The 123,859-nt window shown below is 37.7% G+C and overlaps 1 protein-coding gene across 1 annotated transcript; it reads right to left on the reverse strand.

Annotated features, from left to right (window-relative positions):
- Nucleotides 1-62,556: 62,556 nt before the first annotated feature.
- Nucleotides 62,557-121,055, reverse strand: fbln2 (fibulin 2). The gene is made up of 15 exons (XM_049472007.1): nt 121,050-121,055; nt 119,590-119,788; nt 111,526-111,744; nt 108,399-108,536; nt 103,902-104,003; nt 96,588-96,728; nt 86,937-87,071; nt 83,143-83,283; nt 80,413-80,556; nt 80,097-80,225; nt 75,749-75,874; nt 74,111-74,227; nt 69,813-69,941; nt 68,878-69,001; nt 62,557-66,784 (listed from the first exon to the last, which is right to left on the reverse strand). The coding sequence occupies exons 1-15, from the start codon at nt 121,053-121,055 to the stop codon at nt 66,427-66,429; spliced, it is 2,208 nt and encodes a 735-aa protein (XP_049327964.1). The 3' UTR covers nt 62,557-66,426.
- Between the last annotated feature and the right edge of the window lie 2,804 nt (nt 121,056-123,859).

Here is a 123,859-nt window from a genome sequence, read left to right on the forward strand (position 1 = left end):
AACTTATGATTAAAAAAACACTACAGAGATTGCATTTGAAGGATACTTTCAAAATTCTTGAAATTGACTTTCAGACTGACTGACATTTTTATAAATTATTTTTAAAATTTCTTTACTTCGTTGAGTAGTTATTGCCATGATATGGATTAGAACATTACTCAAATAGGGCTAAGATAAGATACGATAAGATAAATACAGATCTACGTATTAAGTTTACAGGCAAATAATACCAAAAATGAAAAATGAAATTAAAAACCTACAATTAGCAAGTTTGCATGATTTTAGTATTAATCTACAATGCAGAACGTTTTAAAATAATATAAAAAAATCCACTGAATTCAAGGTGTGTCCAAACTTTTGACTGGTACTGTAAACTTACACATGATATTCAACATGTATGCATGTTATATTAATATGATATTCTCATTTTTTTTTACAAACTTTCTATCTAAGCTAATCATTAATATGCTTTAAAGTAAGTAATGCGTTATAAACACATTATTAAATGCTTGTGAATGTGTTATAAAGCCCCTATTTAAATAACTTTAACTCCTTAACTCTCTGTATCTATAACACTAAAATATGAGTCAAAATCTTCCATGCAGGACCTTCAGGATGAAGATTCAAATGCTAAACTAGCCTCCACACCTCCTACAGTGTGATCATCAGCTCAATTACACATCTTCTTTCCTCCAGTTCTTCCATCTTTACATCACTTTATTCCCACAAGCCTCAGGAACAAGACTGCCCCCTGCAGGATCCACAAACTACAACCCATAAACGCCCAAAACCCCACAATCCAGACCCTCCTTTAGCATCTTAACTGAGTTTTACACTACCCTAACATTAATTCTTATATTGTAGCTCCATCATGCTAATGCTTAAGTACAGATTTACAGATTGGAGCTCATGACTTCAACCTCCAGCTCTTCATCATTGGTATGTTTATACCACAACTGCTGTTGGCTGGGTGGTATAGATACAATATAAAACTGATAAAAATATTTAATAATTTAGAATATTCAAACGAAAAAAGGTGCAAAAAAAATCAATTTCAAGCTAAAAAATAATAATTCACACTGAACAATAAATCCTATTTTTACTTATTAAAATTAAAATTTAAAAAAAGTGTAAAAATAAAGCATACAGGATCACTCATCATGCTTGGTATCATTTTACAACTCACTTTACAAACCAGCTGTAAGATACGAGCTGTACAGGACTAGGATAGTAACACTAGCCGAGCTTAGCATTGCTTGTTTAGCAAAGGATTGGCTGAAGTTTTCCTTTTCACTTCTGTTAAATATGAACGAGAGGCACTGCTGAGGTATATTTATGATTAGAATAGTGTTACTTAAGTCCATTTTTGTCTAATTTGCATTGCTGAAGTAAACTTATGATTGAAATAGCACTGCTGAGGTAGTTTTGTGAATGAACTAGCACTACCGAGGTAATTCTTTTATTAGAACAGCTGCTAAGTTAAAATATTTAAGTAAAACAACACTGCTGAGGTAAATGTATGATTAGAATAGCCATGCTGAGATAAATGTATGGTTAGAACAGCACTGCTGGGGTAAACACATGATTTGAAAAGCACTGCTGAGGTAAATGTATGATAAGAATAGCACTGCTGAGGTAAGTGTATGGTTAGGTTATCACTGCTAATGTATATTTATGATTAGAACAGCATTGCTTAGGTAAATGTACGATTAGAATAGCACTGCTGAAATAAATGTATGGTACGAACAGCACCACTAAGGTAAATGTATGCTTAGAACAGCTTGGCTGAGGTAAATATATGCTTAGAACAGCTTGGCTGAGGTAAATATATGGTTAGAACAGCTTGGCTGAGGTAAATTTATGGTTAGAATAGCATTGCTGAGGTAAATTTATGATTTGAACTCATACACCACCATAATACCACCAATGTCTGGTCAACAGTTGGTAAACCTACTGTAAAATACATGTATAATAAAATAGCACTGCAAATGTAAATTTAATGTTAGAATAGCACTGCTGACGTAAATGTATGATTAAAACAGCACTGCGGAGGTAAATGTATGACAAAAATTTGATTTCTGACGTAAATGTATGATAAAAATTGCACTGCTGAGGTAAATGTATGATTAGAACAGCACTCCTGAGGTAAATGCATGATTTGAACACATACACCACCATAATACCACCAATGTAAAACAAGTGGAGCTCATAAGCTCAGTTTTTTGAGTTTTAAAGTTTGGAATCCATGCACCACGGTGGACTGAGCCAAATAACCACCGCTACAGAGTTAGCATTAGCGCTCTCGAGTGCTACTGAGGTTCATCTGAAGGTCTAAGAATGGGAAAAGGCCCGGCTGCGGTTCTCAACAGGTGCAAGCATGCAAGCTATCAAGGCAGGGATTGAAAGACATGCTGGAACATCAAAACGTAGCAGCCGGAGTTTAATTCACACCGCATAGGAAGATGGTTGAAGGCATAAACATTGTAGGCTAATTAAGGAACACGATGGGCAGATATCGCCACCGATGACAGAAACACTCCCGATCAGAGGGCACGCTCTACGCTAATTATTATTTGGCACGCACCTCGACGCAGCACAGCGGGTCAGGCAGAGTTGATGCGAAGACGATCCAGAATTAGAGCGCTCTTAAATTTGTCAGCACGGCCGGTAATTTTCCCCGTGCCAGAATTAAAGAGGTGATAACGTATAATTACGGATTACTGATGAAGAGCTTTTATTCCCAGATGCTGTCAGACGGCGGATTAATTGTTCTTTGTAACAGTGTGGGAAGGTGCGGCGCACTGCGCAGGGGTCAGATACGGGTTTTTGTAACCGCATTGCAAAACTTGGCAAAATTAAGCCAACTGTGAAGATCTGCTAATGGAGAAACCGGTGTCAGACTCTTACTTCGGAAAACAGACAAATCAGACACTTAGTCATCACCGAAGCGAGACACTGTGCAACCCCAAATCAGAAAACGCTGGAAAAGTATCAAAAAACAAGACTGCTGAGGTATATGTATGATTAGAACGGCACTGCTGAGGTAAAGGTATGTGTAGAATAGCACTGCTGATGTAAATCAGACACTTATTAGTCACTGACGTGAGTCAATGTACAACCCCAAATCAAAAAAGAAGTTGGGAAAGTATCACAAAATAAGACTGCTGAGGTAAACGTATGATTAGAATAGCACTGCTGAGGTAAATGTATGTGTAGAATAGCATTGCTGATGTAAATCAGACACTTAGTCATCGCGAAAGCGAGACACTGTGCAACCGTACATCAGAAAATGCTGGAAAAGTATCAAAAAACAAGACTGCTGAGGTAAATGTACGATTAGGATGGCACTGCTAAGGTAAATGTAGAAGTAGAATAGCACTGCTGAGGTAAATGTATGAGTAGAATAGCACTGCTAAAGTAAATGTATGATTAAAATAGCTCAGATGATGTAAATCAGACACTTATTCCTCACTGAAGTGAGAAACCCCAAGTGATAACCCCAAATCAGAAAAAGTTGGGAAAGTATCACAAAATAAGACTGCTGAGGTAAACGTATGATTAGAATAGCACTGCTGAGGTAAATGTATGGGTCCCACTTTATAATAAGTGTCCCTAAGTACTATGTAGTTACATGGTAACAATCCATGTAACTACAGTGTAACTACTGATGAAGTACACATTGTTACAGATTAACTACAGAGGTACAGGTTATGTAATTACACATGTGTATTAAGGTTAATTTTGAATTGTGTAAGTACACATGTGTACCAGGGTGAGTGTACTTACACAAGTACTTTCACAAGTAAAAGAGTAAGTGTACTTACACATGTGTAATAGTGTGTGATAAGTTGAGTATGAACTTATCCAAAAGCTATTGTCTACTACACACACTATTACACATGTGTAAATACACTTGCTCTATTACTTGTGTGAGTACACTAAAAGTAAGGTAAATGTACGATTATAATAGCACTGCTGAGGTAAATTCTAGGATTAGAATAGCACTGCTGGGGTAAATGTATGATATTGTATGATATTGTATGAATTGTACTGTTGAGGTAAATCAGACAAATTAGATACTTAGTGATTACCAAAGTGAGACACTGTACAACCGTAAATCAAAAAAAAGGCTGGGAAAGCATCAAAACTTATGATTAGAAGAGCACTGCTGAGGTAAATGTATGCTTAGAATAAAAGTGTTAAACAAACTAAAATACTCTGTAAATCATTTAAGTGCTTTTATCTGGGGAGCTGTTGGTTAACTGAGTTTCTGAGGCTGGTAACTCTGATTAACTTATCCTGTACAACAGAGGAAACTCTTGCTTTTTTCTCTGTCTTGGGGTGGTCCTGATGAGTACCAGTTCCATCATTATAACATTTTTGATACTTTAAATGTTGTTGATATGTTTCGAATTGACTGACCTTCATTTCTTACTAGTAAAAGGTGGTTTACTAGGTAAATTAAAATGATTACGTGACTTTAAAGAGGTCCCATTAGACTCTTGCTTTTTGTGTCCTGAGTCAGTCACTCCCGATGAGTGCCAGTTTCATCATCATAATGTTTTTGAAGCTGTCTTTCAGATTTGAGACTGACCTTTATTTCTTAAAGTCATTTTTTAATGCTTTTCTTTACTTAGTTGAGTAGTTTTTGCTTCTCACAACACATTAAGAGACAAAAAATTCAAGTAACTCTTCACAAGTTCAGCACAGCTGTTAACTGAAAGCAACTTTTTGGGGAAATTAAATAAGTATTGCTGCTTTACATGGAAAGTCTGATGTCAGTGTTGAATATGATCTGTTGTTTTATATATTTACGGTAATTTATCGTTGAGTGAAGTTTCCCCGTGTTTGAAGGCGTCCGTGTTTTGGTGTGAAGCTGGAGAGCAGGCAGGTGACAGTGGAGTGATGACAGGTGTATGTCCAGGTGAGGCAGGTGTGGCTGGACACCCTTTAAAGGCTAATATCTTGGGCTTTGGTGTAGAGGACACCCCTGGTAGATGTGTCTAAGTGAAGCTCTTCAAAGTGGACTTTTGGTCTTTGAAGAAATCAAACAGATCTTATTGAGTGACTCCTGACAGACCATAATACTCACATTTGCTCCTTCCTCATATAAAATTTCAGCCCACAGTACAGATCTTTAGTAACGCTATATACCAAGTGGTCCTCAAACATGTGCAGATGTTGGTAGACCAGCCAGAAAAAGGTACTCAAGTACTGAATTTTTACTTTTTTTATTTTTGCACAAACAAAAAACAACAGACACAAACTGCAAATAGCAGTTTATAGGTAGAGGCAAAAACTTAAATAAAAAGCTTAAATAAAGCCTCTACCTTAATATTCTAAAAAAAAAATCTATTATGACGAACATAACATCAACCAAAGAATATCATATTCCAACTACATAACATCACATAAAAAAAATCACAAAACATTCATCAGATGATCTTTTAAACATCTTTTACAATTTTTTACAGTACTCACGCAAGCTAAAGCTGCTTTTGTTAAACTAACATTAAAAAGTGATAAAAAAATTAATTTGAAGAATGGCTCAAAAAAATTGTAAAAAAATGACTTTAAAAAAGAAGGTCTGTCCATTTAAAAGCCAATTTAAAGAACTTTAAAAAGAATCGACAAGTGCAGTCACGACAATGACCATCCAAAACGCTGTAATGATGAAACTGGCACTCATCAGTACTTCCTCAGTAAAGGAAGAGCAAGCGTTTCCTCTGTTGTACAGGATTTATAAGTTCACCAGAGTTTCCAGCCTCAGAAACCACAAGTTAACAAACAGCTCCCCCAGATAAGAGTATCTAAATACTTCACATTATTTTGGTTTGTTTAACACGTTTAAGTTACTACGTATGTAAATGAACGCTTTACTAACATAATTGTAGTATATTTAAATAGTTAAAATGGGGCATATTATGCAAAGTTAGCTTTTTGTGTGCTTTTCTATTTCTACTTAAAACTTTTTGCCCCAAAAAACACTAAAAGCACATAAAAATCCATCTATCCTTTTTCTGAAAGAGTGAATCATCTCAAAGAGTTTTGTGTCAGGAATCACATGCTACTGTGAGCCATTTGGATGGCTCCTCCCTTATTGTGACGTCACCACTCTGGCCCCACCCCTCACTCTTTAACCCCCTCCTAAGCCCCACCCACTAGGTCAGATCAGATCCCAGACAGACAGTACACAGGATTAGGATTAGCCAGCAGACTTCTTCTGAGGGAGGAATCTATACCTACTGTCTGTGGCAAGTCAGAAGATTAGGGAGGTTTTATGCTTCTGTCGCAGCTAAGCATAAACTAGCTTTTTTTCGTGTTTTGCCATTTTAGCACAAGCACAAGCTAATTCTAACATGTGATAGGTAAACAATCAGTGTAAACATTTATGCAAGTTATTATTTGCATGAAAGTGACAGAGCCTTTAAATGGCTCATTCTTAAAGGGACTAAAACTGGTAGGATAATTCTTTAATATGTTTTTTTTAGAGCCCATAGACCTATTCTAGACCTAACTTGTGTAAAAAAAAAGAAAAAGTATAATGTGTCCCCTTTAAAAGTAGTAAAATAACACCAATACCTTTATATCTTTCTTAAAAAAAAAAAAAAAAAAGATATCTCTGAACTTGTTTAGTCTAGTCTCAGACAGGTTGGCTATCAAATCAAAGGAAAAAGAGAAAAATAAGGGATGTAGTAACTTAACTTACAGTTTTATTAGCTTGGCTCCCGGCGGATGTGATTCTTGTACAGATTTAAAAGCTCAAATGACCAATTTTATTATAGTCTATTTTAGCAGCTGTGTGGCACGGCTTAGCGGGGATTAACAGAGATGCCAGGTAAACATAAATTCAATCTAGAAAACATTGAAAACATTGATTAAACTCAATCTGAGCTGCTATTCGACTGTTGCCAAACGTGTGCCGTCCGCGACTCGAAGTGACGTGGAGGTAAACTGGTATTAGAGCTAATGAAGGCTTTCTGAAACTGTAGTACAGAAGATAAAGGACATGTGAGAATCTTCAGTTATAATTATCTCCTGTCTTTGGCATAAAGGCTCCTTTATATTCTCATTCATTTTTCCTTTTGACATCTCCAGTGGCAGAAAAACTCGATGACACCTGAGAAAAATGTCAGCCGGGTGGATGTTTGGGCCCTGAGCCTCCTCAGCTCAGGTTTACAAGGCGAAGCTGCTTCACCTGAGGGCAATTCCTCCTCAGGTATATTGTAGAGCTCTTTGTGAGGAGTGCAGTTAAATGGGAGTCATGGTTAATGTGATATATGTGCATGCTGTCAGTGGAAACATTCCTGCCTGCTGAACATGTATGTGATACTCGGTGTGTTACTGTTACTGTGTTTCTGATGTGCTTCTTTTTGGTTGTGCCACCAATTGACATGGAAAGATTCAACGTGACACTAGTAAGGAACAATGGTGTCTCCATGTTTCCATTCTTATGGTTAAGCTGGGGGAAGCGCCTAAGTAAACAAAACTGTAATTCTTAAAAAATATGTATATTTTAAAGTAAAACGAGTGCTGGATGTTAATCTACACAGATATTTTAAACTGTTTATTTGGGTGATTTCAGGAATTATAATATATTATGTATCATAAATTATTTGAGTAATATTATATAAATTAAATAATTGTAATTAGGTAATATTGAACGCAGAAATTAAGCAAAGTTTACTAAAAGAAAGGATTAATTCAGTAAAAATAAATTAATAATTAATAATTTGTTTTTGATGTGCTTCATTGGTTGTGCTACCAGTTGATATGGAAAGATTCAAAGCGACACTAGTAAGGAACAATGGTGTCTCCATGTTTCCTTTCTTATGGTTAAGCTGGGGTAAGTGCCTTAGTAAGCAAAACTGTAATTCTTAAAAAATATATATATTTTAAAGTTCAACACGTGCTGGATATTAATCTACACAGATTTCTCTCCTGAAAATTGTTTATTTGGGTGAGTAAAGCACTTCCATTTATTTTTACCTAAGCAGTGTAGCGTTACACATGCGTTACACATGCGTTATGTGGCAGACACAGCTGATTAGTAGTTAGCACTTTCGCCTCACAGCACTGGGGTCTTGGGTTCAAGTCCCTGTGAAGGGTGAAGTTTCCATGTTTTTCTTCTTACTACAGTGCAAAAACATTCAGATTAGTTAAATTGGATTCTATAAACTGCCTCAGCTCCTCAGTACTGGATGCAGTCCTCCAGGTGGACGGTGGTTTCCGGTTAAGAGTATGCTGTGCGTGATTGGCTGTGTGTAGAATGTGATTTTAAACATCCTTAGGTGCCTAGACAGGCAAAAATGCACTACCGGCACACCTGATTATAAGGATCATTAAGCGACAATAGTAAGGATGCCTAAATCGAAGTGAGTAAGTGTATTGTCATGTTTCTCTTCTAATGAGGAAACTGGGGGAAGCACCTAAATAAACGAAACTGTAATTTTTAATAAAAACATTTTATTCTTACGTTGAACGGGTGTGGGATGTTAATCTACACAGATTTCTCTTCTGAAAACTGTTTATTTGGGTGAGTAAAGCGCTTATGTTTATTTACAGTAATCTAAAAAGTATTTTGTCCAAAGCTGAGTTAGCAGCATAGCCAGCTACGATTAGCTGTGCTAGCCAACCCCAGTTAGCAGCATAGACAGCCATGGTTAACAGTGTTAGCCAGCCCCGGTTAGCTGTGCTAGCCAGCCACAGTTAGCAGCATAGACAGCCCTGGTTAGCTGTGCCAGCCAGCCACAGTTAGCTGTGCTAGCCAACCCCAGTTAGCAGCATAGACAGCCATGGTTAACAGTGTTAGCCAGCCACAGTTAGCTGTGCTAGCCAACCCCAGTTAGCAGCATAGACAGCCATGGTTAACAGTGTTAGCCAGCCACAGTTAGCTGTGCCAGCCAGCCACAGTTAGCTGTGCTAGCCAACCCCAGTTAGCAGCATAGACAGCCATGGTTAACAGTGTTAGCCAGCCACGGTTAGCTGTGCTAGCCAACCACAGTTAGCAGTGTTAGCCAGCCACATTTAGCAGCATAGACAGTCCCGGTTAGCTGTGCTAGCCAACCACAGTTAGCAGCATAGACAGCCCTGGTTAGCTGTGCCAGCCAGCCACGGTTAGCTGTGCTAGCCAACCACAGTTAGCAGTGTTAGCCAGCCACATTTAGCAGCATAGACAGTCCCGGTTAGCTGTGCTAGCCAACCACAGTTAGCAGCATAGCCATCCATGGTCACAGCGCTAGGGTCTTGGGTTCAAGTACCTGTCTGGGTGAAATTTTCATGTGCTTCCTCCTACAGTCCAAAAATATGGAGATTAGGCTAATTGAATACTCTAAATTATCCCCAAAAATTGGATACTGCTGGTTTAGCTCCTCAGCACTGGATGCAGTCCTCCATATGAACAGTAGTTTGTGCTGTGCATGATTGGCTGCATGTAGAATGTGATCATAAGCATCTAGAAAAGCAAAAAGGCACAATATAAGTGCAATAGTGAGAAAATAAGTAAATATTACCCATATCAGTGTAAATGTATAAATATTTATTGTATATATTCTGAGTAGCATTACAATCCCACACTTCCTTCAGGAAATATGTTGTCCATACATTTTCTGATTTTGACTTAAAAGCTCCACTCCAATAATTTTTCTTTAACAAATGTATGCCAGGACTCAAGAGGACCATCTCCGTTTTTCTTGGCAAACCTACTAATAGACATTTATATTCTTCTTGATTAGCAAGTTTTTGCCAAGAATATCTAATGGTTGAGTCATGAACACTGATGTTGGCTGAAGCTGGAGATTTTTAGTGATTTTGAGAGAATCTCCACTATTGGGAAGATTCACTACAGTTCTTAACTTGCTCCATTTGGACAGTAATACTCTGCTTGATTGGTAAATTTATATAGTTCTAGAAATCCACTTAAAAATGATGAGTTTCTTTGATTTTACAAAAATTTAAAACCTCTGGAATATAATCAAGAGGAAGATGGATGATCACAAGCCATCAAACCACCAAACTGAACTGCTTGAATTTTTACACCAGGAGTAAAGCAGCATAAAGTTATCCAAAAGCAGTGTGTAAGACTGGTGGAGTAGAATCAACATATTTATTTCTGAACTCTTAAAACTTTATGAATATGAACTTGTTTTCTTTGCATTATTTGAGGTCTGAAAGTTCTGCATCTTTTTTTTGTTATTTTAGACATTTCTCATTTTCTGTAAATAAATGCTCTAAATGAGAATATTTTTATTTGGAATTTGGGAGAAATGTTGTCTGTAGTTTATAGAATAAAACAACAATGTTCATTTTACTCAAACATAAACCTATAAATAGCAAAATCAGAGAAACTGATTCAGAAACTGGAGTGCTTTATTCATTTTGTATGTCAGAGCTGTATATGGTAAGAACAAGAGCACCAACAATTTGTGCTCTTTTGAACTCTGGTATGTCTCCCATAATGTTGTGTTCATTGTAATATTTAGAGCAGAACTGTGCTCTTACCCTGCTAATTGAACCTTCACACTCTGCTCTTACTGGTGCAATAATGTGCAATTAATGAAGATTGAACACCAGGCTGCTCCAATTTAGCCATGAAACCTAAAATCCCACACTAAAATGATGACAAGTTTCGGTTTCATTGTCCAACACCTGTACGTGGTTGTTCTGGACAGGAATAAAATCACAGAGGACCCCCATAAAAGCAAAAAATACCCCAAAAACCCCTGAGAAACTTTTTAAAACTGCCCCTATGTGTCCACACACTTAAAAAAATCACTGTAAAAGTCAGTTTGAATGCATTCTGTAAAAAAGCCACAACCCTCATTCACAAGTGCTTGATTTATTACCTGCTTTCCCCCATTAACACTACCTGTCCCACCTGTCCGAGTGCTAATGGCGGCCAAAGTGAGTTCCTTTCCGTTCTCGTGCGTTTCCATTCTTTTACACAAGTCGTGAGAGTGTGATCAGGCGTGCACTACAGACTGAGAGAGAGAAAGAGCAGCACTGAGAGGGAAATGTTTGCTAACAGACATGGAAACCTTAATTAAGCAGGACAGTCAACACAGGGCATTACAGGACTGGCATTCGGCAGGTCGCTCCAGAAAGCCCCGCCCCCGACGCTGAAAGACTAATGGAGCCGACCTGAACTTCCCAGCAGGAAAAATTCGTCCATCAACAGCGGCGGTAAAAGCCTGAAGATGGGACACCTGAGAAGCCCACCTCCATCCCGTTCGGAAGCTGATGGTGGTTCTGCAGTTACGGTTCGGCTGGGGTGCGAGTCGGGGGTGGTCCATATACAGTACAGGCCACAAGTTTGGACACACCTTCTCTTTTTCAATGCATTTTCTCACTGAAGCATCAAAACTATGAATGAACAAAAATAACAAAAAAAAATAAAAATAACAAAAAAAAACATGTTTTATATTCTAGTTTCTTCAAAATAGCCCCATTTGCTCTGATTACTGCTTTACACACTCTCTCTGCATCATTCTCTCAATGAGCTTCTTCAAGAGGTGGCCACCTGAAAATAATGAAAAGTTTTCCAACAGTCTTGAAGGAAGGAAGGAGTTCCCAGAGGTGTTTATTAGCACTTGTTGCTCCTTTGTCTTCTTCACTCTGTGCTCCAGCTCACCCCAAACCATCTGGATTGGGTTCAGGTCCGGTGACTGTGGAGGTTCAGCTCATTTTTTATTAAGTACATAAAACTCCACATGTGTTCATTCATAGTTTTGATGCTTCAGTGAGAATCTACAATATAATAAATATCAGTCATGATAAATAAAGAAAACGCACTGAAAAAGAGAAGAAGGTGTGTCCAAACTTTTGGCCTGTACTGTAGATAAGATAAATTATATTGTGACACATTTGCATGATGTGCATTATGAAGAGTCGTTTAGTTTATATGAATCAAATGCGATAATTGAACATATCATTAAATACAAGAACCAGAACAATATCAGCATTACCCAAAGATACGCTAAAGAGCAGCTTCTTCACAACTTTCACAAAATTAGTAATATTAAATATCAACAGTAAAATCAATAGTAACACTGATCATTTGGTAGTAAATGGAGTGATGCATGCAAAATTTTATAAATAAAATAGGAAGAAAAGAAAAACAGGATTAAACAGGCTCGGTTCTCATCAGTTAAATACTTTATTAATAAGAATTAGAAATTAATTGTTCCAACTGCAAACACTATAGAAAATACTAAAAAGTGCTAGTTTTACTACAACATTTTTGCAAACTTCTTGGTCATAAAACTAGCATATAATTTAGGTGATTTTTACTAAAATTCCTAAATCATACATTACTTAGTAATCATTTCTTTTGGTCATTTTTATAAAATTTCTTAAAGCTGATGCAAAACTAGCACATCAATTTAGGTAATTTTTGGTAATTTTCACTAAAATTCTTAAAACTTAGTAAGAAGGTTGAAAGAATGTTGCACGGTATTTTTACATAAACTAGCACGTCAGTTTTGATTTGACATCAGTGATTTTTGGTAATTTTTTTAAATTAAGTTTTAAAACAGATATTACTTAGTAATAATAATTTTTATAAAATTTCTTAAAGCTGACATTACTTAATAGTAAGGTTGCAAACTTGTTGCAGTACAGTTTTACACAAAACCAGCATATACATTTTGGTCATTTTTGTTCATTTTCATTAAAATTGTTAAAACAGATATTACTTAATAATTAGGTTGCAACAATGTTGCACCTGTCACGATCTCGCTCTGTTCCCCTGTGTTTCTCCTGTAATTTTCCGTCACGTGTGTCTAATTTGTAGCTCCGCCCCTCGTTACCTGTCTCCCCAGGTGTTCAGTGTTTCATGTTACTATTTATAGCTCACTTTAGTCCTTGTTTATCCGTCGGTCTTTGCACCTTCCAACGTTGTCTGTCTCGTCACGTCCTAGCTATAGTTTTGCCACGTTTCTAGTTCTTTGTTTAGTTTGTATTATTTGTTTATATTCCTTGTTTTGTTCATATTTACGTATTTATCCTTTGTATATATATCCATAGCCCTGTTTTGTACTTATCTGTTTAGTTTAGCTCTTTGTTTGTTTTCCCTGTTTGTTTATGTATATATATTTATTCGTTATTCCCCTGTTTTGTTTATTTGTTTACTTATTATTCATTAAAGTCTGTCTTACCCACTTTTACGTCCGCCTCCCGTCTGGTCCCGCGTTAGAGCACTATATTTTTAAGCAAAACTAGCACATCATGTATGGTCATTTTCACGAAAATTCTTAAAACAGTCATAACTTAATACTATGGTGACAAAAATAGCACATTATTTTTTGGTTGTTTTTACATTTTTTTCTTATTCATTTTAAAAATCCTCCATGTTGAAACTACTTAAAAGGGTCAATGCCAAACATTGTTTTAATTTTTTTACACTAAGTAAATGCAATAAATTATTATTTTTTTTATTATGGCTAGTGAACAGTCTAGATTGTGGGCAATTAATTTAAACTACTGCCCAAAATTTATCCCTATAAAAGTTATAGTAATAGTTACAGTTATAGTTTAGTAATACCCTTTTATTTAATCAGACCAATCCTGTTAGCATTTTTAAGTACAGTATCTGCTAAGCTGCTAAGATTTTTCCTGTTGATGCATGCACAACCCAGTATGTAAACCTTTTATTTTTACTTTTATTACCATTTAAAACTATTATTTTTAGCTCAAATTGATAGTGCTAATGGTACTGGAAAGTTTATTAACAAAAGCAAAATTACTGCACTTATCAAAACTCATCAGTCGAACATATTTCACCATATAAAGAGAGGAGTGAAGTAATGGAATGAGTAATTATATCCGCAGATATGGAATCAGAGCTGGTGTGGAGGGAAACAGGAGGAGAGGTGCTGCTGCGATGTTAGTTTAACACACCTTGAAGAAAAATATTTAGCCTGGTATTTTCCACAGCGCTCTGTCAGGTGTTTATTAATAGCTGTGCAATTTTACTTTCCACCCTCACCTCATTTTAATCACTTCAGAGCAGATACTGGTGCATTAAAACTGCTGTTCGAGGTGAGAGCGTGTCGAATAATGCACTAATTTACACACTAGTTTCACTTTTTTAAGCCTGGAGCACTTTTATTAAAATTGCACTGAATTATAACACCAAAAACTGATTTAAAAATACTTCAGCAGCAACAAAATTCACATTTACTGTATATGTATCTTGGGGAATACTCTTGTTGCACATGATAGAAAATAAGTACAGATTAGCCATAACATTAATACCACCTTGTTTCCTTGTTTCCACACCTATTGTCGATTTATTGGTGAGATAATTAAGGTTCATCACTTTTATATCAATCAACTTTTGTTTTAAAGTATTTTTTAATGTAGCCGAGCATTTAAGAAAAGACAGGGACTGACATGACAAAGAAAATAAGAACTACATTTAATTACATTTAAAAAATAAAAAAAAACAACTGAGTAAAACTAAAAACAAATTAAATAATCATACTAAGGGAAACAAATTAAAGTAAGTTAAAATGTTGAAATAATAATACAAAACTACTTAGAATAGAATAATGAAAGAAATAAAGAACTAAAACAAGTAATAAAAGCTATGGTTAGTTATTAATAGTACTATACTAAATGTACCAAACTCATTATTTTACTGTATTTTCATTATTATTCCGTATATATATGTATATATATATATACAATTAAAGGGCTTTTTTATTATTAAGGGTTAATCTAAACTCTTCGTCTACAACAAGCAAGATCAGAAACAAAAGGCCAAAACAAAAGGCGATAACATACCAACATACCAATGGTTCAAAACCCAACCAAAGTCATGGTCAAAGGTACAAAATTAGTTATACACAGAGAAAACAATAACACAGGCTAACAAGATAAACACTTTGCGCTTTGTAAAGATGGACGGAACCTAAAATCTAATACTCAGCAGTGAGTGAGGGCATTAATACAGTATAAAGTGAGGTGAACAGGTGAAATCAATAATCAGGTGATTGTGCTCTGGGGAGTGCCAGGTTATCAGTTATGTGCTCTGACTTATAAGGAAGTGAGTTAGTGATGTCTGTGTGTGGTGCATTCTGGGTAATGGAGTCTAGAGATGTTGGATCACTGGTAGACACAGGTGTAGGAGGAAAACAGGAGTCTTATTTCTATATTTTAATGTGGTTAATACTGTTTTTTTTTTTTTTTACAATTTTTTAAACAATTGCTGCGTGAGAAATTAGTACTTTCTTATATTTGAAGATGAACATTTTTTGTACTCATTCTATTTTTCTCCGTATAGGGGAAAGTGGGGTGATTTGTGGCAGTGGGGAAGTTGTGCCACCCCCAGTTTCTAGGGAACAACAGAAGAAATTGGTCATGTGACCACACATTTTTGAAAAGTCAGTCGTTTTACTCATCCTGCATCCTCTCATTGCATGAGAGGTAAGCACGTATTTTTTTGCCTTTAAAGTACAATTTCTATGGATTATTATGCAATTATAAAATTTCAAGGAGTTTTGATTGTTGTGTCTGAACAGTTATAGACAGGTCTGAAAACATTTCACACTTGTTTTAGTGCTTTGGTTCACTATGCTACACTATGAGTCTATACAGCTAGCATGATGTTCACACAAAACTACTGGATAATGCATTATTTTCCAAAATAAAAATATGCATCATGGGCTTGGGGTGATTTGTGCCAAAAGGTCTGGGGTAACTCACTCCCACTTATGAACAATTATTTTTGTAATTGTACATTGTATTCTTACATTTTATCACTAAATCAATGTGACATTCTTAATTTTAGACCAAAAATTTTGAGTATGCACAAATAAATGACATCGATATCCCTGCCAACTGGATCAGAGAGGAAAATCTATCTATCTATCTATCTATCTATCTATCTATCTATCTATCTATCTATCTATCTATCTATCTATCTATCTATCTATCTATCTATCTATCTATCTATCTATCTATCTATCTATCTATCTATGGTCTCGCTTTAAAGTCACTTTAAGTAAAAACTGTCGCAAATCACCCCACTCTACCCTAATAACATAAATTAAAACTCTTACCCAATCTTTCTCCAAATTAGGGCACCACGTTATTAAATTTCTCACCAAAATATCTCCTTTAAGATGGGAAAGAATGCGATATTTTCTAGAGAATGTGCGGAACCTGCACCTGTGCAGAAATTGGGCCATTACTGTTTGGCACAGGAGGAAAGGTATCTGCTGATCCAGACCCGCCTGAAGCCAGGCTTCTGTTTCTGACAGCGTTTGATCAAAGCGCAGGAATTCGGGGAAATTTCATCAAAAAACACAGAAAACTGTCTGCAGCTTTTCTCTGACCATAAACACCAGATTCATATGTGAAGCGCGAGAGAAGAGCGAGAGCTTCAAAGCCGCGCTGTGGTTCCTGAGTGGAAACTGAAACCGTCCTGTGGGGTTAATTATGTCTTCAGAGGTGTGATCTTCTCAGACCAGCAGGAGGATGAGTGAAGAGTCGGATCAGCCCCGAGCGACAGTCCCTCACTTCCTACTGTCTGAATACTGTTCCTAACAGTACAACCAGGGAAAATAAAATAAGAGTCCACTTAAAAATGATGAGTTTCTTTGATTTTACCAAATTAAAAACCTCTGGAATATAATCAAGAGGAAGATGGATGATCACAAGCCTTCAAAGTTATCCAAAAGCAGTGTGTAAGACTGGTGGAGGAGGAGAACATGATGTCAAGATGCATGAAATTAAAACTGTGATTAAAAACCAACCAGGATTATTCCACCAAATATTGATCTTCTAAAGTCTTAAAACTTTATGAATATGAACTTGTTTTCTTTGTATTATTTGAGGTCTGAAAGTTCTGCATCTTTTTGTTATTTCAGTCATTTCTCATTTTCTGTAAATAAATGCTCTAAATGACAATATTATTTTTATTTGGAATTTCGGAGAAATGTTGTCTGTAGTTTATAGAATAAAACAACAATGTTCATTTTACTCAAATATAAACCTATAAATAGCAAAATCAGAGAAACTGATTCAGAAACTGAAGTGCTCTCTTCATGTTTTTCCCAGAGCTGTAGAGAGATAAATTGATTAACTATACTTTTTTCCTGATGATTAATATAGATTGATAGATAAATAGATCTTAGATCTTGTTTCTTTATTTTTAAAATAAAACTTTTGCGAAAAACAACGGAAAGTGTGTCCTCATGCTATTGGCCTAGCTGCCATTTAGCTTTTTTTTAAGTTTTTGCTAAAAAGTAACAGGAGTGAGTGCCAGTAACAGGTTTGGGTCTTTTTGCTAAGATAAAAATAGCTTTGCATCTTTTAAGAAAAATACAATGTGCATGCATATATAGTGATTTTTGTGTCATAAATATCAATTATTCGAATAAGTCGTCAACCATTTCTTTAAAATAAAGAGAGAAAATCAAAGGAATTAGTGGGTTTGCTTTTTAAACATGCTTTTTAAATTTCACATTTTGTTGTTTTGTTTTGTAAACATCTACAGATTAAAATGTGTAATAAAATTAAATAAAGCTGTCTGAGATTGACCACTACATAGAATAGCTGTGTAGAAAAGTTAAATATATCCAGCTCTTCAGTTTCTGAATCAGTTTCTCTGATTTTGCTATTTATAGGTTTATGTTTGAGTAAAATGAACATTGTTGTTTTATTCTATAAACTACAGACAACATTTCTCCCAAATTACAAATAAAAATATTCTCATTTAGAGCATTTATTTACAGAAAATGAGAAATGGCTGAAATAACAAAAAAGATGCAGAGCTTTCAGACCTCAAATAATGCAAAGAAAACAAGTTCATATTCATAAAGTTTTAAGAGTTCAGAAATAATCAATATTTGGTGGAATAACCCTGGTTTTTAACCATGTTCTTCTCCTCCACCAGTCTTACACACTGCTTTTGGATAACCTTATGCTGCTTTACTCCTGGTGCAAAAATTATATATTTTTTATATTTTATTTTTTTCCAGAGCTGTTCTTTTCTGTGATGATTAAACCAAAGCTTTTCTTTTAAATCCAGAAGGTAGTTAGTAGTTTTTTAAATGAAGTCGCTGGTTGTGAGAGGTTGATTAAAGGTTATTATGGGTATTTGTGGGGGAAATAAGGAGCTGCTTTGTTTCCTGAATGAAGTTTTAAAGAATGAATGCTTTTCTCTGGAGGAGGCCAGCGGCTACTGCGCTGTAATGATAGGGGGGAACGGCAGCGTTTGACAGCTCGGGTTAATATCTATGTTCAGGAAGTTCAACACCTGGTCTACATCACTCCTAACCAGCCCATCCATACCTGTGTGTGTGTGTGTGTGTGTGTGTGTGTGTGTGTGTGTGTGTGTGTGTGTATACGTCAACTCAAATTATCACATCTTCATCTCCACTGTTGACCTCTTTACGACTGATCTTATATCCACATGTCATTATTCCCTCAGTTAACATCTCCACTCAGAGATATTAATTGATTTAATGTAGCTTTAATTACAGATCATAACCTGCTACTAATAACAGGGCAGTTTAGCTTCTCTTTGAAGTTAGATCTGTATCAGCGCTGGGCTTTGATCCTGCGAGCTCCCGGCGTTCTGATGGGTCTGAATCCGCCGACCTCGGGGTTACGGCTCTAGACCGAGGCTCGATCTCTGTTTGAGTGGTCATCAATTTAAAACCTACATCCTGGAGGTAAAAGCGGCTCTGTTAGTGGTTGATGAGTTATGATTTAGAAGGTTAGCATGCTTTTTTAGTTTTGCACTCAAGCTAAAAGGTCAATTATTTAGCAAACAGTATTCAAAGCTCCAGTAATCCATGATCTTGGACTGCTTTCTTGTGCATCAGCTTCAGAAGAGGCTATCTTATAGAATAGTGCTATTCAAGCAAAGTTGATGCGATGCTTCCTCAACCTTCGCAGCAATACTGGCAGCTAAAAAGTGCTGTAAGATCTTGGTCATTATTCTGTATCTCACTTTTAGGGTGTTGGCAATCTTCTTATAACCTAGGTCATCAACAATTCTGTTTCTCACACCCTCAAAGAGTTCTTTGCCATGAGGTGGCATGTTGAGCATCTTTACCACCTACAACTTCTATAGGGCATCTAACAACTGCTGCTGAAATGTGAAAATGTCTTACATACTTTTATAGAAGACTGTAATTGCCTATTACTTATTTCTAACAGTTTAAAAAACATTAATATGTCTTAAAAAGATAGCATTTAATCTTAGGGCATCCAAATAAAATTGCCAAATTAGTTATTTTCAGAGGAAAGTAAATCTATACTGATATGCAAACTGTACACTGACTACTCTATTTTATATCCAATTTCCATTTTTATAGTGTTGATGCATAAATATTTGCAGAAATATGAGGTGTGTACTCACTTTTGGGAGTGATATTAAAAATCTGCATGGGTTTTTAGGTATTGCACAAATCACTTTTTTAATGCATACTTCACCATCACCCTGCCCGCTGTAAAACCTCACTATCATCAGCGATGTTAATGCACTTAAATCTTTAAATCTGCACTTAAAACTTTCTGAATGAGAAAATAAATACTTTTCTTTATTTCATTCAGTTCTGGGGACTTTCCTCCCTCTGCTAAATCTCCAGCAGCTCAGATTAAAACCTGCTGCTGCTCTAAAACAATACCGCCTTTATCTGCTGCTCACAGACACAGATATCTGAGCGTCTGTCCCAAACCCCGCCCCCCCAACATCACCTCCACCTTTACCACCTCCATCTTCATCATCTCCACCATCACCATCAATAACATCACCTCCACCTTTACCACCTCCACCACCACCTTCACCATCTCCACCATCTCAATGTCCATCACCACTAACTCCACCATCACCTCCATCACAACTACCACCCCTATAAACATCACCTCTACTATCACTTCCACCATGCCCACCACCTCCACCTTCACCATCACTTCTACCTCCACCATCACCACCTCCACCTCTACTTCCATCACCACCACCACCAACTTAACCATTACCACAACCTCAGCGAACTCCACCACCATTACCACCACCTTCTCCATCACCTCCTTCACCTCCACTATCACCTTCACCTGCATCATTACCTCCACCTCCAGCATCACCACCACCACCTCCACTATTATTACCACCTCCTAGATCATCCCTACCCACACATCACCTCCATCATCTCCACCATCATCACCACCATCACCACCTCCACCACAATCCTTACCTCCATCTCCACCATCAACTCCACCTCTCTCTCTTCCCCTCCCTTGGCCATTGTTGGCCATCTTATTCTCTTATTCTCCCTCCATCTTTCAGTGAGTGTGTCTTTGCTATCATAACAATGGGAAAAGTACACCTTTCTCTACTCAAGCTCAAATTGCACAAAAGTCATGCATTAATTCTCTTGATTCATCATGGGTGTGGTTAATTTTGAGCGTAACGTGAAATAAACCAATCAGAGTGTCTCTTGCTCATCATTGCCTTTAAGAGTAGAACCAGGTGAGCTCTGACTTTGGCAGATTGCTATTTTAATGGTGCAGCTACCTGGACGTGTTCAACAAACTCTTCTCAGCAGAGGAAACTGAGCTGCTGGTTGACGCTGTGAAGGAGCTCCAGCAGCTCATTTACGGGAACAGCAATGTTATTTTATTTACTATTCTGTTTACTGCTGCTGGAGTCAGTGGAGCATCTGTGTTTTGTGTTTCCAAGATAGCAATACTCCAGACCACCACCACCGCGCCCATCAGTGTAGATATATTATTTTTTCTTTTTTATAATTTAATCTCTCTCTCTCTCAGGTGAGTCTAACCTGTTGCTGAACTTTCTCTTACCATTTCTCTCTCTCTCTCTTGTTCTCTTTCTTTCGCTCTATCCCCCTCTCACTCCCTCCCTTCGCGAAAGCGAGTGCAGAATTCCAGCTCGGTGCCCGCGGGCCGTCCCTGGTTCCTCCAGTACACTAATATGTTTCTACATGAATCTTTTTAATCAGAGCCGCCGGATTGTTCTGGGCTCCAGGCGCTGATTAGATGCCCTCCTGCCCCGCCGGGTCACCGGGTTCTGTTCGGGCTTTATACTCACCTGTCTTTATTAATCTGATGAACAGGTAGAAGATGATGAGCAGTTCCAGACAGTGACTGCAGTCTGCAGACCTGGGCTGTGTGTCATCCTCTGGGCTGGGTCCGGTCTGGTCCGGGTTGGGCCGGGTCGGGTTTCTGGAAACGCTTTAAGCCTCGTCACTGCAGTAAATGTCAGGAGCTGTTGTGCCGGTTTCAGACTCATCCTCAGGTCTTTGATTGGTCAATGGATTCTTCACGTCTACCTTTACTCCTTCATCTCATTCATAAAAGGAAACTCCTGACCTTTTACCTGTATAGAGTTTGTGTGATAAGCTGATTAACCAATGGATTTAAAGGGCATTTTCTGATCTGTTTGGATTTAATGTCGCATTATTTTCACTTTATTGAGATGGACCTTAGAATGCATTCATACAAAATTCAGTGTTTTGGCTGCATTTTGGCTTTCTGATCACAAGAAAACACTATTTTTGTTCATTGATATTCCTTTATTTGTGTATTTGTCTGTACAGGAAAAAAAGTTCTATACTGCAACACATTAGGCTTAAAACTACAACGTCTACAAACAGATATCACTCAGATCTCAGATTCCAAACATAAATGAATATACTGAAGTACTGTTCTGTTACACACATATAAGAAAATATACGTCTCAATATCTACCTATCTATCTATCTATCTATCTATCTATCTATCTATCTATCTATCTATCTATCTATCTATCTATCTATCTATCTATCTATCTATCTATCTATCTATCTATCTATAATAGCAATAATAGATATCTATCTGTCTGTCTATTTGAAGAACGAATAACTTTGAAAGGATCCTCAAGTGCAGTTGCAAAAACCATTAGAAACATTATGATGAAACTGGCACTCATCAGGGCTCTATCTATCTTTGTAATAAATACTTTCAATATGGTGCGATTTTACAGCCACTAACAGAATATTAAAATGACATAGATGTACATATGACATATGATGGTGCTTTAAGAATATGTGAAAATCACCAATAGAAGGTGGACAGTTAATTAATGATTAAAATAAAAAAAATGAGCCAATAAAAATGCTAGCTCTAAAATGCCTCTGTGCCAACTTTTATTGGGATGGGTTTGGAATGTGTTTTGGATGTAAAATTCCGAAATTGATGTTTATTAATAAATGAATGGATTTTGAACATTCCCAGCATGCACTCTTACTGGAACTCTGACACTCCACTGATCATGTGATGGTACGGCATTCCCGCTCACCCAGCTTCTGATTACTCACACCTGTTTTCCTGTGCATTTATACCCCTCACTTCTTTCCTGTCCTAAACTGAGTATTGCACCTAGTTTAAGTAGCTCTCATACAATGTGTTTTCATGTTTTGTCTACCATTACCAATTTATTTTGTGTTTTGATAGTTTTTACTTTTTGCCTTGTTACCAACCCATGAAAAATACATTTATTTCACCTCATTTTTTTGATTGTTGTATGTATGGTGAGACCTGTGTGCTGGCTCCATTCCTCCAGTATTTCAGTGCTTAAGCTTCTGACTGTTCCTTTGCCTGATGAAGCACAGTATCCGCCTCAAACGTCCTGCTTTGAAGTGGATTAATCAGCAGAAAACTAAACTCCCAGTTAAGAAGGGAAACCAGACACTGAGTCTGACTTTTCTATCTATTCTAGTGCTTTTGATTTCATTTATGAGAAAAGAAAATGAATAATGCCATTCGTTTGCATTTAATTCAGTCTAGAATTAAATGCACATTCATCATATTTGTTTAATCAGTAATAAAATCACTTAATTATTACAGCAAATGCCTGGCACTGAAGGCACTGCTGCCTCTGTCTTATACAACAGTTGTCAATCACCAGATTATTGATTTCACCTGTTCACCTCCCTATACAGTAAATGCACCTTCACTCCATTCACCCCTCATCAAATAGTGCAAATTCTCCTCTTTTCAAAGTGTTCTCTCGTTTATGGTATGTTTATTCTGTCTTGCTGCTGTTTTCTCGTATTGACTATTCCTTTTATCCCTACTTTATTCTAAAAAGTCTTGACAAAAAGTTAAATATTATGTTATTTTCAAGTAAAACCCACTAATAGATCTAGACTTCCTATTTTCTCCTTCTATAACATTGCATTTCATCTAAATACTGTATTATAAGCCTATCCATTCTAATAGCAAGACAGAAAATAAGTGGTTTATAATATTTTTGCAGGCTAAAATCTGTATTGTGTGTTTTTAGGACTGTATAAAAGGACCGATTAATATAAATTAATCGTAACACATAAGGTGTGTTCAGGTACATTTCTGGAGTTTTGCTTGTTTATCTTGGTAACAGAAAACACAGGAGCTCCACTGACTGAAAACAACCTAGACAGACACCAACAGTCAGACGTTCATCGCTGTCTTGGCAACACAACAATAAACAAGTATTAAATAAAATAACATTGCTGTTCCCGTAAATGAACCAGCAGCTCAGTTTCCTCTGCTGAGAAGAGTTTGTTGGACAGGTCCAGGTAGCTGCACCGTTAAAATAGCAATCCACCAAAGTCAGAGCTCATCTGGTTCTGAGCTCTGAGCTCTGAGGGAATGATGAGCAATTAAGATTAATTAGTACATTAAGAAAATTAGTGCATGCCTTTTGCTTTGAGCCGTTTTGAGCCGTGCAAGGTGTACTTTACCCGCCGTTACGACAGCAAAGACACACATTTAGCTTAAATCAAGAGTTTCCATATCAGTCTAAATCATTATCTTGTACTGTATTTTTGTATTTTTCCCATCATGAAGACAAAGAAGATTAAATATGATTTTTTTATTGGACACTTTGATCTTTATTTTGAGATAATCCCACACCTGTGCATCTGAACTGCGAACGCAGCTGGACTGTCTGATTGAAAACACACAAAAAAATCATAATCATTTGATATTGCTCGGCTTCATACCCTCATATTTGCCACTTCAGATCAGGTGCTGGGTAATGATCAAGCGCGGCGCTGTTACCTGGGAGCGAGCCTGACGTCAAGCATGAAAAGCCCTAATAGTTTTAGATATCTGGACACCTTCACGCTCTCCGTCTGCACGGGATGAAAGAATGCACCTGAGCGCGCTTTCTTCCCTCAGAGGATCGGAATGAAGCCTGGGGATGAGCGCATGCGAAAACAAATTATTTCACCTCAAAGTGATTCCAAACACACAACCCGCGTCTCCGAATGTGGGAATTTCACTTCCATATCACATTTCTGTGGGATCTGCAGGAGCGGAAGCATGGGAAAACCTTCATTTACAGAAGAGAAATCCACTTTTAAAGAAATCCACTGTGACTTTTGTTTAATTTTTGTGATTTTAAGCTTTAATTCTAAAGAATTATGCACTTTTGGTACATTAAAATTGCACTATTGCACAGTATAATACATACTTACTTACACTGTAAGCCCGGATAAGTTGAATTTACTTCAAAAATTTAAGGAAACCAATTACCTTTAAAAAAAAGTAGGGTAATGGGTAATGGAAACTTAAGTTAGCATAACTTAGAACATCAAGTTATTACAACTAAAGGTTGATTTAACTTTTTTTTATTTTTGTTATATTGTAAGACCGGATAAGATGAGTTTACTTTTTTAAACTTTTTTTAAAGCTTGCTCAAATTTTTGAGTTAAATTTACATTTACATTTACATTTATGGTATTTAGCAGACGCCCTTATCCAGAGCGACTTACAACAGTGCTTCAAAGTTACTTAAGATATCCAAAGCTAGTTTGTAGACTAGGATCAAGAGATACATAGAGCTTAATCATGTTAAGAACCCTAGGAACCTTTTTTTATTTTTTTATTTTTTTTATTAGTTTAGGAACTCTTTGAAAAGATGTGTCTTCAGTCGACGTTTGAAGACCGTGAGTGACTCTGCTGTTCTGACATCCAGTGGAAGTTCATTCCACCACCTTGGTGCAGCACAGAGAAGAGTCTGGATGTCTGTTTTCTGTGTGTTTTGAGTGATGGAAGCTCTAAGAGCTCTTGGTGCAGATCTGGCTTTGACCATCGCCATCAGGTATGAAGGTGCTGGTCCGTTTTTTGCCTTGTAGGCCAGCGTCAGGGTTTTGAATCGGATGCGGGCGGCAACAGGAAGCCAGTGGAGGGAACGCAGCAAAGGAGTCACATGACTGAACTTCGGAAGATTGAAGACGAGTCGTGCTGCCGCGTTCTGAATTAACTGTAGTGGTTTGGTGGCTCGCAGTGGAAGACCAGCCAGTAGACAGTAGACTTTAACAAATTGACAAAACCAGTTGCCTTAAAAAGTTAATTAATGGGTAATGAAAATTAGCATAATTTAGCATAAATTCAAACAATTAAGTTATCACAACTTAAAGTTGATTTATTTGTAAGGTAACCCAGGGGGAATCACTACACACTGATGGTGAGTGTATGTCAGAAACTGTTGGACACGCCCAGTATGCAAATGCAAATTGTGAGAGAAGCGTCACAGCAGTGCTAACATTCGGAGGAAAGCGCCTACAGCGACTCGGTTCTGATACATCAGCTCACAGACGCAGCCTTATGCTGATCCACATCACCCTAGGAGGAGTGATAAGGGGGAAGAAAAGCGTCATCAACTGTACTGTACCCACCCAGAGAGAGCGAGGCCAATTGTGTGTGCTCTCTCAGGGCTCCGGCTGCTGATGGCAAGCTGCATGATCGGGATTCGAACCAGCGATTTCCTTATCATAGTAGAAGAGCTTTAAGCTGCTTCTATTTATTTTTCCTACACTGTAAATAAATATTAAAGTGTTAAAAACAGTGTTAAACAAACTTAAAAAATACTCTGTTAAATTGAAGTTTCTAAGGCTGGTAACTCTGATGAACGTATCCTGTTTAACAGAGGAAACTCTTGCTCTTCCTTTCCTGGGGTGGTACTGATGAGTGCCAGTTTCATCATCATAACATTTTTGTTGGTCTCCTTTGCAGTGACTGCACTTGAGGATACTTTTAAAGTTCTTGATTTTTTCTTTTGCCAAACCCCTGGCCTGAACCTTATTTATCACAACACCCCGATTTCTGAGTATAATATAGAAATTGGCTTGAGCTGCTGCTGAGTATTTTATGGGCATTGGCGCAAGCCACTATTGTCCCAAGACCCGTTTGTCAAATATAATATAGAAATTGACTTAGGCTGTTTTTGTCAACACCCCGGCTGCTGAGTATAATATGGAATTGGCCACATTCAACCCAAAACCACGTGGCTGAATGTGAGTTTTAGTCAATTTTCGGGCCCTATATTTGTCAATATTTTAGTTTTACATCTCCAAATGTTGAATACCCCCAAACCCTGAGCTATCCCAGTGTGAGATGTGAGTGTGAGCGTTCAGGTTTGATTGTGATTGATAAGCAGGAGCGGGTGAGTAAGCTGGAATGCTCAGTGTTGGTGTCTTCACCGCCTGAAGGCTGCAGTTCTGAAGGCGGATTCCTGCTTTTTTACCAGTGAAGACAAGACCCGGGTGGAATTCCTGAGCTGCATTGTGCAGGATTGTTAAGTCTTCAGTAAAAACAGAGTGTGAGAGTGTGTGTCCCCGTCCAGGTATCTCTCAGAAGCATGCATACACACACACACACACGGCGCAGTGTAAAGTGGTCATGCATCCCGACGGATCTGTCACCAGCTGCTTAGTAAGTCCCTCAGCTGTTGACGGCTCCCGCCGCTACGCTTTGTGTTTCCACCTCACTTTAACTCTCGCGCAGTCCTGCAGTTACAACAGAAACACTCTCGCTTCACCCAAACACACCAACAAATACCCCCTGCACACACACTACCAGCGCCGTATACCAGAACATAGCGCTGGTAACGATAACTAATGATAACTAATGTTTTATATATACAGTATACAGTAAAAAGTATGTTATTATTGCAATAAATAATAAATGAGATTCTGTCAAAATAACTGCTTATAAAACCCAATTTAACCCATTTTTTAAGGGCTAAATGAAGACCAGCACAAACCCCGGTTACTAAGTATAATATAGAATATTGACTTGAGCTGCTTCTGCCACTCATGGTGCTCCACTCTATTAGACACTTATAGATGTAGCAGCATGTGGATCTGGGCCAAATGCGGTTTATACTTGGCAACCAGCTTGAGCCAATTCCCATATTATACTCAGCAATCGGGGTGTTGGCACAAGCAGCTTAAGCCAGTTTCTATATTATAGTCGACAGCTGGAGAGTAGAGACAAGTGGCTGTGGCTGATTCCTATATTATACTCAGCAACCAGGGTGTTGGAATAAGCAGCTCAAGTCAATTTCTATATTATATTCAGTAACTGGAGAGTTGGCACAAACAACTCAAGTCAGTTTCTATATTGTACTCAGATTGACTCAAATTGACTTGTTGAAAGCTGCTTGTGCCAACCCTCTGGCTCTCGCTGATTCTCATATTATACTCAGCAGCCGGGGTGATGGCACATGCTGCATGGGCTGACTCTAATATTATACTCGGAAACTGGGGTTTTAGCACAAGTGGCTTGGGCCAATTCGCACATTATAAGGGTATATTCTTTGGCAGAATGCCTCAACTAAATATTAATTGGTATTAGTTAAGAGATTGTTTATCATGATTTATCATTTTTACAATGTTTTTAAGCATTAAAATTTAGCATTGTTGAATAATCTTAGATCTTAAGTAGTGTAGGTTGATAATTAGTTGAAACATTACCCATATTATACAGCATTCTGCCCCTTGTACTTCCCACTCAACTCATTCCTTACCTGCACTTACTCATAGTTATTCTGTCACCTACTGGACTATTTCCTTACTTCCGTGCAGTATTTGTCTATAGTGTAAAGTATGTGTATTGTTATTGAGTGTATTGTGTATGGTGTTTATACTGTAAAGCTAGCTGTATGTCTATTTTATATTTTATTTTATTTTATTTTATTTTATATTTGTAAATATTGTTCTCTGCACATTGGTGGGAATCTGCACCCAAGTTTTTCACTCACATGTACACCTGATGCTCTGTGATGTGACAATAAAAATCTTGAATCTAACCCTTTAATATTTATGTTTATTACTGTCGTCAGTGCTGTTTATGCTGTTTGTGACCCTTATTGTGAGGTTTTAGCTACTTTTTTGGGTGATAAAAGTACATAAATGACCCATAGTATGAATTCCAGTGGAATTCCAGACACCCATCCAGCACTGTGGTAGGTCTATTGGATCTGTGGAGGTTTATGGAGGTTTATAGAGGAATTATAGTGATCAGTGGACAGGTCTGAGTAATACACAGGTGTAACCGGACTCATAAAAACTAAAATAAGGGCTGAAACGAGTGTCTCAGAGCTGATGATTCCATACAAAAACCTTTCTAACTTCTGCTCCACCAACCCGTTCCTCTCCCACCACTCCACTCATATCTCTCCTCAGCCCCGTAGAAGCATTCCTGAAAAACCCGGCCCACAAATCAGCCGTGGAATGCACATCCACGGCCTGAAAATGGATTCGGGGGCAATAAATTCTCGGCGGCTGCAGGGATGGAAGTGCCAGGTCCATAATGACGCAGAAGAGTCGGGGCTTGCCCTCCGAAGAAACAATGCGGCTGGAGAGCCGAGAGTCGACTGCGAGCATTTGTTATTACAAAAGGCATTTTTCTCCTGTTAGATGGGATTTTCGCAGAGTTGTAGCCTTTGCTTCAACATGTTTCGCTGCAGCAGCGGAGCGACAGGAGGAGTTATATATATATATATATATGTGTGTATGTTGCCTCTTGTTGCATCAAACCTATTTTGCAAAGTCACAACTAATAACATTTTAAAATGTAAATCTATTAAAAAAATGGTATGAGCAGACCAAACACTGCAGCAGTGCTGCTGGAGTTATTAAACACTGTAGTCCTCCACTCTGTTAGACACTGGTAGATGTAGCACCATGTGGAACTGGGCCAAATGTGGTTTATACTTGGCAACCAGCTTGAGCCAATTCCCATATTATACTCAGCAATCGGGGTGTTGGGAACCAGAGGACAAGTGGCTTGGTGTAAGTGTGTAAGACTGGTTCTCCTCCACCAGTCTTACACACTGATTTTATTCTTTCACAACTTTATTCCGCTTCTGGTGCAAACAATCAGGCAGTTGTCGTGCTCAGGAAGGACTCAGGCAAATGTGGATGCTTAGAAACGGCTGTATTGCAGTTTTAGTAGTCTTCCAATAAAAGGCGGTTGTGGTGATGGGCAACAAATAAATAAAATACGGAAATAAATAAATAAATGGATCATTAAATAAATAATAAAACCACAACAAACAAACTGGGATTTTTAGTTTAATTTAGTTTGTGAAGTTGATTTATTTTACTGTTAGTTGTTTTTCTAGACTAGTTATAAAGACCACAACCTTTTATACCTTTTATAAATTAATAAAATTAAATTGACCACTTAAGTGACTTTACTCTTAAGCGTAAGATTTCGCTTTCCAAAGCGCCAAACAAATACATCAAACGATCAAGTCAATTTCTATATTATACTCAGTAACCGGGGTGTTGGGACAAGTGGCTCTGCCTGATTCCCATCAGCAACCAGAGGACGAGTGGCTTGACTCCTCCACCAGTCTTACACACTGCTTTTGGATAACTTTATGCCTTTATTCCTGGTGCAAATTCAGGCAGTTGTCATGATCAGGCAGCTTTATTGCAGTTTTAGTAGTCCTCCAATAAAAGAGGGTGGTGATGATGGGCAACAAATAAATAAAATAAGTAAATAAATAATAAATTAACAATAAAATCACAACAAACAAACTGGGATTTAACTTTTTTTATCCACTTTGTGAAGTTGTTTTATTTTACTCTTAGTTGTTTTTGTAGACTAGTTATAAAGACCACAACCTTTTATACCTTTTATATTTGATATAAATTAACTCTTTTAAGCTAAAGATCAGTAAGTTTGTTAATCGCCGCCGGTCAGCGTATATTCCTTTTCCCGAGCACCAAACAGAAACAATTAAATTCAACAAGTCAATTTCTATATTATACCCAGTATCCAGGGTGTTGGGACAAGTGTCTCTGGCTGATTCCCATCAGCAACAAGAGTCTCCACCAGTCTTACACACTGCTTTATGCTTTTATAACTTTATGCCACAGTTTTAGTCGTCTTCCAATAAAAGGGGGTAGTAGTGATGGGCAAAAAATAAATTAAAAAAACCCTGAAAATAAATAAATTAATAATAAAGCCACAACAAACAACCTGGGATTTTATTTTCAACCCAGTTTATAAAGTTTGTTTATTTTAGACCACAACCCTTATATAAATTACTAAAATTGACCATTTATGTAAATTTACTCTTAAGCTAAAGATCCGTAAGTTTATTAATCACAGCCATCCAGGGTTTTTCGCTTTCCCGAGCACCAAACAGAAACATCAAACGATCAAGTCAATTTCTATATTATACTCAGTAACCGGGGTGTTGGGATAAGTGGATCTGGCTGATTCCCATCAGCAACCAAAGGACAAGTGGCTTGATATAGGTATGTAAGACTGGTTGTCCTCCACCAGTCTTACACACTGCTTTTGAATAACTTTATGCTGCTTTACTCCTGGTGCAAATTTGGGCAGTTGTCATGATCAGGCAGCTTTATTGCAGTAAAAAACAGCTTTATTTATTTATAACTTTTTTAATCCACTTTGTGAAGTTGATTTATTTTACTGTTAGTTGTTTTTCTAGACTAGTTATAAAGACCACAACCTTTTATATCTTTTATTAATAAAATTGACCACTTATGTGACTTTACTCTTAATCTGAAGATCTGTAAGTTTGTTATTTGCCCCCGGTCAGAGTGTTTCTATAATTTCTATATTATACTCAGTACCAGTGGATCTAGCTGATTCCCATCAGCAACAAGAGTCTCCACCAGTCTTACACACTGCTTTATGCTTTTATAACGTTATGTCAAAATTTTAGTAGTCTTCCAATAAAAGTTTATTTATTTTAGACCACAACCTTATATAAATTAGTAAAATTGACCATTTATGTGACTTTACTCCTAAGCTAAAGCTCTGTAAGTTTTTTAATCGCTGCCGGTCAGCGTATATCCCTTTCCCCGAGCACCAAACAGAAACATCAAACGATCTCTCAGCCTCCAGATCCGCAGGGCGGCCGAGCCTGACGGGGGCGGAGCAACGCCGCGGTCCACAAACAGTCCGGCGGATACGCCACACAGAGAGAGCACAGCACCGTCCCTCAGCACCTCCATTATCCTTTGTTGTATCCAGACTCACCTCAGCCAGGTGATGAAAGTCTGGGTTAAAGTGCATTCAGCAGAGCCAGCTCCCCCTGCTCTCCCCTTTCCTTAATCCCCAAATTAATTCCCTTTATAGAAACTCCACCACAGAAAGCTCAGGATATTTTTGTATCGATTACAAAGCCCTGTGTTTCTGCTCAAACAACCCCAGAGCCCACGACCTTCAGACAGATCCCCATCCCTCTCTCACAGTGACTCAGCACAGAGAGAGAGAGAGAGAGAGAGAGAGAGAGAGACAGAGAGAGAGAACGAGAGAGACAGAGAGAGAGAGAGAGACAGAGAGAGAGAGAGAGCGAGAGAGACAGAGAGAGAGAACGAGAGAGAGAGACAGAGAGAGAGAGAGAGAGAGAGACAGAGAGAGAGAGAGAGCGAGAGAGAGAGAACGAGAGAGACAGAGAGAGAGAGACAGAGAGAGAGAGAGAGACAGAGAGAGAGAGACAGAGAGAGAGAGAGAGAACGAGAGAGAGACAGAGAGAGAGAGAGAGACAGAGAGAGAGAGAGAGAGAGAGAGAGAAAGAGAGACAGAGAGAAAGAGAGAGAGAACGAGAGAGAGAGAAACTGAGAGAGAGAGAGAGATAGAGAGTGAAAGAGAGAGAGACAGTGAGTAACTCCCCTAATAAACAACTGTTAATATTATTATACTTGATCATTATAATCACTATAATTTTTTTATTATTACTATTGTTATTATTATTGTTGTTTTTACTATTATCATCATCATTGTTATTATCATTATTGTGATTTTTTTTATTATTATTATTATTATTTCTTTAATTAATTGATGTTTATGTTTCATCGTTGTTTCACTATAGGTTCGGTTTTGATATTTGTGTGCTTTGGCAACATTGTTTTTTTTTAAAACAGTCATGCTAATAAAGCCAATTTGAATTGAATTGAATTGAATTGACAGAGAGAAAGAGAGAGAGAACGAGAGAGAGAGAGAAACTGAGAGAGAGAGAGAGAGAGAGACAGAGAGACCCTTCAATAATCACACTGTCATCTTAAAATCATTAAAATTATAAATCAATCAATGATTGAAATAAGATGACAAGGGATAAAATCACACAACCCAAAAAGCAAACATGTGATTTAAAAACTCCTCTGAAAGAGAATGAAAGAGATGATCAGACTGTATTTAGGAGAGATTCCAGAATGTGCTGGATTATCTGCTAAATATGTACACAACTGCCACACCCTGAGAAACCAGAGCCCCACCCTACACTAAACAACCCTGCTTATATAATTATATATATATTATTGCATAAACTATATGTACATTTATTTCTTATTATTATTATTATTATTATTATTATTATTTTATCACATATTGTAATGTATTTATTATCCTTCAATTTTGTCATAAATTGATTATTATTTTTGTATTTGTTGAATTGTTTGCTTTGGCAACAGTTGTTGTTTACAATTCATGCCAATAAAGCCATTTGAATTTGAATTTGAGAGAGGGAGAGAGAAAAGGAGAAACAGGGACAGACAGAGAGAGAGAGTGAAAGAAAAAATGGAGAGAGAGAGAGAGACAATGTGAGAAATAGAAAAAGGAGAGATAGATAGAGAGAATAGGAGAGAGAGAAAGAGAGAGAGAACAGGAGAGATTGAGAGAGAGAGTGAGAGAGATTGAGAGAGAGAGAAGGAGACTTTGACTTTTGAAGGTCCTTTATTTAAACAATTCAATAGTCACACTCTCCTCTTAAAATCCAATAAAATATTAAATCGATCAATCAGTGATTAAAAAACGATGACGATAGATAAAAGTACACAACCTGAAAAGCAAACATGTCGCTTAAATGAACTCAAGAGTAAAGCAAAGCTCCTCTTCCTCCACCTAAAATCAATTAAAATTAAAATAAAAATAGAAGAAAAGAGAGAGAGAACAACAAGATAGAGAAAAAAGATGGAGAGAGAGAGAGAGAGAGAAAGAAAGAGAGATACTTTGACTTTAGATGGTCCTTTATTTAAACAGTTCAATAATCTCCCTGCACCACTTCTAAATTTTGCATACTTTTATAATAGTAAAAATCAATTAAAATGAAAAGAGAAGGAAACAGAGAGAAGAGAGAGAGAGAGAGAGAGAGAGAGAGAATGTTGAGTCTTGTGGCTTTTCTCACCTGTAGTTGTAAAAAGCTTCTATGGTCCGGATCAGGTGATGAGTTTGTTTATTTGGAGCGTTTCTCCCTCTGTTTGGTTTATTTTCACACAGGCACAAACCTGAGCAGAATTTATGAGCAAGAGAAACTCTGATTGGTTCATTTCTCGTTTTGCCCAAAATTAACCACACCCATGTTTAATTAATTACGAGAATTAGTACATGACTTTTATGTGTAATTAGATATCTGTACTAGGTATGGTCCTGTCAGTCAGTGTCTGTGGTATCAGGACACACGGCGGTTAATCCTGGCGAGTGCGATGCTCGGCTTTACTGAGAAAAACATGAGAAAGGAGATGTTGACCGACCGCTTTGCACGCGTTTGCACTATTTACACTGGAGGTTTGGGCCGGGCGGCACGTTTTTCCCCCCTTAGACTTATATACAGAGCTTTATTATTAAATAACTCTCTTACTTTGTACAATACTGCAATAGATTTAGCGATGTTTTCTTTTTTCTTAAATGATTTATGTGAGATTTCCATGTTAACTCTACAAATCTCAACACCATCAATTCTAAATGGAATATCGATAGTTTTCTTTCTGTTTATGAATATCATATAAAATAGTGGTTCTACACTTATTTATGCTGGCAAACCTCAGATTTTTTTTAAGATACTGATCTTACTTTGTGTTTCCCATCAATCAGAATTAAACCTGTCATAGTAATATATATATATATATATATATATATATAAGTATGTTTAACGATTTACTATTACATTACATTACTTTACATTACATTTGGCAGACGCTTTTGTCCAAAGCGACTTACAATAGTCAAGTACAATGTAAAATAAGTTTAAAGGTAAAACATCTTTGGATAGGGATAAAAGGAGGTCAAAGGGGAATAATAGGATAGAGGAGTGAAGGAGGGGAAGAAGGAAATGGGGTTAGAAGTAGTTAGTGTGTTAGAGGTGTTAGGAGAGTAAGTGCTCTTTGAAGAGCTCTGTCTTCAGGAGTTTATTAAAGATAGTGAGAGATTCTCCTGATCTGGCAGTAGAAGGTAGTTAGTTAGAGGTGTTAGGAGAGTAAGTGCTCTTTGAAGAGCTCTGTCTTCAGGAGTTTATTAAAGATAGTGAGAGATTCTCCTGATCTGGTAGTAGAAGGTAGTTAGTTAGAGGTGTTAGGAGAGTAAGTGCTCTTTGAAGAGCTCTGTCTTCAGGAGTTTATTAAAGATAGCGAGAGATTCTCCTGATCTGGTAGTAGAAGGTAGTTAGTTAGAGGTGTTAGGAGAGTAAGTGCTCTTTGAAGAGCTCTGTCTTCAGGAGTTTATTAAAGATAGTGAGAGATTCTCCTGATCTGGTAGTGGAAGGTAGTTTGTTCCACCATTGGGGAACTCTGTATGAGAACAGTCTGGATTGCTTTGTGTGAATGTTTGTTTGGTAAAGCGAGGCGACGTTCACTGGAGGAGCGCAGCGGCCGGGAGGTAGCGTAAGCCTTCAGGAGCGAGTGCAGGTAGGAAGGAGCTGTTCTGTCATCACCTTGTAGGCGATTGTAAGAGTTTTGACTATAAATTAAATTAATTAAGCCGTTAATTATACAATTAATTACATTAAATACATAATTAAGCCATTTATATACCATTTATAAACCCTTTATAAGGGTAATCTTATATTGAGGTTGTACCCATAAGTCTATAAATTATTATTAATTACATTGTACTTAAAGAGTAAAACGCTTGAGTTGATACTACTTCAACTACTACAGAAGTACAGTATTTCATTAAACTCTAGTATCTATATTAATTTCTACCTACAGGGCAAATAATGTAGATACAAAGCTTCTTAAATATTGGCATACAGTACTGTGCAAAAGTTTTAGGCTCCTGGGGGAATTTTAAGTAAAGAAAAAACTTCTTATCTGTGCAATAAGTTTCTGTTAAAACACTTTAGCTCAGCATTACAATAAATACAAACAGCGATTTTACATGAAGCAAATTTATTTCTAGTTCTCATCATATTAATCAACACCTGGTTTGGTGAATTACTGGTGAATGTGGTAAATCAGGTGAGCTGCTGACGGAACTGAACATAATAATATACGCATGCTGACTGAGGGCATGATCAGGATATACATTTCTTTGCATCTGTTTAAATCATATGTGGTGCTTTTTTCAGGTAAAAACTCTCATATTGTCGAGATAAATTGATCAGAAGGTTAAAATCAGTTCTTCCAATAAAGTACATGTGGTTGCAGATAAATACACAGCTCTATCTGATGTGTTTAAAGTGTTTAAAGGGTTGTATCAGATGAGGAGTGCTATAATAATGATAATAATGATAATAATGACCTGATAAGTGAGATATCAGTCTGCTTATCAACTGATGGAGTGCGTTGAGGAGTGCGGTAACTCAAGAACAACATGATGTCATGAGAAACACGGTAATCAGGGTTAAACAGCCTGGAGAACTGAGGAGTGGGAGTGTGTTGAGAAACAAGTGGAGAAGAAAAAGTAACAATTTTAGATATATTAATTTTATATGTGTGTGTTTTTGAGTATTATCAGATCGATAAACAGAAGATACAATTTATTTTTATTTGAACTTTTATGCAATTTTGGATCTTTTGTTATTTGTAATTTAAATTGTTTGATATTTCTTCTTAAAAATTACAATTGCCAGACTGTCATTGAGTGAGAAGGCTAGAAGGCAAGTGTCAGTGTGTCTTTGCTATCGTAACGGCGGGAAAAGTACAGTTTTGGGCAAAAGTCATGTACTAATTCTCGTAATTAATTCATCATGGGTGTGGTTAATTTTGGGCATAACGTGATAAATATTAACCAATCAGCATGTCTCTTGTTGCTCATCATTCTCTTTAAGAGTAGAACCAGGTGAGCTCTGTCTTTGGTGGATTGCTATTGTAACAGTGCAGCTACCTGGACGTGTTCAACAAACTCTTCTCAGCAGAGGAAACTGAGCTGCTGGTTGACGCTGTGAAGGAGCTCCAGCAGCTCATTTACGGGAACAGCAATGTTATTTTATTTACTATTCTGTTTATTGTTGATGTAAAAGTTGGGTTTGTGCACTGCTGGTTGTGTTGCCAAGATAGTGATGAACGTCTGACTGTTGGCATCTGTCTAGGTTGTATTCAGTCAGTGGAGCTGCTATTTCACTGCTGCTATTTAAACGAGACTGTTAGCAGGGTGGAAGATAGCAATAAGCATCACGATGCACCTTGTGCAGGGTGTATATTTCCACACATAGCTTTACTGAGTCTAAATACCATTTGTTTTCTTTATTGTTATAAATGTGTTAAATATGACCTAAATAAATAAATATGCTGGTTTTATCCATCCTAAATATATTTCTACCTTGATTGACCGTGCATGACAAATGAACTTTAATTTGATTGGCCGAGCATAAAAATAATAATAATAATTATGCTTTGTCCATGAAGAACTGTTAATTTATTCAGGCATTATTTGTATTCAGGCGTATTGCATACATTAACCCCGCCCCCGCTGGGCTGTGTTTGATAGGTGTGAAATCTCTCTGCATGTTCCTCTGTTTGGGTGGTTATCCACAACGCTGACCCCCCCCCCCCCAAGAGGAGTGCTGATGGCTGTGAGATGAAATGCATTCTTTAACGCCTGCTGCGGCTTTATTAACCCGCGGAACAGACGCCTGCCACTCACGCCATGAAGAGGAAATCCTCGGCCATCCTTTAAAGAGTTAAAGCAGCCGCCGGGTCCTGCAGCGCGCCGACAGACGGCCGGCGGAACGGAAGCGGCGTCTGGTTTTGTTGGCCGGTCGGGTGTCAAATAATCATTCAGTTCAGCATTGACCTCCTCAAAGCAACAACCTTGACTTACACTTGGACTTTAAAGGGTTAAACGGGTTAAAACTTCAGTTTCTGAATCAGTTTCTCTGATTTTGCTATTTATAGGTTTATGTTTGAGTAAAATGAACATTGTTGTTTTATTCTATAAACTACAGACAACATTTCTCCCAAATTACAAATACAAATATTCTCATTTAGAGCATTTATTTACAGAAAATGAGAAATGTATTTCATATTCATAAAGTTTTAAGAGTTCAGAAATAATCAATATTTGGTGGAATAATCCTGGTTGGTTTTTAATCACAGTTTTAATTTCATGCATCTTGGCATCATGTTCTCCTCCACCAGTCTTACACACTGCTTTTGGATAACTTTATGCTGCTTTACTCCTGGTGCAAAAATTCAAGCAGTTCAGTTTGGTGGTTTGATGGTTTGTGATCATCCATCTTCCTCTTGATTATATTCCAGAGGTTTTTAATTTGGTAAAATCAAAGAAACTCATATTTTTTTAAGCGCTATATATATAATGATAAAAAGTATTTCTCTTATACTCTTATTACTTTGCCTCATTGGCTGTAGAGTGCTGTCATGTGTATTTTCCCCAGTATAGTGGTCGGAGCTAGGCTACTGTTTTATTGATTGTGAATTTGTAAACTCTATAAGACTCTATAAACATACCCATACAGATTATAATACAGATTATAATACATTTATAAAACTTGATTGTACATATTTATAACAATGTATAACCCATCATAGCCATCATGTTTATAATGCATAATTAACTTTAATCATAATGCATTATTAGCTGTGTTAACAATATGTTCATAATGTGTTTATTACATTATTATGTTATCCATCCAAGTATTTTGAACTAGTTAGTCATAATGACTTATAATGTATTACAACAGGTCTTCAAATAAAGTGACAGACATTCATTTTGGGACTAGATTATTAATGATACATACATATTATAAAAACAGCTTAATAAACATGGTTATAATGGGTTATACATTTTTCTAAATATTTCTAGCTATGCTTATATTTCTTGCATTATGAGTGCATTATAATATGTTATGAATGTGGGTAAAGAGTCTATAAGAGATGACATTCATAGAAAGTGTCACTGAAAGTGTACAGGGAAGTGTATAAGGTGAGCAAAGCAGCTGAAAGTAAATGCATGTAAAGTAAATGCAACATATTGTTAGCATTACATCATCCCATGCTAATAGCTACATGCTAAAATAACATCTGCAGGTTTTAGTCTGGGCTTATTTTATCTGTGCTAATGAAGCCACAGAGCGCTAACAGTGCTAAAGGTATGATTAGCGGCTGTCAGTAATCAGTTCAGGGAGGTTCAGCTCTGTTTTTTCAGGCTCCGTGTCGCTGTGTTGAAGCTTAGCGGCACAATATGAGCTTTCAGCCTCGGCCAAGTGGGTAATTTAGATCAGTTCTGGGTTTAAACCGCTCCTTCCATTAGTGCCGTTCTGACCTGGGGGGCATTAAAAAAGCAGGAAACTCGATCTTTAGCATTAGCCTGCTCTGCTTCTGAGCCTTAAAGAGATACTAAACCCTAAAACATGTATATATTTTTTCATTAATAGCAAAAATGTGCTGCTTAAAATTTTATAAACATTTCTTAGCCTTTAAAACACGCTTTTATTATGGTATTTTTTATTTCTGCATCTAAAGCTCTTCTCAGGTTCAACTGTGCTGATATAGACGAGGATGATGTTTCCGTGTACAATGCAACCATCTGCATCTGACGGCTATAACCATCCGCCTCTAAACCCATACATCACCCAGTGCCCCTCCCATATTTTTGCCTTTTTTCAAAGGCTCATTTTTTGTTTACTTAAGCGTCCTTTCCAACAGCCTTTCTTACACTGTAAAGTTGAGTTGAGTTGAGTTTACTACTAATTTGTTATCTTAAATGTAATGTCTGTTAATTTAAACCTACAATTTGTTTGAACGTTTTACATAAAATCGGATTTTTCCAAATATTACTCAACAATTTTGAATATTTTAAATAAACAGAATATTAGTGGCCACATATACATTTAACCTGTCCCCCAGTTTAGTGGGTAGAGATTCCCCCCTTTAGGCTACCATAGGTAAGCTTAATACAGTACAGTAGATCATATATTAATATGAATACCTGCCTGGCTTCAGTGTTGTAGGCTGTAAGAGCAAGCATCATTTTCTGAACTGGAAATCTGTGTTGTCTGTATTCTATATGGGTCACAATGGATTATTATTACATTAGCATTGGCATTACTCACTAACTGCACTAAGCGCTAGCTCTTTAGACGTTCAGAGTTGAGTATTAGCCTGTAGTATTGGCCTGTAGTCTGCTGCTTACTCCGGCTAGCACTGCTGGAACAGCATTAGCATTAGCCGATAACTGCGCTAGCTCTTTCACTGTTTAGAGTTGAGTATATGGGCCTGTAGTCTGCATGTTTACCATGTTAAAACAAGCTACGTGGAACAAAGTGCTAGCTAATATCACCCTGGCTTACTGGAACACTCAGGGTTCCTCTGTGTAGCTCTGTTGTGCACTAGTGGTTAGCCGCTAATGCTAATTCTCCAGCCTTAGTGCTGGAGAAATTCAGAAATGTTACTGTAAATAAACGGAAGCGCTTTACTCGCCCAAATAATAAACAGTTTTGTTTACTTAGCTTAGCTTTTTGGTTTTATTGTCCATGTCTGCATTGATGTTTTGGTCATGAAAAAATTGTACGGTCATGAAAATTAGCATTAAAGGCATGGAGAAGTCATGGAAATGTATTGGTTAAAAAGTGTATGAACCCTGCTTATAATACGCTGCGGCTTATAGTGCAAAAAATATGGAAATCTTGGGAAATTTGGTACAAAATCAATATCTAAAAAGACGTTGGGTTTTTGAGGTACAACAGTGGTCAGAGAATGTTATTATTTGTGTCAGTAAATGTGATTTTTGTCCAGAACACTTACATGTTGTTATAAATGCTGATAAAACTTGCAAAACATTGTAATAAAAGTCTCGATACAGTAGGCCTAGTTCTGAGATTACGCAAAAATATTAGCCCAGTTATTGTATTTTACGTAACTGAATCTTCTTCACACTTTGTGAATGAGCTGATTCTGCACAGCGAAGCGAACGAGACGGGAGCGCGACGGGAGCGCGACGGGAGCGCTTCCAGTGGATGATAATCTGACGTAGATTATGAAACTTGGTTAATTTCATTAGCCCCTCTGGCAGTGTGTGCAGCACAGTGAGATAAAGCCTGTTTTCAGGGCGCTGTATGATTCTGTTGAACATCTTCACACTAGAGTGCTTTTCCTGTTCGCACTTCATACACGAGCCATTGATCCTTACTTATCGCGTCTTTAAGCTCCAATAAACCAGAAATTCTTAATGAATCTCAGCAGATATGAAGATGTTCTGCTGTTCCACCGGAGTCGGAGCACAGATTAATATTAATACACTGAAAAACATGATGATTTCATTCATGGTTTCAACCAGTGGTTTTCAAACTTTTTAAACCATGTAGCACCAATGACCAAACTAAAGCTTCTGTATTTTTTTTCACACTATAAAGTGCACCAGATTATAAGGCACATTTTAAGAGACAATATAAAGAACTTTTAATGCAGCAGCTCTTGTTGTGGGTGGTGGTGTTGGTTAGGGGCGTAGCTAACTAATTAAAGCAAAGCTATTAAGTAAAGCTAAGCTTAGTAAATAAAACAGTAATAAAAAATATGTTTTTTAAGTAAAACGAGTGCTGGATGTTGTTCTACACAGATTTCTCTCCTGAAAACGGTTTATTTGGGTGATTTAAAAGCGCTTCAGTTTATTTAGAGTAAGCTTAGATTCCCATATTTCTCCAGCACTAAGGCTGGAGCATTAGCATTAGCGGCTAATCGCTAGCTACACTGAGGAAACCAGATTTACCGGAACTACGGTTGGGTTACGGTTGGGTTACGGTTGGGTACGGTTGGGTTGGTTTGGGTACAGTTGGGTTGGGTTACTGTTGGGATGGGTTGGGTTGGGTTGGGTACAGTTGGGTTGGGTTACTGTTGGGATGGGTTGGGTTACGGTTGGATTACGGTTGGGTTGGGTTGGGTTGGGTTGGGGTACCTTTGGGTTGGGTTGGGTTGGGTACGGTTGGGTTGGGTTATGGTTGGGTATGGTTGGGTTGGGTTGGGTACAGTTGGGTTGGGTTACTGTTGGGATGGGTTGGGTTACGGTTGGGTTGGGTTGGGGTACCTTTGGGTTGGGTTGGGTTGGGTACGGTTGGGTTGGGTTATGGTTGGGTTGGGTTGGGTTGGGGTACCTTTGGGTTGGGTTGGGTACGGTTGGGTTGGGTTACGGTTTGGTACGGTTGGGTTGGGGTACGGTTGCATTGGGGTCCGAACCAATGTTACACATTTAAGGAAAAGGTTGATTTCTTGTGTACATTTTTGTAAATAGATTTTTTGTTTATTTTTGTTTTCTTTTGATATTTTGCACATTTTTGCACCTTTCACCAATAAAATCACTTGCACTGGTTGTGCTACTGCAGTTTCCATTGTTTTTTTTTTTCTACAATCCACTTCCTTTTGAGGCACAACAACCCTCACCTGCAAGTAAGGTATGACAAAATCATTACCAATATTAAAACACAATCACTTTTTAGAGTTTAGCTGTAGAAATCACCCACTAAATCCTGATTATCCAGCACTAAATGCCCAGAGCCGCTCTGCACTCAGTTCTGCTCTCAGTTCAAAGTTAAACATTTCCCACTTTCTTTCCACAGAGCGAAACTGGCCTCGGGCGAGACGTTAGACAACACCATGAGACATGCTCCATCAGACCCGAGCAGATACCTCCGACCAGGAGCCAAGTATCCCAGTGGAAATTCCCTCCTGCTCCCTGCTCAGCCCTCATTACTGCCTGAAAATGAATGCAAACTAATTAGAGTATTAAGAGATAAAAGTGAACCAGGGGCTTTTTTCACACCCGGATAAATGAGCCAATCAGCCTGAACCGCTCTAATCTATCATCGTTAACCAGCGTGCAGGTGTTACAGGTAAGAAATCAGGGCACAGTTTACGGGACTTTCACTACTGGGGGCAAATTGAGCATAAAAGCTGTGTTTCAATGCCTTAAGGTAGATGCGATTCCTCCATCAGAAGCCGGAGTCTGAGACACAGAGTACAGTGGGTCATGTTGCTTCTCCATCAGCAGAAAGAGTGAGAGAGAGAGAGAGAGAGAGAGAGAGTACAGTATGTTGTTCTGCATCAGCAGCTGGAGTCTGAGAGAGAGAGAGAGAGAGAGAGAGAGAGTACAGTGGGTCATGTTGCTTCTCCATCAGCAGAAAGAGTGTGAGAGAGAGAGAGAGAGAGAGTACAGTATGTTGTTCTGCTTCTGCATCAGCATCTGGAGTCTGAGAGAGAGAGAGAGAGAGAGAGAGAAAGAGAGTACTGTATGTTATTCTGCTTCTGCATCAGCAGCCGGAGTCTGAGAGAAAGAGAGAGAAAGAGAGAGAGAGAGAATACAGTATGTTATTCTTCTTTTGCATCAGCAGCCGGAGTCTGGGAGAGAGAGAGAGTACAGTAAGTCATGTTGCTTCTGCATCAGCAGCCGGAGTCTGAGAGAGAAAAAGAGAGAGAGAGTGCAGGGTGTCATTCTGCTTCAGCATCAGCAGCCGAAGTCTGAGAAAGAGAGAGTATGGCTGAAATAACCAAAAGGATGCAGAGATTTCAAACCTCAAATAATGCAAAGAAAACAACAAGTTCATATTCATAAAGAGTTTTAAGAGTTCAGAAATCAATATTTGGTGGAATAATCCTGGTTGGTTTTTAATCACAGTTTTTTTTTTCATGCATCTTGGCATCATGTTCTCCTCCACCCGTCTTACACACTGCTTACACACTGGTTTGATGGCTTGTGATCATCCATCTGATTCTTGATTATATTCTAGAGGTTTTCAGCTTGGTAAAATCAAAGAAACTCCAGTACGTAGAGCACTAAAGCTGCTGTTTTGCTGTTTTGCACTTCTAAAAATCCACTTCTACACACCTGCCTAACAAACGTCTCTCCCTTTTATCTAAAGCTGTCTTAGATTTCAGATTTCAGGCCCTCATCATCTTCAAAAACACAGAATTTATGAAATAATAGTTATTAGAGTGCGGGAAAGAATGCCACATTCTGAATGTTATCAGTCAACAGCGTGCAACACAATCCTACTTGATCTCCGACGGCTGCTGTTTGTAAATGTGTTTTTCTTTTGATGATCTTTTTCCCCACACCTCACACACACACACACCTCACACACACACACACACACACACACACACGTCAGAACATGAAGCTCCTTGCTTTGAGAAACGCATCAGTGAAACTTTGCCATCTTTCACACAGAAGCCCTTGTGAAAAGTGTGTGTGCGGCTTACACGAGCACCTCCATGCTGAGGCACTGTTTTCACCACTGCCGGACAGGATGGATGAGCTCGTGGACGGACGGCCCTCAGTGTGTTTTCTGATTATATCAGATAAGATAGACGACGTACAACAGCTATTTTTTATTTATACACTCATTATATATTAATGCACCGAACAGCTTAATCGTAACGATGGGAAAAATAAACCTTTTCGCTGCTTTAAACACTCAAAGTCATGCACTAATTATCTTAACTATCTTAATTAATCATGGCTGTGGTTAATTTTGGGGGCATGACATGAAATAAAATAAACCAATCAGAGTGTCTCTTGATCATCATTCCCTTTGAGAGTAAGGTGAGCTCTGACTTTGGCAGATTGCTATGGTGTCCATGGTGGTTGCTAAGGGGTTGCTAAGCAGTTGCTAGGTGGTTACTAAAGATGTTGCTATGGTATGTGTGGTAGTTTCTAAGGTGTTAGGTGTTTGCTAAGGTGTTGCTAGGTGGTTTCTGTGGTGTTGCTACGGTATCTGTGTTGGTTGATATGGTGTTGCTAAGGTGTTGCTAGGTGGTTACTAAAGATGTTGCTATGGTATCTGTGGTAGTTGCTAAGGTGTAAGGTGTTGCTAGGTGGTTTCTGTGGTGTCGCTACAGTATCTGTGTTGGTTAATATGGTGTTGCAAAGGTGTTGCTAGGTGGTTGCTAAGGTGTTGCTATGTTATCTGTTGTAGTTGCTAAGGTGTTAGGTGTTTGCCAAGGTGTTGCTAGGTGGTTTCTGTGGTGTTGCTACAGTATCTGTGTTGGTTGATATGGTGTTGCTAAGGTGTTGCTAGGTGGTTGCTAAAGATGTTGCTATGGTATCTGTGGTAGTTGCTAAGGTGTTAAGTGTTTGCTAAGGTGTTGCTAGGTGGTTTCTGTGGTGTTGCTACGGTATCTGTGTTGGTTGATATGGTGTTGCTAACGTGTTGCTAGGTGGTTACTAAAGATGTTGATATGGTATCTGTGGTAGTTGCTAAGGTGTTAGGTCTTTGCTAAGGTGTTGCAAGGTGGTTTCTGTGGTGTTGCTATGGTATCTGTGTTGGTTGATATGGTGTTGCTAAGGTGTTGCTAGGTGGTTTCTAAAGATGTTGCTATGGTATCTGTGATGGCTGCTAAGGTGTTGCTAAGCAGTTGGCAGGTGGTTGCTAAGGTGTTCCTAGGTGGTTGCTATGGTGTTGCTATGATATCTGTGGTGGTTGCTGGATGTGGTGTGGAAATGGAGGAGCTACTGAACACCTAAAAACTCACTGATCCTCCTGTTTTTTCAATCACAGTCCGGATGCAGGAGTTTAATTACTAAAGAGTAGAAGTGTGAAATATTTATCACAGACGTGTGGATAGGGTTATAGATTGCGAGTGCGAGTGTGAGTAAACGTGCACCAGTGGCTGATCCAGAATCAGTCGACCGCGCTGTCTTCCTCTCTCTCTCTCTGTGCTGCAGCAGATCAGGCTGATAGAGCACACAGGTAACCCTCAGCACAGGCTCAGATCTGCACAGATTACACAAGAGCTTTAATACTGCAGCAGCAGCAGCAGCAGCAGCAGAGTCATGGATCCGCATTCCCTGTGTTTCCTGAGGTGAGACAGTCTGAACAATGCGTCTCTACTCACAGAGACTCCATAACTCTACAGCGTATAAACTCATACAGTATATAATCATATTATACCGGCAATAAATCGAGCGTATATGAGATTTAACTCAACAAAAAAAAAACAGAGAACAATTAAGATGCACACAATAATAAACATAATGCACTTTATCAGTGAAACGTCGGTGATCTGAAGTTTAGCTAGTATAATATTCTTTAACATTTTTAAATGCATAATGCAAAAACAATCAACGTATCAACCCTTTCAGAACATAAATATCTCCAGTGATGGAAAAAAAAATTCTAATGCTTTTTTCTGTCTGTAATGCACAGAAAAAAAAGACTCTACTACATAATTGTTCTATGAAATCTATATAGCAAATAAATCCAGTTAACTAAAAATATATATATATATTGATGTTTTATCCCGCCTATACGGGTAAAGTCCATAACAGTAAATAAAGTAAATTCTTAGCTTTGTGGGAAAAAAATGATTTTGCTATTTATAGGTTTATTCTATAAACTACAGACAACATTTCTCCCAAATTCCAAATACAAATATTGTCATTTAGAGCATTTATTTACAGAAAATGATGAGAAATGTCTGAAATAACAAAAAAAAAGATACAGAACTTTCAGACCTCAAATAATACAAAGAAAACAAGTTCATATTCATAAAGTTTTAAGAGTTCAGAAATCAATATTTGGTGGAATAATCCTGGTTGGTTTTTAATCACAGTTTTAATTTCATGCATCTTGTCATCATGTTCTCCTCCACCAGTCTTACACACTGCTTTTGGATAACTTTATGCTGCTTTACTCCTGGTGCAAAAATTCAAGCAGTTCAGTTTGGTGGTTTGATGGCTTGTGATCATCCATCTTCCTCTTGATTATATTCCAGAGGTTTTTAATTTGCTAAAATCAGAGAAACTCATCATTTTTAAATGATCTCTTATATTTTTTACAGAGCTGTATGTGTTTTTTACTGGAGCTTGATGTGTAACAGAGGCCCGTCCCTGTACTCAGATCTGTTCCGGCAGCAGTGTGTGGGCAGGCTGGTCTCTCTGCAGGTGGTGAATTTTCCATGTTCTGCTTTGGAAAAGCCTGGGAATAACCCAGTTTATGGAAAACAGGACCAACACCCCCCCCCCCCCCCCCCCCCCAATGCCCCAGCCCCAGCCCCAGGGGACGTCCTACAGCTTCTGACACTTTTCCAGAGAAACTACATTCAGATAGACCATCAACACTGTTAATATTTACTAATAACTAATAATAGTTCAATAATACAAGGATATTTAATATATATATATATATTAAAATCACAAATGCGAAAGAACCATAGTCTGATAAATCCACCATCCAACTGATCAGCCCAGTGTTATCACTAATTACACTGTAAAAATGAAAAAGTTGAGAAAACCCCACATTTTTTTAGTTTAAGGCTCAAACTTTTAAGTTTTAAGTTTAAAAATTGGTTTTAAGGTACAGTTTTTTTTCATTTGTATTGAAACTTCAAATATTAAATCTCACCAAATAAAAAATGTAACTAAATGTGTTCTTAGTTGTCCTGATTTAAGTGAAATTGTAAGTTTTGCTGATTATCCTTCAGGATCAACTAAAAAAATAAATTGTGCAAATAAGATATTTTACATTAATCAAAATCATCCAGTGGGTGCAAAACTATATTTTTGTTAATTTAAATCAGCAACTGGGAACTGGAAATATATGACCATTACATACAGTATCTGCCTTATTATCAGCCATATAAGCTTGCATTATATAAAAAGTAATGCAAAACTAAGTAAAAAGGAAAAATAAAAATTCGAAAAAAGACTTGATTTAAAACTGATAATTAAAACAATATAAAAATGAAAAAAAAGACATAATACAGAAATATGTTACAAGAAACTTACATTAAAGACATTAAAATTAATAGAATGAAAAGTAATGCATAACTTCTAAACTAAAAGTACAAAAGAAAAATAAAATAGCTAAATATGAGGCTGGTAACTCTGATGAAATTCTTGCTCTCATCCCTTTCCTGTGGCGGTCCTGATGAGTGCCAGTTCTATCGTTATGACATTTTTAATGGTCTGCTTTCTGAATTGACTGACCTTTAGTGATGTTTTTATGCATTAACTTGATACATTGATAAATAAACACATGTTCCAAAATGTTCTTCTCTTTATACTTTTGCACTTTTAACACTTTTTTCTCATTTTTATTTTTGTTCTTAGCTTTTAAATGTATTGTTTTCTTTACTTAGTTGAGTAGTTCTTGCCATAATATGTATTAGAACATCTTATGTCTGAATTTAAATTCCAGATTTTAAGAACAGGTTTGAGGTGAACATCATTAGAAGAAGAACAGTATCAGTGTCTCTCAGGTGTGTCGACTCTTCTTCTCACCTGGCAGGTATCTGTCAGCTGTTTGATGTAGAGACACTCGGTGCAGATCATCAGTAGAGGATAAAAGCATCTTCACTCACTAAAAGTGTCTCTTTTTAATGAGAAACAGATAAAATACAGCAGAAATTCAGCGTAACACTGATCTGAGTTCAGTCTGTAGTTTAATAAAAGATGAAAGGCAGCAGTGAGTGATGTTATCAGTGCTTTATCACTGCAGAGTCTGTGATAAAGTGATATTATCCTGAGAAAAATGTGTATTTCAGTGTTTTAGCGTTTCAGAGCTGCTGCTCCTCTAAAAGCATCAGTGCAGCTCCCTCTAGTGTTGCACATACAGCACACTACATCACCGGGCTTAAAAAAAGGGTTTTAAATAAATATACAGAATAAAAAATAGAATAAATTATGTATTTCCATTTATTTGTGTAGCACTTTTATATGCAATTTAAAAAAGTTAGAAGTTTAAAAGAAAAATGTAAGAAATTAAAATTAAAATATTAAAAAGTAATGCAAAACTAGGTACGAAAGGAAAACAAATGACAAAATATGACATTTAACCAGGAATCAAAATAATGAATAAAATTAGAATATAAGAAATAAATTAAGGACATAAAACAGAACAATGTTAAAAGAAAGTTTAATGGCATTATAATTAATAAGAACAAAAAGTAATGCAAAACTACTATACTTTATCTATTTGTCGGTCTATTTTTTCTATAAAAATGTCTTTTTTTATTATTATTTCTTTACTTAGTTGAATATTTCTTGCCATAATACGAATTTAAACACTACTCAAATAGGTCCTGATGAGTGCCAGTTCCATCATCATAAAGTTTTTGATGGCCATTTTTGCGGTGACTGCACTTGAGGATACTTTATCTATTTATCTGTCTGTCTGGTAAATCAGGAGGCCACAGGTTAGAGGAGTCCCTGTAGGAAAAGATGACGGAGGACAGGGATGAGCAGCACTGTCTGTGTGGTCACCTGTGGATGATGTAATTACTGTTGTTTCACGCCGTGCTGAAAAATTCCTGAAATTCATTCCATAAAGCCGCTCTGTGTTCCATCACAGCACAGCTCTCTAATACTGTATAAACACAGACAGAGATCTGAGTCTGAATACAGAGATTAACACCAATATAATCAACATATATTTATACTATACACACTGCATAACCTCAGGGTCGTTAGATTTAATATTAAAATAGCTTTTAGTGATGTAAGGTTTAGGTTTAGATGGAGCTGCTCGTCTGTGGATCTGCTTTTATCCTGACAGAGCGAGTCAGTCAGTCTATCTATCTATCTATCTATCTATCTATCTATCTATCTATCTATCTATCTATCTATCTATCTATCTATCTATCTATCTATCTATCTATCTGCCTGCCTTCCTGCCTGCCTGTCTGTCTGTCTCTGTCTGTCTGTCTATCTATTTATCTCTCTCTATCTGTTTGTCTGTCTGTTGCTGTCTGTCTCTATCTATGTAACTGCTCTTTCTTTCTCTGTCTGTCTATTTATCTGTCTCTCTGTCTGTCTGTCTGTCTCTCTCTTTCTCTCTCTGTCTATTTATCTGTCTCTCTCTGCCTGTCTGTCTATTTGTCTCTCTATCTCTCCATTTCTCTCCCTGTCTCTCTGTCTATTTATCTGTCTCTGTCTGTCTGTCAATATTTGGTGGAATAATCCTGGTTTTTAATCACAGTTTTTGTTTTCATGCATCTTGGCATCATGTTCTCCTCCACCAGTCTTACACACTGCTTTTGGATAACTTTATGCTGCTTTACTCCTGGTGCAAAAATTCAAGCAGTTCAGTTTGGTGGTTTGATGGTTTGTGATCATCCATCTTCCTCTTGATTATATTCCAGAGGTTTTCAATTTGGTAAAATCAAAGAAACTCATCGTTTTTAAGCGCTCTCTTATTTTTAGCTCTATAATCTATACATGTTTATTTCTTTTGTATTCTACAGGTTTCCCTGAGAAAAGTGAATCCTCTTATCTCCCCAATGGTGGATCCTCCCTGTGGGTCTTAAATAGGGCATCACCTCCAAAAATGGACCCGTTTGGACCCCCAGCCTTCTTAGGGGACCATGAGGTAAATTCACACAACTACATACACTCTTATTAACATCCCTGGATTATGGTGATTAGGAAAACTCACATCACAACATCACAAACACACTAAAACCACAACTCTAAAATGGAAAAAACACAAAAAACACACAGTTTATCTCATTAAATCCGAACTGTAACGGAACAGAGGGATGAAAAGAAGAGAGGGATGATACGGGTTCTGGGTGAAGACGTTTCTTCAGACGCAGAATTAAAATAACCTGTTATTTAGAGGAGGGAAAACATCATTACACATCACGGAAAAACGGGTGATCACAATTAGGAAAAATAATCTGTGACACATTCTTTTATCGGAGCGTGACGTGTGTCAGGCACGGCGGGGGGATTTACGTTTCCGAGGTTGTTGTTTTTCTTTCCTTCTCTCTCTGAGTTCTGTCTTTCATTTCACTTCTTTTTACCGATGCTCATCGCAGGGAGTCATTTAGTCATTTAGTTACTGCACTTTTAACATCTTTGCTTTATATGGTTCTGTTTCTATTTCGGAACGTCTGTCATTTAACTATTAAAGCATTAAAGGGGCACAAAAGCCCTCGATTTTAGCTGTCTCAAATTTAAAAAATGCTCAAATTAGAAAAAATGCTAAAAAATGCAATGAGTAGTTTGGGAAGGGCACTCACTGGGTGATGTATGGGTTTAGGGGTGGGGCAGGAAGGAGATTTATATTTGATTAAAATTTAGAAAGCCATGAATACTATTAATTCTCTTCACTTTTAATTGTGTGCTACTTTGTTGTGTTGATCTATCACTTAAACAAAAAAAATAATCATTTATGTTTGTGGTTGTAGACAAAATGTAGTTTTGAGTTCAAGGGGTATAAATATATTGGCTAGCCCTGTATATGTCCATGTTTTTGATATACAAAACAAAATACATCAAAACCATTATAATGGTGAAACTGGCACTCATCAGGACTGCCCAGGAACTTAATTAGGATATTTTATATGATTACTCTCTGTAATGAAACGCACAGGTTGGTTAGTGTTCTTTAAGCACTGGTGATATACAAATTTAATCGACATGCTTCTTAAAGTAGATTATGAGTAGGATAAGGACATTTATCACAATACAATAAACTATATATCTGGAAAAAAATAAGAGAGCACTTAAAAATGATGAGTTTCTTTGATTTTATCAAATTAAAAACCTCTGGAATATAATCAAGAGGAAGATGGATGATCACAAACCATCAAACCACCAAACTGAACTGCTTGAATTTTTACACCAGGAGTAAAGCAGCATAAAGTTATCCAAAAGCAGTGTGTAAGACTGGTGGAGGAGAACATGATGCCAAGATGCATGAAAAAAAACTGTGATTAAAAACCAGGATTATTCCACCAAATATTGATTATTTCTGAACTCTTAAAACTTTATGAATATGAACTTGTTTTCTTTGCATTATTTGAGGTCTGAAAGCTCTGCATCTTTTTTTTTTATTTCTGTAAATAAATGCTCTAAATGAGAATATTTTTATTTGTAGTTTGGGAGAAATGTTGTCTGTAGTTTATAGAATAAAACAACAATGTTCATTTTACTCAAACATAAACCTATGAATAAAGAGCTGTATATTTAATTAATGATAAAATATATTTCTGCATTAAATATTTGGATTAAATATAAAGAGAAAGATTTCCCATCTTTTTGCCCCAGAAAGGCACAAAATCAAAGCATGAAGAGAAGAAACAGCTGATTTTTTGATGCTGTTTGATGTCGGGAAGCAGGATCTTCTGCAGCTGCTTGATTAAGTGAGGAAAGTTCAGGAGAATGATAAGCTCCAGCTTAACTCCTCTCAAAAAACCCTAAAACGCCGGCCTCTCGGCCTCCAGACCACCGGGAGCGCCCTCCCACTGTTAGTGTTGCGCAGGGACGCAGATAACTGGATTAATTTTTAGTTTTTTTATCATAAGAATAAATTCCAGTACTTATTTGCTTTGAAACGTTGCGTTTGTGTTCATATCTTAAAACTTTAAAACCTAAAACTTAAATGTACAGTATTTTATTGAGATTTTCAATAATAGACCAAAGACACAAAGTAGCTGTCACGTCTGGTGCTGTTAGCTCCTCTGTCCCTTCCACACCCAGCTCTAACGGAGGTTCTCAGGTCAACAACTACATTACCCAGAATGCACCACCCGCTGACATCACGCACTCACCTGATCACGTGACACCTCACTTGCTTCCTCCAGGAAGTCCTGAATACTGATTACTGGCACTATAAAAGAGCACTCCACACAAACACCCACGCCGCGTATTGTAGGTTCTCCTCTTTACAAAGCGTTCTTTATCTCTTGTCTCAGTTTATCTTGTGTATGACCTTGCCTTTGTTTTTCTCGACGCCGATTATTGCCTTTGCCTCTGATACTGGATTGCTTGTGTATTACCTGGACTGTGTTTTCACTACTGCCTCTTGGATTACCTCTGACATTGGATCTCTCGTGTATGAACTCTGGACTGTCTCTCGTTTATGGTATGGTTTTGTCTACATTGCTCTGGTTTCTGGTGATTAACTGTTTTCTGTATCGACCACGTCTTACATCTGTTTATTTTTATAATAAACATATATTTTTATCAGTATCTGCACGTGTCTGCAATTCTGTGCTCATCATGACAGTAGCGCATAAATAAAAATGAAGTGGAACGGAAATGATGCATGGTTTTAAAAAAAATAATCAAATCAAAATCGTAAAAGTGTCACGTGCAAAAGTGTTCAGACCCCTTTACTCTGAAACTCCTAAATAAATAAAATCGAATGCAATCAATCGCCTTCAGAAGTCTTAATATCCTCCTGTTATGTTCAATAACGGTGTTCTCAGGTCAGTTTGAGACAGTAAATGTTTAATTATCTAAAAGATAAAAAAGTCTGAAAAATTCTAACAAGCAGTGTGAATATTTCATTACTAAATCCATTACTAATTATTCTATCGATATTTAGTCCAATGGCGATCTTTACCTCTAATAGGTAATGCTTCAATCAGATGTCTGGTGTAGCGATGTTATCTGTGTTGGTTGCTAAGTTGTTTCTAAGTTGTTCCTAAGGTGTTGCTTGGTGGTTGCTAAGGTGCTGCTATGTTTCATGTGGGTGGCTATGATATTCCTAGTTGGTTGCTAGGTGGTTCCCAAGGTGTTTCTAAGTGGTTGCTCAGGTGTAGCTATGTTATCTGTGTTTGTTGCTATATTGTTTCTAAGTTATTCTACAGGCATTGCTGGGTGGTTGCTAAGGTGTTGCTATTTTGTTTTTAAGTTGTCCCTAAGGTGTTGCTATGTTATCTGTGTTGGTTGCTATGTTGTTTCTAAGTTGTTCCAAAGGTGTTGCAAGGTAGTTGCTAAGTTGTTCCTAAGGTGTTGCTATGTTGCTTCCAAGTTGTTCCTAGGTGGTTGCTAAGGTGTTGCTATGTTGTTTATAAGATATCCCTAAGGTGTTGCTAGGTGGTTGCTAAAGTGTTGCTGTGGTATCCGTGTAGATTACTAAGCCGTTTTTAAGTGGCTGCTTGGAGGTTGCCTAGGTGTCGCTATAGTTTCCATGGTGGTTGCTATAATTATTCTATCGATATTTAGTCCAATGGCGATCTTTACCTCTAATAGGCAATGCTTCAATCAAAAAAATACTAATGTTTAAACCTGTTTTAATATAAAACACAATAGTTTTACATAACATTAAAACTTAACATTGCAGTTTTTATTTTTTGTTTTGGTTTTTGCAAAACCTTTCTAAAAAAAAACATCTCACCCATCTCCTTTTATCTTTCGTCTCACAGCATAGTCTTATCATTCCTGTATTTATTAATTTTTTTATTTTGTATATTATGTATATTTTAGTTTCTCACACCTCGCACTGTCATTTGTCTCCACTGTTTTTGCAGCATGATTAATATTATTATGACTGTTATTATTATTATGTTTTTTAGATCTGCCCACCTTTACATGTTCATCTCCAGTGTGAAATTAGAATCTGTGAGTAGATGTTGGGGGTTTTCACATTTATAAAGATCCAATCCAAGAATAATACACCGTCCCATTCAAATCAGGGCAATTACGGCTGTTATAAAGAGATATTAATCAAGTGGGAGGCATCGTTAGCACAAACACACCCAAACACGGCGGTAGCTGCGCTCGATACCATCGTTACGCAGTATTGCTAAACACACAATGGAATGCTTTTACTGGAAGTGAAAGAGAAGCCGGTCGAACGCTGAAGATAAGAAAGATTATTAAATTAAAACCACATCAATAAACAAATGGAGGAGAGTCACACATAAGGAGATTATCACTATCAGTAATGAAGATCAATTTTCATTACTGAAGAATTTCATCAGACCAGCCCGGCTCTTGACTATTCATGCTGCAGCAACTTCTAGGAATTTATCATAGAATTATGTGTCTTTCAGGAACAAAGGTCAGGTTAGAGAGCACCTAAAAATGATGAGTTTCTTTGATTTTACCAAATTAAAAATCAAGCCATCAAACCACCAAACTGAACTGCTTGAATTTTTGCACCAGGAGTAAAGCAGCATAAAGTTATCCAAAAGCAGTGTGTAAGACTGGTGGAGGAGAACATGATGCCAAGATGCATGAAATTAAAACTGTGATTAAAAACCAACCAGGGTTATTCCACCAAATATTGATTATTTCTGAACTCTTAAAACTTTATGAACATGAACTTGTTTTCTTTGCATTATTTAAGGTTGTTTAAGGTTTTTGTTATTTCAGCCATTTCTCATTTTCTGCAAATAAATGCTCTAAATGACAATATTTATATTTGTATGTATGCTCTAAGTTGTGGTGTGATGCTCATTACTATCTTACACCCCACCAACAGTCTATTTTCACTCCTTCCTCCTGTCTGGTTTAAACAGCAGCAGATCTTCTGAATATATCTACACTGATGGGCGTGGTGTTCTGGAAATGAGGTGTGTTCAGGTACATTTCTGGAGTTTTGCTTGTTTATCTTGGTAACAGAAAACACAGGAACTCCACTGACTGAATACAACCTAGACAGACGCCAACAGTCAGACGTTCATCGATATTTCGTTATCACTGGTGCTTTGCATGTGTAGCCATGCTTATTTCCGTAAATGAGCTGCTGGAGCTCCTTCACAGCGTCAACCAGCAGCTCAGTTTCCTCTGCTGAGAAGAGTTTGTTGGACACGTCCAGGTAGCTGCACCGTTAAAATAGCAATCCACCAAAGTCAGAGCTCACCTGATCTACACTTTCTCTTGGTGACCAAGAGACACTCTGATTGGTTTATTTCACGTAATTAAGAGAATTAGAACATGCCCTTTGCATTTGTTTATGCTGAGCAAGGTGTAATTTTCCCGTTGTTACGATAGCAAAGACACACTGACACGCCCCTAAATCAAGCTGCATGGTGCATGGTTGACGGCTCGCCTACAGATAAAGCTAAAATAGGGTCCATGACTTTAGAAGAAGTTGACGTGAGCAAGGTGTGAACAGGTGTCTACAGACTTTTTACATTAATATAAGTATATAGGTCTAGACGGGTGTAATTCTTGATAGTAGTACAGCGTATTCAGGAGCTTTGTGGCGGATGATCTGATTGGGTTCAGTCGGCTGTGTTTTCACTCCTGCTGAAATGGAAAATGTGAGCATGCTTTATTCACTGGGTTGATGTTCAGACAGGTTATATAAGTGAATTGTGTAAGTGAACATTCCTTCAGTCTGCAGCTCAGCGTCTCTCTGCTACCTGTCTTTACAGCAATGATGTAGTTAACTTATACTGTACAGTATACAAATACAGTATAAATATATAGCATAATGTAGGTGTGCATCAACACCTGTTAGCATTAGCCTATATAAACGTGTCCAGAAGTGGTGGTGACTTCTCTGCGAAAACACAATATACTGTGGACGGATGTGATGTGATGCTGATTGCTATCTTGCACCCCACCAACACTCTATTTTCACTCCTATTTTCCTCCTGTCTGGTTTAAACAGCAGCAGAGCTTCTGAATATATCTACACTGATGGGCGTGGTGTTCTGGAAATGAGGTGTGTTCAGGTACATTTCTGGAGTTTTATCTTGTTTATCTTGGTAACAGAAAACACAGGAGCGCCACTGACTGAATACAACCTAGATCATATAAACTAATCACACATCAGATTTACTCTATCTGGATGAAGAGATTTATCTGGATAGGGGTTTTATTAAACGATGAGATGCCGGAATAAAAAACATCTGAAATGAAATAGGAGAAACGAGGCTGTTTTTATTAAAATGTAGAAAGTAGAAAGTTCAGATAATTGTGTGAAAATACAAGGAGTAGAACCTGAAAAATAACTAGATTGCAGTTCCTGCAGAAACTGCGAGAGTGATTGCAGTGCAGATTTGTGGCTGGTTGCTATGGTGTTGCGGTGGTATGTTGTTTCTAAGTGGCTGCTTGGTCGTTGCTAAGGTGTTGCTAGTTGGTTACTAAGGCATTGCTATGGTGTTGCTAATGTGTTTGCAACATAAATTAGATTATAATGTAAAATGTAACCTTTCTTTGTAAGTAACGTAAAATATTTGCGCTTAGTTACTTTACATCCCATGAGAAATTGGCTGAAAGTGTTTAAGGGGTTTGGATAAGTGAAAAGAAGTCATGCAAACAAGAAAATAAGTACCCTGTGTTATTAATATCTGCATGCAAATAAAACTTAATATAGATGTATTCAACTTCTAAGCCAATCAGAATCTCTGCAGCCTCGGCTGGTTTGATGTGGGCGTGGATGGAGAAATGTCAGTAAGATCAGCGCTATTCTAAAACAACTAAAAATCTGATCAGTGATCTGACTTTAAAGCTTTAAAGTTGAGCGGTGGAGCAGGATGGGGCTAAAGTTCTGCGGTCAGCCCTGAGCTTTAGAAGTGAAACGTCAGTCGATCAATTTAAAAGCTCTCTCTTTCTCTCTATCTATCACTCTCTCTCTCTCTTTATGATGAAAGCCATGTCGACCTGACCCAATTCACTGAACAGGTAATGATCCTCCTCCTCCTCCTCCTCCCAGCATCCTCCACCTTTTATCTCCAAACTCCCGCTCAGGATCAAAGAGGAGCAGAAGAGTGGAGGCGACTGAAGCTCGGGTACCGTATCTTTCACACGCCGACACACACCGAGCATCCGGAGCTTCCGTATCAGCCAGAGCGGCTCCACTACGCTTAATCATTACCTTTTTATAGGCCTTATTAACCAAACAAGGGAGGATCCGCCAAGTATTAAATAAATTACAGCACCGATTAAAACGCTTGAAGTGATCCAGAGTATGAAGGAACACATAAAGATTCATGTAGTAACTTACAAAAAAAATTGTTAAACAAATCAGTCCTGTCTTAAATGGCTGCTTGGTGGTTGCTAAGGTGTTGCTAATATGGTTGCTATGGTGTTGTTATGTTATCCGTGTTGGTTGCTATGTTATAAGCTGCTATGTAATTGGTTGCTATGTTGTAAATGTCATAACTTAAAAGTGTTAAACCAAATAAAATCTGTGTTGGTTGCTTTGTTGTTCCTAAGTGGCTGCTTGGTGGTTGCTAAGGTGTTGCTAATATGGTTGCTAAGGGTGTTGCTATGTTATCCGTGTGGATTGCTATATTATAAGCTGATATGTGGTTGGTTGCTATGTTGTAAATGTTGTAAATTGTTAAAATGTTAAACAAACCAAACAAAATGCTATTTGTTTCCCATTTCCTCGCCAATTTTTAAGGCCATGCTATGTTGTTTCTAAGTGGTTGCTAGGTAGTTGCTAGGTGATTGCTAAGGTGTTTCTAATGTTGCTGTACGTGTTGGTTGCTATGTTGTTTCTAAGTTGTTGCTAGGTGGTTTGTAAGGTGTTTCTAGGCGGTTGCTAAAATGTTGCTTTGGTGTTCATGTTGAGTGCTATATTGTTTGTAATTGACTGCTTGGTGGTTGCTAAGGTGTTGCCAAGGTGTTGCTATGGTGTCCATGGTGGCTGCAAACCAAACAAAATGCTTTTTTTCTTCCATTTTATTCCTAATTTACAAGGCCATGCTATGTTGTTTCTAAGTGGCTGTGTGGTTGCTAAGGTGCTGCTACGTTATCCGTGTTGGTTGCTATTTTATAAGTTGCTAAGTTGTTGGTTGCCATGTTGTTTCTAAGTTGTTGCTAGGTGGTTTGTAAGGTGTTGCTAGGCGGTTGCGAAAATGTTGCTTTGGTGTTCATGTTGAGCGCTATGTTGCTTGATGGTTGCTAGGGTGTTGCTATAGGGGTCTGTGGTGGTGGAAAACCAAACAAACTGCTTCCCCCCCCCCCCCCCCATTTTCTCTCTAATTTACACAGCCATTTTTTTTACATGTTTTTAACTCATTTAACTCATTTTAACTCATGTTTTCTGTTCTGTTTTAAGTGCAGGGAAACTTGTTGAAATGATTGTTGGTGGTAATCGACTCTACAATACAGATAAGCTCCAGAGATTAGGGTTAAAAACACTCTTGAGTCTCAGAAAAACACAGTATAAAAGCCGTTTAAAGACGCGCTCGGTCTTTATCTGGAGATTCATAACTTCCTGCGAGCGTCTTTATCAGCAGAAGAGCTGCAGAGTCCGGGCCGAGCGCTGGATTTCCTGGAACATGAGGACGTATATTTAGCTCTGTGGTGATAAAGAGTGCACGACGGGAAGAGGACAATCAGTCAAACCCTGCACACTCCTACAACACCACGAGAGCCACCTGAATCACCGGAAGTGCTCCGCCGATCAGCCCAATGGAACATTCTGCATCTAATCTGCAGCACAGTTACCTCACGCCCTGAGAAGTGCTGATGCTCCACAACCTTCTGCAAGACGTTCTGCACATAAAACACCTGCAGTCAGCTGTTTAAAATCATTTTTTACAGCAATACATGATGTGTTTTCATAGCTGGGCGTTTCTCAGTGTGAGATCTGAGAGAAATGTGACTAAATATCAATCTACCTGTCTTATACCTATCTTTTTTTATGTATAAGTTGCATCATGATGCTCATCGCTATCTTACACAGTCTATTTTCACACCTATCCCCTGCATCGTTTAAATAGCAACAGTGATTCTGAATATATCTACACTGATGGACGTGGCGATCTGGAAATGAGGTGTGTTGACTTATCCAGGTAGCTGCACCGTTAAAATAGCAATCCGCCAAAGTCAAAGCTCACCTGGTTCTACTCTTAAAGAAAATGATGAGCAAGAGACACTCTGATTGATTTATTTAATGTTACGCCCCAAAATTAACCACACCCATGATTAATTGCGAGAATTAGTGCATGTTGCGTTAGAGCATTTTGAGACGTGTAAGGTGTACTTTTCTTGTTGTTATGATAGCAAAGACACACTGACACACCCTAAATCAAGCTGTACGGTGCATGGTTGACTGCTCACCATAGCAGCCCACCAGGAATTTAATAGCGCCATTTCACAGCAACCACATTGCATTTAGCAACACTGTAGCCACCACCCAGCAACCACTTAGCAAACACCATAGTAGCCCACCAGGGATACAAAAGCAACCACTTAGCAAACTCACAGCAACCACATGAGGTACCATAGCAACCATTTCACAAACAACACGATTTAAATGATGTAGCCACCATCAAGCAAACGCCATAGCAACCTCCAGAGATTTCAATGCAAGCAATTTGCAACAACATTGCGTCCAGTTAGAAACACCAAAGAAACCACCTATATTATCTTATCAACCACCGAACAACACAATTTACACCATTTAGCAACACCGTAGCAAGCATCCAGCAAACACCATAGCAACCTCCAGGGATACCAAAGCAAGCAATTTGCAACAAAATTGCATTCAGTTAGAAACAGCAATGAAACCACCTATAACAAAATAAACACAATTAAAACCACTATAGCAAACACCATAGCAACCCCCAGAGATAAAATAGCAACCACTTAAAAACCACACAGCGACCACCTCAGGTACCACAGCTACGATTTAGCAAATGACGCAGTTTAAACAACTTAGCAACACCGTAGAAACATTTTAGCAACACTTTATCCGCATCATTTTTTGAGTCTATTATTATAACATATATATTTTAGTAAGTGACTGAAGATCAGTGTGAAAAACACTAATAATTTGATTTTTAATCACATTGCACGGTAATCACTTTATCAAGACCAAGTAATACAAATTAAACTCTATTATTTTACTGTTATTTTACTATTTTACTCTTTTTCACTATTATGATTTTACTAATATTACTACTATTATATTTTATTTTTTAATGCTTTTTATGTTGTTATATATCTGATTTATAGAGCTCCAGTAAATATAAAGCTGTGCATCTTTCCTGTTGAAGCTGTGTGAGGTCAGGGCGGGTTTATAATCAGGCGTGTGATTAAAGTGTGATTTATTAAGGTGTTATTAAGCTGATATATGGCTCTATTCCTCAGAGCGTTCAGTAAAAGCTCAGTCGGAGGTTATCTGCGGCTCGGCGCTGAGCATCCCGCCCTTTTCCCATACCGACACAATGGGAGGGGGTGCTGAGTGGCCTTTAGGGTGGAGCGCAGGGCGATTAGCGCCGGTTCCATCAGGACTTCAGTGGGAGGTGGATAACTCTGTTCCACTGAAGCTGTGATAAGATAAACCGGACCATCGGGATCAACGGGGTTCCTCTGAATTAGTAATTAATATAAAAATAGTACATTTGGTCACTGTTAAATATATAATATAAAATTAATCTAGGTTTAACTTTTATAATAAAAAAAACATCTTTTTTATGTAAAATTGCATATTTCCAAACATTACTCAACTCTAATGAACTTATCTTGTACAACAGAGGAAACTCTTGATCTTCTCTTCTCCTTTTCTGGTGCTGTCCTGATGAGTGCCAGTTTCATCATCATCATCACATTTTTGATGGTCTTTTTTGCAATGACTGTAATTGAGGATACTTTTTCACAGTTCTCGAAATTCTTTATTTTCAGATTGATTTTTTTATCTTTATTTAGTTGAGTAATCCATAAAATGGATTAGATGAGTAAATGAAGAGTAAAAGGATAAGGATTCCTCTACTTTACTGTAATTTTTTTAGTTTTTAGTTCCACAGAAACCAGGTTAATATCGCAGGCTCTCAATCAGCCACTGTTTACACTGTCCCTTTGGTAACAGTCAAGCATGGTGGTGGTAGCATCATGGTCTGGGGCTGTATGAGTGCTTCCAGCACTGGAGAGCTGAATTACATCCTCTACTGTGGCTTACTGAGTGCCAGTTTCATCATCATCTGGTTTTTGATGGTCTTTTTTTTGCGACTGGTACTGTGCTTTAGTACTACTAAACTAGACTAGACTACAAAAGAAGAAAAATTTCTTAATCCATCATCCTAACTAAAGAACACAGATTAACTTGTACACAAATAATAAAAATAATATTTAAATTATGTATGTATGTATGTATCAATTTATTTTTATTTTTAATTATAGGTTGGTCATGTTCTAATAAATTACTGTACCTATAATAAACCTATAATAGGTTTTGAATGATCAAAGATTAGTATTAACCCTACAAAATATTAATACTTACAAGATGCAGAATTTAGTAAACTGCTAAAATATCTTATAATGTGCAATTAATTAAATTATTATAGTTTATGTTGTTAATACTTACCTCTGGATGTGTGTTCTGCTGCTATAATGCTGTAAATTACCCTTTACCTTACCTGATCTTACCTTTTCTTACCATAGCTTACCTTACCTTACCTTATCTTAGTTTACCTTTATCTTACCTTACCTTATTATACCTTACCTTTTATTACCTTTATCTAACCTTACCTTAGTATACCTTACCATATCTCACCTTACCTTCTATTACCTTTATATAACCTTACCTTATTTTACCTTTTCTTACCATAGCTTACCTTACCTTATTTTACCTTTATCTAACCTTACCTTATTATACATTACCTTACCATAGCTTACCTTACCTTATTTTACCTTTGTCTAACCTTACCTTATTTTACCTTTATCTAACCTTACCTTATTATACATTACCTTACCATAGCTTACCTTACCTTATTTTACCTTTATCTAACCTTACCTTATTATACCTTACCTTACCATATCTCACCTTACCTTATTTTACCTTTATCTTACCTTACCATATCTTACCTTACCTTCCCATATCTCACCTTACCTTATTTTACCTTTATCTTACCTTACCATATCTTACCTTACCTTTTATTACCTTTATCTAACCTTACCTTATTATACATTACCTTACCATAGCTTACCTTACGTTATTTTACCTTTATCTTACCTTACCATATCTTACCTTACCTTACCATATCTTACCTTACCTTATTTTACTTTACCTTATTTTACCTTACCTTACTTTACCTTACCATACTTACCTTTTCTTACCTTACCTTACCTTATTTTACCTTATCATACATGATTTGTATGTAACCTTACCTTTGCTACATACTGTCACAATTGTACAGTTTTACAGGCCCTAAAATTGAACCCTGTGGGACTCCATACAAAAAGCTAAATCAAATTGTCTTTAAGTAATTATTTAAATTATTTGCATCAGGGTTAATAACATATTAAACACCTAGACTTCAATGGGTTAATGCTCTGAAAAAAAGGAAAAATAAATAAATATTTATTAATAATAAAGTTTCGCTCTTCACCACCAGGTGGAGCTGTCTACCTGTTTCAGAGAATCAACCCTTACAGTGACTGTAATACTAAAAACACACATTTCAATAAATCACTCCAGCACTCATCTCAGGTTCAGTCTTTCTTTTATTTATTGATCCAGTGGTGGATTATTTGGTGTTATTAATCTGATTCTATTTAAAATCAGATAATTTACATTCTTTCAAATTCATAAAGTTCCTTTTTAGTGCGTCTCTGATCCGGACGGATGATTTAAGAGATGCTGAAGAGATGAATTAATACGTTTGTGTTTCCCCCTGAGAGATATAGATAACATAAAGCTAATATAAACACATTAACAGGCTTAAAAAGAGAAAATAACAAATACAATAAACATATATAAACATTTTCTATTCTGTACTGAAGCTCACACATCATTAAATATACAGAGTGTGAATGTCAAAGACAGCGGCTGCGTCCCAATTGCACACCATACACACTAATACTATAAAATACAGTATACACTGTATATTAATATTAATAATGAGGGTTTGGGAGCTTAGTACATTAAAAATATTAACATGCTAACCTCGTTTTATTTTTTCTTTTATATTTTTAATTCATTTATTATCCTCCCTTTCTTCTTTATATATGATGATCATCCCTAAAGTGAGTTCCAGCATTTCTAAATTTGTATTTTAAATTTTCAAATCTTAGAAAGACCCTAAAAACATATTATTTTAACAATGAAAATGCTCTAGCCAAACCACGAACACACACACACACACACACACACACGCACTCATGAGTATGAGAATGAGTAAAAATGAGGATTTCTGTACTTTACTTTACTTTTTTTTTTTTCTCGTAGAAACCAGGTTAATATCACAGCCCAAACCTGTTTGTTTTATTTAATAGATTTGTTTGTTTGCTGTAATGTTTAATGTCATTTTTGTTGAAACCTTTTACCTCTGTTTTGGAAGAGAAAAGGCAGGGTAGTATTTTTCTATTTTATTTTCTTTGTTTTTAGGGTAATTTAGATTAGTTTTATTAGTTTTAGGTGATTTGTTTGTTGTCTTGGCCTGGGGTTAGCTGGAAGCTTCTGATCCTGTTTTTTTTGTTTGTTTGTTTGTTATCTTAAGATTTTGAAGCACTATAAGGCACACTAGATTATAAGGCACATTTTAAGCAACACTAGTAAGGAACATGGGTGTCCATGTTTTTTTGCCTTCTAATTCAGCAGATCTCAGTGGTGGTCAGTGTAGCTAAGTTAAGTTAAGTTAAACGAGTGCTGGACGTTAATCTACACAGAATTTTCTTCTGAAAACTGTTTATTTGGGTGAGTAAAGCTCCTCTGCTTAGATTTACAGATTTAAACTAAGGCTAGGTGCAGCAGCATTAGTATTACAGGAAGCCAAAGACAAGCACTCTAGGGTGCACTGGATTATAAGGCCATGTTAAGCGACACTAGTAAGGAACAGGGGTGTCGCCATGGTTTTTTCCTTCTAATTCAGCAGCTCTCACTGCTGGGTGGTGGTGGTCAGTGTCGCTAAGTAAAGTAAAGCTAAGCTTAGTAAACAAAACTGTAATTCTTAAAAAAAATATATATATATATATATATATTTTAAAGTCAAACGAGTGCTGGAAGTTAATCTACACAGATTTCTGTTCTAAAAACTGTTTATTTGGGTGAGTAAAACATTTGTTTTTATTTACTGTAAGCTTAGATTCCAGATTTAAACTAAGGCTGGGTGCAGCAGCATTAGAACTAGTGGTTAGCGCTAGTAAATGGTAAGCTAGCGGTTTGTCCCACATAGTTTGTTTAAACACAGTAAACGTGCAGACTGTAGTCAGTCCGATATACTGAACGAGGAAAGAGCTAGTGCTTAGCGCTGTAGTTAGCGGCTAGTGCTAATACTGCTCCAGCCTAAGTGCTGGAGAAACTTAATTGAAACCGCTGTATTATGCAACAGAGTGGCTCTACTGCTCCTTAATACACACACATATATATATATATATATATATATATATATATATATATATATATATATATATATACATAAGGTGCACTGTCGATTTTTGGGGAAAAAAAAAGGATTTTTAGGCTTTAATGGCTGTGTTGTTGAGTTATTCTCAACTTCAAACTTTTATCTAACCTACATTATACTTTTAACTTAAATTAGTTAGCATTAGCAAATAGTATGCAATTGGGCGCACCCACGATTAATCACCTGCTAATGACCTGCTGTAATAAAAACACAAAATAAATGAAGAAAATGAGCTAGAGATAAAAATGTGACCAAAAAAAAAAAAATTATACATCCATTAAACTGCAGAAGATTTACCACAGATATTTCTTTTTTTTTTTTTTTTTGAAGATTTTGCTGCAACGGTTCCATTTATGTGCTGCCAATGATGCTTATTATTAGATATGAATATAGATATTATAATATAACGTTGCTCATTACTCATTACAGTTTTTCTTTTACTTTTTTCTTTTTGTTTTACAGTAAGTAATTGATTTTAAATGAGCTGGAAAACTCATATAAACGTGGAGTGAAGGGATCCAGCGCTGAGGGAGGACTGGGAAACATTGCTTTCATGAAAAAATTAATGAGGTGTAACGAATAAAAAACATTAAACAAAAAGCAGGATATAAACTGCAACCGTATAAATAATATCCATCAGAGGGTGTTTTTAATACTTAAAAAAAGACTTTTAGCTCAGAAGATAAAACTCTCTGCAGTCCCGGACCTCCAGTTCGCTCCAGTAAGTGCTTGGTGAGATTTTTTAAAAAGAGAATAAAAATAAAAAATAAAAAAGCTCAGCACCAATGAACGGACAGCTAGCGAGCGACTCCCGCTCTCCAGCTTTTAGCACCAAAAATCAGAAGTTTAGAGCTCCGTTCCAGAGAACGCACCGCCCTGCACTGCTTCAGAAACATTCCCCAGATCCAGCTCTTCCCAAGTCCTGCTGGAAAATGAAATCCGCATCTCCATAAAAGTTAAAAGTTGTTCTCAGCAGAGGGAAGCTGTAAGATATGAAGTGCTGTAAGATTTTGTGGGAAAACAAAACTGCACTGACTAAATTTGATTGGTTTGATTTAAGGCGATGCGAGTTAGTGTGTCATTGCTATCGTAACGTCAGGAAAAGTACACTGATCAAAACATGCAAAAGACATGTACTATTAATTGGCGCCCGTGTTGCAGAGATAGCGATGAACGTCTGACTGTTGGTGTCTGTCTAGGTTGTATTCAATCAGTGGAGCAATACTCAAATACAAAAATTTACCTAAACACACCTCATTTTCAGACGACCACGCCCATCTGTGTAGATATACAGCTCTAGAAAAAAAATGAAGAGAGCACTTCAGTTTCTGAATCAGTTTCTCTGATTTTGCTATTTATAGGTTCATGTTTGAGTAAAATGAACATTGTTGTTTTATTCTATAAACTACAGACAACATTTCTCCCAAATTACAAATAAATATATTATAGTCATTTAGAGCATTTATTAAGTTCATATTCGTCAAGTTTGAAAGTTTTAAGGGTTCATAAATCAATATTTGTTGCAATAACCCTGTTTTTAATCACCTCCTCCACCAGTCTTACACACTGCTTTTGGATAACTTTATGCTGCTTTACTCCTGGTGCAAAAATTCAAGCAGTTCAGTTTGGTGGTTTGATGGTTTGTGATCATCCATCTTCCTCTTGATTATATTCCAGAGGTTTTCAATTTGGTAAAATCAAAGAAACTCATCATTTTTAAGTGTTCTCTTTTTTTTTCCAGAGCTGTATATTCAGAAGCATTTGTTGGTCATCTTTACTAAAACTTCTTGATGATTTTAAAGGATCATATTTCTGTATTTTCTGAATTTAAGAAGTTATAAAGGAGGTATTAAACAGTGAAACAGTGCAGGGCAGCAGATCCCCATGATCAGAGTTAAGAACCACAGTCAGTATAAATCAGTGTGGGTCCTGACTGATCTCAGAGCAGTCTCTACGCGGCGTGAGAGGTGATGAAGACGTAGATGCGAGCGATGAAGCTGGTGACGGTTCCCTGCCGCAGGAGCTTCATCTCCACGTCAATGAGGAAGTCCCGCGGGCCGGGGATCTGCCGCTGCAGGTACACCGCCCCGGTGAAGCTGTTGAGGCGGCGGGTGCTGAAGAAGCCCTCCTCGTTTCCTCGCGGGATGCTGATCAGGATGTTGTCGCCGGTGTACGCCGGAGACGGACCGATCCGGAAGATCTGCGCCGGAATCACGATGTTGGTCTGGAAGCTCAGCTGGTAGTAGGTGATTCTCAGAGGCAGGTTCTGACAGTCCTGGAAGTTGGGGCAACTGGAACGTTCACAGCGTCTACAAAACAAACACAAACAGAGATAATACAGATAAATAAACTTAGATAATAAAAATACTACATTTTATTTATATAGCACTTTTTTAACTTCTCAAAGACTCTTAAACCCCTTAAACAGTGTAGATGATACAAAACGTCTTTTTCTCTGCAGGAAAATAAGTTTTTTACTTTCCCAAAACTTTGAAGGCTTTGAAGACTCATGCACTTAACCCTCCTTTTAACTTTTTTTTGAGTCATTTTGACCCCATTCAATGTTTAAAGTCTTGGCACTTTAAAAAGTGGTTGACATTAGTTTTTTGATTTATATTTACTGTCTTTTCTTAATTTGAGGTCAATACGTAAAAAAATTAAACGTTTCAAATGTTTTCATTTCAATTTCCGTTTTAGTAAGGCTTTTTTTATTGGCATAAAACATAAGAAATATCATTTATGTATTTTATATTTGTGTGGTAATAATGCTGAGGTCAGTACGACGTTCAGTTTTATACATATTTTTTCTCTAAATGTAACTTGACTTTAGGCCCTGACCTAACAACACAATGCTTATAATACTAATATAATACTAAGTTGACATCATAATAATGTGAGAACCACTGATAATTCATTAAATAAATGTAAAGTAACTGGCGAATAAACATTGCTAACACGTTTATTTAAATGTTATTATTATAATATATTATATTTTCTGGAGGTATAAATTGCTGGGATCATATTGATCCAGAGAATAAGGGGTGTTACTAAGTTTGAGGATAGTAGTATGAGGATGTCAGAAATTGCTGCCTAGAGGATGCAAAAACAAACAATAAACCAAAAGCTAATCTCAAAACAAAATGCATGAACAAACAGGACTACTAGAACACAAAACACACACAGAATACAGACGAAGAAACTTAGTGTAGATCAGGGGTTGGCAATTACATTCTGAAAAATGAAGTGTAATGGAATGGAGTGCTACAGACTAGTAGCTCTCCAGCCCAGAGGGTTGTTGAACCCAATTGCAGAACAAAAGCAGGTAAACCCAAGAAGAAAGGAAAACTTAAATGAATAAACACACTGCTCCTCACGCGGGATCGAACCCGTGTCATCAGGGTCGTGCTCCAATACACTTCCGCTGCCCCGGCTAGTGAATTGGGACACGGCCAGGAAAAAAAAATTCCCTTAAAAGGAGATAGGGAGCCCAAGAACGGGCGGCAAGCTAAAGTCACGCCGAGCGACAAAGAGAGAGACAGGGGAGGAATGTAAACACAAGCTCACCAGAGAAGCTTTTTATTTTTATTTTTTTTTCATTATAGTTCAAACAACCTCACAGGCCAGATGTTACAATAATGATACAAAAGCCTTTTTCTCTGCAGTAAAATAAGTTATTTACATTCCCAAAACTTCAAGGGCTTTGGAGACTCCAGCATGTATTAATTCAGATCAGTATAAGGGATCAGAAATCCTTAAATTAGAAAATAGACATAAAACTAGACGAGCGTAACGGAACTAAAGGTTTGGATTTGTATTCAGAAAAATATTGATTTTGAAAATGAAGTTTTTAGTTTGGAGCTGTAAGGACACGTGGAGAGAGAATGCACTTGCGAGTATTTATTAAAAACAAAGAAATAAACAAAGAAATAAACAAAAAACAGAAACAAAAGTAATACTGATTACGTTATCTAACTGATGTTAGACGTACAACCACGGACGGCGAACACAGAAACAAGGAGAACCATTAATGCACACAGAAAGAGACAGGAAACAAGAAACACTTGGGACCGGGTAACAAGGGGGCGGAGCTACAAACAAACAGGTGAGCAACAAGGTGCGGAGACACGGATAAACACAGGCCACGTGCAGAGGAAGGTAAATAAACACAGGGACAGACCAGAGAGAGACATTAAAACTGGACGAGAACGTGACAATAGCGCCAATTTTATTATTTTAATTCATTATATTTTGACAATTGCCGACATATTACTTCAAATTAATAAAATATTTTCTATTACATTTTCAATTAGGATTTTCAGTAACGGTAATCAGTAATCAGTAATCAGCCAAAAAAAAAAAAAATAATAATAAATGAATAAAATAAAGTTAAAGGGTGACTCACGTGTCCGTCACTTTGCGGTAGTTTTCAGGGCATGTAAAGGACAGGCAGCGGAAACTGCCCTGGATGTTGTAGCAGGTTTGGGTGGCTGAACAGTTGTGAGCCCCAGTGGCGCACTCATCAATATCTACATTAATACATATAACAACATAAAATATAATACATTAATACATTAATTTAATTTATTTACATAGTAAATGAATAGTAAAGTGATCTATCAGATTATGAAGGAACACATAAGGAATCATGTAGTAACTTAAAAACAGTGTTAAACAAACTAAAAAAATACTCTGTGAAGAAGCATTTAGGAGCTCTTATCTGGGGTGATGAACTTATTGTGTGCAACAGAGGAAACTCTCGCTCTTCCTTTCCTAGAGCGGTCCTGATGAGTGCCAGTTTCATCATCATAATGTTTTTAATTGTCTTTTTTTTTTTGCAAATGTAAATTGACTTCTGGGTTGACAGAATTTCAACTGTACATTTCATTACATGAATGATAAAAAATTATTAAAAACTAATTTCCTGGGGCACTCCAGATTAGTGCCAGTTTAATCCTTTTTTTTATGCAACTGTACTTAGGAATACTTAAAAAAATTATTTTTTTCTTTATTTAGCTGTGTAACTCTTTTATATTCATAATCTGGATTCGAACATTACTCAAATATTCACAATTCACTGTATACCTGTAACTCTACCTCTTCACTACTTTACTTTAACTGATGCTCTCAAACTTTAGCATTAAGAGACAAGAAATTCAAGTAATTAACTCTTGATGAGTTCAGCACAGCTGTTAACTGAAAGCCTGAATTCCAGGTGACTCTAAATCATACAGCTGACTGTGAAAATCCAGCAGAGATGCTCAAAACTGTCTAATCTAAGCATTTTTTGAAAGTAGCTCCTCTTGATTATGCTTGTAAATGCTAGGGGACAGGTGTTACCTCGACAGGTGCGTCCGTTGGGGGACATGGAGTACCCCTCGGGGGGACAGGCGCACTGGTAGCTGCCCTGGACGTTGACGCACTGGAAGGCGCAGAGGTTTCCGATGCTCTGGGAACATTCGTCGATATCTACAAGCCAAACAACAGAATGACATTTAGTCAGCCCCGCGGGGAGAGCGCACCATAACAGCTAACAGCCTATCCACACAATACTGAGAGTTCTTACAGGCCAGAGACACACCGGACAAAGAGAGAGAGTGTGTGTGTGTGTGTAAAAGTAAAAGATTGGGAATCCTTTAGCCATAAAGCTGCGCGATCTGATTATATTTCATTATTGTATTGTAATAAATGGCCTCATCGTATTGGCAATCTCCTTCAATAAGCACAATGAGTATACATATCACCAGAAAAACGAGTCGATCAGGAAAAGCACCGTGTCTACATCATCCCGTCAATTAGTATTCATGATGGCCCCGCCTACCTCGGCTCGGGAACGCCCACAGGCAGAGCTGAAGCCGGGCAGCGACGCCGTCTCGTCAGATAGGAGATAACTAACAGCGCTAGGAACAGCATGCAGTTCATTCCTGTGTTATTTGTGCGAATAACACATCAGTGTTTTTCTATACTTTACCCAATAATTCAGAGCTAAGAAACAAATGGTATAGAATTAGTCTATGGAGGAAAAACACCACCAGCCAAGTACAATTGAGATAGGTAGGTGTTTAGATGTTTAGAACAGTTCTGTTTACACTAGTTAAAGTAACAAACCTCGGGGTGGATTTTTACTTTCTGGACCTGGATTACCCACCTCTGTGTGTGAGTGCCTATAGGTTTAAATAGGATCTCCGGTGGATTTGGCGTTTTTTACAGAGACTCTAAGACTAGGTCAGTGTCTGAACTGCACTTCAGCAGGTTCAGCATTATTACACATGTTGTAAAGTTACATTTGACATTGTAAAGACTGTTATTAGTGTAAAAATGTCTTTATTTTAAAACGTTTCTAACTGTTGTCCGTTTCACTGCCTCCTGGTTTCGCAGTGCTGTTAACCAATCAGACCTGAAATGTTTGCATGTATGAGTATTCATGAGCAAGAGCTGAAATCCTATCGTTTCTCCTTGCCCACCCCACTCCTACACCAGACTAAAGCAGTGTTATACTGGATCACCGGAGCACTTTCTTTTTGTTCACTAAAATCAGCTCACACGAGATTTATTCATACTAGAGACACAACTAGATATTTTAAAATGAATGAAAAAAAATGATGGAATGAGACTTTTTTTTTAAAGAACTCTAACCCAACTGTACATTTCATTACAGAGAGTGATAAAATCTAATATTCTGAGAATTTTTTTGGGTCAGTCCTGATGAGTGCCAGTTTCATCATGGTAATGTTTTTGATGTTTATTTTATTTATTTTTTCTTTACATTTTCTTTAAAATTTGCTTCTAAAGAATCAAAATTTAGTTTAAACTAGTAGAAAATGTACTTCCCTAAACTACAGTGTATTGCAGTTTAAAATATATGGATGTTTATCTGTATATTTTATACTGTAATACTTTGGGTGTAACTTTTTGTCACTTTCTCATATAAAAGCATCTTATTCCGACAGGACTACAGAATATTTCACAATGTGTGTATGTAACAGACATGGACTTATACACCTTAAAAAAAAAAAAATCAGGATTCATTTTTTGTAGCATCCACTAGGGGGCAACAATCGTAATGGGTACATTTCCTATAGAAAAGGAAGTAGAATAGTGCCTTCAGGTAGAGCAGTGGAGAAGCTTCTACAGGTGTTCCAGCCTGGCTCTGGATGTTCCTTATACCTCCTAGCCCGAGATACATGTTTGTTTTCTGCTTGGGTGTAAGTACCTCCTTATTTTGTTGTGGGAAAAATGAGTAGTGGGTTTGAGGAACCTGTTCACTATATGAATGCTAGTGATGGGCAGATGAAGCCTCATTGGGTGTATGGCACATTTCCCAAACTGTATCGACACTGTGTTGAAACTGTGTTGCTGTATCACTTAATGGCGACATCTGCTGGACTAAGAAAGTCATTGCAAGCAACTGCGAGAGGAAATGCATCGGTCACATGGTTTTCCTTAAAATGATACGCGGTCTGACACAGGGGATCGCCTTGTTTGCTCGGTGCATGCGCTGAAGTTTCAATGTCGTCAGACCCATCGCTACCAAACGACATAGGAAGTGTATCGGTCACGTGGTTTTCCTTAACTTGATACGCGCACCGACACGGGGTTTCGCCTTGACAGCTCGGCGCATGTGTCGAGGTTTCAGGGTCGTCAGACCCATCACTAATGAATGCTAGGCAAATGTGCTATGCTAGTGATCTATGTTAGTGACTTAAGCTAATGTGCTAAGCTAATGTGCTATGCTAACATGCTATGCTAATGTGACCTATGCGATGTTGGTGTCTTTTGCTAATGTGTTATGCTAACGTGCTAAGCTAAGATGCTAAGCTAATGTGCTATGCACACAACCTATTGTCATAACCTATACCAATGTTTTATGTTAATATGCTATGCTAATATGCTATGCTAATATGCTAGGCTAAGATACGCTAGCATGCTTGTATTATGCTGGGCCAATGTGTTAAAGAATGGCTTAAATGTTTTATTTAGGAGGAGTTTTTGAACCAGGTTCCAAACTGGGGATCTATTTGAATCATGGGAAAATGGGTCTACCCAGGAATTACTGCAACAGAATCATAAACACAAGGATTCTAAGGAACAGCTTGCTTGGACTTGGAATCGTTTGGATTATTTTCTCCTTTTTTTTCAGGTTTACCGGTAAGACTGATCAAATTTTTCAGGATTTTTTCTCAACACTTGTTTTTTCATATTTTTTCTTCGTTTTTCTTTTTGGGTACTGTTGGCCTGAAACTGGACTATATTTTTTTCTAAGGACTATGTAATTATGTGGAATTTGGTCTACTGTTTTATAATCTATGTCGGTGCGATCTCTGTGGCAATTCACTATAAAAGTGGTATGTGGGGTTCATGGCATATCCGTGGTAACGTGTAAGTGATTTGACGTGTTAGCTGTCAGTGTTAGGAAGCAGGAAACCTTTCTTTATTCTATTTTCTATGGTGCTCCCCTTATGGGGAGGTCACATATATATATATATATATATATGTATATGTGTGTGTGTGTGTATATATGGGTGTGTATGTATTTGGACACTGATAACCCATGCTGCACTCAGTAACCATCCGTCCATTACAGAAAGACATAATCAATCCTGTCATGCATCTATTGATCAGATTCATCTCCATGTTAGGAAACACTAAATCATTTCATTAATCGATACGTAACAAACCGCCGCCTCTATTCCTATTTCCTCAATTACTGTTCAAACATGTTATAGACTGTTGTCTTGGGAACAAATCAGCAGGATGCTTTGTGTTTCAAGCCAATTAATCCTGTAATATTTCACTGATATTGATATTGATCGATGCTCAGTCTCAGTCTCGGGCTCTCAGTACGCTACTTTCTTTATAAAATCTGTGATTTGTGACTTTTCTGTTTGTTTTTTAGTAACTATGGGCAAAAAATATTATTTATTATTATTTATCACCTGTGTTTCATCTGTAGCTCCGCCCCCTCGTTACCTATTCCCAGGTGTTCTTTGTTTAATTTCCCTGCCTCTTGTGTGTGTATTTATAGCCCTGTGTTCCCTGTTTCTTTTGTCGGTTCTTGCGCATCTTTACGTCTGTAATCGTTGCTAGTTTGTCATCTGTTTGTTAGTTTTTCTATTTTTGCGTTAATTTTGGTTTTTCTTTGGTATTTTTGATAAAAACTAATATATATAATATATATATATATATATATATATATATATATATATATATATATATATATATATATATATATATATATATATATATATATACACACTAGTGCATCTGAAAAAAATAGAATATTAATGAAAAGATAATTTATTTCACTAATTTAGTTGAAAATGTGAAACTCTTGATACATTATATAGTTCTATAAAACGTAGATGTATTAAATAGACGTAATAAACAGTAAATGTTTATTTATTTTATTGTTGATTATTGATTATGGCTTACAGCCAATGAAAACCCAAAAATCAGTGTCTCAGAAAATTAGAATATCATATAATATAAGACCAATTGGTACTTTTGGCAGTGTGGGCACTGTGCCAAGTCCTGCTGGAAAATGAAATCTGCATCTCCATAAAAGTTGTTATCAGTAAAGGGAAGCATAAGGTTCTGTAAAACACAATTTTACAGGAAACCACGTGTAAACTATGTACCTTCACAGGTGTGTCCGTCCTCTTTCAGGTAGTAACCCAGGCGACAGTAGCACTGATAGGATCCGTAAACATTGGCACATTCTTGACTGCAGGGGTTATTGTCACATTCATTAAGATCTATTGGAGGTAAAACAGAGAAAATACATTTTACTTAGTTGTTGATATAAAGAAAGGATGAATAATGAAAGGATAATGGAGGATAGCATTTCAAAGTAAGGTAATGGAAGTTATTAGTTTAATGAGGGGTAATGGAAGCTAGCATTTTAAAAAAGGTAATGTAAGTTACCAATTTCATGAAGGGTAATGGAAGATAGCATTTTAAAGAGAGGTAATGGAAGTTATCAGTGTCATGAAGGGTAATAGAAGCTAGCAGTTTACGGTAATGAAGGCTAGCAGTGTAAAGCGAGCTAATGGACATTACCCTTTCATTAAGAGGAAATAGAAGCAAGTAATTTAAAGAAAGGTAATTGAAGTTTCCCATTTAATGAGGGGTAATGAAATCTACTATTTTAAAGAAAGGTAATGTTAGTTACCAATTTCATGAGGGGTAATGGAAGATAGCATTTTAAAGAAAGGTAATGGAAGTTATCCTTTCAATATGGGGTAATGAAAGCTAGCATTTTGAAGTGAGGTAATGAACGTTACCACTTTGAGAAGTAATAGAAGTTACCCTTTCAATATGTGGTAATGAAAGAGATATAATGGATTACCATCTTAATGAAAGATACAACGGTAAAGGTAATGGAAGTACCATCATATAAGGTACCTGCTAATCTGTACGGACTGAACAGTAGAGGTTTAAAGGGATGCACTGGTTTAATCACAGCCTGTGGAAGGTAGCACTTTATTGAGAGGTAATGGAAGGTAATGGAATGTAATGGAAGGTAATAGAAGGTAATGGAAGGTGCCAGTCTTATGGAAGGTAATGAAAGGTAATGGAAGGTAATGGAAGGTAATGGAAGGTAATAGAAGGTAAAGGAAGGTAATGGAAGGTAATGGAACGTGCAACTCTAATAGAAGGTAATGGAAGGTAATGGAAGGTAATGGAACATGCCAGTCTAATAGAAGGTAATGGAAGGTAATGGAAGGTGCCAGTCTCATGAAAGGTAAAGGAAGGTAAAGGAAGGTAATGGAAGGTAATGGAAGGTAATGGAAGGTAATGGAAGGTAATGGAAGGGAATGGAACGTTCCAGTCTAATAGAAGGTAATGGAAGGTAAAAGAAGGTAAAGGAAGGTAATGGAAGGTAATGGAACGTGCCAGTCTAATAGAAGGTAATGGAAGGTAATGGAAGGTAATGGAACGTGCCAGTCTAATAGAAGGTAATAGAAGGTAAAGGAAAGTAATGAAAGGTAATGGAACGTGCCAGTCTAATAGAAGGTAATGAAAGGTAATGGAAAGTAACGGAAGGTAATGAAAGGTAATGGAAGGTAATAGAAGGTAATGGAAAGTAATAGAAGGAAATGGAATGTAATGGAACGTGCCAGTCTAATAGAAGGTAATGGAAGGTAATAGAAGGTAAAGGAAGGTAATGGAATGTAATGGAACGTGCCAGTCTAATAGAAGGTAATGAAAGGTAATGGAAAGTAACGGAAGGTAATGAAAGGTAATGGAAGGTAATGGAAGGTAATGGAAGTTACCTTCGCAGTTCTTTCCGTCGAATGCGAGGGAGAATCCGGAGGTGCAGGAGCACTGATAGGATCCTGGAGTGTTCTCACATGACTGAGCACATAACCGCCCCGGAAAACGCCAGCATTCATTTATATCTACAGAACCAGAGAAAAAACGAGAGAAAGAGGAGGAATAGAGTTTTACACAGAACAACTTCAATATCTGTGTTTCTCAAGGATTCAAGGAGATTTTATTGTCATTCGCATCACATGTGGTACATGAGGTGGAACGAAATTGTGATCTCACGATCCAGTTTTACACCCAAAGAGCTGTTATTAATAGATATATAGATAAAAAAAGAATACAATAAAAGAAATAGAATATACAAAATAGATAGATAAATATCCCAAAGAATAAAACAAATAAATAGAGAGTAGAAGGTTCAGCAACATGAAGTCCAGAGTGCAAGTGTGCTATAGCAGCATGATAATGTGAATTAGAGCAGTGGAGATAAAGTGTCTCAGTGCAAGTAAAGTGACCATGTTGGTAAACAGTAAACAGTAATTTGTCCTTGGTGTCAGTGCAGTGTGTTGTTAAGTGGAGTTTAAGAGTCTTACAGCTTCCGGAATGAAGCTGTTTCTGAGTCTTGTTGTTTTGCACTTAATGCTCCACAGCCTCCGGCCTGAGGGGAGTGGGACAAAAAGTGCGTGTGCTGGGTGGGTGGGATCCTTCCTGATGCAGGTGGCCCTTTTCCTGCACCTGGAGGTGTAAATGTCTGTGGTGCTGGGGAAGCTAACTCCAACAATCCTCTGTGCAGCCTTCACCACCCTCTGCAGTGCTTTCCTGTCTGCAGCAGAGCAGCTTCCATGCCACACATTGATGCTGGAGCACACGACGCTCTCCACCACACATCTGTAGAAGGAGGTGAGGACTACGCTCCCGAGTCCAGCTCGTCTCAGCCTCCTGAGGAAGTAGAGCCGCTGATGTGCCTTCCTGAAAAGAGTGGAAGTGTTGTTGCTCCAGGTGAGGTTGCTGGTCAGGTGCACACCCAAGTACCTGTAGCTGTCAACCACTTCCACCGCAGATCCTCCAATGTGCAGGGGGAGGTGGGCATGCTTGCCCCTTCTGAAGTCCACAATCATCTCCTTTGTCTTTTTTACATTGATGCAGAGGTTGTTTTCTCTGCACCAACCCTCCAGGTGTTCCACCTCCTGCCTGTAGCTGGACTCATCTCTGTTCGTGATGCATCCAACCACTGCCGTGTCGTCCGCAAACTTCACAATATGACAGCCTGGATGGAGAGGTGAGCAGTCATATGTGAGCAGTGTGAACAGGAGGGGGCTCAGCACACAGCCCTGAGGGGAGCCAGTGCTGAGGATTACGGTGGGGGAGGAGATGTTGTGAATCCTCACAGACTGCGGCCTGTTGGTCAGGAAGTCTAGGACCCAGTTGCACAGCGAAGAGCTCAGTCCTAGTGAGGAGAGTTTGGTTATCAGTGTCTGTGGAATCATGGTGTTGAAAGCGGATGTGAAGTCCACAAAGAGCATCCAAACGTAGGAATCCTTCTGCTCCAGGTGGGTGAGGGCAGTGTGGACCACGGAGGAGATGGCATCCTCTGTGGATCGGTTCTTCCTGTATGCATACTGGTGTGGATCCACAGTGATGTTGATGGTGGCTTTGATGTGGGTCTGAAGTCTTTCAAAGCACTTTGTGACTATCGGAGTGAGGGCCACTGGCCGGTAGTCATTCAGACCTGTCACTGCGGAGCTCTTGGGGACTGGGATGATGGTGGTGGTCTTCAGGCAAGTGGGGACAGCTGCCTGGATGAGGGACGCGTTGAAAATGTCGGCCAGGACGTCCGAGAGCTGGTCTGCGCAGTCTTTTAGCACCTGTCCGGGGATGTTGTCCGGGCCGGCAGCTTTCCGGGGGTTAATCCTCCTCAGCGTCCTCCTTACTTCTGCTGGTGTCACGCTGAGGGGCTCCTCTCCTGGTGAGTGTGGGAGTCTGGTGCTGGGGGGTGTTCTCAAAGCGGGCGTAGAACGTGTTGAGAGCCTCAGGCAGGGATGGGTCTTTGGAGCTTTGTGCAACGTTAGATTTGTAGTCCGTGATGCACTTGATGCCCCTCCACATGCTCTGTGGATCCTGGGAGGAAAAGTGTCCCTGGATTTTCTGAGCATTTGCAGCTTTTGCCCTCTTAACTCCAGCAGTCAGCTCTCTTCTAGCCCTCCTGAGTTCATCCGAGTCTCCAGATCTGAAGGCAGCATCCCTGGCTTTCAGCAGGGAATGCACCTCTGCGTTCAGCCAGGGCTTCTGGTTCGGGTAGCAAGTCACAGTTTGGTAGTAGTGACATCCTCCACACACTTGCTGATGTACCCGAGAACAGCAGATGTATATTCCTCCAGATCCAGCTCCCCCTCACACTCAGCAGCCTCCCTGAAGACCTGCCAGTCTGTGCAGCCGAAGCAGCCCTGCAGCACTGCGGCGGCGTCACTGGGCCACACCGTGATGGTTTTCTGTGTGAGTTTTGAGCGTCGCAGTGGGGGGTGGTATGCGGGGACCAGCATGATGGAGATGTGGTCCGATAGCCCGAGGTGGGGGCGGGTGAAGGCTTTGTAAGCGTCTTTCACAGAGGAGTAAACACGGTCCAGCGTGTTATTACCTCGCGTTGGAATGTTCACGTGTTGGTAAAACCTCGGCAGCGTGTTCTTCAGTTCTACGTGGTTAAAATCCCCCGCTACCACGTAGAACGCGTCCGGATGCTTGTTCTGAAGCGAGCTGATGTTGTCATAAAGCTTCTTCAGTGCGATGTTAGCATTAGCATCCGGTGCTATGTAAACAGCAATCACGAACACCGCCGAAAACTGACGAGACAGATAGTGGGGACGACACTTCACAGTCAGCTGTTCTGTCGCCTCGGAGCAGTGGCTGTTTACCAACACGCAGTTTGTGCACCAACCTTTGTTTATGTAGACGCACAAGCCGCCCCCCCCGGGCTTTCCCGGATAGCTGGCTGCGGTCCGCTCGGAAGAGCTGCCGGCCGGCGAGCTGGAAGGCTGAGTCCGGCATGGTCTGGTTCAGCCAGGTTTCCGTGAGACAAATCACAGCGCAGTTCCTCATCTCCTCAGAAACATTCATCCTCAGCCGCAGCAGGTCCAGCTTGTTATCCAAAGAGCGGACGTTAGAGAGGAAAAGCGACGGAATCGGGGGTCGGTTAGCATTAGCCTTTAGCCTGGCTAGCACCCCAGCGCGTTTTCCTCTCTTCTGACGCCGCTGGCACCGCCTCCTCCTCTTGCCCTTTGTCTGCAGCGATCTGCTCCCCCATGCCGGAGCGCGGAGGAGGTGCAGCTCGCCCAGCGTAGCTCGGATATTATTGTCCATAGTTGCTGTTTTACTGACCAAACTGTCCTTAATCCTCAGAAGTTCGGTTCTGCTGTAACTCACACGCGTGGGGCGCATAAAGTTGGGTTCAGAACCGACGTAAAAACAGCTCAAAATAGGGTGTTCACTAGGAGCGTGAAAAGCCGCTGCACTACTGCGCGCCGCCATCTTTCCTCTTGCGTTCTCCACATTTCTACATCCTTCACTGTGAGAAGATACGTGCACTAAAAGTACATTATCATGTTCAGTTGTATCCAGTTTTTCTCTTTCCTTTTTAAAGTAGGTTAGATGATAAAATTAGGCATTTCCTTTTACATTACACTTCTAAACCTCATTTAAAACCTCTGTTTCCTTTCTTTGCATTTTTCCTTGGTTAAAATGTAAGAATAGGACAATTATTGTCATACAGAAACACCATCTAGTGCATGCCTTGAGCACAACAACAACTAAAACAACTAAACTAAAACTTAAAATTAAGCAAAAATCAATTCTCTACTCTGATCCGAATATATATCTGGAATATAATCAAGAGGAAGATGGATGATCACAAACCATCAAACCACCAAACTGAACTGCTTGAATTTTTGCACCAGGAGTAAAGCAGCATAAAGTTATCCAAAAGCAGTGTGTAAGACTGGTGGAGGAGAACATGATGCCAAGATGCATGAAATTAAAACTGTGATTAAAAACCAACCAGGGTTATTCCACCAAATATTGATTATTTCTGAACTCTTAAAACTTTATGAATATGAACTTGTTTTCTTTGCATTATTTGAGGTCTGAAAGCTCTGCATCTTTTTTGTTATTTCAGTCATTTCTCATTTTCTGTAAATAAATGCTCTAAATGAGAATATTTTTATTTGGAATTTGGGAGAAATGTTGTCTGTAGTTTATAGAATAAAACAACAATGTTCATTTTACTCAAACATAAACCTATAAATAGCAAAATCAGAGAAACTGATCCAGAAACTAGTTTTTATGTATAGTATAAAGTCATACCCAGGCAGGTCCTCCGGGCCGAGTCGTACTGGTATCCGGTCTGGCAGTCGCAGCGGAAGCTGCCCGGCGTGTTGTGACACACCTGTCCTTCCCCACAGGTGTGTGTTCCCATCGCACACTCGTCTACGTCTACACACACACACACACACACAGCGGGACATACTCAAACACAGCCTTATTTCTGCTTTATTTAATGTATTTACTACATTGTAGATTAAAATAAAAGAGATGAAAATGCTTTATTAATCTGATAGATCACTTTACTATTAATAGTAATAGGAAGATAAATATATATATAAAGTGTGTATATTCTCACCCACACAGCGAGTTCCGTCGTTGCTGGAGTGAAATCCTCGGCTGCAGGTTATAACCTTGCGTTGGCAGGTATACGACCCCACTGTGTTTATACAGTTAAACCCTGCAGTACACGCATCCGACAACACACTGCACTCATCAATATCTGAGAGAGAGAGAGAGAGAGAGAGAGAGAGAGAGAGAAAGAGAGAGAAAGAGAGAGAAAGAGAGAGAAAGAGAGAAAGAGAGAAAGAGAGAAAGAGAGAGAGAGAGAGAGAGAAAGAGAGAGAAAGAGAGAGAAAGAGAGAGAAAGAGAGAGAAAGAGAGAAAGAGAGAAAGAGAGAGAGAGAGAGAGAGAGAGAGAGAGAGAGAGAGAGAGAGATCCCATTGGATCCCATTTATTTCCACATTTTAAAGTAAAAATTAGGGTTATTAGAGTTTTATTAGAGCTATTAGAGTTATTACAATTATTGGAGTTATAAGAGATTAAATATTTATCTAAATATACCCTAGTGAAAAGAGTACATTAACTAAGCATTATTAAGTTCTATAGTGCACTAAAGTTTTCTTGTAGCCACATTATGTACTTATTTTATTTTAATTGTATAAAAATAGTACAAAAGTCTTACTTAAATTGTACTAAATGTACTTAACTGTATTCAAATGGAACTACAGTATTTTTAAATATATTAATTAATGTTTAAACATTTAAACTACTTCATGTATGAAACCCTATATTTTAAATATGCTTACAGTAAAATTATAATACATTTAATAATGAGTTTTATAACATCTGTATAAACCAGGTATATTAGAAATGTACTAAGAATTGATGTTAAATATATGTGATCTATATTTACATTACAGCACAAATATACCAGCTTCTTGTTCCTGTTTTTTTTTTTTGTAGTAAATAGCACACTGCTAGTATGCTTCATCACTTTTTTTAAAAGTGATTTTAAGTATTACTCCAGCAAGAGGAACACAGACAGTTTTGAGAACCTGTGGTGTTTTATGGACATTTTGCACTGTAAGCCTGGATAAGTTGAATTTACTTTAAAAAAACTTGAGGAAACCGGTTGCCTTAAATAAGTTCAATAATGCATAATGAAAACTTAAGTTAGCATAACTTAAGACATCAAGTTATTACAACTAAAGGGGAAGTTGATTTATTTGTATGGTAGCCCCGGGGGGAATCACTACACACTGATGGTGAGTGTTAGTCTGTCAGAAACTGTTGGACACGCCCAGTATGCAAATAGATTGTGACAGAAGCCAATAGAAAAGAAGCTGTTAATGACAAAACAGACTAAACTCATAAACTCAGTTATTATATTAAGTTGGTTCAACTCAAAGATCTCAGTTTGAATAGTACAGTATATGTGCTCACAAATTCAGTTCAACTAACTCAAAATAGTTGAGTATTGTTTAGAAATAAAAATCAAATTTTATATAAAACAGACTTTTTGAGTTTTGGGTAGCACTTTAAAATAAGACTACCTTTATAAAGGGTTTATAAATGGTTTACAATTAGTTTATTAATAGTTACTAATTAGGTTGTAAATGCCTTAAAAATCATTAATAATCAGTTATAACACATACGTAGAAAGGGCAACAATGACCTGTTGTTGCCAAATAGTGAACTATATTACACAGCCATCTATACTGTTGCCCTTTCTAAGTATGTGTTATAACTGATTATTAATGATTTTTGATGCATTTACAAACTAATTAATAACCATTAATAAACTAATTGTAAACCATTTATAAACCCTTTATAAAGGTAGTCTTATTTTAAAGTGGTACCGAGTTTTTAACCTGAGCTGTGTCTGCTTTTGTTTTTTTAACATGTTTTAGCATCTATTATCTGTATTATCTATTTTAATAACAGCTCTTGGGTGTAAAATGGATCATGAGATCATAATTTCGTTCCACCTCACATGTGATGCGAATGACAATAAAATCTCCTTGAATCCTTAAATCCTTAAACACTGATGGGATTTAAGTGTGGGTGGGGTGGGGGTTCAGTTCTGTCTCTGTCTCTGTGCGTTGAGAAGTCTGACTGCCTGGTGGATGAAGCTGTTGCAGAGTCTAGCCTCCACTACTAGACTCTGCAACAGCTTCATCCACCAGGCAGTCAGACTTCTCAACGCACAGAGACAGAACTGAACCCCCACCCCACCCACCACTCACCCAACACACCCGCACAAAACTAAACTGTTTTAAACTAACCCCCCCCCCTTTACACTCACAAAGAACTGAACTTCACCCACACACACACCCAGTCAGCACACAGAGGCTGACATGACTTTATTTGCTGCACTCTTAAAAACTATAAACTCTACCTCAGTAACTGCTGTGATTATATATGTTCTATATGTTACAGTATGTCACACATCTCTGCACCTTATCCCCACTATACACTTTATTATACCGTATCGGTACTGCACTGTCCTGTCTTTAAATTGTCTCGTCCTTTGTATTTATTGTATTTATTGTTATTTAGTGTTATAATTTTATAATTTTATGTTGCACTGTCGTCACTCCTGCACTTTATGTTGTCTATTGCTTGTGGTTCTATGTTGCACCATGGTTCCGGAGGAACGTAATTTCATCACACTGTGTACCTGTACTCAGATGTAATGACAATAAAAGCCTCTTGACTTGACTCGTGACTTGATTGGCTGGTGTTTAACCCCTGAATAGTGGTTCAGTAAAGTTGATAATAAAGTTAAAATATTATCTCTCTCACCGATGCAGTTGGAGTGAGTATCCTGGGTGAATCCGGTGAGGCAGCGCTGTTGTTTGGAGCTGCAGTGGAAGGAGCCCAGCGTGTTCTGGCACTGCAGTCCTGAACCGCAGTTATGAGTCCTCAGCACACACTCGTCTATATCTGCAGGACGCAGCAGGACAGGTGTTACAGTGATCTCACAGACAGGTACGCCGACAGGTTACTGTTAACTGATCGGTCTGAAGAGTGAAGCTCTGAACTGTGTTGAGTTAAAATTTTTAAATTAAGTTTTATATTGGAGTTTAACTCAGATAGCCTGGGGGGAAATGACTACACATGATGGTTAAGTGTCAAAAACTGGTGTACAAACCCAGTATGCAAATAGATTGTGCCAAAAGCCAATAGAAAAGAACATAAATGTGTCCACAAAATGTCAATTTATCATAAAACAGGTTTCATTCATTTGAGTTTAAACTAACTATGGGTTTACAGTGTAGATTAATTTCCTTTAAATCAATAAAATCTCCAGATTGAATTGAAAGGTCAACAGACGTAACTCTTGCTCTTCCTTTTCCGGGGCGTTCCTGATGAGTGCCAGTTTCATCATCGTAACATTTTTTATGTTTCTTATTTTTTGCGACTGCACTTGAGGATCATTTATTCAAGTTATTCATTCTTTCCTAAAGTGATTTTTATTCATCTTTACTTAGTTGAGTAGTTGTTCTCATAATCTTCTCATAATCTGGATTCGAACATTACTAAAATATTCACTATTCACTGTATACCTGTAACTCTACCTCTTCACTACTTTACTTTAACTGATGCTCTCAAACTTTACATTAAGAGACAAGAAATTCAAGTAATTAACTCTTGATGAGTTCAGCACAGCTGTTAACTGAAAGCCTGAATTCCAGGAGACTCTACCTCATAAAACTGACTGAGAAAATCCAGCAGAGATGTTCAAAACTGATCATCTAAACAAGAGGAGATACTTTTTGAAGAATGTTTTTTCTTCATAGTTTAGATGAGTTTAGTTTAGTATTAATCTACAATGCAGAACATTTTAAAAATGAATGAAAAAAATCAGAATTTAAGATATGTCCCAACTTTTGACTGGTAAAATGAAGAGAGCACTTCAGTTTCTAAATCAGTTTCTCTGATTTTGCTATTTATAGGTTTATGTTTGAGTAAAATGAACATTGTTGTTTTATTCTATAAACTACAGACAACATTTCTCCCAAATTACAAATAAAAATATTCTCATTTAGAGCATTTATTTACAGAAAATGGCTAAAATTTGGATAATTTTTTTCTAAATAACAAAAAAAGATGCAGAGCTTTCAGACCCTCAAATAATGCAAAGAAAAGAACAAGTTCATATTCATAAAGTTTTAAGAGTTCAGAAATCAATATTAATAGTATTTGATGGAATAACCCTGTTTTCAGTTTGGTGGTTTGATGGTTTGTGATCATCCATCTTCCTCTTGATTATATTCCAGAGGTTTTTAATTTGGTAAAATCAAAGAAACTCATCATTTTTAAGCGCTCTCTTATTTTATTTTTCAGTTGCAGAAGACAGAACACCATCAGCGTACAGACTCAGCTCAGGCCAGTAGGTGGTACTGTGGATTAACAGCAGAGCCCGGTTATTCTGAGAGAGAGAATTTATGTCGGGATCACTGAACCCATCACCAAAATCACGCCCTTCCTTTACAACCAATCAGACTCCACGCTTCCCACCCTGCTCCTGAGCTTCTGCAGGGCTGAGTAACATCATTACTCCAGCAGATTAGCATTAGCTCTGCTAACAGTCTGAGAGACATTAATTGGGGTCTTTTTTTATGGTCCGGTCTGAAACCCCTGTACAGCTTCATCACAGTAAACTCTCTCTCTCTCTCTTTCTCTCTCTTTTTCTCTCTTTCAGGATCATAATTACTGCACTCCCCTGTTCTCTGTTCTCTCACTGGACTCTAAACGTCTTTAATTCTCTGCCTACATTTATTTCAGTGTCCCAGATCAGGAAAAGACATAAAACAAGACTTAAAAGCTTTAACTTTTACAGAGAGAACAGCTCCTTATTAATGCCGATTGGCTGATGGGTTTAGAATTTAATGTGAATGTCATAAAACTTCTATATATATATATATATATATATATATATATATATATATATATATATATATATATATATATATATATACATACAGCAGGGGTGTATAAACATTTTTGCTGGGGACAAAAGGAGACCACAGACTCTGTAATAAAACAAATAATGAAATATAATACTTATAATAATTAATTTTTCTCGATTACTATAATTTACACACCATTTTACTTGAGTTACTATCTTAATCCATCTTTGACGGCGTTGTGTAAACTAAGACATTTCAAATGTATGTTTCGTTTCATAATGTCTCTTAATATTATTATACTCCTTCATTACGGCAAACTGATTCCTGACATTAAACATTCCTGATTAAACATTAAACAGATTTCACTCTGAACTCAGTTAAAAATAATAATTTTCCCAACGTGCCTGAAATTTTCATTTTTCCTTTCTTTGGAGTTGCCATGTTCCGCAAAAGCTAAGGAACATTAAAGTGGCAGTCTGTATTATTTAGTCTCTTGCCGCTTTTAGACTCTTTGGCTTGTTTTCCGCACTACAACTGCACACACTCTCTCTGCTTTTAGACTCTTTGGTTGGTTTTCTGTGCTACAACTGCGCACTCTCACCACTTTTAGACTCTTTGGCTCGTTTTCTGAGTTTTGGCCCGACACCTATCGTTAAAACTTTGAATCTCACATTGTAAAAACCTGATTAATAGTGGGCCTTTATTTTATTTCTAAAATACCTCTAAGGCCAGTTCAAAAAAATAAATTGTCTGCAAATGGCCCGCGGGCCATAAATGTAAGCAGCAGTTTTCATGCATCTTGGCATCATGTTCTCCTCCTCCACCAGTCTTACACACTGCTTTTGGATAACTTTATGCTGCTTTACTCCTGGTGTAAAAATTCAAGCAGTTCAGTTTGGTGGTTTGATGGTTTGTGATCATCCATCTTCCTCTTGATTATATTCCAGAGGTTTTCAATTTGGTAAAATCAAAGAAACTCATCATTTTTAAAGTGCTCTCTGATAAGAGTAGAGAATTGCTTTTTGCGTAATTTTAAGTTTAGTTGTTTTAGTTGTTGTTTTCCAATAGTGATAATCCTTCATACACAAACAAGTTTGAGGAAGTTAGTTGATTAATTATGAAGACTCAATAGCCCCTTATTAATTGATGTATAAGTGAGCTTAATTTAAGGCGTGTCAGTGCGTCTTTGCTATCGTAAAGACAGGAAAAGTACACCTTGCACAGCTTGAAACAGGCAAAAGGCATGCACTAGATGGTGTTTCTGTATGACATTAATTTCCCTATTTTTACATTTTAACCAAGGAAAAATGCAAAGAAAAGAAACAGAGTTTTAAAATGAGGTTTAGAAGTGTGATGTAAAAGGAAATGCCTAATTTTATCATCTAACCTACTTTAAAAAGGAAAGGGAAAAACTGGATACAATTGAACATGATAATGTACTTTTAGTGCACGTATCTTCTCACAGTGAAGGATGTAGAAATGTAGGTAATGCAGGAGAAACACAGATGATAAAGTTGTTTTGTTGAGGTTTTTAATTAGGTAAAATCATAATTATTGTTTTTCCAGAGCTGTATAGTACATTTATTCAATAGTTAAGAATAGTTAAATAGTCACAGCTAGAACAACAACAATAAATCTCACTACACCGTACTAAACTGGAAAGAGAAAATTCGAGAGACCCACCTTCACACACTCCGTTCCTCAGCTGGTATCCACTCGGACAAGAAATCAGCCTCTCACACACATACGCCCCCACCGTGTTCACACAGCGCTCGCCCGCCAGACAGGTGTGTGTGTTGGTCACACACTCGTTCAGATCTGTAGAGGGAGAGAGGAAGCATGACGGAAACGACTGAGTGTTACAGAATCTCAGAACATCCCTCTTCAGAAACTCGCCGAGCCGGAGCCGGACACAGCACAGCAAAGCCCAGGCCTGAGGAACAACATCCCATAATGACCAAGCACACTGAGCCCAAGCAGACATAACACACACACACACCTAACACAGCATGGAAAGTGTATGAACAAAAGAACATGCCTGATTACAATTAACACTTCAGAGACCAAACCCAAACTTGTGGAAAAGTAACTATCAATTAGCTAGCTAGATCTTTATGAACCTTTTTTTCAATCCAAACATCTTTCTTTTGATACATTAGAGGTCTTGGGTTCAAATCCCTATCTGGGTTTCCTCCCACACTCCAAAAACTCTGGATACTGTAAATGTGTGTCAGTGTATGCTCAGATATAGATTATCACTCAGTGCTGGATACAGTCCTCCAGGTAGATGGTAGGTGGTTTCCGGTTGAGAGTATGCTGTGTGTGATTGGCTGCTGCTGTTTGAGTGCTGGGTGTATATGGTTGTGTGTAAATCGTGATTGTAAAAAGTGTTGCTTCACTTTATGTTGTTTTGTCGCAAACATCTATATCTTGCTTTTATTCTGCTTTTCCTTGTTAATACTTTATCAAGGCTTAATTCTACATTCAGGCTCCAGTCTTTGTTTAACTGTTTTAACTGCACAAAGGCTTAGGAGCGGGTTTGAAATGTTTGAACAAAGGTTACTCCACATTACATTTACTTTTATTAGAAAAATATATGCGTGCCATGTCTGAATTGTGTGTGTATATATATATATATATGACTGTCATGCCACAGTGTTCTCCTTCCACACTACCGGACTCCATTTCCCAAAATCCCATGGATAATGACGTCAACAACTTTACTTTTAACTCGGCTAGCGTTACTTCTTACTATTTGGCGTTACAATGACAAAAACTGATCAGTTATCACCTAATATTTAAAATAATATAACAACAGATTTGGTTATTATTATTATTATTATTATTATTATTATTATTATTATTATTATTATTATTATTATTATTATTATTATTATCATTATCATTATTATTATTAGTAGTAGCGTCATGTTCTGTATTTTTAATTTTCAGTACTTAGAGCACTTTTTACCACTGTGTCCTTTTATCACAAGAATATAACTTTATGTTTTTGATATAAACATCTTGTAACGCCACAGACGGAAGTCAGACGCTCACGGTTAAAATCAAAACGAGGCTTTATTACAAGCCTTGTAAACAGAGAGCGTAGTCAAATTACAGGCGTGGGTCTAAACCAGAGAAACAACAAACTAATTCATCAGAGCCGAATCACAAACCCAAAACGAAACCAGTTCAATAAACCAGGAAATCACAAACATAAACAGAGCAAAAGTATCAGTATCTTAACTTAATTACTAACACCTGAACACAATCTAGAATTCCGGTGACGTAGACAGAGTCCGAACATGTGGTGTTGTCAGGTGCATGCTGGGAGGTGTAGTTCCGGACCGGGGATTGTCCATAGACAGGAACAGCAGAGTTATAGATGGGAACTACAGAGTCTGTGGTAGGCGAGACACATCTTGATTAAAAATAACCCGAGAGGTGGTGCTTTGCATGGCGGGGGTGCAGATTTTAGTGCGCTTTCAAATTCACATTCACTTTTTTTTCACTTTTTCTGCAGTATAATTTTGGGGGGTAACAAATCCACCTATTTCTAGGTTTTTACGCCAATGGTCCTACACGCAACTTCAACGTACGACAATTGTAACACACAACGTTCTGGGTGGTTTTGGGTGGTTCTGGGTGATGAGTCTCTTTTAGCATAGCATAGATACATGTTTCCGTTTCTCTTTTAATGCACGAGTTTAGTTTAGTTTATGTTTTTGGGCCAAGACCATCAGCTGTGTGGGGGGATTTATTAAGGACGATAACTCCAGACAAGCCTGCAGAATAAATGAAGGCTGAGAAAAAGAACATCGAGCAGAAAGAGCGGAGGGAGGGAAGATAATTACTCCAGGTTTGGACAATGAGTAGCTGGCGAGCCAAGAGGAGAAGATTCACACTGTCAAAATATTGCCAAGGAAAATAATATGTGTGTGTGTATTTTCTGTGTATGTGTTTGTGGCGTCTCTTCGCTTTTGAGAGCTAGAGGGAGGGAAAGAGCAGGAGGTGGCTTATCAGCGTGGCACAACAACCAGTAAACAGCAGGACGAGAAAAACATCGATTTACAACATCAGGATTTATCTGGCAGTGTTGAGTCACAGTGGAAAGTGACGGCATTGTGGTTGAGCTTAAATCTTGAGCTGCTGTGGGGTCAGGGTCGCTGCAGGGATGTGTTTGTGTGTAAAAACATGTGTGTGTCTGAGTTTTGAGGGGTTTTGAGGGGGTTTGAGGATCCGTGGCTCTGGTCCAAAGCTTAAAGTTCATCCAGAAGGTGGAACTGTCCTGAGAGACGTGGCTAAAATCAAGCGCCGTCCTTCAGCAAAGCAGAACTGCTCATTAGAGAGCGAGTCTGGGGTGAAAACGGTCAGAACTGCAGCGGCTGTCCTTGGATTTCGCTCAGGACTTCATAATTGCTGCAGTTTTGGCCGCAGTCTGGTGAAAAAAGCTAACAATACCGGCGAGAAACGAGCGTTTTTCACATTTTCGTTCAGCTAATGTTAGAGAACACAATTGCTTACTAAAGCACCATAAATAATAAACAGCTCTGGACAAAGTATGTTTCATTTTATTCTATAAACTACGAACATCATTTCTTCCAAATTCCAAAAAAAATAAAAATTATTTAGAGTATTTATTTGCAGAAAATGAGACGCAGAGCTGTTTAAGAGTTTAAGTTTTAAGTTTTAAGAGTTCAGAAATCAGTATTTGGTGGAATAACCCAGGTTGTTTTGTTCTCCTCCACCAGTCTTACACACTGCTTTTGGATAACTTTATGCTGCTTTACTCCTGGTGTTTTGATGGCTTGTGATCATCCATCTTCATCTTGATTATATATAGTTATGGTGCCAGAAGGTGGGTTTAACAATTTAACATTCCTCTAAACATAATGGAATCTACTTTACACCCTACGTAAGTGACGTTTCAATGCTCATTGCTATCTTACACCTTGCCAACAGTCTATTTTCACTCCTATTTTCCTCCTGCCTGGTTTAAACAGCAGCAGATCTTCTGAATATATCTACACTGATGGGCGTGGTGTTCTGGAAATTAGGTGTGTTCAGATGCTTGACTGACTGAATACATCGTAGACAGACGTCAGCAGTCAGACGTTCATCACTATCTCGGCAGCAGCACAAACCCAACTTTTACATCAACAATAAACAGAATAGTAAATAAAATAACATTGCTGTTCCCGTAAATGAGCTGCTGGAGCTCCTTCACAGCGTCAACCAGCAGCTCAGTTTCCTCTGCTGAGAAGCGTTTGTTGGACACGTCCAGGTAGCTGCACCGTTACAATAGCAATCCTCCAAAGACAGAGCTCACCTGATCTACTCTTAAAGGGAATGATGAGCAAGAGACACTCTGATTGGTTTAAATTTTAAGTTACGCACAAAATTAACCACACCCATGATTAATTAAGAGAATACAATTAAGAGTACATGCGTTGTGTGCATTTCTAGCCGAGCAAGGTGTACTTTTCCCATCATTACGATAGCAAATACACACGGACACTGACACGCCCTAAATCAAGCTATATTAAAGCAATAAGGGGATGAAATGAAGTGAAGTTTAGCTTCTTGCATGACTCTTATCCATGGATCGATCCCAGAAAGTGTCTGAAATATCTGAGTGCTTACGTAACGATGAACACATGAACATATGGTGAAGGTCTGTCCCGACCACATGTTTACAAGTGTTGGAGGAGGGGGATCACGGAGAAAAGAGAGGAGAAAGATGAGGTTTAGAGACGATACTGCTGGAATTCAGTAAACACAACCCCCCCAAGACTTGCTTTGGGACTCGGGGCGACAGAAGGACAGTGAAGTATGACGTGTTCGGCTGAGAGCATCTTCTCTGAGTGATTTGAGGTCTGAACGATAGAGGAATCTGCTGAGAGATAGAAAACGAGTGTGAAAGAAACTGAACTGCGAGCATTCGCCTCTTTTTCCTCTTCAATATAGAGAGTTTTTGCTCCTCTGTGGATCTTATGAATGTTCTTTCCTTGAGTTTAACCCTTAAACTTCTGAGCTCGTGATGAAGGACCTGCTTGTTTTCCTGTTTTTGGTGATTCTCTGGGATTTGGGGAAATATGACTTTTTAGTCTTTATGCCTATAGCTCTGGAAAAAATGAAGAGATCACTTCAGTTTCTGAATCAGTTTCTCTGATTTTGCTATTTATAGGTTTATGTTTGAGTAAAATAAACATTGTTGTTTTATTCTATAAACTACAGACAACATTTCTCCCAAATTACAAATAAAAATATTCTCATTTAGAGCATTTATTTACAGAAAATGAGAAATGACTGAAATAACAAAAAAAAATATGCAGAGCTTTCAGACCACAAATCAAGTTCTTATTTATAAAGAATACATTTTAGCAGTTCAGAAATCAATATTTGGTGGAATAACCCTGGTTGGTTTTTAATCACAGTTTTAATTTCATGCATCTTGGCATCATGTTCTCCTCCACCAGTCTTACACACTGCTTTTGGATAACTTTATGCTGCTTTACTCCTGGTGTAAAAATTCAAGCAGTTCAGTTTGGTGGTTTGATGGTTTGTGATCATCCATCTTCCTCTTGATTATATTCCAGAGGATTTTAATTTGGTAAAATCAAAGAAACTCATATTTTTTAATGCGCTCTTATTTTTTTAGTTCAGTTTTTTCAGTTTTCTCTTCATTCAGTCCAAGGATGCGCCATTTTTAAAGACTATCAACTGAGCTAAATGTCTTCAAGTGCTTCATAAAGGCCTTTCTAGCCACCGACAGTCTCTCACCAAGAGGAACGGTACCCAAAACTTGCCTTTTTAATGGTACTGCTGGGAAAGTGTCTAAATGGACCACACTGCATATCCGAGACAGAACTGCATGAGTTTTAATCCAGTGGAGAAGTTTGATGTCTTGCTTATTTTCCTTGGTTTGCTTGGATTTGGAGACACACGTTATTTCCAGTGAGTCACAAAACGTGTTTATGTCTAGATTTATCTTTAATTCATCAAAACAACCATCCTACCTCTCTCAGTCAGTTAATTTTACCAAATTAAAAACCTCTGGAATATAATCAAGAGGAAGATGGATGATCACAAACCATCAAACCACCAAACTGAACTGCTTGAATTTTTACACCAGGAGTAAAGCAGCATAAAGTTATCCAAAAGCAGTGTGTAAGACTGGTGGAGGAGATGCATGAAATTAAAAATGTGATTAAAAACCAGGGTTATTCCACCAAATATTGATTTTTGAACTCTTAAAACTTTATGAATATGAACTTGTTTTCTTTGCATTATTTCAGGTCTGAAAGTTCTGCATCTTTTTTGTTATTTCAGTCATTTCTCATTTTCTGTAAATAAATGCTCTAAATGAGAATATATTTACTTGGAATTTGGGAGAAATGTTGTCTGTAGTTTATAGAATAAAACAACAATGTTCATTTTACTCAAATATAAACCTATAAATAGCAAAATCAGAGAAACTGATTCAGAAACTGAAGTGCTCTCTTCATTTTTTCCCCACTCTTTTGTTTGTGTAATAGTTTATACTAATATTTACTGATTACTGTGTCACTGCTTTACATAACTTTTTTTATATGCAAAAAAAAATCTTGCTTCTGTAACAAGTGAATTTCCTCACTGTGGGATCAATAAAGTTAAATCAATCGATCAATAAGCGTAGCACAAAACGTAGGACAGGTTAAAAATGGCTATACTGCATTATAAAGGCATAATAAATGCATGTTTATTATGTTTTCCCACTCAAACAGCACAAAGCAGCATGTTTTTGAATATAGCTTTAGTATCCTCAACCTGGCAACCCATGTGAGCACATATTTTTTCTTTAAATAAAAAACTCAAATGACTTACAAGCTTAGAATCTGAATAAAAAATAAATATTTTTTTTTTTTAAATGTTGAAAGTGTCACTCCTAAAACAAAAAATTAAAACTTACTTCTTAGCATTGTTGTCAAAATGTTTGAGAAATGTTAAATAATAATTGCTATAATGCATTATTAAGGCATTATAAACGCATGTTTACTATGTTTCCACACTCAAACAGCACAAAGCAGCACCTTTTTGAATACCAGGTTAACCCCCTCATACATAATACATCACATCCCTCGCTCGCTCAGCTTTAGCAGGATTCTGTTAGCGTCCTCTCGAACTGCGCCGCTCTGAAATGCATTGGAGGCCATGCGTGTTATGAATAATGCGCTGGATCCAGAGAGTGTGTGACTGAAGAGCAAGTGGTGAGGATTACAGACCGTGAGCACTATTTTCACCATCAAACACCAAAACACAACACAGCCTGCGATGAAAACAGTGCTAGCAGTGCGCGGGATTAGCGGCGAGTTTCACCCATTCATTAGAAAGATACCTCTGATTTGCCAGTCAGTTTACTTGCCTGTAAAATGTATTTATTTTATATAAATTTCAGCTTTTTAGACCCAAAATCTGCTGGTGGATTCGCTTGTAAAAATCTGGAGTTACATGATACTGTTGTTTAGCTTTTAAATTTAACTACAAATGTAGAAAACTGAGGTTCTTTGTTGAGCGCTATTGTTTTTTTATGTTTTAATCTATAGATTTTGCCCACTGCCCTTACCCCAGTTCCATTTCCACTCCCCAGGTTGCCAGGTATAGAACAGCATGCTGCAGCCTTGGCATCCTTTTGGCTAAAGTTCTGTTAGGATTATTATTATTTTTAGAAGTAGTAGTTAAGTTTAGTTTACTACAGTTTCCATTTGACTAAAAATGATCTAAAAAGAAAAGAGACACGCTTTAGCATCCTTCTAGCTAAAACGTTTTTAGAACATTTCTCACACAACTAAAAAAAGTGAAAAGTGTCACTTCTAAAGCTAAAAAATAAAACACTGACTCTTTAAAAAAAGAGTTTGAGAGTTGCAGCAATGCTTTTAGGAAACATATATGATGTTGATATAATAATATAATATAATGTTAAAAAAACATTTTACTAACCAAAAATTGTTTGCTGGCAAAGTAATAGTTAACTATTAATAAGAAACAAGCAAACATTTTTGGTCAGTAAACAATTTTCTAAACTTTACAGTTAACATTCTTAGTTTTCTAAATGTTCTTAGAATGTTTTTTTGTTTTGTTTTTAGTTTTAAAATGTTCTGGTAACATCAGTGCAATGTCACTTGCAGTGTCGGTGTTTTTAATTTTTAGTTTTGGGAATGTTACTTTTAATGTTTAAACGATGTGTGACAAACGTTTTAATAATGTTGTGATGCAAACCAAAATTTACGTCAACAATTTTTGTTCAGTAGAACATTTTCTAAATGTTTTCTAGATGTTCTTAGAATGTTTTTTTGTTTTGTTTTAAAATGTCACATCAGTGCAACGTGCAGTGTCAGTGTTTTTAATTTAAAATTTTTAGTTTTGGGAATGTTACTTTTAATGTTTCCATGATGTTAGTACTAAAAACGTTCTAATAACGTTGTGATGCAAACAGTTATTATGTCACACATTTTTTTTTAACATTCCTGGAACATTATAATTTCCTGAAACCTTTTCTAAATGTTGCTAAACGTTTTTCTAACGTTCTCTGTTAGCCAGGTAATTGCTCTTGTCAAATCACATAAAATCACATAATCCTGTAGAGGAAAAATGTAAAATTAGCATTAGCACATGCTTCTCCTCTATCGAGGACGTTCACAGATGAGTCTGCTGTTTGGTTTAAGAGCGTTTTCTCCTCAGGCAGGGAATTTTTAACAGCGCGTGACATTAGTGTGCGCTAAACCCTGATGCCTGGTGTTTCAGTTATGATGCTGTAATGCTAAACAAATCCGCTCAGGCCTCGCTGAGCTTTTGATGAGAATTCTCTATGAATCTGATCCTCATAATGCGACCACATGCATGAGAGCTCGGGGAGAAAACAGCGTAAAAACAGCCTGGATTGGGTTTGGGTTTGTTTTTTTAACATTTGCAGAACAAAAACGTGCTTTATCGTCTTTGTAGAAAAGCGTACGATAAGCTTATAACACAATAAAGACAGTTTACTTTAATAATAATTCGATTTTTGATTTTAACCCACTCATTAGGACCCTTTCATCCTTCCACTAGTGATGACTCAACACCAGGAGATGACATGTAAAGTCAGACTCCGCCTCTTTTCAAAGCAAAGCGCAGCGACTCTGTGGTTCTGATACAACAGCTCACAGATGCAGCCTTGTGCTGATCCACATCACCCTAGGAGTGATGAGGGGAAAGAGAGAGCGCCATCTACTGTACTATACCCACCCAGAGAGAAACAGCAAGAACAACTGTGCTCTCTCGGGGCTCCGGCAGCTGATGGCAAGCTGCATGAACAGGATTCGAACAGGCAATCTCCTGATCATAGTGCCAGTTTGCTTTGATGATATTCTAACTGCATGTCTATTAAATGCAGCTTAAGTTTTAAGATAAAAGTAAACTATCCGCTATTGAATGTAACTCTACATTTTACAATAATCTTAACATTTTATTGTTTGGTTTAGGTTAAGATTTAAAGAGCCACTAAACCCCCAAACCATATATATATATATATATATATATATTTTTTTTTTATTATTAATAGCTGAAATGTGTTTCTTAGAAGTAATAAAACATACCAGTCTTTCTTAAACATTTCTGAAACATTTCCTAACCTTTAAAAAAAGACTTTTATTGTGGTAATTTCCGCCTCTGCAGCGCCCTCTCAGATTTAACTGTGCTATAGGCGAGGATGATGTTTCCGTGTATTTTACAATATGCAAATCAGTCAATCAATAATACTGCCCCCTGCTGACGACATCCAATCATCTGCGTCTCACCGCTTAGCCCAATCAGCTCTCCCTCCAGTTCCGCCCCTAAACCCATACATCACTCAGTGCTCCTGCCAAACTGCCCCTCCCATTTTCTAGCCTTTCGAGCTGAGGGTGGAGTCCGCTAAAAACAGGGAGTTTAGTGATTAATTTAATTTTTACATTTAGGTTTGGTTTAGGGCTGAGTTTTAGGGTTGATTCATGGTTAAGGCTTGGTTTAAGAATCATTTTTACTCATTATTCAACAAAATCAAGTCCATTTCACACCAGAGTTCCCCTTTAAATTGATGTCTTTCTTAAAGTTAACGTAAATCACTAAGATTGTAAGACTTTTAGAGCGAAGAATGGGCGAAAATCCACCGTTTTTAATAGGGTTTATGAACTACTAAAGGGGGCAGTAGGGTCATTGATTTATCTGTAAATTAAAAATGCGATTTTAGGCATCACACTATATACACTGGCAAACCAGAGAGTACCTTAATAAATATACAGCATATAAACATAAAACCGCTGGCTAAAACCTTCTTACCCACACACTCTCTATTGTAGTTGTGTATAAACCCCACGTCGCATCGCTCGTTTAGAGACACACACTTGTGCGAACCCTCCGTGTTCACACACACCTCCTCCCTCGAGCAAGTGTGTGAGGCATTCCTGCACTCATCCACATCTATGATCCACAACAGATACATACAATACATACACATTTATATTCATATAACCTCTTTATAACACATGGTTTAAGAACACTGGTAAAATATATGAAAATATCAGAACAGTGTAGCTGAAGTAGGCAGCGACATTACTTTAAATAAAACAACACAAAGTGAAATTTACATATAAGCTGAGTTAGCTTATATGCTAGCCAAATTTGCATAATTTTTAATATCATAAGTCAATGTTGAGGTGTTTGAGGTGGGGTGGAGGTCATCCAATATCCCAACCTCACCTGTGATCTTGTCACTTTTGTCTTTGAAATGAATTAATTCCTAGCCTAAATTCTAGTGACTTGACCTTAACTCTAACCTAAAGACTAGTAACTTGAATTAAACGCTTGACTTGAATTCTAGTCTAAAGACTTGTGACTTGACTTGGACTCTAGCCTAATGTCTTGGGACTTGACTTGGAATTAAACCTAAAGACTCTTGACTTTATTTGAACTTTAGCCTAAATTTTAGTGACTTGAATTTAACTCTAGCTTACAGACTCGCAACATCACTTTAACTTGATTCTAAAGACTCAATAATTGACTTGAACTCTATTGTAAAGACTCATGACTTGACTTGAAATCTAGCCTAAAGACTTGTGACTTAACTTGGACTCTAGCTTAATGTCTTGGGACTTGACTTGGACTTGAACAAAAAGACGCTTGACTTTACTCAAACTCTAGCCCACAGACTCGTAATTTGACTTGAAATTGAGGCTAAAGTCTTGTGACTTCACTTAGACTCATACCTACTTGTGAATTGATTTAAACTCTCGTCTAAAGACTTAAAGACTCATGACTTTATTTGCACTTTAGCCTAAAATCCAGTGATTTGACTTAAACTCTAAGCTAAAGACTCTTAAATTGACTTGAAATTGTGACTTGGACATTAGCCTAAATACTCATGCCTTTATTGGAACTTTAGCCTAACTTCTAATACTTTGACTTGAATTCTAGCATAAAGAGTAGTAACATAATTTGAAAGCTAGCTAAGTTACTTCACTTGAAATTGATCCTAAAGGCTCATGACTTTATTTGAACTTTAGCCTAAATTCTAGTGACTTGACTTGAACTCAAGCTTAAAGATTCATAACTTTACTTTAACTTGAGGCTAAAGGCTTGTGAATGGACTTGGGAGCTCTCTTCTAAACACTCATGACTTTACTTGAACGCTAGTCTAAAGACTTGTGACTTCACTTAGACTCTAGCCTACTTGTGAACTGACTCGAACTCTTGTCTACCGACTTAAAGACTCATGACTTTATTTGAACTTTAGCCTGAATTCTAGTGATTTGATTTGGACTCCAGTCTAAAGACTGGTGACTTGACTTGAACTTTAGAGTAAATACTCATGACTTTACATGAAATCTAGCCTTGAAACTTGTGACTCGACTTGATCTCTAGTCTAAACACTCATTAACTCTAACCTACAGACTCGTAAACTGACTTGAAATTGAGGCTAAAGTCTTGGGACTTGATTTGGACTGTAGTCTAAAGACTTGTAAATTGGTTTGAACTCTATTTTAAATACTCATGAACTTAACTTAAAGCCTAAAGACTCATAACTTGACTTGAAATTAAGGCTAAAGTCTTGTGACTTGACTTAAACTCTAGTCTGTCTTGTAATTAGACTCATGGCTAGACTTTGGCTTGAATGTTAAGACTTGTAACTTGACTTATATCCCTGTGACTGAACTTTCCCTTGTATTCTGTGTCTTGTGAACATCTCTGCAATGTTTGCATCATACATCAAACTGTATTATTTAAACAAATCAAGCTAAAAGGAAATTCACATGTGTTGTTCTCTTTAATTCAAGCTCTTGTCTCCACTCCCCTGTAATGTTCTTTCTGTAGGTTAGAATTGGGATCAGATGAAGATATAAATAAACCTAAATCATGAGGAGTTGGATCCAGTCAATTAACTAATTGTTCCCTTGTAGTTAGAGCGGCTGTATCTCTAATTTCACGGCTCTGTTTCACATAATGTGCACCAGGTGAATGTGCTTTATAAGAAGATCCAGATGTTTGATATGTAAGGGTTACAGTAGAGCGTCCAGCGCAGATCTAATGCCGCAGGTTTTCCACATTTCTACCATCGACTGAATGAAACCTTAAATCAGTACGTTACAGAGAAACGCTGGTGTTTCCTGTTTGGTCTGGAGCGTGGAGAAAGAATTTGGCTTTTCATCCAGGCTTCATCTAAACATGCTGTTTGTTTTGCTACAGATCAAATCAAGTTCTTGGCCCACCCGTTCTCAAACATATGGGAACACTTCAGAATCAGAGAGAGAGAGAAAACGAGAGAGAGAGAGAATGAGAGAGAGAGAGAGAGAGAGAGGGAGAGAAAAGAGACAAAAGAACAAAGAAAAGACAGAAAAAGCCTCATCAAAAAAACTGATAGTTAAATTTTGACTCTTTTTGAGCAGAATCCATCTGAAAACATTGCCTAACAAAAAACAAAAAACTGTAAAAATTGTTTTTTTATACGTAAAATTTTATATTTCCAACATTACTCCAGAACTTTAACCTTCAGACTCATAACTTTACTTGAACTTTAACCTACAGAACGAGAGAGAGAGAAGGAAGAGAGAAAAGAGACAAAAGAACAAAAGAAAAGACAGAAAAAGCATATTTAAAAAAAACTTGATAGTTAAATTATGACTCTTTTTGAGCAGAATCCATCTGAAAACATTGCCTAGCAAAAATCAAAATACTGTAAAAACTGTTTTATGTACATAAAATTTTATATTTCCAACATTACTCCAGAACTTAAAAGTTAAAATTGAAAACTTGTGGCCAAATTTACATTCAATTGAGTTTAATATATAATAACTGACTGTGTCCCTTGGCTTTGGACGATCACTGTCAGTGTGTAGTCATTCCCCCCAGACTACCTTAAGTAAACTTGTACAGTAGATCATAAATTATGATTAACTGCCCGGCCTCTATGTTGTAGGCTGTAAGAACAAGCATCATTTTCTACACAGAGCTGATAACTATACTGTGCTGACAGCATTTTGTGTCCTGATGAGTGCCAGTTTCATCATCATAACATTTTTGATGGTCTTTTTTATAAAATGCACTTGAGGAAACTTTCAAAGTTCTTGGAATTTACTGATCCTCATTTATTCAAGTCATTTTTGTTCTTTACTTTGTGTAGTAATTTTCGACAAATACAGATTTAAACATAACTAAAATAGGAAAATATCAATATATTCCAAACCTTACATTAAACAACTGTAAGCCTGCAATAACAGACACTAAGGAGTTTGCTAGGGGTGGGTGAAAATATCGATTTTGCAATATATTGTGTTGGTTTCATTTGCAATATATTATCGGTTTGTGGTGTCAAATAATGATAAAATAAAAATACAATAAAGTTTATTGAAATACACAATTTTGTTGTAACCGATGACATAAGAAATTTTAAGTTTATGTAATATCATTTTTAAGTACAGTGAAGATTTTCTTGAACTTATATTATTTACAGAATTATTTTATGTCTGCCAGCTTAACCAGAACAGAAAATATTTGACAGTATATTAGTTTTTTGTCAAATCAATTGTTTTGCATAATAAGTTTACATTGAATGTGATGGTTAAAGTGAATAAAATGTATAGATTTGTATTCTGTCTTCTGTTTTAATTCGTTCAAGTAATTTTTGTTTTAAATATTTATAGAAAAGTAGACGAAGAGAGAAAACGCTATGGAGTGAATAGTATTCAGTGTACAACCAAATACAACACAGAGGCCAAGCAAAAAGTAAAAGTAGCCTGGGGGGAGTGACTACACACTGACAGTGAGTGTCAGAAAATAGGGGACATGCCCATTATGCAAATACATTGTGCAAAAAGCCATTAGGAAAGAAGCTGCCAATGGCATATTAGACTAAACGCAGTATTTATAAGTTTATTGAATATATATGTGCCCACAAATCTTCGCTTAAAATCAAAATAGTTGAGTAATGTTTGGAAATTTCGAATTTTACGTAAAATATCCTTAATTTTAATTTTTAATTTTAAGCTCAGACAAATAGTGAGTTTACAGTGTATTGGTGATTCACACCACTAGTGTTCACATGTTCACGTTTCTCCTCAAAGCCATTTATTTCCCATTAATGGCTCCAATGGTGGAACAAACTACCTTCTACTACCAGATCAGGAGAATCTCTCACTATCTTTAATAAACTCCTGAAGACAGAGCTCTTCAAAGAGCTCTTACTCTCCTAACACCTCTAACTAACTACCTTCTACTACCAGATCAGGAGAATCTCTCACTATCTTTAATAATAAACTCCTGAAGACAGAGCTCTTCAAAGAGCACTTACTCTCCTAACACCTCTAACTAACTACCTTCTACTACCAGAGCAGGAGAATCTCTCGCTATCTTTAATAAACTCCTGAAGACAGAGCTCTTCAAAGAGCACTTACTCTCTTAACACCTCTAACACACTAACTACTTCTAACCTCATTTCCTTCTTCCCCTCCTTCACTCCTCTATCCTATTATTCCCCTTTGACCTCCTTTTATCCCTATCCAAAGATGTTTTTCCTTTAAACTTATTTTACATTGTACTTGACTATTGTAAGTCGCTTTGGACAAAAGCGTCTGCCAAATGTAATGTAATGTAATGTAATTTAAACGCTTCAAAAACCTGCAGTATTTAAAGCCTGTATTTTATGTGGCTGAATGGCTGGAGCTGCTGTAAAGCTCTTCACTGTACATGTGGCTCATTGTTATTTTCACTCAGCATTTTTCTGAATGAATCTGCAGGTTGCGCTGTAATTAACCCCACTATTAAACTGTATATTACAGCACAGCGTGAGCCTGGAATAAAGGCAGAACCGCAGGGCAGCGGGAGAATTACACACGGTAAAAAGCTTAAAAATCGAGCTGCTGCTGAAGAAAAAACAGCAGGAAAAATACTATACAGCTAAATCCATTTATTCTACAGCCCAAACCAGGAGGTTTATTAATATTATACTGTAGATATAATATTTTAAGCACCTGCCTTTCTCTCTTTAAAAAAAAATTAAAAATTAAAACTCTATATTTTTAGCGATTCTCTTTTTTAAAGCAGTGTATTTTTTGTTTGTAATTTTAATATATTGTTTGCATTAATATATGCATGCCCTATATACAGCTATTAAAAAAAAAAGAGAGATCATTTAAACCAAGGTGAACTGCTTGAATTTTTGCACCAGGAGTAAAGCAGCATAAAGTTATCCAAAAGCAGTGTGTAAGACTGGTGGAGGAGAACATGATGCCAAGATGCATGAAATTAAAACTGTGATAAAAAAAACAGGCTTAGTCCACCAAATTTTTTATGATTTCTGAACTCTTAAAACTTTATGAATATGAACTTGTTTTCTTTGCATTATTTGTTTGTTTTTTTCAGCCATTTTTCATGTTCTGCAAATAAATGCTCTAAATGACGATTTATGATGATTTTTATGTGGAATTTGGGAGAAATATTGTCTGTAGTTTATAGAATAAAACAACAATGTTCATTAATTTTACTCAAACATAAACCTATAAATAGCAAAATCAGAGAAACTGATTCAGAAACTGAAGTGCTCTCTGTGAAATATAACCTAAAACACCCTTAACACTGATAAATATGTCCCATTAGTGCAGGGATTAGCCGTATATCTGCGCTTATTTTCTCGCCGGAGGCAGTTAATCATGAAGTGTGAGCAGGTATTGCATTACAGATTTTCACCTCATACCTGAAAAACTGCATGAACTCCAGCAGATTCACTGATGCAGAGCCAATTAACTCCACTTCAGCCTCGACTGCAGCAGTAAAGCAGTGACCTGAACTCCTCACACACTTTCAGCAGAACCATAATTCATTCACACCTCGTTTTCTGTACACAGGTTAAACACTTTCCTCGATAAATAACTCATATTTACTATAAAATACAGAAACAGTCCAGAGTTTTCATTCTAGATAAATAATAAAGTCATCCAAACTATGAAGAAAAACATATGGAATTATTAGTATATATATATATATACAGGAGAACAGGTAGGAGCAATCAGAAGCTCGGGGAGTGGGAATGCCATAGTGTCATGTAATCAGTGAAGTCAAGGAAGTCCGGTTTGAGTGCATGCAAACTATAAAGAAAAATTATTTAGTAAACAAAAAAATAGTGCTAACCAAACCAGAATATGTTTTATATTTTAAATTCTTCACTCCTGGTGCAAAAATTCACCCATTTATGGTAAAATTGAACTAAAAAAAAGAAACTCATCATTTCTCTTTTTTTTCCCCAGAGCTAATTGCAATTACACACACTGCTTGCATATGTATTTAAAGCAAAATAATAAAAAAAAAACTGCTATTTCATGCTTAATCCTCAAATTATTTGAAGGTTCTTACAACTTCCTCATCTGCTGACTAGCAACAAACAGTAGGTATAGATCCTTCCTTCAGAAGAAGTCTGCTAGCTAATCCTGCTGTTTACTGTACATTTAATATTAAACATATTAAACCTCTATTAACACAATTAACACAAGTTAGAGTACAGTAGCTCTAAGTTCTGTACAAAACGTGTTGATAACGTTCTTTACTCTAGATAAAAAGATCTCACAGTTCTATTCTTACCAATTTCAGTCTCTTTCAGAATGAGCCCTGTCACTTTTACACTTTTACACTTTTATGCTGAGCGTTATTCCACACATTAATACAGGGTAGTTAATTCTTAAATGTAATAGAAGCAAAACTAATACAAAACTCTCACTAATCTGCTGACTTGCCATGGACAGTAGATATAGATTCCTCCCTCAGAAGAAGTCTGCTGGCTAATCCTGCAGTTTACTGTCTGAGATTCTTAACCAGCGCAACAAAATGACTCAAATTGGATTTCTTTTTTCTCAACTGAGAAAATGGTTCTAGGCAGATGTCCTTAATGTGATGTCACAATAAGGGAGGAGCCAATCAAACGGCTCATAGAAGCAAATGGTTCCTGACACCGAACTATTTTAGGATGGATTTTTTGGTAATTAGAGTGTTTTATAGGGGCAGTTAAGACCCAAGTGGAAATACAAAGGACAAAAGAAAGGAGTTGATGTGATGTAATATGATATTACACAGTATGATCCCCATAAAGAGAAAATATAAAAATGAATATACCTTCACAGCTCTGCCCATCAGCCATCAGAGAGAATCCTGGGAAACAGGAGCACCGGGCTTTTCCTCGAACCACAGAGCACTGCTGAGAGCACAGGCTGTTACCTGCAAACACACACATAAAAAATGACAAAATATAAAAAATTTAATAATATGTACCAGTCAAAATGGAAAAATTGGAAATACCTTATATTCAGCGTTTTTTCATTATTTTAAAATGATCTGTATTATAGATTAATACTTAACTCATCCAAACTATGAAAAAACATATGGAATTATTTATTAAACAAAAACATGTTTTATATATTTGATTATTATTTCAGTTTTGCACATCTCTGCTTTAATTTCTCATTAAGAGAGTCATTTGCTCATTCAGACTTTTGGTTAAAATACACATTTTAGTTGTGTCTACAACAGGAAGTGACCTCATCAGCTGGTTCTGGTTCTGAAGCTCATGGGAAGACCAAAATGAAGCTCCCTCATTAGTTTTTCTGTATATTTGAGGAGCTCAATCTCAACACTCAGTCCTGTTACCTCAATTAATTCGTACATCTTATTGGTTTATTTTTTAAATACCAATTTTGGGAAACATCACTAGAATGTGCTCTGTGTCCGAAAGCTATTAGCATAGCCGCCATTTAGCTATTTTCATGTTTCTGTTCTAAAAACTCATTCCTGTTACTTTTAGTCATGTTAGTCAAAACATAGAAAGTAACAGGAGTGAGTTCCAGTAACAGGAGTTGATATTTATGACATTTTTGACATATTTATCAGTTTTTTGAACATGCAGTCTATAACCATTTCTTTAAAATAAAGGTTTCCTTGAGAGAAAATCAAAGGAATTAGTGGACTTTCACTTTTAAACATGCTTTTTAAATGTCTTAAATCTTCGAATAAGTAAAATTAAGCAAAACTTCTTGAGTTTGACCAGTACATGTTTTAAATAGTTAAATATTTATGTGTGTTATTAGATTCAGAGTTGGAAAAATAAAATAAAATAAGTTTAATTTGGAAGAACAGATAGGAACAATCAGAAGCTCGGGGAGTGGGAACGCTGTAGTGTCATGTGATCGGTGAAGTCAAGGACGTCCGGTGTGAGTGCACGCTGGGAATTGGAGTTAGAGTCCATTATTTCAATACAAAGCTCATGCAAACTATGAAGAAAAACATGGAATTAACTGTGATAAAAGCACAAAACCCCTTAAATTAATTGAAAGTTCTTATATCTTCCTCATCTGCTGAATAGCCAAGAACAGTAGGTATAGATCCCTCCTCCAGAAGAAGTCTGCTAGCTAAAAATATTATAAAATAAGTTCAATTTGGAAGAACAGGTAGGAACAATCAGAAACTCGGGGAGTGGGAATGCTGTAGTGTCATGTGATCAGTGAAGTCAAGGACGTCCGGTGTGAGTGCATGCTGGGAATTGGAGTTAGAGTCCATTATTTCAATACAAAGCTCATGTAAACTATGAAGAAAAGCATGGAATTAACAGTGATAGAAGCACAAAATCCTCAAATTATTTGAAAGTTTTTCATCTTCCTCATCTGCTGACTAGCCACGAACAGTAGGTATAGATCCCTCCTTCAGAAGAAGTCTGCTAGCTAAAAATATTATAAAATAAGTTGAATTTGGAAGAGTTAAAACAAGCATATGGCTCCCATTCAGTGAAATAACCCATATTTACTCTATACTGTATTTTTTGTTTAAACTACTGCTTGTAAAACAGCATCGTCAACATTGTGAAGGCTTCATGCTCTCCAGCTCCAGACAGAACCGAGCGTAGAGGAGCTGAGGCAGGTCTCCAGAGATGATGGGTTGGCCAGATGCATCCGGTTCAGTCCGAGAGGCAGGGAACGAGAGAACGAGAGAGAAAAAGAAAGAAAGAGAGAGAGAGAGAAAGAGAGAGAGAGAGAGAGAGAGAGAGAGCCAGGGCCACTGGAGACCAGGCTCAGGCTCAGACGTGACACACTCTCCTATTAAACACTGCAGCGTTTGAACAGCTACCATTACTCTACTGCACTTTAACCACGTGTGCATTAAAGCTTACGGCACCTGGACTCTCCTAAAGGAAATGATACGTCTCGGGGATGAAGTGTGAGCTGAGGACGGAGGAGTAAACGCTGAGTTGCTGCTGTACTCGTTATTTCTGCTGAGAGTAATTGAAACAAGGCACAGCGCTGTAGCTCATGGAGCTCATGGGGGATTATATAGGGGTTTGTAAAGTGTATGAGTGCTTTCGAGCTGCTAGTGTTGGAGAGTTGGAAGAAATATATATGTACAAATAACATCAAACTGAATATATGGGACTTAACATACTGTACACTTATCGTCTAAGAAATGCTTGCATTGCAAAAAAAGATGCAACCGTAAGGAAGTACGATAATTGAGGTCCTATTATAGCAATCTATAATTGAGCCGCCAACGTGCACCGTGCATTTTGATTTAGGGTGTGTTAGTGTGTCTTTGCTATCATAACGACGGGGAAAGTACACCTAATACGTGTGTTTTCGACATTAGCTAAAAATAAACTAATCAAATATAATCAAATAGTTTTAATAAGTCAAATAATCAAATAAGTACAATTCTGTAAGCATTGCATTGTTACATTGGTCGTATTTATTGGCCTACACACGTGTAACGCCTTTGCAATGCATGCACGGGTCATGAGTAATGCAGCAACATCCCAGCATGGAGCATGAAGTTGTAGAGGAGGTTCCTAATGAAGTCCTATCTTAGTGTGTATTCACACTAAGATAAGAAAAAAAACAGCATTTATTTTGTTTGAATGGAGTGAGACCGAAATACTGAAAATCAGACATCAGTTCATCATTTCAGAAACATATTTTTCATCACTGATAAAATCAACAACGCACAAAATCCGCAATTTTTAGACTTATTTTGGCTGCTGCGCCTGAGCAGATCTCCACAGCAAGGTGTAGGCTTCCCCTGTAGCAGGCTGACTCTCCTATACTCTCTGCACAACCAGCAAACTACAATGCCGGACGTCCCAACATGGAGTTGTAGAGGTTCCTAATGTAGTCCTACCAGAGTGCGTGTTCAGAAATTTTAGTTTTAGAGCCCACTGGTTGCAGGAGCTTTTTGTTGGTCATCTCCACCCGGGTAAAAGCGAGACTCATCACTTAAGATGACCTGCTGGTCACTTCTTGAGGGTCTGGCATGACTACCCACCAAGTTCTTCCCACATTTCTGTTGGCTGGTACCTGATTCCTTCGGGTTGGCACTATGTTTATTTATATTAGTGATATTTGTGAATGTAATGAATAAATAGATCTGCTTAATTTGGCAATAATTTGATATTGCCAACATTTCTTAGGTAAATTGGATACTCTAAAATTGCCCTGGTTATCTGGTGTGCATGTGTGTGGTACTATATGTAAGTTTTTGAGTGTGAAAAAATATGGGTAAATATATGTATGACTATGTGCCCAGATATGGATTGGGGGGACGTTTGTTTCCGGTTGAGAGTACGTTGTACGCTATTGGCTGCCGCTTCTCACCGGTGTGTGAATGAGTCATGAGTTTAAATGGTTGTTTGTAAAAACTTTGTAAAAGTGTCCTTGGGTTTAATTCATTTTAAATAGACAAGCATGCTAGGAAGCGTTTAATTTTAGCCGTGCCGAGCATTCAATTTTAGCCATGCCGAGCGTTTAATTTTAGCCGTGCCGAGCGTTTAATTTTAGCCGTGCCGAGCGTTTAATTTTAGCCGTGCTGAGAATTTAGCCATGCTGAGTGTTTAATTTTAGCCGTGCCGAGTTAGCCATGCTGAGCATTTAATTTTAGCTGTGCCGAGCGTTTAATTTTAGCCGAGCGTTTAATTTTAGCCGTGCCGAGCGTTTAATTTTAGCCGTGCCGAGCGTTTAATTTTAGCCATGCCCAGCGTTTAATTTTAGCCATGCCCAGCGTTTAATTTTAGCCGTGCCAAGCATTTAGCCATGCTGAGCATTTAATTTTAGATGTGCAGAGCGTTTAATTTTAGCCGAGCATTTAATTTTAGCCATGCCGAGCGTTTAATTTTAGCCGAGCGTTTAATTTTAGCCGTGCCAAGCATTTGATTTTAGCCGTGCCAAGCGTTTGATTTTAGCTGCTCCAAGCGCTTAATTTTAGCCATGTGGAGCTTTTAATTTTAGCCGTGCCAAGCGTTTAATTTCAGCCGTGCCGAGCATTTGATTTTAGGCGATAGATAAATAGTTCTGCCTAATGAGTCAGTAATTTGATATTGCATACATTTCTTAGGTAAATTGGGTACTCTAAAATGCTGTAGTGCTGGATGCAGTCCTCCAGGTGGACAGTTGTTTCCGGTTGAGAGTAGGCTGTGCGCTATTGGCTGCAGCTTCTCACCGGTGTGTGGATGAGTGCTGAGTATGAATGGTTGTACAAACCCAAGGGTTGCTTTGGTTTTATTCATTTGAAATAGCCAAGCATGCTAAACTTATGGATATAGGAATATTTAATAAAAAAAAATAAATGAAAACACCGTACCTGAGCATGGGCTCGGTAGGGGCGGGATCTGAGCGGTGGTTTCCTGTAGAGGCGTGGCCAGAGTAAATGGCCGGTCCTCCTCCTCCTTCACTCTGTTGTCTTCTTCTTCTTCTTCTTCTTCTTCTGCTGCATTATTCTCTAAAAGAGAAGAAGAAATGATGAATGTGAGAAATCAGAATCAGAATAGAGCTGTTTGTTATCGTTCGGGGAAAATGACTCAACAATCTGGCGAGAGCTCGACTCATGAGCTGTGCAGCCTGGCGGCGCTTTAGAGTTGTTATTATTATTGCTGAAAAGCAGATGTTCTGACATTCAACACAAAAAAACCCTAGAAAAAACAGGATAAACACTGACTGTTGACTGTTGCTGGAATTCCTGCCATCGCTGGGTGTTGGAGAAGCGCCTGTCCACCGTGTATTAAGCTCATTACAAGCATGAGATCATTAATTGCGAGACAATGCAGCGCTGTATGCTAACATGTCACTGAGAATACAAAGAAAAGAAAGACAACACATCGTGCACGAGACTGGATTCATTCTCGTATTTTTTTTATCTGTATTTCCAAGGGAACGACGTAAATAGAGGCGAACTCAAGGCAGCAGAACAATGAGGCTTAACAATCCGGCCTTATCGTCCAGAAGACTCTTCACTTATCACTTATCGTGCACTTTTTTTTTTTTTTTTAGCTGTTTTCTCGTCTCCTAACGAGGGAGAGGTCAACAGTTTAATCTACTAGCAACAGCGCTACAAGCTAATCCATGTGTTCAGCCCCCAAAGCAATTATACTGAGCATTATAGAACACTTAGACAATCACATCACATCTAAAATCAACCCAAAAGCTCAGAAAATTGAGGAACATTCCCAGCATGTAGTTCATTTTATGTTATTCTTCTAGTCTTTTCAGTCAAGACCAAAACCAGTGAGTTTTTGAATGAAGAGAGGCCAAAAAATCCTGGAAACTAAAGGTCATCATTTGAGATTATCAGTTGAGAAACATATATTACATCACTGATTAAATTTCATAAAAAATAACAAGAACAGTTTATAACGTTTAACTAAAAAATGCACAAAATATGTGATTTTTTGGTTTATTTTGGCTGCTGCGCCTGTGCAGATCTCCATGTGTTCAGCCCCGAAGCAATTATACTGAGCATTATAGAACACCGACACACAATCACATCACATCTAACATCAACCCAAAAGCTCATCCCACGCCTGAGTATTGAGGAAACTTCCCAGCATGCAGTTTATATAGCATCCAGAGACATTTATATACTATATACTTCCTAAAAATGTTTAACGGACTCTGGATATTGAGCACAATGGGCAGTCTTCAGTATTGTTAGACCAGCATTCTATTTGTTTGAATGGCAAGAGATCATTCAAAAAATACTATTTTTTACAAATACACAAAGTCAGATTACCATTTCAGAAACATATTTTACACCACTGATAAAATCTGATAAGTAATATTAAGAACAGGTTATAGCGGTCAACCTAAGAATGTGCAAAATACTTGATTTTTTAGCTTGTTTTGGCTGCTGCGCCTGCGCAGATCTCCACAGTTAGGTGGTTTCCCCACTAAAATCAATCCAAGAGCTCAAGCCCCCACCCCTGAATATTGAGGAAACTTCCCAGCATGCAGTTTATATAGCAGCTAGAGTCTATTATCCTTCCTAAAATGCTGGGCACAGTTGGTTTTATCAGCGTGTCCTCACGTACGCCCGACCCGTCCCTCTGGAACTCGCTGAATTACAGGAGGTGAGCTGAACCCAGAAACTCTGTATGGGTGACGGTGATTCTCTCAGGCAGGATGTAACAGCAGAGAGCGAGAGAATTCTTCTCTCTGAAAGAGAGAGAGGTGGTTACTCTGCACGGCTCTCAGAGCGTGCCAGCTCAACCGCCTGAATTGGACAGTAAGACGACCTGCCTCTGGGTGGGTGAATAAAGGGACAGAAGGGAGGAGGTATTGTAGCCTTTACTACAGTTCTGTAAAGAAGGTTTCAGTGATACAGCGTTTAAAATGTGGCACGACGGAAACTCAGAAAATGAAAATGCCCTGTCTGCAACCTCTTGAGCATGGCTGCTATTGGCTAGTTGCAGTGAGAAAGATGTGAATAACATTAGCAATCTATAGGCGAGTCGTCAACGGAGTGTCTTTGCTATCATAACGACTGGAAAAGTACACCTTGTGCAGCTCAAAACGCAAAGCAAAAGGCGCGTACTAATTCTTTTAATCTCTATTAATCATGGGTGTGGTTAATTTTGAGTGTCTCTTGCTCATAATTTCCTTTAAAAAAGAGTCAGGTGAGCTCTAACTTTGGCAGATTGCTATTTTAACAGCGCAGCTACCTGGACGTGTCCAACAAACGCTTCTCAGTGACAATTGCCTATATTTGTTTCCTATATACACACACAGATTAAGCAGATACTTATCTTTATTCTGTTTCTTTTTCTACCTCTTTTCTCTCCATTAATTTCCACATGCAATAAAAAACTTGTTTTAAAAATGTTAGTACCTGTTCTGCTTTCTTTGTTGTTGTTCCTTAATAAATATATATCCAAATAAAAATATTGTCATTTAGAGCATTTATTTGCAGAAAATGAGATGCAAAGCTTTCAGATCTCAAATAATGCAAAGAAAGTTCAGATTGATCAAAACCAACATTTGGTGGAATAATCCTGTTTTTTAATCACAGTTTTAATTTCATGCATCTTGGCATCATGTTCTCCTCCTCCACCAGTCTTACACACTGCTTTTGGATAACTTTATGCTGCTTTACTCCTGGTGCAAAAATCAATTCAAGCAGTTCAGTTTGGTGGTTTGATGGTTTGTGATCATCCATCTTCCTCTTGATTATATTCCAGAGGTTTTTAATTTGGTAAAATCAAAGAAACTCATAATTTTTAAGTAATCTCCTTTTTTATTATTATTTTGTTACTGAGATAGCGATGAACGTCTGACTGTTGGCATTTGTCTAGGTTGTGTTCAGTCAGTGGAGCTCCTGTGTTTTCTGTTACCAGGAGTCAAGTTTGAAAATTAGACACAGAGTGTAAGATTGGGCTCTTAATATTTTATGTATAAATGTATTTTTTTTTAGACTCGTAAAGCTTATGCCCACCTACCAGGTGCACAGGTGTGTCCGTCCTGCAGCAGTGAGTGTCCCGGGCGGCAGGTGCACCTGTACGAGTCGGGGGTGTTGATGCAGGTGTGATGGCAGAGCTGACCCTCATAACTCTGACACCTGTCTACCTGCTCCACCTTCTCCACCCTCTCCACTGAGTTAGCAGTGTGCTCCGGGTCCTCCATAGAGAACGACTGCTTAGGAAACTGACTCTCCAACACTGAAACGAGAGAACGAGAGAACGAGAGAACGAGAGAGAGAGAGAGAGAGAGAGAGAGAGAGAGAGAGAGAGAGAGAGAGAGAGGAGAGAGAGGAGAGAGAGGAGAGAGAGAGACACAGAGACACAGAGACACAGAGAGAGAGACATGATGGTGAAACTGGCACTCATCAGGAGTATTTTTTTTAAGTTTATTTTTTTTAAGTTTGTTTAACACTGTTTTTAAGTTACTACATGATTCATTATGTGTTCCTTCATAATCTGATAGATCACTTTACTATTCATTTATAATGTTGAAAAATACTAAATAAAAAATGGAGAGAAAAAATACACCTAATTTTGATGGAAGAGAGGAAGAGAGAAAAAGAGAGATTTGGGAGTCTTAATCAAATATTTACCAAGAAAAACCTTTTTCTATTTTAGCTAAAAAGTCATCAGTGATCCATTCAGAAGTCACTTACTGTATTTAGAATGCGCTTAAGTTTATTTTTAATATGTTTATTCACATTTAAAATGTAAAAAATGGCGTATTTTCTTTTCTTGTTTTCTATACATTTTCTTTCCTACATAGTAAATGAATAATGAAGTAATCTATCAGACTATGGAGTAAAGGCATAAAGCTATTCAAAAGCAGTGTGTAAGACTGGTGGACCCTCAGATCAAGGGAGATTAGGGGACAATTAGAAAATGAAAAAGGTTTCAAATTTAGCTTCAAACTATTCGAAAATCTTACTTTAAAATAAAGGTTACTCTGACCCGACTATATAATACTGTAATAATAATTTTGATTAATAGAAAAGTACTTGGTACTTTTTATTATGATTCCACCAATAATGACCAAGTATTTTAGAGTTTGTAACTTGTCCAATACCTGATACTTAATGGACAGTAAATAAAAATCATAGCAAATGATAGCAAAGCATCTCTGAATGCAATATCTCGCCAAAACCTGATATAAACATAGTAAAATGTCCTTTAAAAAAAAAGAGTCAGGTGAGCTCTGACTTTGGTGGATTGCTATTTTAACAGCACAGCTACCTGGACGTGTCCAAAACTTTTTATGCCTATTATTTAGCTTATTATAATATCTTTCTATTACATGCACAATCCCAAAAAAACTATAACTCTGTATAAATACTAAAAAGCTTAATTAGGCCACCAAATATCAGGAGTGAAGCAGCATAAAGCTATTCAAAAGCAGTGTGTAAGACTGGTGGACCCTCAGATCAAGGGAGATTAGGGGACACTTAAAAAATGAAAAGGGTTTCAAATTTAGCCTCAAACAATTAGAAAATTCAACTTTAAAATAAAGGTTACTCTGACCCGACTTTATAATACTGTAATAATAATTTTGATTAATAGAAAAGTCTTGGTACTTTTTATTATGATTCCACCAATAATGACCAAGTATTTTAGAGTTTGTAACTCAAACACTTGACTAAAACCTGATACTTAATCACCGCAAAAAAAAAATACAAATGATAGCAAAGCCTCCCTGATTCAATATCTCACCAAAACCCGATATAAACACTGAATAAAGTGCCGGATTGGTGTTTTGATGGTTGAATAAACCTGTTTATATATTATTCGCTGAAATCTCACCTGCCGGATTAGCTTCCTGCACACAGTCTCAGTGATGAAGGCTTTCATCGGGTTCTCAAGGACGCGCCGCCGCCCATCAGACAGAATCAGGCTGCGCTAATGACACACATTACGCCAAACCGCCACTCAACATCTGCAACCCCGTCTCCACCAGCTGCTCAGGCCACGCCCCCCCCAGCCCACCTGCCAATCACGGCCACTCGCCACTAACGCGCCCCTAATGGAAACACGGCCGGCACTAATGAACACCCGTCTGAAGCCACATGCCAATTTGGCACGGCGTTACCCTGCTCCCCGCTCCATCGCTGCATTCAGCATTTAGCAATTAGCAATTAGCGCCTGGCTAGCCATAATAAACAAGAACAGGGCTCGCGTTTACGGGGATGCATTACGCTAAGTTTCGCTACGCTGCATTTCTGTGACGGTTTAAAGTAAATACTCCTCACAGTCCTAATTATCTGAATGTAAACGCGGTGTGGTGAGAGGGATTAAACATTTCCACTGTAATTAATCACTTTTTTTTTGCTTGGTGTGAGACGGCAGCAGGGGACACGAGAAAACGTCCCTTATGGAAATAATTAGCTTTTCACGCTTTTCCCAGACCTTTACTACTTTACGAGGAAAGCCAATACACCAGTGCAGATAGTGTTACGTTAATGCTAGAGACTGGAGAACAGAGGGCTTTTTTGAAAAGCTCTCTGAAAAAATAAGAGAGCACTTAAAAATGATGATTTTCTTTGATTTTACCAAATTAAAAACTTAAGATGGATGATCACAAGCCATCAAACTGAACTGCTTGAATTTTTGCATCAGGAGTAAAGCAGCATAAAGTTATCCAAAAGCAGTGTGTAAGACTGGTGGAGGAGAACATGATGCCAAGATGCATGAAAAAAAAACTGTGATTAAAAACCAACCAGGATTATTCCACCAAATATTGATTATTTCTGAACTCTTAAAACTTTATGAATATGAACTTGTTTTCTTTGCATTATTTGAGGGTCTGAAAGCTCTGCATCTTTTTTGTTATTTCAGTCATTTCTCATATTCTGTAAATAAATGCTCTAAATGAGAATATTTTTATTTGTAATTTGGGAGAAATGTTGTCTGTAGTTTATAGAATAAAACGACAATGTTCATTTTACTCAAACATAAACCTATAAATAGCAAAATCAGAGAAAAATTGATTCAGAAACAGAAGTGATCTCTTAATTTTTTCCAGAGCTGTATAGTGTAAACTAGAACCACCTATCTTTTAATGAATGCTTTTATTTCATTTAAATTACGTTTTATACCTTTTTTTTATTTTATTTTTACTGCCTCTATCACTAGTGATGCTCCAACACCAGGAGGGTTAAGAAGTCCAGCACACGCCTCCTCCAACACATGTGAAGTCAGACTCCGCCTCTTTTTGAACCTTTTTGCCGTTTAGCATCACAGCGTTAACACTCTGAGGAAAGCGCAGCGACTCGGTTCTGATACATCAGCTCATAGACGCAGCCTTGTGCTGATCCACATCACCCTAGGAGGAGTGATGAGAGGAAAGAAATAGTGCCATCTACTGTACTGTACCCATCCAGAGAGAGCAAGGACAACTGTGCTCTCTCGGGGCTCCGGCAAGCTGCATGACCGGGATTCGCACCAGCAAATTCATCTCCCGATCATAGTGGCATCTCTCAGTGCCCTATACAATTTATGTTCGACCTAGATTGAGGCACAATACTAGCAATAGGAGCAGCACTTTAGGGATCATAGGAAAAATACCAGACAAAATTAATAAAAAAAAATCACTTTTTAATGTTTTTAAAAATGCCTTTTGATGTCAAACCAATGGTAAAAATGTGTGTACATGTCTTTGTATTGCACTGTTATATTGACACAACCCTTGCCTATTTGTCTTTTTATCTTTATTATCACTTTATTTTGTGAAAGTGATTTGTGTATTGGGTCTTTTTCACTGGTGATATGCCACTAAGGTATTTTTGGGACAGAAAATAAGTAAAATATAGAAAAATCCAGAAATGTAGGAGCTCTTTCTGTGCCTGTAGACATGCAGATGGGCCGTCAGTCAGGTGGAACGGTCACAGTCTGTTACTGGATCTGAACACTGAAAGACGAGGTCGCAGCGATGCAGGACCTGCGATCAGCAAACGCCACTCAAAACCAAATCCAAAAAATACCTAAAAACAACATAAAACCTGCTGCTGGAGCTAAAACACAAATACGATACATCCACAGCCTGCCAAGAGCCTGAGACCAGTTGGTACTTTTGGTACGCAGTGTGGGCAGGGTGCCAAATCCTGCTGGAAAATGAAATCTCCATAAAAGTTATATACTTCACACTAGATTTCAAGCAGCTTGGACTGTGTCCCTCCACTCTTCCTCCAGACTCTTTTCCTTTAAATGAAATGTAAAATTTACTGATGATCAGTGATGGTTTGGAGAGACATGTCTGTCATCTGCTGCTGTTGATCCACTGTGTTCTATTATTAAGTCAACTTTTATGGAGATGTGAATTTCATTTTCCAGCAGGACTTGGCACACTGCCCACACTGAGTTCCAAAAGTACCAATTGGTCTTATTATATAATATTCTAATTTTGACACAAAAATGAAACACTGATTTTTTGGTTTTCATTGGCTGTAAGCTATAATCATCAACAATAATAGAAAGAAAGGCTTAAAATATATCACTCTGTGTGTAAAACATCTACAACTCTGAAAAAAAGAAGAGAGCACTTCAGTTTCTGAATCAGTTTCTCTGATTTTGCTATTTATAGGTTTATGTTTGAGTAAAATGAACATTGTTGTTTTATTCTATAAACTACAAACAACATTTCTCCCAAATTACAAATAAAAATATTCTCATTTAGAGCATTTATTTACAGAATATGAGAAATGACAAAAAAAGAAATAACAACAAAAGAGATGCAGAGCTTTCAGACCTCAAATAATGCAAATAAAACGTCATAAAGTTCATATACAAAAAGTTTTAAGAGTTCAGAAATCAATATTTGGTGGAATAACCCTGGTTGTTTTTTTTCATGCATCTCGGCATCATGTTCTCCTCCACCAGTCTTACACACTGCTTTTGGTTCAGTTTGGTTTGATGGTTTGTGATCATCCATCTTCCTCTTGATTATATTACAGAGGATTTCAATTTGGTAAAATCAAAGAAACTGAATTACTGAAATAAAGTAAATTTTTGATGATATTCTAATTGTTTGAGATGCACCTGTATGTTGGTACTATCAGTAAGGGACAGGCGGTGCTGCTTATTGGTCCAGTTTCTACAGGAGAACGATGCGTTCATGCAGATCCTGAGTTATATCAGTGGAATGGAGCGTCTGCAGGAGGATGAGTGTTGGGAAGTTCTGCTGGCAGGAATAAACGCCGGGCAGCTGCTGTACCATCTGCCCCTGATTCAGCTCAGCTCTGCTGGCATCTTCCCCCTCTCCTGTACCATACCACGACATCTGACCAATCAGATCAGACTATCTGTCCCTCTCACATCCGTCACAGTCCACGCCTCAAATAAAGAACGTTGTGGAAGCAATACGGAACCCGTTATTCAAAACCTGACCCCGCCTCCTGATCTGGAGGTGTAAAATAAACAAATCTAGAAAAATTCAGGGCCAATTGTGCTCCCTCTGAGCGCCAGCGGCTTGCTGGCAAAGCTTCATGAGCAGGATTCGAACCTGAGACCTCCCACTCATAGTGGCAGCGCTTTAGACCGCTGGACCACTCGGCGACCCCGTGTCTTTGCTATTTTAACAGCAGGAAAAGTACACCTTGCATGGTTCAAAATGCATGCAAAAGGCATGCACTAATTCTCTTAATTAATCATGGTTGTGGTTATTTTTGAGCATAATGTGATGTAAAACAAACCAGTCAGTGTGTCAGTTGCTCCTCATTCCCTTTAAGAGCCAGGTGAGCTATGACTTTGGCACATTCATATCTTAACAGTGTGGCGCTTTTGTGCATCTCAGCAAAGGAAACTGACCTGTGCGTAGGCACGCCAGCAGCTCAGGCAAGGGAACTAGAATGGTTAATATAGGATCGGATGGGTGACTGTTGACTGTTGTCAGGGTTTTAATTTGTTGGTGGAGCACCTGTATTTTCCTGCCGACAAAATACAAAATAGCAATATGCCAGAAATTGACCTAAAAACACATCACTTCCGGACCAGATTTATTCCTAAACTCTGTCACTATTTTAACAGTGCGGACGCAAGGCGTGAAAATAGACCGTTGACGGGGTGCAGGATAGCAATGAGCACGATGACACACCTTGCACAGGGTGTACAATGTTCTGACTTGCCAATATAAACTGAATAATGTATATACTGTATTTATGTATTTTGTGAAGAAACCTCACAGCCATGTGTTACATATTTATGTTAAACCTCTCTGAAGCCTGAAAATGCCATTCAGAATTATTCATATTTTATATTTTATATTTCATACGGCCGCGCAAAAGGCTTTAGTATCAAATTCACAGCACGTAATTAGTAAAGGTCAGGGGATGTTGGCAAGCAGAACATGCGGTGTGTGTGTGTGTGTGTGTGTGTGTGTGTGTGTGTGTGTGTGTGTGTGTGCGTGTTCTCACATCTTTTGTAGGTTTTGTAGTAGGTTTAGAAAATAATAATAACGTGTATGTATTAGGCCTGTCACGTTAATTACATTATCGATTTATTGTACAATAAATATTTGTGAGCTTAGTAATATGTGATAATGGTGATATGGTCTATTAGTGTGTTTATTTGTATGCTTTATATTCACATATATAACAGAGAACAGTATTTTTTTTGTTATGCTAATATGTTACTACTATGTCAGTGGCATTTAAATGGTCTTAAAATAATATTAATGGTTGCTGTGGTATCTGGGTGGGTTGTTGTGGGATCTGGATGGGTTGTTGTGGTATGTGGGTGGGTTGCTGTGGTATGTGGGTGGGGTGCTGTGGTATATGTGTGGGGTGCTGTGGTAAATGGGAGTGTTGCTGTGGTATCTGGGTGGGTTGCTGTGGCATCTGGGTGGGTTGCTGTGGTATCTGGGTGGGATGCTGTGGTATATGGGTGGGGTGGTGTGTTATCTGGGTGGGTTGCTGTGGTATCTGGGTGAGTTGTTGTGGGATCTGGATGGGTTGCTGTGGTATCTGGGTGGGTTGCTGTGGTATCTGGGTGGGTTGTTGTGGGATCTGGATGGGTTGTTGTGGTATGTGGGTGGGTTGCTGTGGTATGTGGGTGGGATGCTGTGGTATGTGAGTGGGTTGCTGTGGTATGTGGGTGGGTTGCTGTGTGTGTCTGGGTGAGTTGCTGTGGTATCTGGGTGGGTTGCTGTGGTATGTGGGTGGGTTGCTGTGGTATCTGGGTGGGTTGCTGTGGTATGTCGGTGGGTTGCTGTGGTATCTGGGTGGGTTGCTGTGGTATCTGGGTGGGATGCTGTGTTATCTGGGTGGGTTGCTGTGGTATCTGGGTGGGTTGCTGTGGTATGTGGGTGGGTTGTTGTGGTATGTGGGTGGGTTGCTGTGGTATGTGGGTGGGATGCTGTGGTATGTGAGTGGGTTGCTGTGGTATGTGGGTGGGTTGCTGTGTGTGTCTGGGTGAGTTGCTGTGGTATGTGGGTGGGATGCTGTGGTATGTGAGTGGGTTGCTGTGGTATGTGGGTGGGTTGCTGTGGTATCTGGGTGGGTTGCTGTGGTATCTGTGTGGGTTGTTGTGGGATCTGGATGGGTTGTTGTGGTATGTGGGTGGGTTGCTGTGGTATGTGGGTGGGATGCTGTGGTATGTGAGTGGGTTGCTGTGGTATGTGGGTGGGTTGCTGTGTGTGTCTGGGTTGGTTGCTGTGGTATCTGGGTGGGTTGCTGTGTGTGTCTGGGTGAGTTGCTGTGGTATCTGGGTGGGTTGCTGTGGTATGTGGGTGGGTTGCTGTGGTATCTGGGTGGGTTGCTGTGTGTGTCTGGGTTGGTTGCTGTGGTATCTGGGTGGGTTGCTGTGTGTGTCTGGGTGAGTTGCTGTGGTATCTGGGTGGGTTGCTGTGGTATGTGGGTGGGTTGCTGTGGTATGTGGGTGGGTTGCTGTGTGTGTCTGGGTGAGTTGCTGTGGTATCTGGGTGGGTTGCTGTGGTATGTGGGTGGGTTGCTGTGGTATGTGGGTGGGTTGCTGTGTGTGTCTGGGTGAGTTGCTGTGGTATCTGGGTGGGTTGCTGTGGTATCTGTGTGGGTTGCTGTGGTATCTGTATTGTCACACCTCTCTTGGGCAGTGCAGTAGGTCTGGGTTTCTCCTTCCTCCTGAGCACAGGTACACTCCCCCCTCCTTCCTCTTCCTGTTCCTCCTCGCAGCAGGTGAGGAAGACGTGTCCGCAGGGAAAACTCAGGTGTTGATGAACATCACAGCCTTTTCCCTCTCGCCTCAGACGCAGACCCAACGCACAGCAGCTGCAGCACTCCTGCAACACACACACACACACACACACACACACACCAAAACACACACACACACGACAAAACACACACACACACACACACAAAGCATGAGACATTGCCTGCAACAAAAAAAAAATCACACCTCACCTGGATATTAAAAATTGTTTTAATGCAAATGAGAACATCTGCATTTTAAATCTTTTTTAAATTATAAAAAAACATAAAAATATATGCTATTATCATTCTTATTATTATTAGCCAGTTGTTACAGTTTTACTTTTCTAAAGACTTTTTCTTAAATAAAGGGTCGTAAACATAGTTTGCGATTGTTGTTGAGGTTCTTGGTATTGATATATAACATCTTATAAACACAGCTGATGATGCATCATTACCACAATTCATAATGCACAATAAACATGATTGTGATTTATTATCAGTTTTAGTTTTAGAAATATTAATAATCATGTTTATAATGCTTTATGAATGCTAGCTAAGTTAAGTACAGCTAAGCTGAGTAAACAAAACTGTAAAAACACTTTCACTGTCTTTTAAAGTTTATTTGGGTGAGTAAAGTGCTTTTCGTTTGTTTACAGTAAGCTTAGGTTTCCGAATTTCTCCAGCACTAAGGCTGCAGCATTAGCATTAGCATTAGCATTATCGACTAACCGCTCCAGCAGTGCTAGCCGGGGTTAGCAGCAAACTACAGGCCAATAATACTCACCTCTGAACGGGGAGATAGTGTTTAGCGGCTAATGCTAATATTGCTCCAGTCTTGGTGCTGGAGAAACATTACTGAAACTCCTGTTTCCTGGCTTTACTGCTCCTTAAAACCTAACTCACAGAATTAATTCAAAAGATGCACTAGAATAAAAGGCGCACTGATGATTTTTGACGAAATTAAAGGATTTTAATGGTTAAGGATTTTATTTTGCTGTGTTCTTTTTACGTGAAATTCCAGCAAATGATTAAACGTGCATTGTGAGCTCTCTACAAATAATGGAGAGATAAAAACGTAAATAAAAAAGAGAGTTGTAGAGCGTGATAAACCGTTCCAGCTGCTTTATTTAGATGGTTTAGAGGAGGTTAAGCGAGCAGACGGGTCAGAACATCTAAAACAGATCTGCTATTATCACCACAAAAGCAGTGTTGTGCTCCGCAGGCCGAGCGGCGGGAAACTGGAGCTGGAGGATTGAGGGTGGGTTGCGGGTTGTTCACTAACGCACCGGAGCGTACAGCGCTCATCCTTCTCACGTTCTTCTTCATTAGAAAAGGCCTTGTTCTAACCTCCATCCTGCAGTGCAATAAACACTGATCTCCACTGATACACACAGCAGTGATGAGGAAGGACAACGCAATACGTTCCCCTTTAAAAACTGCATTTTTATTATCAACAACGCCCAATAGTAACTCAGTAATTCAGCACTGCTTCTGTACACCCAATGCACAAGCCCATTCTTGTAAAAAAAATGGAATTAAGTAAATTTTTTATTACTGAATAAATTATTTTTACTGTATGAATGTTTTATTTATTATTACTGTAGTGAAATTTATTACGGCACAATTACCTACATAATATTCATGCTTTTTACCTCTGCATCTGCACATCATACGTTTCCTCTTAGTTGCTTTTTTTACTAAATGTTTTGTTTTTGTTTATTATACATCTTAAATTTCTATCTATCTATCTCTGTCTATCTATCTATTTTAAAAGTATTCATGGAAACGTACATACTTTTTTTTTTTTTTTTTTTTGGCCCAACCACCACCCCCCCTCTTCGGAGGACAATTAATACTTTATTTTTATTTAGTAATTTATTTATTTTATTTTTTATTATTATTATTATTATTATTATTAGTTTTTTTATATATATATATATATTTTGTGTGGATATAGTTGTGGGAGTTCAGGGTTGGAAGGATCGGAGTGTGAGGTACAGGAGGGGGGTACAAGAAGAAGAAAAAGAAAAGAAAAAAAAAAAAAACTAAACAAAAAACAAACAAACAAAAAAAATAATAAAATAAAATAATCATAAAATAAACAAACATACATTTATACACATACTCACATATCTAACTATACATATGCTTATACATATACACACATACATAAATATACATACATATTAATACATACACATAAATACATACACACACACGCACAGTTACTTCTATTCTATTGTTTTTTGCAAAAATATGTCATGTGTTACGGATTATGTCATGAAATGCCTACCACAATGGAAGCAAGAAACCGCCACCATGCCCCGTACATACTTTTTAAACTTAAAATTTAAATATGTACTTAAATACATACTAAATGCATTATTTTGGAACAACTTGTCACAACTTATCACAAAAGTATATTTTAATTGTAATTAAGCTATAATTAAACACAACATAAAAGCATTAGGTTGTGCACTTTAGTGCTTTTTCACACAGCTTTTGCAAACTTTAAAAAAACCTTTTTTTTTTTAATACACTTGAAATATATTATAGTAAATGTACATTTACATTTAAGTTATTTAGCAGACGCCCTTATCCAGAGTGACTTACAACAGAGCTTCGATGTTTCTTCAAATATCCAAAGCTAGTTTGTAGACTAGGATCAAGAGATACACAGAGCTCGATCATGTTTAGAACCCTAGGAATTTTTGTACTATTTTGCGTATTGATGCACAAATTGATATATAACATGAAATAAACCAATCAGTGTGCTAGTTGTCATTCCCTTTAAGAAGCAGGTCTGACTTTAGCACATTTGTATCCTAACAGAGTGGCACTTTTGTGCTTTTTATGCAAGGTTTAAATAGGATCTCCGGTGGATTTTCTGTTTTACAGAGACTCTAAGACTAGGTCAGTGGCTGAACTGCATTACACATGTTGTAAAGTAACATATGACATTGCAAATTGTATAAATATCTTGCCTTTTCCGTATCCTCTCCACACAGTGGGCCGCTGCTTTCTTCACACTCTGCTCCAGCTTTAGCCGCGTTTATACCAGATAAACACCTTCCCTCTCTTAGAGCTCCAACACAGCACTGCTCCTGAACCACTCTAACACACACACACACACACACATAATACAGCCAAAAATCAATAAACAGCATTAATTCATTCGCTTATGTCACATCTGATTCTGACATTGTAGTTTCTACTAACTGCCTTTCCCCTTCCCGTCAATGGACATTCTCCTCTCCAGAACTACAATACCCAGCATGCACTTCACAAATCACGTATTCAGATTTAACCACTTTGTCACACTGATCATCCCCGGAATTCTAAAATTTTGTGTATATAATATAAAGTATATCGTTGCCGTCCAATAAAAAACACTTATCTTCAAAACAGCAGCTTTACAGGAGAGTAAAAAACCTTTTAAACTTTCAATGGAAGTCAATGTAAAAAGAGTTTATTTCAGGTCATTTTGAAGAGTTTCTATTGGTTCGTTCATCAAGAAATTTTGGCTCAGTGTAAGGGACAGTTCGTCTGTTCAAATTATGCAGTAAAAATCGACAAAAATGGAGATAAGTGTTTATCATAGGACAGCGACAATATATAAAGTGTATATAAACCTGTTTGTTTGTATTGTTTTTGCCGTATTGCCACTGTTATTCCAACAACATTTTTAAAATGAGCCTCCTTTATAAAGTGTTTATAAATGGTTTATAAATAAGCATATAACTGTTTAATAATTACATTGTAAATATTAAAAAAAAACATTCATAAACAGTTACAACACATGAATAGAAAGGCCATATAGTGAATAGTGAAATATCGCCAAATAGTGATTCATTATTGATTTATATTGTTAATCTTTGTCTTTTCCATCAATCAGCATTAATATAATATATATGTTGACAACTTAATTCATTTAACTATTCAGATTAAATATTTATTCAGTAATCATAATATGGTGTACATAAACCTTATATTACATTATATTATTTAATTATATTAAACTGACTTTTTGTATTATTTTATTAGATATTTATTAATGCTGAATGATGGAAAAGACCTTTCTATTGATGTGTTATAGCTGCTTATTAAAGGTTTTAAAACCTAGTTAATAGCCATTATTAAACTCAAGCATTCTCTCA

The sequence above is a fragment of the Astyanax mexicanus genome, chromosome 24, assembly GCF_023375975.1.
Source record: "Astyanax mexicanus isolate ESR-SI-001 chromosome 24, AstMex3_surface, whole genome shotgun sequence".
NCBI lineage: Eukaryota > Metazoa > Chordata > Actinopteri > Characiformes > Acestrorhamphidae > Astyanax > Astyanax mexicanus.

Bases quoted from the DNA above. Each gene is read 5' to 3' on its own strand.
- fbln2 (XM_049472007.1), bottom strand. The intron at 96,729-103,901 runs GTATATTCATTT...TGTGGATCATAG, and splicing joins TGATGGGCAGAGCTGTGAAG to ATGTGGATGAGTGCAGGAAT. The intron at 80,226-80,412 runs GTGAGAATATAC...GTGTGTGTGTAG, and splicing joins CGACGGAACTCGCTGTGTGG to ACGTAGACGAGTGTGCGATG.